The sequence below is a fragment of the Furipterus horrens genome, unplaced genomic scaffold, assembly GCF_987537825.1.
Source record: "Furipterus horrens unplaced genomic scaffold, mFurHor1.1.pri manual_scaffold_4, whole genome shotgun sequence".
NCBI lineage: Eukaryota > Metazoa > Chordata > Mammalia > Chiroptera > Furipteridae > Furipterus > Furipterus horrens.
This window is the reverse complement of record NW_028327174.1, coordinates 158,067,587-158,185,720: the sequence shown is the minus strand read 5'-3', so window position 1 is coordinate 158,185,720 and position 118,134 is coordinate 158,067,587. Positions and strand designations below refer to the sequence as shown.

Here is a 118,134-nt window from a genome sequence, read left to right as displayed (position 1 = left end):
TTTCTTCACATGCCCCTTTTAAAAGAAGCCACTGTAGAGTGTGCTTCAGCAAAATAAAGGAGTTATAACAACCACAACAAAGGAGGCAGAAAACAAGGACTACAAAAGGAAGTCATGGAATTGAGTGGAGGTTGGAGACCAGCCCTTCACAATGGACAGGGAGGACGAAGGACAATAACCATCAACCTACAATGACAGACTCAGTAAAACTCTTTTCCTTATTAAAAAAAAACAAAGACTAAGATTGTTTACCACCAAAGACACTCACTAGAGAAATAAAAGACATTCCTGAAGGTGGAAAATGATCAAATGAGATAGAAGGAAGGGATAGAGAAATTGGCTAACATGCTGGTAAGTAGAAACAAATAGAAGCTAGCAATATAAATCAGTAATAATGAAGTCTAATTTGGGGGCAAAAAGCAAAAAGAAGACAGCATTAAAACCCTGACAAAAATAGGCTGTAAGACAAATTCCAGGGTCCTGAATTTGGGGGTAAGGGAGTAGCTATATTAACTTTGACTCTGTTAAGCATGTATATTAAAACTTTAAGGCTTAAAACGAAATAATTAAACCTTCATACTGTCTTTGAAGTAAGAACTGCAATTAAGAGTAACCCCCAAAAGAAAGCTCTTCCTTGTCAAAAAATTCCAGCTAATACATGCAATAGGAATAAAGAATTAGAGAGCCACCATTTTGTAGATCCTAATGAAAAAAAAAAAAAAATTACCAATCAATGCTAAAACCAACATGTGAAAAGCTGATGAGGAACAGAATATTTGCAAAGTAGCAAGTTATCACCCCACAGGTGACTTGTGAGTCACAAGAGGAAAAGCCAAACATGACAATGTTGGCATCAGGCTTGCCCCATCTGACCCCAGTGATGAATATTCACATCACTGTTAAATGGAATGAGACATAATGTGCTTCCTGACTGATGTAATGGGAAATAAACAACATTGTCAAGGGTGCATTCTTGCCAAAAATATTTAACCTGAATCTAATCAAGCCTTCAGCTCTCACTTCTAGTTTACAGAAAATTCAGGGGCTAAAAGAACCAGTTTAAACAATATTACAAGGAAGAAATCAGACAATTGCAGGAATGGAGACATTCTACAAGACAACTGACCTAGTCTTTTTAACTAGACAATGTCCTAAAGAGAAAAGTTGTGTGGGAGGGAGAAGGGAGGGGAGTAGCCTGGATTCAAAGACATCTAAGAGACAGGAAACATAATGACCAAAAGCAATGAATAAACCAAGATTGGATCCTAGTACACCCTAAGTAACTATAAAAGCTATTTTGGAAACATATGGAGAAATTTTAACACTAATTAGCTACTAGCATTCGCAAATAATAGTTAATGCTAAGTGTGATAATGGTTTTATGAAATGTAGAAATATCTTTATTTTTAAGAGATCCTTATTAAACTATTTTGAATATAAATTTCATAGTTTCTCCAATTTACTTTAAAATATGTAAATAAAAATGAATATATGCATATCAAGCAATTATAGCAAAATGTTAACATTTGTTAAATACAGGAGATATGCCTTCATTAAACTAGCGCTTCTCACACTTTAATGTGCACATGAATCCGGCTGAGGATCTTTTTAAAATACAGACTCTGATTCAGTAGGTCTGAGGTGGGGCCTGGGATTCTTCATTTCAGACAGTTTCTCCAGTGATGCCTGATGTGACTGGTCCATCAAAACAGAAGAAAATAAAAGTCAAATAAAAAATAAATGAACTCAGGAGAAAGTGATATGGACAAAAGGACTATAGTAAAAGCAGGATGAAAAAGCAAAAGATAAGTTAGAAAGAAATTTGAATACATTAGATGTCACACACAAAAAATAAATAAACCCAATCACCAGTTAAAAGACTGCAACTGTCAGACTAGGAAATTTTAAAACCCAGTCATATTTTTTGTAGAAGAGAAAACCCTAAAACATAGACATAGGAAAACTGACAGTAAAAGAACTGAAAATATGGATAAATAATAACTAAAATAAAAGCTCTTGTAGCTATAGTAATGTCTGCAAAATAGAAGTTAAGGCAAAAATGTTATTAAGTTAAAGAAATTCAGTAGGCTGATAAAAGTTTCAAGTACGAAATTGTGGTATTCTCATATAATATTCTAAGAGCAGGGAAAAGGAATTAAGCAGAGTAAAAACAGTAGGTTATAGAAAGATGTGTGCAATATATCATTTCTATCACGTATAAAACCAGGCAAAACAATAATATATATTACATACATGTGTATAGGGCTTAGGGATAGACATATGAGAAAATTATAAAGAAGTGCATGAGAACAATAGAGCATGAATTCAGAATAGTGGCTCCTTCTGGGGAACCTCAAGGAAGGAGGGGGTAGGGCAGGTCTCTTTTCTCCTGGGTTCAGGGTTGGAAAAATCTCATTTTTCAGGGAAATATTCTGCCACAAAAGCAAGAGAACCATTGTGTCAAGCTGCAAAGAAAATAATTGTTGAGAAAATTTTACCTTATACTGAAAAAAAAAAAAGGGAATCATTTGCCTCAAGTTCAAAGGCAATAAAGTATAAGAAAACAGCAATTTTGGAGTCAGAGTCAAAGCGAGAATCCCTTTGTCATCAGATCTTTGTGTAGTTCTCATTCTCTAGGAAGAGGTGCTTGTTCTACCCCAACCTGAGCAAGGGTGGTGTGGAGGGGTGAAGTGTTTCAAGAGAACAATTTGAAGAACCAGAATTCTGGCCCCTATTACAGGGAGCCAGGAACTGGCACACAGATCCTGACAGGAAGGTTTCCGAAGAGTCTTGCTGGGGAAGGCAAGGAGGGAGAGCTCTGATGGAGCAGCCATGCTTCTACTGACGGTGGCTCACAGTTGGGAGTCCTTTCCAGGCACCAAAGGGATCCTTGAGAGAAAGGCAATCATCTTCTTCTTAATATATTTTAACTGAAATATAACATAGAAAAAGCACACAAATCACAGGCCTACAGCTCTGTGGATTATCACAAGTTAAAATGAATGTAACAATCACCATGATCAACACTAAACATAATTCCAGAGCACCTGTTCTGCCCTTCCTACCTGACCAAAGGTAACAACTGTCCTCACTTCTAATAACATGGATTAGTTTTGCCTGTCTGAATATTTTATAATTATTCAATTCATAAGCTTTCTGTCTGTTTTTGTTCTCACTCAACATTTTACTTTGGGATTCATCCGTTTTAAATAACAGTAGTATATCCATTTCATTGCTACATAATATTCTATTGTATGAATATATTACTATTTACTTATTTCTGTTGGACATTTCTTGTACACCTCTTTCTGGCACATATTTGTGTTTGATATATACTCAGGAGAGGAATTCTGGGCCATAGATATATGACGTTCAGTTTTAGAAGACACTGTCATACATATTTGCAAAGTAGCTTACACTATTACTGTTATAGGAGAAACCCTGGTTCTTCTTGCCAATGCAATAAAGAATTACAGGTCAGTGAGCCTATTAGTGTGCATGCAGTTCATTAATGAGTGGAAGAGCAAAAGCAAGGGTGGCCAAAGGCCAGGGTGGCAAGCTTGCCCTCGGGTGGCCAGAGGCCCTGCGGCCAGAAGGCCAAGAGCACCGAGAGCGCCATGAGAGCCAGGAGGGCTATGAGGGTGAGTCCCTTGTCCTGAGGACTTATATAGTTGGTGGGGTGGGGGTGAAGAAGTTATATATTGATTGACAGTTAAAGGTGGTGCTAGATTCCCAGGACTGTGGCTTGAATACCCAATGTTAATTGGCTTCTTTCTTTAGGCCCTATGGGCCCTTTCCCGCCTTTCAGGCCTAGGGATATAAACACAGTTTCAAAGGCTTTCCTTCCCAGATAGTGGAAACAATGCATAGAATTCCAAGGACTTTTCTCCTCCTGTGCTAATGTAGTGTTTCTTGTGATACTGGAACACCTGGCAATATTATCAGACCAGGCCCAGGGCTGCTGAGTTAGCGGGTGAAACTCATCTCCCTCTGCTACTCACTCGACTGTAACACTACCACCAACAGATGAGAGTTCTACATGCTCTATATCAATACCATCATTCTGTATTGAAGTCTTCTTCAGTTTACTATAATGGCAGATTGTCATTGTAATTTTAATGGGAATTTCCCTGAAGGCTAATGAGCATATGTTGATGTTAATCGCCATTTTGAAATCCTCATTTGTGAAACAACTGTTCAAGTGTTTTGTCCATTTTTATATTGGTGGGCATTTTCATTAACACTTTATTTGTGTTCCTTTTATATACAGGTATAAGCATTGCAAATATCTTTTCTTACCTGTGGCTTGCCTTTTCACTTTCTTAATGGTGTCTTGAGATAAACAGAATTTTCTAATTAATTGTAGTCCAATTTATCAATCTATGTTATCCAGTTTATGTAAAATGATTTTTTTATTTAATAAATTTTTGCCTAGCCCAAATATACATTTCAATAACTTTTAGGAAAATCAGACAAAAAAAAAAATCGGTAAGAATAGAGTACTTGAGCAACACTATAATGAAGTTGATCTAATTGATATCTTTAACATGAAAAATTGTATCTATCTCAGCAAAAAAGCACCAACATTGTGCTGAAAGAAGAAACATTAGAAGCATTCCCCCTATAATCAGAAAATGACAAGTATAGGCTCATTATTACTACTTTTGTTAAACATTGTACCAAAGGTATTATCTAACACATTTGGTGAAGAAAAACATAAAACTTAGGAGGAAAAGGTGTAACATTCACTAGTTGCAAATAAATGTTTCTATAGTAGAAAAATCAAAGTAATCAACTGAAAATATTAAAAATAAAAATCGAATTCTGCAAAATAGTATAGGATGAAATTATATCCACACAATAAATAGTTTTCACTTAAACAATCAACAATATAGTAAATATGATTGGATAAAAATTTCCAATTATGACAGGAAAAAAACATCTAAGAAGAAACCTAACAAGAAATACATGGAGTCTATCTTATTTTATTTTACTTTATTTTATTTTATTTTTAGAGAGAGAGAGGAAAGGAGGAAGAAAGAGTGGGAGAGAAACATCAATGGGTTACCTCTTGCACTCCCCAAACTAGAGACCTGGTCCACAACCCAGGCATGCGTCCTGGCTGGGAACTGAACCAGCGACCTTTTGGTTCGCAAGCTGGAGCTCAATCCACTGAGCCACACAAATCAGGGCTATATGAGTAATATTTTAAAACATAATTGAAGGGCAGAAAGAAAGACTTGCCCAAGTGCAAAGACACAATGTTCACAAATAAGAAGACAGCATCAAAATGTGTTTGTTTTCTCACACATGAATTTATAAACTTAATGTGATCTCTGAACAAACCAAGATGGTTTTTGTTTGTTTTGGTGCTTGTTTGTTTAGAACTAGACTAATAAATCTAAAGTCAATATTAAAATTATAGAAACACTTTAAAAAGGAAAAGCAGTAAGCAGGGGCTAACCCTATAGGATATTAAAGCATACCAAAACCCCTCAATAACTGAAACAGTATGGTGGACAGAGCAACAGAACAGAATAGAAAGTTTATAAATAGGTCCAAATACATGGCAGATTTTTACTATAGTAAGCAATACAGCTCATCTGTGTGGGGGAAATGTTTACTCCACAAATATGTAGAATAACTGGTTAAAATCAGGAAAAAAATTAAGATGGAACCATATCTTACAACTTACTTCAAGAAAATTCCAAGTAGATCAAAGATTTAAAATAAGAAGGTATACAAGTTCTAAAAAGAAAACATATGGGAATTCTTTTATAATTTCAAGTCATTAAAATCATGCTATGTTTAGTAGCCATTAAAAAATGACGAATTGCTAAATTCCACTACATTAAAAAAAAAGGCAAAGAAAAGCTTCTGCATGTGGGGGTAAATCAGAAATAAAGTAAAAAATAAATGACACCCAGGAGAAATATTTATAATTAATACCACAGAAAAAGAGCTGATCTCCCTGATATTTACAGAGCTCCTAAAAATCAAAAAGAGAAACAGCAACAAACCAGTAGAAAAAAAAAGGGCAAAGAATGAATAAATTGTTCCCGAAAAAGAAAGTACAATTGATTACATTTGTAAAGAGTTGCTTAACCCCACTTACAATGAAAGAATGAAAATTAAAACTGTCCTGAGATACCATTTCTCGTCTATTAGATAGGCAAAAATGCAAAAATGTAGCAACACATTCTGTTGACAAGGTTATGGGAAGATGGACACTTTGCTTATTGCTGGTAGGACTTTAAATGGACACAACCCTAGCCTTGGCTGGTGTGGCTCAGTGGATTGAGCACCAGCCTGCAAACTAAAAGGACAAAAACCTAGTGGGAAGCCCCTTGTCACTATCAGAATTACTAAGCAGATTCCTTTAATCCTCCTGTATCTCTAAGTGCACACCTTTAAAATGACATATGTATACAGTTACTCACTGTATTATTGTGACAGCAAAAGATTGGACCCAAACATCAATAACGGGACTGGTTAGGTGCATATAGTGATGATGCCCAACCATCTGAGCCACACCAGCTGGGTCAATGAAGAATTATTCTACAAGCAATTCGAAAATATCTCTAAGATATAGGGGGCAGGGGGAGCATGTTGCAGAACAGTGTGCATGTTACCTTGCGTATATAAAAGGGGGAAAAAAATAAGAATCTACCTTTGTGGGAAAATAAAAATGCTCTAGAAGAATACTGTGTTTGAATGTATACTTGTAGAAAGTTTATGAATTAATTTTGGAAATGTGACAAGGCTATTTTATGTTATTATGGATATTTAGATGTAGATGCAGGAGACAGAATGATGATGTCAAGGTATGAACATAAAAAGGAAGGAGAAAGAAAAAGGGAGGAGGGGAGAGAGGAGAAGTGGGTGGAAGAAGAAAAGGAGAGAGAAGAGAGGAAGTAGAGAGTTCGGGGGCAAAGGGGGGGGGTGCTTAGGGCCAGATTAGAACAGAAAGAATAAAGGGGGAGAACATATACTGGAGGAGAATAAACTACTTCGAGGTCGTTTACACACTAGGAGCAAGGGGCTGGGACGTATCTCGAAGATGAATGGCAAGAGAGATTGAGGCTGTCCATAAAGAAGTTTCTGGTATTTTAAAATTGAATTGAAACCTGCAGACTGGTGAAGGCTTCGACTTCCTTTAAACCAAATCTAAGCTGACTGTTAGCGTGGAGTTGAAGGAGAACTGGAGTCAAGGGATATGATCATTGATTCCAGTTCTACCAAAGGCTGAAACCTCTGATAAGCTTTTTCATCTGTAAGCTGGGAAATCAAATCATCTGTCTTTCCTATCTCTGGGGATGTCCTACAGGTAAAAATTGTGATTGCTTATATTATTATGACTTTGTGCTCTTCACATTATACTTAAGGTCAAATACTCTGAAAATGATGTTGTGATCTACATAAGTACACAGGACCGCAGGGAAAGTGGTGGGGTAAAGGAAACACGAGGGAGGCTACAGTTAACAGTGTGAGGTTGTGACCCAGCACAGCCTTTGATGAGAACCACCTCTCAACCTCTTCCTTCCCCTCAGGGCATGAAGCGGAAGCCTGGATCACCCAGCAGGTGGTGAAATGGGAAATTCCTGAGGTGGTTTCCTATATTCGATCCTCTCTTCCCAGTCCAATTACACACCAATTCAAAGACACTCTGCTCTTCAAAAAGCCACCTCCCTGGTCAAAGTCCTTATCACTTCATACCAGAGCTTCTGCTATAGCCTCCAACTCAGCAAAACATCAGTATTTCCCCTAAACCAGCTTTTCCTGATTTTTGCCATCTCAGTCAATAACATACTTAGGCTTTTGGTTTAACCTTTTCAGTTTTCACATTTTGAAGTCACCCCTGAATCCTGCCTACTCCTATCCAGAGCCACATTATAATTTTTGTGTACCCTAGGCACTTTTCCCTTTAAGAAAAAATTATATATATTTTACAACTGTGTGATCATACAGATGAATATAAACCAAACTGGAGTCATTTTATCTAGTCATTATTTTTTCTCATTTTGAGATAGGTCAGAATTCAAACATAGTACCATAGTACCATGCACATAGGTCTTAGGCACTGTGCCTCCTGCCTAATGGGTAAGTCAGTCCTGCTGTTCACTAAGATCCACAGTCTATGGGACCAAACCCCAACTTTCTATTCTGGAGTCCAGGGCCTCCATAAACCGGACTGCTGCTCACCATTGTAAGTCCAGAGTTCTGCCCACGGGAAGGATTTCCTTTCACCAGTCTTTCAGGACCACCCCTGAATAAAGGTATACTACAGATGGCCGCATATGAGTAAACCAGGCCCACACTCCTCCATCAAGAGGCCATAGAAATCTTCCCATGAAGACACGTGGACAAGGCGAGGGGGGCGGTGATGCAGGGGACCGGGCAATGCATGAGGCTGAGCCACCTGCTGGGCAGTTCACTTGACTCTTGGATCTGCATGGGGCTGATCGCACTTACCCCATTTCCATTTATAATGGAATGCTGCTGCACACACACAGCTTTATGGTTCAGTGGCGATGCCCGTTCATGGCAGGGAGTTTGGGTTGTAGAGACAGATGATGGCCCATGGTAAGGTTTTTGAGCTCTGCCAGGCCACAGGAACAAGCCAGAGCTGCTTTCAAATGGCAATAGTTGCCAGCAGGTCATGAGTCTCCTGCTGGAGATTGACAGCTGTTCCATAAGTCATTCTGTGGGTCAGATATTTTGGGTATCACTGGTCTGCTGGGTCATGAGGCTCAAGTGGCAGGGCAACTTGCAGTGTAGCCTGCACTTGCTTCAGAACACTTTCTTGTTCTTTGGATCCTATTCAGAACTGCCAGCTTCGCAGCTTGTCAGGTAAGTGGGTTGGAAGAGGATGCTCAGATGTGGCATATGTTGCCTCCAAAATTTAGAGACCCAACACATACTGTGCCTTTTTGTGGTGGTCATTGCAAGGTGCAGCAACTTTCCTTTTACTTAAGAGTGACATGACTATGGCTGCTGCACCCCTCAAATCATCACACATGTGGCAGGACCCTTCACTTTCATGGACTATCTCTTACCTTCTGGCATAAGTGTAACTTACTAAGGCATCTAGCATACCTGGCCCAACCTGTTCCCCAGTTCCAATTAGAAATCTCTCTCTCTTTATAATTGACTCGAGAGAAAGAGAGAAACATTGATTTGTTGTTCCACTTATTTATGCATTTGTTGGTCAAGTCTTGTATGTGCTCTGACAGGGGTTGGAACCTGCAACCTTGGCGTAGCAGGATGACACTCTAATCTGCTGGGCTATCTGGCCAGGGGCATCATTTTCTTTGTAGTGGATTAGACTACAGTTATTGAGTTGATGGAAATCCCTTTGGTTTGTTTTATAATGGAGAGCAGAGAGTTCACATGGTCTAGAAGCAAATCAGTAAAGTTACATTGTTGCCCTTCCTTGAAAAAGCAATCTGCTTCAAAATGTTTCTGATTTTAACTAATGATAAGAATGGGGGCGGGATCATTTGCTAGAGCAACAGCTGTAAACAGATACATAGGGTTGTACTGATTTGTTCCAGCAATGATACTGCATCTCAGTCGTGGTTATGACTGGCATTACCATCTGATTTAAGTTTCCAGTAATATATAATAATTTCCAAAATCCATATGACCACTAGCCAAACAAGCAAATCCAATGGGGATGTGACAGAATCACACTACTGCCTCTTTCAAGTGCTTGATGGTGACACCAACCTCTGCAAGTCCCCTAGGGATGGGGAATTGCTTCTGGCTTACCATCCTGAAGTGGGAGTTGTGTAGTTCCGGAGTTTCCACTTGACCCTTTCTGTAACAGTAACCATAGTGTCATCTGTTCTGTGACTACAGGAGATGCTCTCATTCTCCAAAGCTGTGATGCAGTCTTTCTGATTATCCACTTACAATTGGAAACTCGGTTTCATTTCTCCTTTATCCTTTGTACACTCTCTAGGACTGTCAAAAGGAGCCAGGAGGCTCCATGATCTATTCAATCATTATTAGTACCATAATGACAATGCCACAGCTACTTGACCTCCCAGTGCCTTGCCCTCTTCCTGTACTTCATTTCATGCCCACACAGTGATAAGCTGAATGATCATGATGCTGTTGTATACTGGGGATGATGTGTCTTATTTCCCGTTAGCAAATAAGTTCTCTCTTTGCTCTTCAAATAGATAGGTAAGCCAAAGCCCGAATCCCATTTTGAGTATCCATTTCCTTACGCAACGTGTGATAAGAATTTTTATGTTATCCCAGAAAAAAAACAGATGATACACTAGAATTGGTTTGTTTAAAGACAGTTTTATAAAGAAACTATTTACAAGGATGTGAGTAAGGTTTAGGGAATCCACACAACACGGTACAGTACCCTCATGCTGAGAACAGCATGGCACCGTTACCCCCCTAGACCTGAAAGAGCAATGAGAACGTCCTTCTAGAACTGGAAGACAGAGATGACTGTATGTAGTGAACCAGATCATCTCTCCACTTTCATCTGTCTGCCCATGGTGACCCCACAGGAAGGAAGCAAGGGGAATAACCTGGACTCTTCTTTGGGGAATTCCCATTGAATGAATTCAACTGGAAGCCAAAGGGCAAGGACATCGGAGAATGTAACCCATAAGGTCAGCCTCCCAGGATGCAACAGGATGGAAAGTGAATCTAGGGACAAATAGAAGATCGCCTGTGATTTTTTAAAAATTAACTTCTGTGTGTTTATGTTCAGTTCCCTCAATTAGATTATAAACCCCTTGGAGCAGACTCTTACCCTACCATGGATCTTTCCACAGCACCTGGGATAGTTTGTCACGAATGAATTCATGAAAGTACTTCAATGTTCAGAGCTACATTACGTGTCCATAGAGCGAGTTACAAAGTATGATTTAAAAAATTATCTAAAGCAATAATCTGCCCTATATATTCTACCCAGTTCTGATGGAAGGACATCAAAGTGATTGGAATATAATGGGATAGAGCACAGCAGTTCAAAATGACTGCATTAGGTAAAACTTGGAAAGCATTTAATATAGTCCCAGCTGAACAATGATTTCAGCTCTCCTTGAGTGATTTCATAGGCAGGCGTCAGCCAGTCCAGCCTGTGCTTTTGATTAGCAGGGCTTAAGATGAAATCACATCACCCAGTGTGTGGCTTTAAAGTGATAGCTGAGTAATGGTCGGCAACTTCCCCTCTATATTATGATAAGTTTCCCTTTCCAATGGGTTTTTGTGAATTCTTCCAAGTGACTCTGATTTTCATTTCCTCAACACATTTTTCTTCCCTGAATGTCCTTGTAATATACCTTGTTTTGACAATCGGTGGCTTAATACAATTTGCAAGGATTTGTTTCTCTCTGCTACAGATTGATTTTTATCTCACCTTGATTTGTTAGGATACATTTAATCTATCATTGACAAAAGAAGTGGTGAGGTCTTTTTCTGCAGATAGTTAAAAAAAAGAGGCAGTTTTATTTCTCAGATTCTATTACGAGATTTGAAGAATAAGGAAGCAATAGCAGAGGGTTGCTGTAAGAGAATCACTCACTCTCGTGGATTGCTGCAGTCTGTGTCCTGGACACATAAACATTCAAGAAAATCAGGACTCCACATATAAACAGACCATGCCATTACATTCTCAGCTTGGGGACTGTATAGATTGATATATACATTTTAACTTAATAGCAACATAAAATCAAAGTGCTACATTAATTTCTGGTGACTACAGAGAGCACAAATAGTCTGAGCGATAGTGGGCTGGTGTGCCAATTACTCTCCTTGAGGATTAATTTCAAATTTTGTAAGTTCTTAATATTGAGGACGTATATATGTAAAGTGCACAAATCTTAAGAGTACAGCTCAATATGTAAATGTGTAGAGTGTATATACATGTATATGTTTATGTGTATATACGTATGTAATTATCACTAGATCAAGAAGTAGGACATTTCCAGCACTCTGGAAGGTTCCACCGGGCTCTTTTTTCATTATTACCAACCTATTCCAATGACAACCACTATTCTGACTTCTATCAATGTAGATTGATTTTGCCTGTTTTTGATTTTCATTTAAATGCAATCATATAGCATTTCTATTTTGTGTCCAATTTTTTTCTCATTATTAAATTGTGAGATTCAGCATTGTCACTGTGTACCTTAAAATTTTTTCATATTGATTTTGAGCGAGAGAGAGACATCGATTTGTTTTTCATTTATGCATTCATTCATTGGTTGATTCCTGTATGTGCCCTGACTGGGGATAGAACCCATCCAACCTTGTATGTTGGGACAATGTGCCAACCAACTGAGCTACGTGGCCAGGACCTCGCTAGTTCATTTTTATTGCTGAGGAGTATTTTAGTGTATGTATACACCACAATTTATTTATTCATTCTATCATTGAGGGTCATTTAATTTTTTAATACAATCAAACAGACTGCAAATGAATATTTAACAAATTGTACTCAGATATAAATCACAGAGCGTATGAGAAGAAATACATTTTCTTCCTCTGCATATCCAATGGCAAAGTTTTCAAAATGCTTTTCCTTCTCTATTACTGCATACGTAATGGCCTAACATATAGGAGCATTTACATTTGGAAACAATGACTTTTAGATGTAATAGACCTCAGACAGTATCTAGATGTTCATTAGAACCAAGTAACAATGCCTGGGCTCCACTAGACATCATTAAAAATCAGAATCTTTGGCAGGTAGAGCTGAAAAGCTGAGAACTAATCCAGACTAATGGTTCTCAATTTTTGCCAACTCTCAGACCCTCTGGAGGGCTGTTCACAGATTGCTGGGCTCTATCATGGAGTGTTTCAGCAGGACTTGGGGGGTGGGGGCTGGCGCGGCAAAATCTGCATTTCTTACAAATTCCCAGATAATGCTGATCCTGCTGGTCCACTGACCATATGCTGAGAATCACTGATCTAGAGCAGCTCTGTTATTTTAAACAAGGAGAACCTGCAGGCCAGCAGGCTGAAGTGATTTGATGGAGTCATCGACCCAGTTAGTGACAAAGTTATAATTAGAACAAAGCCTCACAATCACTTTCCCTTTCATCTGACACAAAATTAGATGAGATAGCTCTATTAACTCATCTGAAGAATTGCTATAATAGAGACCACATCCCCTCACCAAAAAAAATAAATAATAATAATAATAATATTTAAGGAGTGGGTGAGGGTAGCTCTTTTCTATAAACGTATTTGCAAAAATGTAAGCATTCTGAGGAAGTGATAAGATCATTTACACTAGACTAGGAATTGAGGACAGGAGAGGTGGGAAAGGCAGGCGATGAGGTTCCTTCGGGCAGCTTGAACTCGTCCCCCCTGCTCAGAGAAGGGTGCATCTGCACCCCTCAGTCCTCTCTTTCAGCTTCCCCATGAAGGCTGAGTTGCTGCAAATCAAATGGGCCACATGGTCACAAGTCACCCGTTCGGGAGGCCAATTGTTTGTTTCTTCCACATCTCTCATAGCACCAGATTTAGTCAGCGTTGCTGCATTTCCCTATGACTTGTAAATCTCACCCACATTTGCCCCTTGCAATAGAATTTCTGCAAATATGGCCGGCTTGTCCCTGTCAATTATGGCCCAAACCTGAGGTTTAGACAACTCTGTGCCTGAGCATCTCCGGTGTCCGTGAGCCCGTCCTCCTAGCTGTGCTAAGCACGTTGTTATGACAATGCACTGACAGCTTGGACTTGTTGCTGAGCTGTTTTGACCTGCCTTAGGGGCACCCTGAACTGCCAGATAGCCATGCAGTTGAAGAGCTTGGCCTGTGGGGCCAGAGGGTCTATATTTTAAATACACAAGTGATTCTAATAGAATCCAGGTCTGGGGACCACAGTCCAATTTTTTATCAGGTATTTATTGAGTAATTATTTATCTCAGTTGCTGATTATTTTGGCGGGTGGTGGTGGTGGTGTTCAGTTTAATGACATTACACAGTGATTTTCAGTATTCATACTTCTGAGAAGTGGAGAAAATATTTTTAGCAGGATTCCCATTCTACCAAATGGGAAGAGAGAAGAGAGAAAGCAAAATGCATTGGCCACAGACTGCAGGTGCAGGACATTTGCCTATAAAATATAAAAAATGTTTTCTATATAAAATGACTGATACATACTCATTTTTAAATAAAGAAATAGTTAAGACTGAAAGACTCCCTGATGTGGAGCAAAAAGCATTCAGTCCAGGTGTGAACAAAAGAACTTAGGGGTAAAAACATCAAAAAGAGGATCTAGTCCTGGCTGTTGTGGCTAAGTAGACTGACTGCCAGCTTGCAAACCAAAGGGTCATCGGTTCGATTCCCAGTCAGAGCACATGCCTGGGTTTCAGGCCAGGTTCCCAGTTGGGGGCGTGCAAGAGGCAACCACACATTGATGTTTCCCTTCCTGTCTTTCTCCCTCCCTTACCCTCTTTCTAAAAATAAATAAATAAATAGATCTTAAAAAAAAAAAAAGAGGATCTAGAATAGACCAAAATGATTCTTGCCACTACAGTGGGTATATCACCATTTTGCGAGGAATCAGAGGCTAATATGGGAATTCATATTACGACTTTTATCATTTGCTGTAAATACAGTTTTCATTATGGAAGGTAGGTCCTCTTAGTCTTTTGTTTCCTTAATAAAGTCCCTAGTTGAACTACTCCCTCCAACCATGTTTATTTATTTGCACACATACACAAACACACATATATACATGTGTACTCAATTACTGGGGTCCCACTTTGACTCAAAGGTAACAAAGGCCATTTCTTCACATTCTCATGGGGCGGTGCTCTTCTCCCCTCCCCAGAGTCATCCTGGACACATCCACAGTATACCCACCACAGAGGAAAACAACATCTCCCCACTTAAAATCTCATACTAACTTACTTCTTGATGAAATGTGTTGGACTACGTGGTCACTACATGTCTTCCATTCCAAAAATCTGTTCAAGCAAAACTGCATGCACGGTTGCTCTAAAGGCTTCATAAGTGATGCAGCATGTAGCTGGCGGGGGAGGGAGAGGGCCGTGGATATTTGTCAGGCTTCAGGACTCCAAGAGTTCATGGCTACCAGAGGGATTATTATGTCTCCACACTATTAATTTCTTAATATGAAGCATACTATTTTTAAGTTGAGGCATATTTATCATGTTATATACATATAAATAAAATTAGTCACAGACTGGCAGAAAAATATTTCTAAGTTTAGAAATATATAGGTAAAGGATTTGTGTACAGAATATAAAGAACTCAGAACTCAATAATAAAACAACCAAATTTTAAAAACAGGCAAAATATCTGACAGACATTTCACTAAAGATATACCATTGTATGATAATCACATGAAAAGATGCTGATCCAACGCCATTAGTCATTATGGATATATGAATTAAAGCCACAATGACACTGGACACCCAACAGAAGAGCAACAATTGAAATGGAATGACAATTACAAGCACTGGTGGAGGATTCCACCTCTTCAATGTAGAAGCCTCATACATTGATGGTAGGCTTGTAAAATGGTGCAGCCACTTTGGAAACCAGTTTAGTAGTTTCCTAAAAATTAGACATCAATTTACCATATGATACAGCAATCTTTCTCCTAGGTATATATATCCAAGAAGAATAAAAACATGTCCACATGAAGACTTCATAAGCAAATGTTCACAGTAGCATTACTTATAATAGCCACAAAGTAGAAACAATTAAAATTTGAGTGGGTAGCCCAAATCGGTGGCTCAGTTTGTTGGAGTGCCAACCGCACACCAAAAAAAAAAAAAAAAAGGTCGCAAGTTTGATTCCCAGTCAGGGCACATGCCTAGGTTGCAGGTCCAATTCCCGCCTTGTTGGGGTGCATATGGGAGGCAACCAGTTGATGTTTCTCTCTCCCTCTCTCCCCATTTCCCTCTCTCTCAAATCAATAAGCATGTCCTCAGGTGAGGATTAAAAAAAAAAAATTCTTCCATTAAAAAATAAATTTGAGTGGATAAACAAAATCAGTATGTTCATACAATGGAATACCATTCAGCAATATATATATATATAAAGGATATAATTAATAAACTGATTATACATGTTACATGGATGAATCTCAAAATTGTGTTGGGTGCAAGAAGCCAGACTTAACAATTATATATTTTATGATTTCATTTATATGAAAGGTTCATAAAAAGCAATTTTATTTACAAAGAAAGATTAGTTGCTTGGGGATGGTGGTGGGAATGGACAGCAACTTAAAACTGAGCAAGCTAGATCTTTGTGAGGTAATGGGAATGTTCTAATAAACAGGATTACGGTGATAATTGGACAACTCTGTAAACTTACCAAATCATAAAATTACACACTTAAAATGGGTGATGTTTATGGCATATAAATTATATACCTCAGCATTTAAAAAGTATAGACAATTATCACTACATTGTGGAAATGGTTTTTATAGAATTTTACAGAATTTTTAAAAGTATATTTTATTGATTATGCTATCAGAGAAGTCCCAATTTTTCCCCCCATTTGCCCCGCTCCACCAGGTACCCTGCTTCCCTTCAGCAATCCTCCCCCACTGCTTTAGTTCATGTCCATAGGTCGTGCAATATGAGCTCTTTGACGTTTCCATTTCCTACTGTCTAGTTTGTACCTACCAATTATGTTTCTTAATCCCTGCACCTTTCCCCCCAATCGTTCCTTCCTCCTCCCAGCTAATAACTCTCTAAATGATCCCCATACCTATGATTCTGTTTCTGTTCTGGTTGTTTGCTTATTTATTTATTTATTTTTTGATTCAGTTGTTGATAGGTTTGAGTTTGTTGCCATTTTAATGTTCATAGTTATGATCTTCTTTTTCTTAAATAAGTCCCTTTAACATTTCCTGTAATAATGGCTTGGTGGTGATTAACTCCTGACGTGAAGTATGTCTACTTATGCCTCCATCTTGACTGGAAGTCAGAATTTTACAGAATTTACAGCACAATGAAGGCTAATATTTTTATCAGTGGTTCCCAACCATTCCCAGGCCAAGGTCCCCTTTTTAACAGCAAAAACAGTGACAATCCTGCATATTTGAATTGAACCTTTAGTATAAACTGAAGAAATACATCATTTCAAGAAATACATAATTTCAAGAATACTGTGAATACCCTGGCCAGGTAACTCAGGTGGTTAGAGCGTCGTCCCCACATGCTAAGGTTGTAGGTTTGATCCTTTTGCTTCCTAAAGCAACACTGAACAAAGAAAAGCAAAATTACTACTTTAAGTCCAATTCCATGGTGTTTTTAGTCATCTCTGCAGCCAGTTTACAGCCAGCAAAAACATGATTGACTTCTGGACTAATGGTATGTCCCATGCGTGGGCAAAATGTACTTGACAAGTAGATCATAAGAAGGAAGGAAGTTTTATGACCTCCGTTATATGTCCAGCATTATACACAGAGAAAAATTGCCCCAATGTGGCTTCCTTCCCCTGGGATTTCCATTTTCTGTAGGATATCCTCTCCACTTTATGACAGCAGCATAATGTCATTAAGTATTCCCAGAACTACCCACTGAGGACTTCCCACATATAAATCAATCGCTTGATAGGAACTGAAACGTATTATTTCCATTGCCAAGAAATGGATTCCAAAATGATTTATAAGAAATACTTGTTTGTTTCAGTAAGTCTTGCTTTTGTCACTGTCCACTGAATGCTGCTCACGCCGCACCTGCCTTATTGAGCTGATAGCCATAAGTGTTGCAAAACTGAGACACACAGGAGAAATCTACTTTAAGAGTGTGTAACTGTTTAGTTGCACTTCCAAACAGTATGGTCAGTATGTTTTTGGGTGAAGTATAATAAATACCAGAGAAGGAAAACTCTGATTCCAAAAAACCTCCGCTGCCTTGCGGCATACCTCTTCAGGGGAAAGGCTAAGGGAGTAAACCCCGACAGAAAATCCGGAGCTGGAGTCCCTAAGGCGGTTTGACGTTGTAGTCAACACCGGCAACTCCTGCGGCGCACCTGAAGCCAAGCTGTATTGACTCCGTCTTTCCCTTGGATCCTTCAGCTGCGAAGAGAGGGGGGGTCTGCTGCATGGGCAACAGCAGACCCTCCATATCACCCTGCCCAGGCTCTGTAGCTTCAGCTTCACTGGAGAGGACACTCCAGCGTCATCACAAGATGTCGATTCAACACGGGAGAAGACAGATACCGTGTCACTCCCGAGTTGGACTGCACAGCCATTCTCGGCGTGCAGATAGACTCTTAAGAAGCTACACCATCGTCTCTCGAGACGGACGGCTGCCGACGACGACGATAATAAATTCACTATTCTCCATGTTTCCAGGACACTCAGTGTTATTAATAAATTTATTTTTCAGAATAACAATTGGACCTATTGCTTTAAATTTAGAGCACTTCACCAGAAAACATACTGTGTGTATGATTTAAAAGGATAAATAGTTTAAGTCAGTTTATCTTGTTTCCTGTCTTTGCGGACATGCTGTAATATCCTCTGCTAAGGGACATCCTAACCTCAGCTGGTTCTAGCAATTTCCCCAGGGCGAACTCATTTCCTACATCAATTATTCATATTTCTGTTCCTCATGTTACCACAATTTTTCTTCATAATGGTAAAAGAAAAAACCTCTTATAGACTAAAAAAAAATAAACACCATAAATGGGGCACCTACTATGGGCCAGGAGCTGTATATGACGTATATTTAATACTCATAGCAATCTTATACTGTAGAAATCACTATCCCCATTTTACAGGGAGGGAAGGTACATACAAGGTAACCTCACATAGGTAAGGAGATTGAAGCAGGGTCACATGACTAGTAAGCAGCAGGCTTAGGATTCAGACAGATGTGCCTCCTGGACTCCTGGAGAGCCTGTCTCCTATTCTTCCTGAAATCAAGATGGACATTTCTTTATCTCAAGGCATGGATTTGATGACAATATGCTATTCATTTTTTAAATTAAGTATTATAATTATTTTTGAACTCAGGCAAAATTTACATACAATAATGCAAATAAATCCTAGGTGTTAGATTTTGTATTTCTCCACACTCATGTAAGCATCACCTAGATCAAGATCTGGGTGACTTTTAACACTCCAGAAGGTTCCCTCATGCCCCTTCCTGGTCAAGCCACCACAAATGAGTTTTCATTGTGTATAATCTCTTACATGTGGATTTTTTTCTTTTTTTTTTTTTTAATCCTCGTCTCAGGATATTTTTTTCATTGTTTTTTTAGAAGAAGAAGGGGAGAGGAAGAGAGAGAGAAACATCAGCTGGCTGCCTCTCGTAGGCTCCCTGACCTGGCATCAAACCCGCGACCTTTCAGTGCACAGTATGACACTCCAACCGAGCCACATCAGCCAGGGGTTATTTTGCTCATTATGTCTGTGAGGTGCATCAATGGACAATGTATAAAATGGAAAAGTTAATTTTCCATCGCTTCAAAATGGAAAAGTTAATTTATATACTTCAAATTAATGTTTCTGGAGGTTACAAAAACTTGTAAACCAAATTTTCATGAAATATTATATCACTTAGTCAACTTCTTAACACTTAGGTACTATTTGTATTTTTATATCTACTATATTTTTTAAAAACTTCCACATTAATATCAAGTTTCATGAACTATGTTTTATAATGCAAATTACTTCCTTAAAAAGCAAACATATTTTTAAGATTGTTCTAAAAATTTTCTAATAGAGAAATAAAAGGTGAAACTTCATGTGTAATTTTCTGTAGTAGTATCTTTTGAAAGACTGGTGCCTCAACTCCTTAAAAAGTCTTACATATGACATTTGGGGATTCATAATTTTTTTCACATGTATAATTACTCACAAAATTATGGAATTTCTTAGTATAGAGCTGAGTAAGTAATCCCAACATACTTTCCCTAGTTCATAAGGATTGTTAGCAAAGACTGTGGAAAATTGTCTTCAACGTTCAATATTACTAAAAATCTGAACACAATGAGTGACAAAAATCTCTGCCACAAGTACAGTGATTGGCAGAAGGAAGGCGAAGGGGAGGTAGAAAGGGTAAAGGGGGGAGAAATGGTGATGAAGGAGACTTGACTTGGGGTGGTAAACACACAATATGATATACAGATGATGTATTACAGAATTGTACACCTGAAACATATATAATTTTATTAACCAATATCGCCTGAATAAATTCAATAAAAAACTAACTAAATAAAAAATTTTAAATGTAGCTTTTGAACTGGACAGTCATTCAGTACAGGACTAATGATACAAGGGAAGGAAAAGGCCTAGAAAGAGGGACATAAGGAAGGGGTGGAGGTATAAGTTAATATTACAAATTTCACTTAAGAAAAAAAGAAAAAAAAACATTTAGGAACATAAAATACTTTTAATTTTGCATACATGTGATTGAAATAATATAAGCTTTGGTGCCACAAACACTTGGTTTGAATCTCAGATTTATTATTTATTATCTTTTTTACTTTGGCAAGTTATTAAACCTCTGAGCCTTAGTTTAGTCACTTGAAAAATGCAGAATACTTACTCAGAACATTGTTGTTTACCTTACATCATTATATATATATATATATATATATGTATCAACCACAATTTCTAGCATACAATAAAAATTATTCGATATATATATATGCGCCAAGTACATATAAAAACTTTGTTTTTTCTCTCCTAATAATTATTACTGTATTAGGAGACAATCACTATAACTTACCTGTCCAATACAGCTCCAGACATATCCAGAATTGTTACAAACATTTATATTCCTTCCATTATATAAATAGGTCTCACAATAAAGTGACATCACCTAATTAGAACTATTACAGGGGATATGATTCATATGTGGCAATCATCAGTCATCAGGGAAGAACTTTTTAAAAAGCGAATTGAATTAATCTGCATCAGCAACAGTTAAAAACGTAAGTACTCTCCAATGATGCCTGGGACCCAACAGTTCTTCAGAATAAAAAAAAAAAAGAGAGAGAATACAAGCTCTAAATTGTCTGAAATAACGGGAATGAAATTGTGACAGCGGGCTTGTCGGCAGAGTCCTGAAATAATAGTACGGAAAATAGTTAAGTTATCCGTCAATAACTCACATATTCTCACGCACACTAACTCTAATGTGCAGAACAGGTTCTAGGATCAGATGATCGTATAGGTTCCAAACCTAGGCCTACCCATTTTTGGCTGTATGCCAAATTATTTAACCTCAGTTTCTTCTCTATAAATGTAAATAATGATCGTTATCACTGCACAAGTCCATATTAAACATTCCATGAGTTTATCATGTAAAGGGTTTCATTTAGTGCAGTGCCAGGATATGTTAAGCACTCAATACATGTGCCCCTTGCTTTCCAGGACACCCTTTCTTGATTTTCCTTCTACCCTGGTCATTCCTCAGTTTCCTAAACTGCACTCATGCAGGGCACAACCCCAGGAGTCCTGGCAGAGACAGCTGCTGAGAGGCTCAGCTCTGGGCAGGGGCTTCTGAGGTCACACAGGCTGGAGACAGGGCTTACCCAGAATGGGAATGCCTTGGGCTGCACACCCTTGGCATTAATACTCTAGAAAATACATGCTTATGAATAAAGACAACACTTGAGGAAAAAGAGACAGAAATGAGGAATTCTAAAAATAAATGCAAAACTGAAATAGACCACCCCTAAGAAATCTTAAGCCCAAATTTTGACAGGATCAAGGTAATCTACAATAATTTATTTTTAAAGGAAGTCTCTATAATGCATCATCCACAATTTCTAGCATACAATAAAAATTATTCGATATGCAAGGCAGGGGATAGTGACCAATAATCGAGAGATAAAAAAATCAGTTAAAAGCAAACAAGAGTGAACAAGATCTTCACAATATCTATAATTAATGTCAAAGAAAATAAGAGAAAAAGATGGACAAGATAGGTAACATGAAATATTTTAACAGAATTAAAATTTAAAAAGAATCAAGTGGACATTTTAAAACTGCAAAATTCAGTATCTGAAATTAAGAATTTATTAGATGGGTTTAAAAGCAGATTGAACACATTAATAAGTGTGTTACTATCTAGGAGACAGAATAAGTGCAAAGAAAGGCCAATAGAAAACATATATATTGAAGTACAGGGAAAAAAAGAATGGAAAAAAAATGCAGAGCATAAGAAATACTTGAGACAGAGTCAAAAGGTCCAACAGTAAATATAATGAGTGCTAGAAGTAGAGGTGAGAATAAATTTTTTTAAAAAATGTAAAGCAGTATTTGAAGAAATAACGGCCGATTTTCCAGTCTGTTTAAGGACATTGACCAAAAGATTGGAGTTCAGAAAAACCTAAGGTAGCATAACTAAGAAATTCACACCTTAGAAATCACATTCAAATGCATGAAAACCAAACATAAATATTTTAAAAGCATCTGTTCGTATCTCTTAGGATTCTCCAATCGCTCCCTTCCTTGCTGTTCCTTGAACACACCTGACACAGTCTTGCTTTAGAAACCTGATAGTGGCTGTTCCCTTGGCCTGGGACCCTTTTCCCCAACATGTCTCCCCAGACACTTTATTTAAAAACCACAGCCTACGTCCCACTCACCCATGCCCCCTCCTCCCCACCCCATCCATGCCCTTACACTTCCAATCACCCTGCCATGCCTCATTTTCTCTTATAGCACTTTTCACCTTCTAATATATAACTTACTTATGTTTGCTGCTTATTGTCTGCCTCTGCCCACTGAAAGTTTATCTCTGAAAGGGTAGGTATTTTTGTTCTGTTGATTATTATACCCCTAGTATCTTGAACAGTGCTTTGCACACATAGGGGCTCAAAGATTATTTGTTGAATATTATTACCATTATTATTCCAAGACTTGTCAGTCACCAAATAATTTGTTCATGCCATGTCCTCCATATAATAGAGCTTTCTCTATTTACCTTTAGAAATGTTTTTGACATGTGATACAATGGTACTATAGGGCAGTAGTTAAATAAAAAAAAAAAAACACAGACTCTGGAACCAGATATGATAGCATGAATCTGCAAGTAATAAGATTCCATATATACACATTCTGCATTCTATATATGTATTCTTTTGCAAAATATAGGCAAACTAATTGATGTTCATTAATTTACATACATACATACTCATAGTAGCAATAATATCAATTTGTAGTGCTCTTATAGGTTCTAAGCATTTTACATATTAATGTATTTAATCCTTCTATCAATATGAAGGAAACCAAGGCACAGGAAGATTAATTTGTATCGTCAGACAGCTACTAAGTGACCGAGGCAGGATTTAGACACATGCTAGGTTCTTATTTTAAAAACACTTTTTAGATTAGAAAGGATAATTCCTAAAGAAATAAAAATGAACTAAATACAACACTTAAATTGAAGTTATTTAAAAGAAAGCAAAATAACCTTTCTTAGCACTAAAGAATGAAATGCAGATGTTAGTAGATGTCACTAGGTGATGCTCTTTGTTAAATTTCCCTCCTGGTTATCTGAAAAATTATAATTTATTCAGAGGGGAAGAAATTATTCTAGGTCTAATAATAATTTAGTTGTCTATTTAATCACAAAAGTTACATAGTCCAGAAAATAAATTTATATGCAAACAGATAAGCCACACAAATTGAGAAAGAAGCTTTCAGTAAGGCTGCAAGCTTATATTATTGAGACTTTTCACATAATGAACATTGTGCCTCTCTCCACTTATTATTTTTTAATATTTATTTTTAGAGAGAGAAGGGAGGAAGAGAGGGATAGAAACATCAGTGTGTGCGATTGGTTGCCTCTCACATGCCTCCAACCAGAGACCTGGCCCACAACCCAGCCTGCCTGGGAATAGAACCAGCAACCTTTTGGTTTGCAGGCCAGCACTCAATCCACTGAGCCACACCAGCCAGGGCTCCATTTATTTTTATCTGTCTCTATTTTTGTCTTCATTTTCTGTAATTGTCTTGATAAAATTTTGTATTTTTGTTGACAAGAGTTCTTGAGTATTTTTAAAATTTACTCCTTGTTAACATATTTTTGATGCCACTGTAATGTCATCTGTCTTTACTTTTTTATGTTAAAATACTTTAAAGTAAATTGATGTTACCTCCTTAAATATTTAGTATGCATTTCTTAAATAACATTATTAAAACAATTCCTTAATATCATCTAATATCCAAAAACCAGTCCATAAAAAGGGGCTCAAACATAGTAATTGGAGAAATAAAAATGAATGAGGCAAAGACATACATTGCACACATATCTAGTTGGCAGAAATTTAAAAGTCTAATACCAACTGGAAATGATGCAGAAGACTGGAACTCTAACACATCGTTGTGGGGAAGGGAGAAAACAATCCTGGAAAGACAGCTTAGCATTATGTAGTAATATATATTACTACTGTCCATTACATAGTAATATATATAATACTACTTTTCATTATATAAACCTGATGCCCAGGACCACTGCTAGACTCATGTATACAAAAATGTGTACCAGGAAACAAGACATGTACCAAAAAACCTATGTAACAATGCTAACAGCAGTATTTTCTTAAAAGATTTTATTTATTTATTTTTAGAGAGAGAGGAAGGGAGGGAGAAAGAGAGGGGGAGAAACATCAATGTGTGGTTGCCTCTTGCATGCCCCTAAACAGGGACCTAGTCCACAAACCAGGCATGTGCCCTGGCTGGGAATCGACCAGGTGACCCCCTAGTTCGCAGGCCGGCACCCAATCCACTGAGCCACACCAGCCATAGCCAGCAGTATTATTTTTAACAGGAGAAAACTGAGATAACTCAAATGTCCCTCAACATAGAGCATATAAAGAAATTGTGGTACACAAACACAATATAATAAAACACAATAATGTCAAATGAACAAATCAAAGCTCTTGCAACAACCTGGATCAGTCTCACTGATTTCATAATAATGAAATAAATAAGAGTTACAAAACAACATGCATAATATAAGTCTGTCCAAAACCAATGCCTGCCACTTACTTTCAAATGGTTCAGCAAATAAAATTTACCTCCATTTCCACTTATTCAAATATAAAAGAATAAAAATAAAACATGGCAAATTGTTAACAAATATGAATCTAGGTGGGACTACACAAAGGTTCAGTGCATTATTTTACTATTTTTCTTTAGGTCTAAGATTTTTCAAAATAAAAAGAGAAAAAAAGTTCAAAAATTAGATAAAGCTAATTTATATTGTTTAAAAGCAGTTTCTTCATACACGTATGAGTTTCCTTTATAATTATTTCTTAAACTATACATATCTTAAATGCATTTTCTGTATGTATACTTCACAAAACAAAAAAGGTAAAACGTGATGATGTATATAAATATACTTTCAAAGAATAAACATCTATACTTGCTATAATTGTTAAGCTTATTATTAAAAAAAATAATTATAAAGCAACCAAACCTTAAGTAAGGGTGCTTTTTTAATGTGGGTCATTGTCATCTGATTTTTCCACGAGATAGTTCTAACATAACCATCAATTCTGAAGCTTGTTTACTTTGATATTAAGTAGTATATTCTTCTAAATAATTTCCATGAGCTGAATTTGACACCCCAATACTCATTTTGACAGATATTTTAGCATATGCTACTTAAAAATTTATTGTAAGAAAACTCTGAATTAAAGTTTTATAATTATTCATATATCACATACAATTTATATTGTCCATGTATAAATGTTGCCATTTCTACAGGTTATTCCAAATTCTTCACTAGGATTTCACAGTTTTTTGTAAAATACTCATAGTCAAAATGTTCAGAATTTTATGTTTTCTCACTGACTTTTAATATATTAATTTATTTGTCATCTTCTTCTGAGTCATGTAAATCAATATCAAAATCTAAATCATCACTTTCTTCTTCATTTCTTCTGCAGCTTCTTCTACAGTTGGAACGTGGGTTATTTTCAATGTCTTCTGTCTTTTCTGGTTCTTTATTAAACCTAAAGGTAGAAGGAAAATCTTCTCTTTATTTCTTAGGCTTTCACTATTTAATTGTGTAGACTGAAAAAAACTTTACACTACTTTTCCTGATTAACAGAAGCATAATGAAATAAGTATAAAGAAAAAGATCCTTGAAGACTAATTTCACTCAAGATTCAATGAATTATAATACTGTTGTCAATAAAATAGGCTCAAAGAAATTGATGCATGATGTTCATTAAAGGAAAGTAGTTACATAATAAGGAACTTGTTTTGCAATGAGTAATAAATATGAACTTCATGGATAAATATTTTAACTTTCTAAAAATATGAAGTTTCACTTTTATTTTAACGATAAATTAAGACTTTTTCCCGTATGGTAGAAAAAGTCTACGTTAGTGTGATATACTGCAACTTAAGATTCTCAGAGCTACTGAATGCTTCCTTAAATAAAATTCACGTATCAATTACTAAAAGAGTAAGACCCAAACATAAAATAAATACTCACGGAATAGCAATGTCTTCTTTCTTTCCACATTTTGCACAAACTTCAAGTTCACAGGCACATGGTCTACACATTATGTGATAAGAATCCTTCACTGTCTTTTGTAAACATTTAACACTAAAAGTGGAAAATGATATCAAGTATTAAGTTTTGTTAATTATCTAAGATTTATTTGATAATATGAGGAAGTGCAGCTAAATGTATAGGTAAAAAGCCTAAAAACAAAACTCCTAGGTTTCAATCTCAGATATTTACCTTATGTAACTTTAGATGAATTATAAAGCATTTCTAGATAACAGTTCACAGATGCAAAATAACAATAGTACTTGTGATTTATCTACTTTCTTAAAGCCTTAAAAATATGTCATCTGCACATAGAGAGTTTTACTTCTTTCTTTCTAATGTGGAGCCCATTTCTTTCTTTTCTTGCCTAATTACTCTAGCTAGGACTTACAATACTATCTGAATAGAATTGGTGAGAGTGCACATCCCTGTCCTGTTCTGATATTAGAGAAAAAGCTTTCAGTTTTCCACCGCTGAATATGATGTCAGCTTTGGGCTTGTCATATATGGCATTTATTAAGTTGAGGTACTTTACCTCTGTACTTACTTTGTTGAGAAGTTTTATCAAAAATGGATGTTGAATTTTGTCAAATGCTTTTTCTGTATCTATCAAGATGATCATATGATTTTTATCTCATTCTATTGATGTGTTATATCACATTGATTGATTTGAAGATGATGAGCTATCCTTGCATTCCTGGAATAAATTGCACTTGATTATGGCATATGATTCTTTTAATGTACTGTTGAACTTAGTTTGCTAATAGTTTATTGAGGATTTTTGCCTATAAACCAGGAATATTGGCCTATAAATTTCTTTTCTTTTGGCATACTTGTCTAGTTTTAGTATCAGTGGTGCAGTCTTATAAAATGAGTTTGGAAGTGTTCCCTCCTCTTCTATTTTTTTGGATGAGTTGAGAAGTGCTGGTACTAATTCTTCTTTGAATGTTTGGTAGAATTCACCAGTGGAGCTGTTTGATGCTGCACTTTTGTTTGTGGTGAGTTTTTGATTATTGATTCAGTCTCCTAAGTAGTAATCAATCTATTCAGATTTTCCTTTTTTATTTATAATTAAAAAATATATTTTATTTATATATTTTTAGAAACAAAGGGAAGGAGAAAGAGAAGGAGGCAAACATCAGTGTGTGGTTGCTTCTCATGCACCCCCAACTGGGGATCTGGCCCACAACCCAGGTATGTGCCCTAACTGGGAATCAAACCAGCAACCCTTTGGTTTGCAGGCCGATGCTCAGTCCACTGAGCCACACCAGCCAGGGTCATTTATTTACTTTCTATTCAGATTTTCTATTTCTTAATCATTCAGCCTTACTAGGTTGTGTGTTTCTAGGAAGCGATCCATTTCTTTTAAGTTGTCAAATCTGTTGTGCAATTGTTCAGAGTTATCTTTTGCGATTCTTTGTGTCTCTGCAGTATCAGTTGTAACATCTCCTTCATTTCTGACTTTATTTATTTGACTCTCCTCTTTTTTTCTAGCTAAGGATTTGCCAACTTTATGTCTTTAAAGATTAATTTTAAATTTATTATTTTCTATTTATTGATTCTAGAGAGGGAGAGGAAGGGAGAGAGAAAGAGGCATCAATCCGCTGTCCCACCCATCCGTGCACCCGCCTGTGGGCTCCTGCATGTGCCTGACTGGGGACCAAGTCCACGACCACTGGGCATCAGGGCGATGCTTCAACCAACGGGAACCACCCAGTCAGGGTGAATTTTGTTTATGCTTTTAGGTAACCAGCTCTTATTAATGTTTTCTATTGTCTCTTTAGTTTCTATTTCATTTATGTCTGCTCTGATTTATATTAATTCCTTCTTTCTACTAACTTTGTACTTTGTTCTTCTTTCTCTAGTTCCTTGAGGTATAAAGTTAGGTTGCTTAAGATTTTTCTTGTTTCTTGATGTAAGCAGTTACTGCTGTGAACTTTTCTCAGAACAGTTCTTGTTGTGTCCCATAAGCTGTGGTATGTTTTATTTCCATTTTCATTTGTCTCAGAGTACTGTTTTTTCTCTTGATTTCTTCTTTGACCCATTAGTTGTTCCGTAGCATTGTTGCTTATTCTCCACAAATTAGTGAATTCTACAGTTTTCTTCTTGTAACTGCTTTCTAGTTTCATACCACTGTGGTTGCGAAACATGCTTGATATGATTTTAATCTTCTTAACTTTTACCACTTCTTCTGAGACCTAACATATGATTTATCCTGAACAGTGTCTCATGTACACTTGAGAATATATATTCTGTTGCTTGAGGATAGAATGTTCTATATATATATCTATATAATATTGTTAAAATGCTCATACTACAATACCTAAAACAATATACAGATACAATGCAATCCCTATCAAAATCTTGATGGCATTTTTCTCAGAGATAAAACAAACAATCCTAAAGTTTGTATGCAACCACAAAAGATCCCACATAGCCAAAACAATATGGAGGGGAAAAAACAAAGTTGGAGGCACATTGCTCCCTTATTTCAAACTATACAACAAAGCTGTAGTGATGAAAATAGAACAATATAGGAATAAAAACAGACCTACAGATCAATTAAACAGAATAGAGAGCCCAGAAATAAAGCTACACATATGTGGTCAATTAATTTACGATAAAGGAGCCCAAAATATAGCAACAGCCTCTTAAATAAATGCTGGGAAAACTGGACAGCTGCAGGCAAAGGAAAGAAATTGGACCACAATTGTACACCATACACAAAAATTAACTAAAAATTGATTAATGTTTTGAATGCAAGACCTGAAGCCATAAAACTCCTAATAGAAAACATAAGCTGTAAGCTCTTTAACATCAGTCTTGTTGATTTGTGTTTGGATTTGGCACCAAAAATAAAGGCAAAAAAACCCCAAAACAAAACAAGTGGGACTGCATTAAACTAAAAAGCTCTGCACAGCAAAGGAAACCATCAACAAAATAATGGGAAAAAATAGTTGCAAAACATATACCTGTAAGGATTAATATTTTAAATATATAAAGGACTTTACAATTTAATAGCAAACACAATCTGATTAAAAAATGGACAGAGGATCTGAAGACATTTTTCCAAAGCAATAAAAAGATAGTCAACAAGTATATGAAAAGATGCTTAATGTCACTAATCCTCAGGAAAATGCAAATCAAAACCACAATGAGATATTTCTTCAAAAAGCTATTATCAAAAAACTAGAAATAAATGTTGGCGAGGATATAAGGAAAACGGAACCCTTGTGCACTATTGGTCGAGATGTAAATTTGTACAGCTGCTATGAAAAATAGTGTGGACGTTCCTCAAAAAATTAAAAAATAGAACTAGCATATGATCCACAATTCACTTCTGGGTATTTATCTGAAAAAAATGAAAACACTAACTCAGAAAGATATACACCACCCCCCATGTTTATTGCAGCATTAGTTATAAAAGCCAAGAAATGGAAACAACCTAAGTGTCCAGTGATGGATAAAGGAAGTGTGGTATATATGTGCAACTGAATATTATTCTTCCATAAAAATTAAGGAAATCTTGCCATTTGTGAAAACAACTGTGGATGAAGTGTAAGGGTATTATGCTAAGTGAAATAAGTCAAATAGAGAAAGACAAATACTGTACCATCTCATTTATGTGTAGAATCTAAAAATAAAAAAACAAAGAAGAAATAAACCCAGCTCATGGATACAGAGAACAGACTGATGGTTGCCATAGGCAAGAGGTGAAATGTTAGTGAAACAGGTGAAGGGGATGAAAGGATACAATCATCTAGGTATTAAATAAGTCATGGGAATATAATGTACAGCACAGAGACTATAGTCAATAATGGTATGTTGCATATTTGAAAATTGCTAGAGTAAATCTTAAAAAGTTCTCATAACAAGAAAGAAAAATGTTTGTAACCATGGATGGTGATGGATGTTAAATGGATATATTGTGTATATATATAAAATAATTACATTGCACATCTGAAACTAATATTACATTATATGTCAATTATACCTCAAAATAAAAAATTTAAAACTATTGTGCATCAAAGGACATTATCAAGAATGTAAAAAGAATACTCCAATGAATGAGTGTAAACATTTGTAAATCATATCTGATAAGGGACTTGTATTTAGAATATATAAAGAATTCATAACTCAGTAATAAAGACAAATAACTCAATTAAAAATAAACAAAACAGCTGAATAGATATTTTCCAAAAAAGATACATATCATACATGGCCAATAAGTGCATGAAAAGATGCTCAACATCAATAGCCATCAGGGAAATGGAAATCAAAGTCTCAATGAGGTATCACCTCACACCCACTAGGATGACTATTATCAGAAAGAAGAGCACTAACAAGTGTTGGTAAGGATGTGGAAAAATTGGAATCCCTGTATTGTTGATGGGAAATAAAAGGTGTGGTCACTGTTTAAAATATCACTCTTCCTTTAAAGAAAAAACAAGATTTTATTTATTTACCTTTTAGAGAGAGGTAAAAAGAGAGACAGAGGGAGAAAAACATCCATGTGCCAGGAAACCATCGAAAGGTTGCCTCATGCATGCCCCAACAGGGGACCTGACCTGCAGCCCAGGCATGTTTCCTGACTGGGAATAAAACTCCTGGTGGCCTTTCTTTTGCAGAATGACACCCAACCCACTGAGCTACACCATTCTGGGAGGTATGATCACTTTTGAAAATAACTTGACAGTTCCTCAAAAGGTTAAATATAGAGTTATCAAATAACCCAGAATCTCCACTTTAAATATAGCCAAGAGAAATGAAAATGTAGTATACGCACACAAAAACTTGTACACTAAATGTTCACAACAGCATTATTTGTAATAGCCAAAAAAGTTGAAACAATCCAAATGTCCATCAATTGATGAATGAATAAGTAAGATGTACAGCTATACAACAGAATATTATTTAGTGATAAAAAACAAGTAAGTACACATAAATGTTACAGCATGCTTGAAAAAATTATTCTAAGTGAAATAAGCCAGTCACAAAGAATATATATTATATGATTCTGTTTATATGAAATACCCAAAATTAATAAATCTATAAGACAAAAAGGAAAATGTGGGAAGATGTTTGGGGGAAAATGGAGATCAACTGCTATGAGTATGGATTTCTTTCTGAGATAATGACAAGGTTCAAAAATTGATTGTTGTGACTGTTGTACAATAAGCCACTGAACAGTGCACTTCAAATAGATGAACTATATAGTATGTGAATTAAATCTTAATAAAACTTTTTAAAAAGTCAAATGGGAATGTTAGACATGAGAAAAACAGAAAATGAAAGATAAAATATATAAGAAATCCACTTTAAACATAAATATATAAAGTAGAACAAAAAAATCATGCAAACATTGAAGAAATTGTATTAACATGACAATAAAAGGATCACTTTCCAAAAAACACAAAAATCCTAAATGTTTATGCGCCCAAACAGGGTGTTAAAATAAATGAGGGATAATTATTGAAATAAAAAGAGAAACAGACAAATCCACAATTACAACTAGGGACTTCACTTCTCTCTGTGTAACTCAAGGGACAAAAAAAAAAAAAAAAAATCGGTAAAGATATAGAACACCTGGTTGATAGAAGACTGTCAACCAAATTGACATTTATAGAACACTCCGCCCAAGAAGAGCAATATATTTTTCCCAGGTACACATGAAACATTCTCCAAGATAGACCGTATCTGAGCCATAAAACCAACCTCAATAAATTAAAGGGAAAAAAAAAAAAAACTGTGAAGTTATATGAAGTTCTTTCACCACAATGAAATTAACTAGAAATTGGTAAAATATCTGGAAATGCCCAAATATCTATAAATAACCAGAACATTCTAAAGAACATACAGGTCAAAGAAGAAGTCACAGGGAAATTTTAAAATATTTTGATTGAATGACAATGAAAACATATCATCAAAATTTGTGAAATAGAGCTTAAAATGCCCCTGGGAAATATATATATAATTACATGTTTATATCAAACAAGAAAAGCTACCTAAACTTTCACCATAAGTAGGAAAAAATATGAATAAATTAAACTCAAAGCAAGTAAAAGGAAGAAAGAAATAATGATATGAACAGAAATCAGTGAAATTGAAAACAAAGAAATAGAGAAAATCAATAACACCAAAACCAGGTTCACTTGAAAAGATTACTATAATTCATAAACACATAATCAAAATGATCAGGGCAAAAAAAAAAAAGGACACAAATTACTAATATCAGGAAATGAAGAGGAGACAGCACTACAGATCTAACAAATATTAAAAGAATAGTAATAAAATTTTACTAACAACTCTATGCCCATAAATCCAACAACATCATTAAGATGGACAAATTCTGTAAAGACATGATCAAAACTGGCTTAAGAAGAAATTCCTAATCTAAAATTTCTTCTATACATTAAAGACAAATTTAATCATAGTTAAAAACTCTGCAACAAATAAAACTCCAGGCCCAAATGCCTTCACTGATGAATTCTACCAAACATTTAAGAAATATCAATACTAATTTTACACAAATACTTCCAAAAAACAAAATAGGAAGAGATAGTTCCCAACTCGTTTGATGAGACCCTAATATCAAGACAAATTTAGCTTATGGCTAAATTATCTGGAACTCTCATAAACTGATGGGGAGAATGCAAATGGTACAGCCACTCTGGAAATAAGTTTGACAGTTTCTCATAAACATACACTAAACATATAACCCAGCAATCTCACTGCTAGATATTTACTCAAAGGCATTGAAAATATGTTCACAACAAAATGTGTAAATAAATGTTTATGGCAATCTAATTCATAATCACCAAAAATTAGCCAAACCCTAAATGTACATCAACTGATGAATGGATGAACAATCGTAGTCCAATCCATGGAAAAATAAGTTTGAATTAGAAAAATTTGCAGTATTTTTTTTGCTTTAATTTTTTAAGTTTTAAAATAATTTTAAAGAAAGTCTATCTTGGTTAGGTCCATCTGAGGCTTCACGAAAGTGAGAATGTTGTCATTTCTGCATATATGTTGTTTCACACCAGGGACTCCTGGGCAAATCCATCTTTAAGTATTCAAAATGCTAATTAAGGGATAAAACTATTCACAGAATTGTCAATGTTAAAATTTACATGTGAAATAGGCTTAAAAATGGGATCTCAGGTTTTGGAATCTGAAGTCAAAAGATCACAGGTTCTACATTCTCTATTCCCCAAAACAGTGCCTTTAAACTCTGGCTCAAACACCTGCAGAGCTTATTAAAATGCAGATTAATGGCTACGCCCTTTATTTACATAATGAGAATCTTGGGGATGGGTCCCAAGAATCTTCCTGTTAGTCAAACTCTTCAAGACATTCTTATGCACACTGCCACTTGAAAACCCATGACCAGATCAAAGTGATACTTCCTTGATGTGGGCTTTCCAGTGTCCCCATTACCGGTTGGAAAGGTAATGGCCACTTGGAGAAGAGAAGGAATTCGATTGCTGAAAGAGATTATTTTCTTTTCAAATTTAAATTCATTCTGAAAACCAGTTAGGTTATGTTAGGCTAGTACCTCTGTGAATTTGAATACACCTATTTTTTAAAGGAGATACACACATTTTTTTAAATGACATGTTTCTTCTTTTTAAGTGTAAGACATGTTTGTGAAAATGTAAACTATATAAATTTTTAGATGTTTATAGCCTTCGAGTTTCTCTGTCACAGAAGTGGCACATTTGTGTGTCTTCTCTTTCAAAACTCTTAATCCATGCTTTACATCCTCACTGGGAGAAGAATGAGATAAGGTCTGAAAGTAATTGAGTTTCTGGATTTTATTTTTTACCACATAAAATCTTGATCTCAAGCATTAAATGGTTTAGATACTATTTAAGATTAAGAAATATGCATTCCAAGTTGTCATAAAACTTGTGAAATACACTGAAACATCTTTAAAATAACTGTAAATTATTTAATCACTCCTGACCATTTTTTTCTTACAAAATATATAGTAAGGGAAACATTTTAAATCACCTAAATGTAAATTTTACCTAATTTTCCTTGAAAATGGTTATATTTTGAAAATTTTGTGAATATATACATTGCTAACTAAGAGAACTTCGGATGTTAAAATAATATTTTTTCCTACTTTCATTTCTCTATAGAATATAATTCCTAGGAAGAATCAAATAATCTTGACCATTCACATACTATAACAAATTAACTTAGCGGAAACTAGTCAAATATAAACCATGTTTACTAAGAAAGAAGACAGTAATATACTTTTTAAAAATGCTATTTTAAAAGTAAAAGATATTCACCTTTTTACAAAACACAAAAGAAAAAGTAATTAAATGCTAAAAAATGTTCCTTATATATTTAAGGATGAAAATCAGAGACAGAATTTGAAGTTTTCAATGGACCTCTGTAGATACTAGAAAATATTATTTTGAAAATGGCACCGATTTAGGAAACAGAGACCTAGATTTTAGGCCAGCTTTGACATGTCCTTGCTATATAATCTTTGAAGTCACTTTAACTTCTTTGAGTCTCATTCTTATAATGGATACTAAACGTGCTGTCCTGTTAGGCATGAACAAAGACAGCGGCACCTCCACAAAGTCTGTTAAAAAACAAAAATAAAACCCATATACTTTTTAATGACATGATTGTGATACTAACATGATTTATTATATTGTATAATAAAAACATATCAACATTTGGAAGGTGAACTCAGTGAACTACTATTTTCCAAATGAGCAAATGCATTGTTACAAAATCATCCATAAGAGAAAGATCTATTCAAAGCACAAGACAGCAACTTAGTTTAACAGCATCTACTTTTCACTGATGTATTTCAGATTCTACATTGCAGGAAATTGCCATTTGTTGAGATTTGGTATAGTATCAAGGATGAACTGCCACAATTATCAGGAAAAGGCCATTAAAGTTTACTTTCTTTTTCCAATGGTCCTTCTGACATTGTTAAATTTAGCTTTAAATCCTAATTCTGGTAATCATATCTCTCTCTCCCTCTCCCTCCCACTCAGAGACTTAGCCTTGACCCCCATAGTCAGAAACCCACCAGGCTGCAGAAGATAGTAGCCAGGCCTGACTAATGATCACAAGGTTAGGACCTCTGGCAGGCTAAAGATAACATCTTTTTTTTTTAATTAATTAATTTGTTTATTTATTTATTTATTTTTAGAGAGAGGGGAAAGGAGAAAGAGGGAGAGAAACATCACTCTGTGGTTGCCTCTCACTCGCGCCCTCAACTGGGGACCTGACGTGCAACCTAGTCATGTGCCCTGACTGGGAATCGAACCAGCGACACTTGGCTCGCAGGCCGATGCTCCATAAAGTTAACATCTTGATGTAAGTTTTGTGTCAGCTCCTGAGCCCTAAGGTGGACAGACCCCGTGGCTACTCTACCCTTAAATCAGACAGAAGGACACTGGAACAGACCTCAGAACTGTCCATAAGACCTGAAGAAATGATTCATTATCCTTATCTTAATTCCAACCAATTAGTTCCCAGCTCAAACCAAACCCCTAACCCAGGGTGTCTAGTGATTTTGTCCCATGTAATCTGTAATCTACCTGCCACTGGGAAGTTCAGGTTTTTTAGCATTACCTCCTTATTGTCCTGGGTGGCACAATTCATCCATAAAATAACCAATATTTCTCTACTGCAATCCTCAGTGTTCAGTGTTTGGCTCTGCCAGCGCCGGGTGGACAAACTCTGTTCTGTAACACTTCTACTAGCTAGACACTAGGGAAATTTGTAAAAGTGTAAAACAATGCCATTTGTCTCACTAATATTTTTAGCTCAAAATTTATTTTTCATAAAGAAGTTATTAATATTAACTTAATAGGCATGTTATTTATACCCATATTATTTATTAAGTGATTATTTTTGAAGTGTAAAAGGGTGCTGAGATAAAAGGTTTGAAAAACAGAGATATACACAATAAATACCAGTAGGGAAAATAACTTACATTTCTAGTCTTTACTAGAAGTAAAGGGCTTGTTTTACTCTGCCACCACCTTCATTTCCTGGTCACATTATTACACTTTAACCTTTATCGTAATTAAGCTCCACTTGTAATAGTCTCACATTATGTGATGACTAAGTGCTCTTGTAAATAGTGAGCTGTGCTACTCCACCTTCGGTGTACAAATAATAGAAACTGAACATTGACAGAATTCCATAACACATTTCCTCCAGTGGCTCTAAGTAATCTGTGCTAACACAGAAAGATTCTGAAACTATACTAAGAAATTACATCATATGCTTCTTAGAAAATGCTTTTAAGGAAACAACATCCCCAAGTTCTAAGAATTTTGAGTTGCAGCTACTTACTATTCACTTTCCCATGTCCCTAAATGATGTGTTTGAAAATAAGTGGAAAGATCGAACCAACTCTTCTAGTTGCAGTAGATTTTATTAGAATCATTCTTTTTTAAAGATGTTTTGTTCTTTTTAAAGTATATATTTTTTAATTTTTATTTACTGATTTTGAGAGAGAGAGAAACATTGATTTGTTGTTCCACTTATTTATGTTTATTGGTTGCTTCTTGTATGTGCCCGGATTGGAAATTGAACCAGCAACTTTGGCCTATTGGGATGATGCTCTAACCAACTCAGTTATCCATCCAAGGCTAGAATAATTCTTAAGAGTAAAAAGTAATTCACCTCTGAACAAAAGTAGTTTAGAAAAAGAGAGAAAACCAAAATCATTACACTTTAGGGTAGGCAATTTTGAATCAAAACTTGCTGTATCAATCAATATTAACGTCAAAATGCAGGCTTTATACACAGGAGAGCAACTGATGACAGTAATGAAAATTCCACTTTCACCTTTAAATAGTATATTCAAAGCAGATAAAGTCTTCTTTTTGAAAGAAAAGATTAATGTTCATGGATCGAGATTATGTAATAAGAGGAAAGAAAAACTAAGAAGAGCAAATGAATGAAGAAATGACAATTTATGTGGAATCCCCCCAAAGACACAAAGAGACAGCTCAAGATTATCTGTATTGTCTATTAAAGAAAACGGAGGATTCTTGATCATTTTCCCTCCATTTTCTGGTGCCCCCCCCGCAGTGTTTTGTGTAAACATTGTGTATAATAGCAAGCACTCTTCTATCTTTAATTTATAAATTTTCTAAATCTATCTCCCTTGTTTTCATTTTATTATTCCTGTACAGTCTTACCTTGTGCTCTAAAAACAAATAATGAATGCCAATTGATGGGCAGAGTCCAGTGCCAAAGCACTGCCATGAATATAATCACAAGCTGGTGAACACATCTGGTGCTCTCTGTGCATTAATCTGCTTTCTTTGAAAAAGGACTGCAGTGGTATTCTTTATTCAGCAGAATTTTATGAGTATAGTACTTCTTTCCTTTAAAAGTAAATGGGTTAACAAATGCTGGCAAGGATGTGGAGAAACCGGAACCCTTGTGCACTGTGGGTGGGACTCTAAAATGGTTCAATCACCATGGAAAACGTATAGAGTCCTCAAAAACTTAAAAACAGAACTACTGCAACCCAAATGTCCATCAACAGATGAATGGATACACAAAATGTGGTGCATACACACCCTGAAATATTATTCATCCTTAAACATGAAGGGGATTCTGTCACATGCTACGACATGGATAAGCCTTTAAGACATTATGCTTAGTGAAACAAACCAGTCACCGAAAGACAAATACTGCATGATTTCATTGATATGAGATATTTAAAGTAATGAAATTCATGGAAACAGAAAGTACAATGGTAGTTACCAAAAGCTGGCAGGAGCGAACAGGAAGTTGTTGTCTAATGGGTACAGTTTCAAACTTGCAAAATGAAAACAAAAAGCCCTGTTGCACAACAATGTGAGTATACTTAACATTACCGAATATATACACCTAAAATGGTTGTGATAAATTTTATGTTATGTGTTTTTTACTACCACCAGAAAAAGATAGCCAGATAGATGGATAGGTAGGTAGACAGATAACTTCAAAAAGAACAGGGCTGATCTATGAAAGATTACCTTGAAGGTTTTAGTTTGGCTAATTTGGTTATAAAAAAAACTTTGTAGTAAACAGGGAGCGTATTGTTAAAGGTAAGCCATAGGGTGGGACAGGCCTGTTTAGCAACATCTCATCCCCCTCTGCTCATTTCCTCCCAAATAGTATTATATTTTGTTTTTTTTCACAAAATACTTCCACCCACCTTCAACTCCTCTACACATTATAGTAGACATGGAAACGTGGAACTTCCCTGGGGACAAACCTCCCTTCCTGCTGACAGAAACCCAACTCCTCCCCATAGGAGCCCTTAAGACACTGAAGTGAAACAAGGCTTTTTAAAAATATTAATTTATTCAAACTCCACACCAATGGAGGTATCTGAGTACAGGTGAATTAGAAGAGAATTTATTTATTTAATGCAATGAAATATGAAGAGATAGGGGCTGCCTGGAGTAGTCAGTGGGAATAAAACCTAAGAGGCTGTACAGGTACAAATTATGTTAGAATACCTGGATGTGAGAACCAGGTCCTCTGCGGGGGTGGCTTTGTTTAATGAAAAGATGTCATGAAAAGTAGTGTGTTAAGCATGAAGCAGCACCCACAAGCCATGAAACTAGTAGGCTGGCCACCCCTAGAGCAATGCTGGTACTAAGGCATGTTACTACTCCCGTTCTTCCCTTCTTCCCTTGAATTAATTTCAGGATGAAATCTATTTTCAATCACATTCTTGTGGCATTTAAGGTCTGGGCTCCCTTGTCCCCATTCAGGAAAGTTCTGTTTTGGCCTGTTGTATTTAATGAACGCCTGGGTAACTTTTTGTTTTATCCAAGAATTCTCTATAGCAGAAAAGTTCGAAAAACACTGACCCAAGATATTGAAGGGACCAAAGTTTTGCATCCCTGGGGCTGCTTTTGGGAGATACTGATTTTAAACTGTTTATTAAAAAACAAGACTCAGAAGGAAACTTTGACCTCGCCCCCTCCCACTTCCTGGCCAAGAGATTCAGAAACAAACCTGCTTTGAGAAGGGAGCTTTGGCTTAATCTCCTTAAGAATCTTCACCCTAGCATTAGTCAGGAAGACTCCAGGCACGTTAGCTCGATACCCCCACCCGCTGTGTTCCATTGTTTCTGAGTTGCCTAGCAAGAATATTCCCACCCCTCTGTTCCGCTCTCCCTCAATTACCCGTAAATCGCTCATTCTCACTCCTAAAATCTAAGACTCCATCCCATACCCTCCATTTCTCTTTTGTCCAAAAATGTCTTACATATCCAATGAGGCCTCACTGTCGTTGGAATTTTCACAACTATGTGAATGTCCCATGCACGTGTATTAAATACTTGATTTTTCCTCCTGTTAATGTCTTTGTTAATTTTATTATTAGCCCTGCCTAGAAAAACATATAAATTGAGAAGAAAAATATTAATATTTTTAGGCCCCCCCCCCCAACATAAATGATGCTTCAGTGTCTTGACCTTGTGAATATCCATAGATTTCGTACATAGCAGGGTTTTTCAACCAAAGCACTACTGACATGTGGAACTGGATATGTCTTTGTTGTGGGGACTGTCCTGTGTATTGTAGGATGTTCAGCAGCAACCCTGGCCTCTACCTCCTGTATGCTAGTAGCATCCCTCCCAGATCCTCTAGTCACCATAATCAAAAATGTCTCCAGACATTCCCAAACGTACCTCGGAGTGGGGAGGGGCGCTAAGTTCTCCCCCTTTCCTGTTGAGAACTACTGATATACAGGACTTACAGAAACAATTCTAAACTCTGACCCTAATCTATACGTGCCCTGTTGTTTTATACTAGCTTCTCCTTTCTCTTCTACTATGGCCATGTTAAACATTAGTTAACACTGTATTATTGGTGGATTTTTCTTTTATGGGTAGGAAGGGGAAAAAAAGCAGGCTAGAGATTCCAACACAAGTTTGGGTATTTGCCTACCATATTTCTAAATTGATAGGAGGAAAGGATTGCTTAGTTACCTAAAATACAAGGCATAAGAAGTTTCTCGGTAGCAGCTTAAGCATTTCTGTACCTGAACATATAATCTATTTCCGCAGATACACGTATGTTTTTAAAAACATGTATATAAATAAGTATAAATCCCAACAAAGAAAAATATAAAGAATTAGCTTGAACAAAACATTTAAAATTTCAATACAGGTTATGCTACTGTGGTGAGGCTAAAAAAATATAAACACTTTTCCACCCACTTTCTAAGTGCTTCTGGCTGGCTAATAACAAAATTACCAGAGACAGATTAACAGGAGGAAATACAAATATAATACATACACATGGGGAATTCACACAGACATAATAAATCCAAGAAAATTCCAAGACAGTGCAGCAACACTGGGTATATAAGACATTTTTAGAAAAAGGAGAAAAGGGCGGTGGGTAACAGGTTATTAGGTTTCGAAGTGAGAATGCTCAATTTACAGATAGTTGAGGGAGACAAAACACACAGGGCAGAAAAATCCTTGCTAGGTGACTCAGAAACAATGAGACAAAGAGGGTATCCAGCTAACAGGCACCTGCCAGAAGTTCTCTTGTTTACCATACTTAATTCAAATGAGGCTAAGGGGAACACAAGATCTTCCTGACGGTGGTTTCTCTGAATCTCTTTGGCAGGAAAGGGGGGAGGGTCAAAGATTCCTTCTGAGCCTTTTGTTTCTTAAAAAAATAGCTTAAAATCAATATCCCAAAAAGCAGCTTCAGGGTGGCAAAATTTCGGTCTCTTCACTACCATCAGCATCTTTCATCAATGGATTTAAATCCCCTTACAATGTTGCTCAAGTTTTAATATGCAGAGAAATCAAGGTGGATATAGACAAGTTATAGTTCTCAATCCTGGATTGGAGTTTGAAAGCTAGGCTTCCTAAAATGCCTAATTGAATCACATCTTCAGTGTAATCTGAAATTTATAATGTTCTAGACCAGAAAGGTATCTTCTTAAGTAGTATGTTTGGACCATGTTTTGACTAGTCGTTTCTTAATCTCTCATTAGTCATCATTTATTTTGCATTATCTAAGGCTTCTTTATTCCTAGAGATCTTCCTTCAGGCTTTAATGTCATGTTTTCTGTATCTTGGAATTTATACAATATTCTATTTCTCTGATTTTGCACTCATCATGAGCTATTGATGGCGAACCTCATGTGCCTCAGGGTGATGTGGAATAGCAGCAGCTCCTGAGGTACTCTTAATACTCAACTCCTTGACCTCATTGAAGTCATTTAAAGCCTCTGAGTGACCCTACACTGCCCAGGTACTGGCAGCATCACCATGAACTTCACTGATTCTAAGAACTTCAGTGACTCCAAGATAGGACACAGTTGGTAGCCTTTGGGTCCATGTGTCCACAGCCAACCATTCTTTTTCTTTTTTTAATTGTTATTCTATTACAGTTGTCCTACAGCCAACCATTCTTTTTCTTTTTCTTAATTTTTATTTTTAAGTATATTTTATTGATTATGCTATTGCCCTCCTCCACATGGTACTGTCTTTCCCTCCAGCAATCCCCTCCTTAGTTCATGTCCATGAATCTTACATATAAGTTCTTTGGATTCTCCATTTCCTTTATTATTCTTAACACCCTCCTGTCTATTTTGTACCAACCAATTATGCTTCTTAATCCCTATGCCTTTTCTCCCATTCTCTCCCTTCTTCCTCCCCACTGATAATCCTCCATATGGTTTCCATATCTATGATTCTGCTCCTGTTCTAGTTGTCTGTTTAGTTTGTTTTTGTTTTTTTGATTCAGTTGTTGATAGTTGTTTGTTGTCATTTTACTGTTCATGGTTTTGATCTTCTTTTTCTTAAATAAGTCTCTTTAACATTTCATATAATAAGGGCTAGGCGACGATGAACTCCTTTAGCTTTACCTTGTCTGGGAAGCACTTTATCTGCCCTTCCATTCTAAATCACAGCTTTGCTGGATAGAGTAATCTCAGTTGTAGGCCTTGTTTTTCATCACTTTGAATTCTTCTTGCCAGCCCCTTGTTGCCTGCAAAGTTTCTTTTGAGAAATCAGCTGATTGTCTCATGGGAACTCCTTTGTAGGTAACTATCTGCTTTTCTCTTGCTGCTTTCAAGATTCTCTCTTTAACTTTAATGTTTGGCACTTTAATTATGATGTGTCTTGGTGTGGTTCTCTTTGGTTTCAGCTTGTTTGGGACATTCTGTGCTTCCTGGACTTGTATATCTATTTCCTTCGCCAAATTAGGGAAGTTTTCTTTTCTTATTTTTTCAGATAAGTTTTCAATTTCTTGCTCTTCCTCTTCGCCTCCTGGCATTCCTATGATTCAGATGTTCACACTTTTGGAGATGTTCCAGAGTCTTCTTAGTCTCTCCTCATTTTTTAAATTCTTGTTTCTTCATTCTGTACTGGTTGACTGTTTATTTCTTCCTTATGTTCCAATTCATTGATTTGAACCCCAGCCTCCTTCCCTAAACTATTGGTTTCCTGTGGATTTTTCTTTATTTCACTTAGTGTAGCCTTCATCTCTTCCCTTATACATTTGCCATACTCAATAAGTTCTTTGAGCATCCTTATCACCAGTGTTTTGAACCCTACATACATCTGATAGGTTGGCTATATATGTTTCGCTTAGTTCTTTTTCTGGAGTTTTGATCTGTTCTTTCATGTGGGCCATATTTGTCTCCTCAATTTGGCAGCCTCCCTGTGTTTGTTTCTGTGTGTTAGGTAACGTTGCTCTGACTCTTTGCCTGGGAGCACCTGTTATATTTTAAGGTGTGGAGTTTTAGGTATTTGTCAGTGCAGGGCAATCTATTTCACCACAGATGGCACTGTATGTGGGGGAAGGGTCAGAGAGGGAACAATGCCATTTGCTCAGCACTTGCCTCTTTTCTAGTCCCTTCACCCACTTACTGCATGCAATGGCGCCCCTCTAGCTGCTACCCTGGTGGTGGTTCCCAGAGTAGAATTTGTACATTCTGGGACCATGGGAACTCTCTAAACACTCTCCTGAGAGACAGGCAGTATCTTCCACCATCCCAAACCCCACTGGTTTTCACAGCTAGAAACTATGAGGCTTTATATTCCTGGTGCCGGAACCCCGGGCTAAGCGGCCTGGCCTGGGGTTGGGATCCCTTCCCAGCTGTCCCTCTGGGCTTTTATCCAATACACATGAATGTAGGACTGCCCACTGCACAACCGCCATTGCTGCCTTGCTGCTACCATCTTGCCCCTCCATACCGTATCCTCTCCGCCCTGGCTCCCTGTCTCCTCCCCTCCTACCCATCTGGATAAATATTTCTTCTTTAAATCCTTGGTTGTCAAACTTCCATACAGTTTGATTTTCTGGCAGTTCTGGTTGTTTTTTGTTTTTAGATTATTTGTGATCCTTCGTTGTACAAGGAGGTGAAGCGTGTCTACCTATACCTCCATCTTGGCTGGAAGTTGCCTTTTGTCCAGCCATTCTTAAAGGTTGTTGTGTTACATGTTTTTTGGAACTAAACATAAGATTTGCTATTAACACTGTTTCTTTTAACGTTTTTTAAAACTGAGTTTCCTTCTGAAGAGAATATTTGTACTACCAGGATTTAAAGTGTGCAAATTCTTCGAGAGCTGTACAATATTAAGACCACAGTAATACACACACACAAAAATAGAAAATCCAATAACTGTCACAAATAAATAAGTTCAGAAATTTTATAGAAAACCATAGCATCTGCAAAATGTATAATAATATAATCTTTTACACATTGGATGTTCATAATGAAGATAAACATACAGGATACAGCACATAAAAGATACAAAATTAAAATCAAATAATGGGTAAGGCAGGGATGTTTTTTAATTATTTCCATTTTTATAGTACTAATCTATTAAACTCTAAGGCTAAGTAAATATTTGTTATCTATACTTCACGCTTTTAGGAAATAATGCTACTAATAGAAAAATGGAGAGTGTGATGATTTGTAAATACATTTTCATAGAAAGATTTGCTAAAAATATTCAGAAAGTTACAGATCTTTTATTGGGCCTATTAACTAAAACTACACACTTGATTAGCACAACCAGTATCTAATTTCAATCACAGAGAAAACAGTTAACTCATTCATGGATATCTAGCATTGGATACAAACAGTTGCCAAATTTCTCTACTGCTAATTTGGGCCAGTGGGCATAAACCTCCTCAGATTTGTTTCAAAGTGTTTTCTCTGAGGAGGAAATGCTAGAAGAACACAGAAAAAGACTTAAAAGAGCAGAGAGAAATTTATATATCTATATAACAGGGGGTCAACTATACCTATAATAAGTAGTAAAAATTCTTCTATAAAAGTGTAATACAAAAAAAAAGTTAAATACCCTTCTTTGAGGCTTTTACCTTTTGCATCTTAGGAAAAATAAATCGCCCAAAATAAAAATTCCAACTGTTAAATATTCAAGAAAACAAATTATACTATAGCTTGATTTATAGATATACAAAATGTCTGACATAATTTTTCAAAACAAATAAACAGCAAAGGTTATTTCAGATATATTTTTTATTTTAACCTTCCAAACTTTAAGTAAATTTCTTCCTGTTAAAGAAGAGAGGACACACTTAAGGAAGTTGTCACTACTCAAAAACAGAAAGGAAAATAAAGCAGCAATGAACAACTGTGTTCTCAATAGCTAATATATAACCTACTAACTTAAAATTCATAATGTAAAAACACCATCACATGTATTAATGTTAACTTCTATATTTAAAACCGTCACTTGGGCAGCAGTTACCCTCCAATATAGTTCTTATTCAGCTGAGCTCAAGGCTATAAGGAAGCAGCACCAGGGTGTACATAAGGCTGCACAAACAGAATCCGAGAGTTGCAGAGAAAGGTCGAGGGACAGAGGGATGAGAAACAAAGTCCAGTATCAGTTCATTTAAACCCAAGTATTCAAAGGAATGCAATTATAAATTATCAATCTGGCAATTTACTTATGATACTTCATCTAAGCTATTTCAGTAAACTTCATGGTTTGCATTAAAAAGTCCCTTTTGGAAAGATGATCCACAGTAAATATTGTTAGCTCATCAGTGGGAGGTAGATTTGTGCAAAACAAACATACTCCTCTCTGCCCTACCCACCTTTTATGAACAAAAGTCTATAAAAATGGTGTTTTATTTATTTATGGAAGAATGGGGCAGGGAATGATCAATCCACTTTTTCAATTTGTTTGCCTTCACAAAGTAAGATTCAGCATGCTAAGATAAATTCTATGTGGGAGAATGGAATCCCTTCTCTATTTACCTAATATTTATTTGAATTCCATTTTGGAAGTCGTGGAATGAATAAAATAAACTACGGTACATATGATACTGGTAAGGCAATTAAGAAACTTAACTCACCATTTTTTAGGCTTTGACAATGGTTTGTACTTGCTGTATTTTACACGCCATTCAAGAATTTCTTTACAGCGCTGACACACTCCATCATGAAGTTTTGCATTAATTTTCTTAAAAACAAAAAGAAAAGAAATTGAGAATTTCTGTGAGCCAGAATTGCAAATCCCATGAAAAAAGGCACACAAGAAATTTAAGTTTTTTAAAAAATAGTTACCTAACTTTAATCTGTATTAACACTTTATGATATGTATTTTTATGTACATTACTCAATTTGGTCCTTAACAAACCAAAGATTCTTAATAGTGTAGCTCAGAATCATCTAGGAAATATTTTAACCTGCTGGCAGGAGGATTTTGAGAAAGTCTTCACCATTGATTCTGAGGTGTACATATGTGAAAACTAAAACTGTACAGTTAAGAAATGTGCATTTTACTAAGTTATACCTCAATAAAAATGCAATAATAAAGAAGAAAACATAATTCACATTTCAAGATGACTCTTTTGACAATTCACATCTTACCGTTGAGAAATAAGAAGTCACACTTAGAAATCAGATAGTCCTAAATTGTCTGCAGGGGAGAGTAGACTACGAAAGCTGAGAAAGGAGTGCCAGGGAGAAGCAGTTGCAAGCAAGAAGGCATTTAATTATTCAATTTAATCCTTTTATATTCTCATGTAAAAAAATGTTTTAGAAAAGTTACCTTGCTAATCTGGTTTCTTCAAGACAGAAAATAAATATGCTCATGTAAACATCTGTGGTGGGAAACGGGCTCTAGGAGGGGGAGAAGTTATTTTTTTAAATGTTCTTCTCGAAAAGTATTGGGAGTTAAGGAGGATGAAAATTTTTTAAATGTGTCATGTGTTCTCCACAATAGTTTTATATTTTATAACAAATGAATTTGATTCAGGACATAGAATATGTATTTTCACTAAGTATTCTGAGAATACTCTCACTTGCGGTGTAAGCCTAGCCTTTACCTATTGTTGGAATAATGAGTAGAGGACATTTTTTCTTTGCTTTTGTTTCCTTTTTTTTATTTCTCAAGAGGAAAAAAAAAGCATCAGAAAAGAAGGAGATTCTTTGGAAGATTATTTGATACTGAATTAAGTATCAAATTATTAAAACATAATTCTGTTACTTATGAACTGTGTAAGAGTATTTCTTTCTTCTTGACCTAGATGAGGTCCCTGGGAAAATAAATTCTGCATACCAGTATATTCCTTCTTACTGTGGTCTGCTAACTATTGCCCAAAAGAAGGAAATCTGTGCTTGATATCAAACTCTTCTTCTTATGCTAAGAAATACCCAGAACTAAAATTCACATTTCATCATTTGTTCTCATTGTCCTCTTTTGCCTACAGTATCCTACTAGAAGCATTACTTATATTTTCATAACTCTAGCAACGGGAACAAGCTAATGACTTGACTATGACTACAATATGAATATGATATAAACTTTCTAATTAGAATATTCTTAGAATACATAGCATTTCTCTATCTACAATTTTATTATATATAACACACTGCTTGTTAAGGAGGAAGCATTATTTGGTCTTGTTTGTTTCTGTATCCAATTTCTGACCAGTTCATCTTGATTTACAAAGCTGTGCATAGTTTTGAAACTGGTTTCTTTAGGTGGATCGACAGCAGAACAAAACAGGTCTTTGTGGGAACTTGTCCTGTGAGAGATGTGTGAAGCAGTATAAATGGAGAAGTTGTACAGAGCTCAAATGACTAACAGGCACTACTAAAAATTAAATTTGATTTTCATGTGTGAAGAAGTGAATGGAAGTCAGAACGAGAATAGTACTTTCACTTAAAAATAGTTGCAGAAAGAGAGTGTATTGTACACCTTGTTTACTGTATTTTGGCAAACTAGAAAAAGCGAATTCCAGAGATGTGAGCAATGAATGCTAAGTCTTAGTTCTAGGAATCATTCTGCCTAGGGCAAAAACCATGGCAATGAAGTTTACAACTAACCCTATCAGGGAAATTAATTGTGGCATTTTCCTCATGGTAGAAGATTTCATGGAAATGGATTTTCAATAGCAGTTAGAATTGGGATTTTACTTGAGAATTTCATTAAAAAAATTTTTTTTAATTGATTTTTAGAGAGAGAGAGAGAGAGAGAGAGAGAGGGAGGAAGGTATAACCCAGCAAACTGGGACTCCTGCACATGGCACCTTGGTGCATGACCCAACAATTAGTGTTGAGGGAAACAGGTTTTTATTTACAGGATTCCAACCTTGGGGGCTCAAGGCTGGGAGCACTCCTGCTCGGAGCCCAGCTTGCCCACGAAACCCAGCACTTCCCTTGCTCTCCACTAGGCTGTAAGCCAAAACCATGCCCAGAAGTTTCCCATCTGTTCTTAAGCCAGCTATGCAAACAGATCGCCATCCCCTCTGGAATGGACACTCATGGGTTTCAGAGTCGCCATCCTCTCGCAGCAGCTCTCTCCTCCAGGATCTGGGGTATGTTGTCCTCAGCCTCCATGTAGTGGTCCAGGAATATATATGCCGTTATATATTGGGTCATGTTGGAGTCCCAGGAAGCACACATCTCAAGAGAGTGACTTCTCTGTAAGTCCAGAGTCCCAAGAATCCAGATAGAATCGGGGTCTGAGAGGCAGCAGCAGGTCAGTGTCTCGCAAGGCAGAGTCTTTGGTGGCTTCGGAGCCACCTGGAGCAGGCAGTCAGAGCAGCAGCAGGCCGTTCTCTCGGCCTTGGCTGCTGTTTCCTTACTGCACCTGGCTGCCTGGAGGAAACCTGTCTACAAACTGCATAGTTGCTGCTTCTCTCAGACCTTATGGCCGCCCCTCACGGCTGCTCCTTCCTCACTGCAGCTTGGCATGGCTGCTACCTCTCCTCTCTTCCATGGCAGACCAGCTACCTCTTTCTTACTAGCTCAGGCTGCGTGGCCAAATCCTCAGAGGAGCAGACATATGTAGCTCCTCTCTTACTACAGGCAGCATGGCAGAAACTCCTTCTCTTTCAGACCGCCCTTATTTTAAGTCCTGACCTGGAGCTTCTTCGCACATGACCTCATCTCTGCCCCCCCCCAATCAGTAATCAAATACTATTTGACTATTATTTCACTTTTGATCTAGAAAGGTCTCCTCTATTACACTATTTTTTAAAAATACCAGGCAAGTTGTCTTCAGGAGTGTCCCATATTCTGGATTTCTCTAATTGTTATCTAATGGTGTAATTTAACTCATTGCTTTATCTCCTATATTTCTGTAAAGTGCAAGTTAGGTTTAAAGTCTTGACTAGATCCAGGTTTAATATCTTTCACAATAGTTCATAAGTGCTGCTACTGTGAACTTTATGTTACTCTAAGTCAAGAGGCACAAAATGTTTAGTTCTTGCCTAGTCAGCAATGCGAAATTTGACTGATCACTTGATTAAAGTGAAACTGCACAGCCTTCTTCAAATTAGAAAGATTAGCAATAATCTATGGGTGTCATTTCAGTAGACTGTTCCTCAATAATATTTCAGTTCATAGTTTTAGTAGCCATTCAATATCCTTTGCCTGAATAAATCATTTTAAATGTTAATCATTCTTTCTAAACTAATTATTTTAAAGGTTGCCAGCTAAAGTCAGTTTTGAGGTGTAATCTCTAGAGTAAAACTATATGGTTCTGTGAAATCTGACAACCAAAATATAGAACATTTCCATCACTCTAAAAAGTTCCCTTATGCTCCTTTGTAGTCAATCCCCGCTACCACCCCACAGGCAACAATGATTTTTAGATTTGCTCCTATAGTTTTGCCTTTCCTAAAATGTCATGTAAATAGAATGACAAAGTATACAACTATTTGAAGAGCTCATTCCTTATTAGTGAATGGTATTCCATTGTATGGATGTGTTATAATGCTGATTCATTCCCCATTTGAAGATATTCTGAGTTGTATCTAGTTTGGGATGCTAATAAATATGTGCACACAAAAACCGACATCTTAACAATACTGTGTGAACAGATGTTTATTTCTCTTGGGTTAATATCTAAAAATGGTATTTGGGGATTATATGATTATGTTATACTTAATTTGATAAGAAACTAATAGTTTTTATCTCTTTTTTTCTTATTCTCACCCAAGGACATGCTTATTGACTTTAGAGAGAGGGGAAGGGAGGGAGAGAAAAAAGGAAAGAAGCATAGATGGAGAGAGAAACATCAATCAGTTCTCCCATGCACCCCAACTGGGGACCAAACCCTCTCTGAATGGGGACCAGACCCACAACCTACGTATGCCTAGCTATGTGCCCTGACTGGGAATTGAACCTGCAACCTTTCAGTTTACAGCACAATGCTCCAACCAACTGAGCCACACTAGCCAGGACAAGAAACTAATAGTTTTTCAACATGGCTGTACTATTTTGCATTCCCAGTAGCCATGTATGAGGATTGTTTTCTGCATCCCTTCCCGTGCTTGAAAAAAAAATTTTTTTTTAAATTTTAGTCATTCAAATACATATGTATAATGATCCCATTATAGTTTTATTTTAAATCTCCCTAATAACTTTTCACGTACTTACTTGCCATCATGTATTTTCCTTAATGAAGGGTCTATTTATATCTTTTGCTCATTTTTTAATTGGGTTGTCCCTTTTCTTATTGGCATGTGAGGTATAACTATATATTCTCCATGCCAAGCCTTTATTGATAAGTGCTTTGCAAATATATTCCTCCAATCTGTACTTTTATTTTCGTTACCTTAACAGTATTTTTTCTAAGACCTTTCTAATTTCAATTGAAAAACAAATTTTCAGTTAATTCTTTTATTCTTTAACAACACCTTAGACTTCCTTAAAGTCTAGAATTTTTACCTATGCTTTCTTCTGGAAGTTCAGTAATTTTAGGTTTTACATTTAGTCTATGATCCATTTTGAGTTAATTATTTTACATGGTGCAAAATGCTGATAGAGGTTCTTTTTAAATTATATATGTATGTTCATGTTCTAGCAACACTGAACTGCATTTGTATCTTTGTCAAAAATTAAGTATGTGTGGATTTATTTCTGAATGCAATATTCTATCACATTAATCTATGCATCTATTCTTTTACCTCTATTACCTTGTCTAGATTATGGTAGCTTTAAGGTTTTGAAACCAGTACTGTGCATTTTTCAGCTTTGTTTCTTTTCAAAATTGTTTTAGCTGTTCTAATTCCTTTGCTTTACATTTTGGAATCAGTATGTTGATTTCAACAAAAAAGCCTGCTATATTTTTTCCTTTATTTTTATTGTTGACAGTTTTACAGATGTCCCTCAGTGATGAGATGTCATTTTTCTTTATCTGTAGTTTTACAAAATTTCTATAATGTGAATATGAGCATTTACATTTGTGTTCACATTATAGAAATTTTATAAAACTACAGATAAAGAAAAATGACATCTCATCACTGAGATTCTGTATTTCTAGTGTTTCAAGCACCTATATTTACAGAAATTTGCATGGTTTCTGTACATGTTGTTTTACAACTTGTTTTGTCCTTAACTTTTTCATACTAATATATGTACATATATATACTTTGAAAGCATATTTTTATTGGCTACATTATATTCTCTCAGAGTAACATTGTAATTTACTTAACCTATTCCCTATTATTTGACAGTTTTATGGTTTCTAATTTTTGACTGAATATATCATTTTAAAATGCATAATGTTATAAGCATCAGGAAACTTCTAATGAACCTGCAAATTCTCATCACATTATACTTGCACATAAAAAGTTCTGGTCCCATTTTAACAAGACAGTAAAAATAACAGGAATTTATCAGAGACAACAACTCATAGTAAAGAACAATTGTCCCTTTCTTGAATCAAGTACACAGTTGGATAGTGAAGAAGCAAATGCTTCCTAATATCATCTATAAAAATTTGCTTTGCTTTTTTATTCAGTTAAAATTTTAAAAAGAGACTTTCAGCCAAGATGGAAGCCTAGAATGACATGCTCTATCTCCCTCCACAACTAAGGACTACAACTACCACAAAACCAGAAATAACCAGAAGTTCCAGAAAATAAAGCTACATGGAAGTCCAACGTATGAAGTTATAAACAAGTGGTGCTCGTCCAGACGGGTAGGAGGGGCGAAGCCGGGGCGGAGAGGTCGGGCTGTGCTGGTGGCGGCAGCAGCAGCAACGGGTGGCAGGACTGCGGTAAGCACAGACACCCATATTTAAGGGGAGGCGAGAAGCGCCTGGGGAGGCACCCCCGGCTGCAGACCAAACCCGTCAGCTCGCAATGACGGGGAAGGCAGACCCCCATTGCCTTGGACTGTTAGGTCCAGAGGGTGTGCGACAGAAGATGAGGCTCCTGGTCTCTCAGCAGAGAGAGAATGACAATGACGGGAATCCATCTTGGACCCCGCCCCCACACAAAGCGCCACAGTGTGGTGAGAAGGGTCGCCTGGTAGTGACCAGCACACGGGGCTCCACCCAATATAGCGTAGGAGGTGTGACAGCCCCTCCCAGGAAGCAAAAACTGCAGGATGGCAGGGATGATAGAGATCCCAATCATGCAGAGTTCCAAATAATCTGGACCCAGGGAGAACCACACCAAGACACGTTATAACCGAAACGTCAAAAATTAAAGATAAAGAGAGAATCTTAAGAGCATCAAGAGAGAAGAGAATTATGTACAAAGAGGTCCCAATTTGACTATCAGCTGATTTCTCAAAGGAGACTCTGCAGGCAAGAAGGGACTGGCAAGAAATATTCAACGTAATGAAAAGCAAAAACCTACAGCCACAATTACTCTATCTAGCGAAGCTATCATTCAGAATAGAATGGTAGAGAAAGTGCTTCCAGGACAAAGTAAAACTGAAGGAGTTCATTAGATCCAAATAGATGCTATATGAGATGTTAAAGGGACTTGTTTAGAAGAAGGAGTATCAAAACTATGAACATTAAAATGAAAACTGTATCACAACAACCAACAACAGAAGCTAGGGAATCAAAACAAAGGCAAACTAAGTAGGCAACGAGAGTGGAAAAAAAATTATAGGTACGGGTTACATATAGGAGGGAGGTTAGAGGGGAGGGGGGAAGGGGGAAAGGGAGGGAGATGATGCAGGAGATGATGTAGGAGGGAATGGAGTAGACAGGAAGATGATGAGAAGAACTATATGCACAACCAATGGGCATGGACTAAGGGGTGGGGGACAACTGGAGGGAAGGGGGGCCACTGGGTGGAGGGGTACAAAGGGAACATAAATTGGGACAACTGTAACAGCATAATCAATAAAACATTTTAAAAAATTTGTTAAAGAATATAAGACATTGCCATTTTTTCTTTTCAAAAAGGGAATTCAAATATTTTTGCTATAATTAACTTGATATTACATTTACTAGATAGAACACCATTCCTATATAATTCAAAATGTCAATACTGCGTTCTATTCACTTAAAACTTTCAAACTTACAAACTTTTTATAATGTGATAAAATGTAATAGTGTGAATATCAGGTACTCATATAAGAAATACCTTATTTGGATAAGTTACTGAGTCTTACTATTTTTATGTATTTTATTATTTCACAAAGTGAGCTAGTCATATAAATAGCTCAGAATACTTTTGAAGTGAGTTCTAGTAGTAAAATTGACTTTATTGTCATTTAAGGAAAATATTATATATAAACTAAAGTTACTCTAGACTTTAAAATTTATTTTTTTTAAGGAACTACATCTGTTCAATGTAGCTAATTAGAGATTGGCTATCAATATTTATAAGAATTTTTCACAAAAAAATCAGTCCAATTCTCCTTTAAGCAAGATACTACTCTAGTTATCTGTAATACTTCATATATATACATTCATATATACATACATACATAAAAACATAAATATTTGCATTACCAATATTTGATTTTTTTACTATATAAAATTTTAATCAAAAGATACCTAAGGTATTAAGAGTGAGGTATATTTCTACTATAGGCTAAAATTAATTTTCTTCCCTGGAGTCCAGTCCACCTTCCTCTATTCACTCTATTTTCCTAATTTCAAAAAACACCAATATCAAACCGAGAGAAAGAAAAACATATACTACTAGAAATACTTTAAATGTTCCTCCTGTTCCATATAGTTACAACGTAAGCTTTTTCTAGTCAAGAAATAATATTTGGTTCCCTCTCCCAGTTTTTTTGTTATTGCTGGAATCTTTAACAAGTAACATCTGCGAAAATAAACAACTGCATTTTCATCCAAAGACTGAATATAAAATGAGTTCTGATCATTCCAAACAGAGGACTATTCTCTCAGTCAGCGGGTAGAGCTATTGTCAGTTGCAATTATACAGAGAGGGTTTATGTAGAATCTTCCCAAAGTACCTACTGATATATTTCAGCAGCCAAGCAAACTATCCAGATTTTCACTGGCAACCTTCATGCAAAACAGATAGTTAAATGGAGCCACACCTGCCTACTAGCAGAAACATGCTGTTGCAATATCTTCTTCTGGCAGAAGGAAAACCCATTAAAAAAGCACTTTTTTTTTCCCAAAAAACTGTAGTTCACTCATTTATTTTAAAGGAAAATTAATATAAGTAGGTGCTGTGCACTTTAGCAAGCTAGTATTTCTGTAGGCTTTTAATAACCAAATCACTGCAATGATAAACTAATCACATATTTAAAAGGTGTGGATAGTTGAAACAAACAGCAATCTGGTATGAAGATTTTTAATTCTCTCCATTTTTTCTAAAAGGTACAATTCAAAATGACATATTATAAATGTTAAAAATATTTTTTATGGAAAGACCCACAATGCAATGATAAAAGCATATTATAAGCAGAACATGGAAGGAATAATCTCCTGACAAGGAAAATTTTGCCTTTCAATACTTAAAATGTGGGTACTTAGAATTTTAAAGATAATGTGTTTTCAATTATCTTTGATGCATCTTCATTATTAACTATAGGACATTTATAGTGAATAAGTAACTCAGGAACAACTCTAAATGGAAATAAGACAGTTTTATTGTCTTCTTGTAGGTCCTACAAAATCTCAGGTGACCTGTGTCTCTCCCTCATTTTATCAAAATGCCAATACTGACAAATCAATTTTTCCACAATGTCCTGAACTTTGTCTTCTACATATATTTCCCCACTTCCTAATAGCAGGTCCTCGTTTCTGATCACCTACTATGGTCAGGCATATATCAGATCCAGGAATACAGGTTAAAAAAAAAAAGGAAGAGGTAAGGTGGTCCTTGCCCTTGAGCTAGTAAGCACACAGTGCTGAAATTATTTCAGATAAACAAAGAGTTCTTTGGGATCATCCTCTACCTACCAAAGCCCAAGTGCAGTGCACAGGGAAGGCCTCCCTCAAGGGAAGCATGAGAAAGTATATGCCCTTTTAGAAACTGCAAGCAGTGAGGAGCAGCTGAACAACAGTGTGAGAAGGGGAGGAATGAGCTAAACTATAAGAGAACTTGTTTCCAAGCTAAAGAATTTAGACTCTTGAAGAGGAAGGGACCTGAGTGGACAAGAGCCTAAGCAGCAATAAAAGACAGAGGGAAGTAGAGAGAACAGTAAGGAAGTTGCTGTAGTAATGTAGAAATGATATACTAAAACACTAAATTGATAGTGTAAGGAGCCTCTGGGACAATTTCAAGTGTGCCAACATTCGCATCATGAGGGTGCCAGAGGGAGAAGAGAGCGAAAGAAATTGGAAAGCTATTTGAATAAATAATGACAGTAAACTTTCCTAATTTGGTGAAACAAATATACCAGTCCAGGAAGTGCAGAGAGTCCAAAACAAGATGAACTCAAAGAGGCTCACCCCTAGACAAATCATAATTAAAATGCCAAAGGTTAAAGACAAAGAGAAAATCTTAAAAGTAGCAAGAGAAAAGAAGAAATGAATAAACAAATGAAATGAAGAACACACTAGAAAGATAGAAAGAATCAACAGCAGATTAGATGAAACATAAGCAAATCAATGATTTGGAAGACAAAGTAGCCGAAAACACCCAATCAGAGCAGCAAAAAAAATTAAGAAGAAGAAGGAGGAGGAGGAAGAGGAGAAGAAGAATTTTAAAAAGGAGGGAAGTTGAAGGGACCTCTGGGATAACATCAAGAGGAACAACATCTGCATCAAGGGGTATGGGAGCAGAAAAGAGAGAGCAAAGGTTTGAGAACCTCTTACCTATTTGAAGAAATAACGATTGAAAACATTCTTAACCTAGTGAAATAAAAAGACACACAAGCTCATGAAGTAAAGAGCATCCCAAACAAGATGAACTCAAAGTAGCCCACACCAAGATACAATAATTAAAATGCCAAAGATTAAAGACAAAGAGAGAATCTTAAAAGCAGTGATGGAAAAGCAGTTAGTACCTACAAGAGAGCCCCCATAAGACTCTCAGCTGATTTCTTAACAGAAAGTTTACAGGCCGGAATTTAAGTATCCATCAACAGATGAATGGATAGAGAAGTGGTGCATATATACAATGGAATATAATTCAGCCATAAAAAAAATAAAAAAGAAATTTTGCCATTTGCAATAACATGGATGAACCCAGAAGTTATTGTGCTGAGTGAAATAATTCAGAAAAAGACAAACGCCATGTAATTTTACTTATATGTGGAAACTAAAGAACAAAATAAATGAAAAAGCAGACTAGAAATAGACTCATAGATACAGAGAACATTTTGACAGTTGGCAGATAGGAGGGGTTGGGGGAGGGAATGGGTGAAAATAGTAAAGGGTTTAAGAAGTACAAATTGGTACAGTTACAGAACAGTCATAGGGATGTAAAATATAGCATAGGGAATATAATCAATAATATTTTAACAGCTATTTATGGTGTCAGATGAGTACCAGACTTATCAGGGTGAACACTTCCTAAGTTATATAAATGTCTAATCACTGCATTGTACAACTGAAACTAATATAATATTGCACATCAACTGTAATTATAAAATAAAAATTATTTTTTAAAAATGTTTATATGGTTGGCACCTACAAAGATGTTCGTAGAGAGCTGCGTGGGGGTTAACAGTGTGAATTTGGGCGCATGTTTCAAATCACACCACCATATTAATGAACTTCTCTGTGCCTGCTGCCTCATTTATAAAGCAAAAATATTTACCTTACAGTTATGTTTTTCTTGGCAAATCATATGGACCAAATAAATGTTGTATATCATTTAAAATTTTTTATATAGTATCTTCTGCTTAAAAGTTAATATTCACAGTTAATTATATCATTTCCTAAAAACTACCTTGGGGGAAAAATAATATTACTACCTTTTTACACAAGAAGAAACACATTCAGACAGGTTTAATAATATAGCTATGATTACACATCTATAAGGAAACACAACCAGGGCTCAAGACCATGCCCTCTGATTCCAAATGTCATTATTCTGCCCCACTATTCTATACTGCCTCAATTTTAGAAACTAAATCTCAGACTGATTTCTAGTTTCATCATTGTGAGCATCACTTCTTTGAGAAGATACATTCTGATTTTCAATCAAGTGACTTCAAGAAACTTGTGAAACGTGGTGCTGTGACTCGACTATTTGCATGCTAATAGTCTAAAAAGCTTTTCTAAAATTTTATATCAAAACACATCACCCCAAAACATAACTTCCCCTAATTTCTCACTCTGTACTTCCAGAGTCCCTTCATTCAGACATGGTATGCACTGTATAGAAACCAACTGTTTTCTACTCTCATTTCCTCATGGTCAAGGAAAATGGAATTTATGTCAATAGTTTCTGGCCTTTATTCCTTGTCCTGGAATTTAAACCAAATCTAAACACATGGAAAGCTGGAAAGTTATTTCTTTTTTGCTCTTTCCTATGTGTTAACCCTGCCTTAGTTATGATATCAAATGTCAGACCAAATCTCAGTTACCTAGGGAACCTAAAATTATAAACATGGGAAATCTGGGTCATTTCTGGATCGGTGATTCTCAACCTTTGTTTATGCCTCCGCTGTTCACATTCCCATGTTGCTCTTATCAAATATAGAAAATAACATATCTTAATAAACAGGAGAGTAGTAATTATTCTGGGGAAGGAGAGAGAAGAGAGATCCTAATACATTCTCTCCCAACAGAAGATGTCTGTATCAAAACTAAAGGAGACAGAGGTAAGTAATGTATGAAGTAAATAATGTATTCCTATGTTCTCAAGAGATCTTCTACTACACTTATCATTCAACTCCCTGCCTGGCTGTTTATAGTTCCTGGTCAATGTTCTTTTGCTTACTCATGTCACTGAATGATTTCATATACACGAGACATGTCTGCACTTTGGCCAGGTGTCTAGACAAAAGCATGCATAGGAAAGAGTTGTTCACGTGCTTTATTACAAAGCAGGTCTTTTTGGTTTTAATTATAAAAATGAAACAAACCAAGTAATTTTTACACAGAAGACTACGATCATAAATCTATAAACCTCATGTTTAAGCCTTTATAAAAAGTCTCTCTGCTGCTATTCTTAGAACATTCCTGTGGTTAGGAGCAGGCGTAATTATCTTCATTCAGATGAGAAACCTGAGGCTCAGAGAATTAAGAGATTTGCTTGAGGTCACATAATTAGTCAGTAGCAGCAGAGGCAGAACCCATAAAAAGATACCTTTTAGTTTAGGACATTCTATTAAAGTGACAAGTAGAAAGTTTTCCTACAGCTTTCAAAATTTTCTAAATATTAAAAGAACAAAACAGCTCACAATTTAGTAGAGTACCCATTTCAATTTGTACTGTTTCAACTTAAATTCTAACACTGGTATATAGTTTTGCAGAGGGCCAAAGCTGCTGGCTTGTTCTTCAGGTAACCTTGCATTATTATACATTATTTGTTTTAAAAGCGCAAGACAAAATTCCAAAGTTAGAATAATTCATTAAGGAAGGAAAAATTATCTTTGCTAAGCAATGTTCTAAGAGAGGGCTTACTTTTCTATCATGTTCCCCCAAGATTTTCCAATACACTAAGACCTAACCAATAGAGGGAAACTAAGTGGTAAGCCACATGTGCTAACTATGTACAATTGAACTGGAATGCAAAAAGCTCAAGCAGCAATTGTGTAGTGTCATGAGGTAGAACACATGTTTTTATTAGCACTCATTAAAAGTTAGTCACATTTTGATACCTTGTCCAACCGGAATGGTATGCCCTAAGTTAGTGATCTTAACAGAGACAAACTACTGACTGCCATTGTTTCACAATGTTAAACTAATATTAATTTCCTCCTAATAGCATATTTAGAAATTATGGATTTAACTCTTTCAATCATAACAATTGGTAATGTCCACAAACCAAATGATTTTACCTTTTAAAATAAATCAATATTGTAAGGCATTTGCTTGGGGGGAGTATAAGAATAATTACCATACTAAAGCCAGTTAACTTCTTCAAAGATATGTAGTTGTCTTGTTTTGGTCATATTAATATGTCATACGAGTAATCTATGTATCTTGACAATAGATTCAGGGGTCAAGTCACATCAGGAAACAATTAGGCTTGTACCATGATTCATTTAGTTTAGAGCTCAGTATTCACATGTGACCTAACTTCAATTGACAGTATTTTCTCATTCTTAAAAGGAAAACAAAGATGTTTTTGATGACAAGAATATAAAAAGCTGAGGGACAAAATTAAGGTATATTCTGAATGACAAATGCAAATCACCTATAACAAAATATTACTACATTTTATTTCTACAGATTTTTCAAAAATCTGATTTTGTCCTATAATTCTCATTTTATTCTCACATCCATATGTGGAAGGAAGAAAGTGATACTGTTATTTATTTTTGTTCTAATTTGTAGAGTTGGTACAACTTACCCACTGTTATAGAAAGTGACTCAGTAGCCACACCAGGAGTCTGAAGAGTCTACTCCTGATGTTGCTCTGACTCCCAGCTTAGGATTCCTTCCTTCCAACACGTCAAGGTATAAAATGTGTCATGGGTCAGAATTAAATACAGTACATATCATGGGTATCTGTCTGCTGTCTGGAGGAACAATTTGAAAAAGTATAAGTATGTACTTAGCACTACACTAGGCATCTAAAGGCTTCATAAGATTTATGATACAGTTTCTTCCTCAGTGCTTAAAATCTAGTTGGAGAGATGAAAGTAAAGGTCATGAAGTAAATCTGGAGAGGAATCAATATTTGCTAGAGTTTAAATGGTGTTTAAAGTAAGAGATTAACTGCCTTTTTCAAACTGGGCTTTCAGAAGTAGTTGGATTGAGGGGGAATAACCACAGATTCATGGCTGATTGGCAGCCTTGCAGATGCAAAAACTATGTTTCATTCAGCCCCAACCCAATGAGACAAAGTGAGGAATTCATGTACCTCCATTACTTATGGCAAATTTGCAAAGGTGTCACAGAATGGGAAAGGCGTTTTATGTTTTCAAAGACCATTGTTAAATCTTAAGTACTCCTCAAAAAGCTTCAGATCAAAGTCTAAAGTGATAAACAATTTAGAACAACAACTCATCTTCCTTCATAAATTCCTTCTACCTCTTCTGGTAATATATTAAAACTAGTTTTACTGGAAAAATCTTAACTTCCATCTGTATTGTATTACAGCTTCATAAACTGCTTAACTGCATCAATCTAATTCTATTTTATATCTTAAATTGACTTAATATTCTTTTCTGCTTTTTCAGTTTCCTAGTATCATAGTTTTCTTTTCTTTCTTTTTTTTTTTTTTTTGTATGCTGTCATTTCACTGACACTTGAGGAAAACAGAAAGATAAATGACTGTTCTCAGGCAACCGTTTTGAATTAGAAGCCTAAGTAAAATTTGACTTAATTTTCTTACAAGGTAGCTAAAAGAAGGCCGTAATAAAGTTGTCACTCGAGAACCCTTAAGATCAGAGTTAATTGCCACTGTAAACCAGGGAGTTTTTTTATTTAAATTTACTAGGGAACAGCTGCCCTTGAAGTCCTCAAATGAGTGTCAAAGAATTGCCCATGGTTCACTAATAGTTTAAATTAAAGCAAGAGCATCCATATGCAAAAGCAACAATAATATTTTAATATAGACTATAGATAATTTATCCCACATGACTATTTAAGATTTTTTTTTATTTTTAGAGAGAGGGTAAGGGAGGGAGAAAGAGAAGGAGAGAAACATCAATGTGTGAGATAAACATTGATTGGTTGCCTCTCACACACCCATAACCCAGGCATGTGTCCTGACTGGGAATCAAACCTGCAACCATGCGGTCCGCAGAGGAATGTCTAACCCACTGAGCTCAGAGGACTATTTTAACTTTATTAAAAACTAGACCTAGCATCATGTCCTATAAGCTTTCAAGTTTACAGGAAAGACGATATCAAATTACTCTAATGTCTTACAATAAAGGCTAATCTAATGATGGTATATAGAATATTCACATATACAAATATATACCAGGATGTCAAATATATTACTCAAATTGATGACTTCAGTGATATGAGTAATTTCAAAACAAACAAGTCAACCACTTGATAAAAGAAGGCTGGGCATTTAGTAACATATAAATCCTTATAGAGCAAAAAAAAAAGCATTTAAAATAATCCCTAGTTTTGCTTGGTATTTTCATATCTACAATGTTGTAAATGGCCTACATCACTGAATGACCTTCGAAACCAGATCTGATTATTATAAATTTACAATAGGCTTCTCTGCTAATAGAATACATTCAGTGGAAATTATTATAAATACATAGCTCCATCACCTATAAGATTACTTCCTTGTTAATGGCATAAGACTCTTCCAAAGCAAAAACAAAAACAAAAACAAAACAAAAAACAAATGCAAAAACAAAAATACAACTTAGTTCAAAAAAAAAAATTTAATTGTTTTTCTCAAAAGTTTTTTTGAATAATTATATTAACTTTAGAATGTAAACCCAACTATTCCAACTAGAAATAAACTTGATAAGATATCCAAGAAAATGTATACCATAAAGTTCTAAAAATGTTGCTCAGCCTCATGAATAAGCAGATAAATTGGAAGACAATTAGGACTGAGGGTGAAATAGCTCCAATGCTGTGGGAAAGTTCAAATTTACTCTTGATATTTTTAGAAGCCCCAAATCCTACATGTACCAAATGAATCACTGTTGGGAAATCAAATCATAACAATTTCTTTCAGCCAAAGAAGCACTATACAAAGCATTAGGATGCTTAACTACATCCACTAATACCATTTCTATAAAGAGAAGCTGGTTACCTGGGTACCTGTATCTCTCTCTCACTTACTCTCTCTCTCTCTCTCTCTCTCTCTCTCTCTCTCTCTCTCCTGCGCCCTCAAAAGCTGTGACTTTAATTTAAAATACTTCACATTCATCAAGATAATGGTTACATCTGAAGAAGAGAGTAGCAGTCCCTAGGAGATGACAGTGACAGTCTCTTGATCTGGGTATTGGTTACATGACTGTGCCCACTTTGTGAAAATTCATTGAACTCTATCATGAATTTTGCACTTTTCTATATGTTATACTTCAACAAAAGTTTATTAAATGAAAATGTTTCATATATACCTTTCCTCTACTTTTTGAAGTAGTTACTAAAAATTCATATCTCCTTAGTGCCAGGGACTCAATAAAGACAGGCAAGTTAACAAAGATCAGTAGTCCATTGTACAATGGCAAGAACTACTTGATTTCCATTCCTTCAGCCCACAAGATAGCACTGCTCCTACAGGTGCATATCATACTCCATGAGTAGTTCAAAAATGCTTGAGTCCCTATTCTTTAAGAGATAGATGATATGTCTGTACGTATATGTGAGAGAAAAAGCCAAGACTTATACACTAGTAACAAATATGACATGCACCACATGTGTGCTGAGGGCAATAAATGCCATACAGAAGGAGAGAGACATTCCAACAGGATTCATCAGGAGAGTCACTAACTGAGGGAGTAGCATGTGAGCATGATGAACATCTTAGTTAAGATGAAGACATGGACTAGCATTTACAGAGTACTTAATGCTAGGTACCATGTGAGCATTTTCATAAACCTTACTGAACTCTCACAATATGGCTAAATCCACTGAGACCCTGACACATTAAGAAATTTGCTGAAGATCATATAGCCAGTAGATAGCAGAGAATTTGACCTAAATCTTTTGATTCTAAGATCAATGTCTTTCTACCACACCATATTGCCAGTCTTAAACAAGACCTTGATAACTTTTTCCAAAAATCCAAAAACATCTGAAATCTGACAACTGACAAGAAATTTTCCTACCCAATACATACACTTCAAAACATTTTTATTCTTCAAAGTAACCTGACCAAAACCAAAATAAAACAAGACTACATTAGCTTACAAGAATGATGGCCTAACCTGCAATTTTAATTCATAGCTTGAGAACAATCCATTTGGCTTTTTTTAAAAAGATTTTATTTATTTATTTTTAGAGAGAGGGGAAGGGAGGGAGAGAGGGAGAAACATCGATGTGAGAGAGAAACATTAACCTGTTGTCTCTCCCATGTGCCCCACCACGACCAGCAATGAACTGGCAGCCCAGGCAAGTGCCCTGACTGGGAATCAAACCAGCGACCTTTTGTTTTGCGGAAGATGCCCAACCAAGCCACAGAGATCAAGGCTCATTTGGCTATCCTTTTTTGGCAAAAAGGTCTTAGTTAACCAGTCTTCTAACCAGAGAGCCTATTACCTAAAAGAGGCTTTCAGTCTTGTGATTTTGCTATCACATAATTTAATATGTTCATTTTAAAAATAGGCATAGCCCTCGCCGGTGTGGCTCAGTGGATTGAGCACCGACCTGTGAAACAAAGGGTTGCTGGTTCGATTCCCAGTCAGGGCACATGCCTGGGTTGCAGGCCAGGTCCCCAGCTGGGGGCAAGAGGCAATGACACATTGTTTCTCTCCCTCTCTCTCTCCCTTCTATGCTCTCTAAAAATAAATAAATAAAATCTTTAAAAAAAGAAATAAAAATAGGCATGAATACCTATTTATGATCTTGTTTTGGAAAAAAGCCTTCACAGACTCTTAGCCTTTTTTGCCCTTCCCTCTTTCAAGATGACCTTTATTTATTCACTCAAAATTACCGAGATTTCAAAGTGTCTAAATTCTTCTCTCAAAAATGAATAAAAGAGACACCTCGTTTTCAAGATTCCCCAGTGCAACAATTTTACCTGATCCTTTTCATTTCATTTTGTTTTCAGATTAAACTCCTTCAACTTCCTGGCCCACAATTTACACTTATCAGCACCAATTCTTCTTTCCCCCTTATTCCATTCATCTATCTGATTAGATTCAATGTCTCCTTGACCCTTTCATCCCCAAGACATACTATCTCCTTGAGGATAACACTATCAATTATTCCAACTCTCCCTTTATTTTTGATTTATTATGATACTCCCTGTTCTACCTTCATCACAACATTGAACATACTGTTAGAATTATTTATTTACTTTATTCAATCACCAGCTACTTATATAATGCCTCCTATGTAGCAATTCCCCTGGCTGGTTTGGCTCAGTGGATTGAGCGTCGGCCTGCGAGCTAAGTGTCGCTGGTTCGATCTTCCAGTCAGGGCACATCAGAGAAGGAAAACTCTGACTTCAAAAAACCTCCGCTGCCTTGCGGCATACCTCTTCAGGGGAAAGGCTAAGGGAGTAAACCCTGACAGAAAATCTGGAGCCGGAGTCCCTAAGGCGGTTTGACGTTATAGTCAACACCTGCAACTCCTGCGGCGCACCTGAAGCCAAGCTGTATTGACTCCGTCTTTCCCTTGGACCCTTCAGCTGCGAAGAGAGGGGGGGGTCTGCTGCATGGGCAACAGCAGACCCTCCATATCACCCTGCCCAGGCTCTGTAGCTTCAGCTTCACTGGAGAGGACACTCCAGCGTCATCGCAAGATGTCGATTTAACACAGGGGGAGACAGATACCGTGTCACTCCCGAGTCGGACTGCACAGCCATTCTCAGTGGTGCAGATAGACTCTTAAGAAGCTACACCATCGTCTCTCGAGACGGACGGCTGCCGCCGCCGACGATGTAGCAATTCCTGATCTAGGTTTTGAGAATGTAAAGAAAATCTTTGCCTTCATAGAAATCATATTCTATGGTGGGCTATAAATAAGACAAACAAGTAAACAAACAATATGTCAGAAAGTAATGAGGTTGTAAAAATTAACATAACGTAGCAACTCATAGTTATAATGATAAATGTTAACACACAATGTGAGAAAAGGCCAAAAACTAAGGGTGACTCTTATATTTTTGGTTTGAGAAAGAGTAAATGGTGGAGAACACTAGAGGAGAAAAGGTGTGAGAGAGAAAAATGAAGAGTTCTTTCTTTGCCATGTTAAATTTAAGATGCCTTTTGGATATTCAAGAATAAAGGTCAAGTAGGTAATTTAACAATAACTCTGCACATCAGGAGCAGGTTGGCCTGAAGTTCCAGATCTCAAAGGTATTAGTGTAAAGATAGTATTTATTTATAATCACGGGCCGAGCTGAATAAAGAAATTATTTCAGGAGACCGACAGGTAAATGCTGCTGAGCAATTGAATGAGATGAGAACTGAGTATTATTAACCAAGGATTTGGAAAAAGAGGTCAATAACCTTGACAAGAGTGGTTTTGGCAAAATGGTGGGTACAAAAACTATTTGGATAGGGATAGAAAAAATGGGAGGTAAAAAAGTGGAGAACCAGGAGTTTTTCTATAAAGAGGAAGAAATAATAGGGTGGAACTATAAAAGAACATGGATTCTATTTTAGGAGAGTTTTTTTTTAAGAAACCAAAATAACCCATTAGAGATGGAAAGATTGATGATGCAAGAGAATATGGACAACAGCTAAGGAGCCCTTAAGTCCTTTAGGGGGCAGAGCTCCAGGGTTCATGTGGAAGGACTAGGCTTGGGGGATACAGGCCTTTCACCCACTGTAATAGAAAGGCAGCTTATATGGGTACAGATACAGGTAGTCTGGTAGATGTGATGACAGAATAACAGAAAGTTGGATCTAAGCAAGGTTAGGATTCTTTCAGGCAAACAATACAAGGGAAAGAATAAGGGAGCTGAGATATACTCCAAGAAAGCAGTTATATTAATGGAGCATGCACTCTAAGCTACATAAGGTGGGAAAAGGTGGCATGAATGAGGTACAGGGGAAAGTGGAAGCATTAATAGACAGAAGCACCCAATGGAATTATATATATTTGAGGAATAAGGTAACCAAGAAAGAGATGGTAGTCAGTATTTTAAAAAATGTGTAAGCAAAGCAATTATAAGCAAGAAAAGAGTTTAAGGTTTTTGGCCATGGAAGTAGATTTCCAAGGTGGGGGTGGAGGTGGAGGGGTTTAAAGCTGAGAGACCAAATGCTGGATTATCCATGTGGATGTAGCAGTCACTAAATATGACAGGAATTGTGGAGAAAAAGTGAGCCAGGTACAAATGAGGAGGTATAACTGGAAAGTAAGAACAGATCTGAAGGGGATAACAGTCTGATGGTATGTATCTCAGAAGAGCTGGGGTTTTGAATGAGGAAGAAATAGAAGCAGCAAATGGGAGAAAGGGTTCTAATTGGGGGGGGCGGTTCAATGAACGTCATTACTTAAGGACTACAGGAAAACATAGTCAGATAGGGCAAGAAAGTGGAAGAAATTTTATTTTCAACACTATGTCTCCTCTATTTGATAATAAACTATCAATTACAGGTTTCAGATTGGAATGGTTAGGGGAGGGGGCATTGAAAGATTGTTAGATTGTATCAGGTTGGATATGCACAAAACCAAATGAGAATCAAATTTCCCAATGGTAAGGGTCAACCTGGAAATCCTGAGGCGGGGGGTGGGGGGGGGGGACCCAAATCAGATAAACACCTTTTCTAAGCCTTGTGAGAGCAGCTCAATATACTTCCAATAAATTCCCATTCTGCTTAAGTTAGCAACTAAGAAATTCTAGAGATAATTACCTTTATGTAGAAGGCTTTGCATGTATCAGACAAATTCAGCAAAGGAATGTTTATTTAATTTATTCACTATACTTAAGTGCTATTTGGCCTAGAGAGATAAGGAAAATATCAGAAAGGAATCTTGGGCATGTTAGCTATTTTTTTTATCCCCTTCTCATTTCATTTCTTCCTTCCACAAAGTCAGTGGTGAGAAAAAGAGCAAGGACAATCGAAGATGGAGTGAGCTGGCAGTAGGCTGTTCCGAGGACAGCAGGGTTGGTTCTCTGTACACCTGTCTGTGACCTCATATTGGCACTTGTGTGGATGTGCAAAGTCCTACAGCTTAAAATAACAAATGTGACAGCAGCTTATAACTAAACTCTCAGCACTGAGGTCTCCATCCTAATGCACCACTCCCTGATAGTGTTTCTCTAAATGCAAAATAAACTGTTTGGGGAGAGTTAATGTAAATGATGACTTTCTCTCTCAGGTCAACTAATTTACCTAGATGAAAACTTCTGAGAATATTTCTAACAGTGTCACACAATATATAACTTGATGTAGAAATAAATGTTGAAAATTTAATTATAAAACTTCATAGCCCAAGAGGGAGTATAGTCCTATTCCACTATTCCTTAACATACAGATCAAATCAAGACAAATTAGCTTCAGTTGTCATTCACTGCATATTAAATAATATGTCTAAAATATATGGTTGAGCCCTGACCGGTATTACTCAGTTGGACGTCATCCCACAAAGCTAAAGGTCACCTGTTCAATTCTTGGTCAGGGCACATGCCTGGGTTGTGGTTCGGTTCCAGGTCAGGGCGCTAGAGGCAGCAGATTAATGTTTCTCTCTCACATCAATGTTTCTTTCCCTCTCTTTCTCCCTCCCTTCCCCTCTCTCTAAAAATAAATAAAATCTTTAAGAAAAAGAAAAAGAAAATAAATGACTGAGGTAGAAAAAAACAATTATGGTATATTGTAGTGGGCCTAAATATTAAGAAACATGCAAAATCGATTTACTGGCTTCAAGTGAAAGCACCTTGAAAATGTAGGTATATGGACTATACAAGCATGGATGAAAGTATTTTGTGTGAAAAGGAAAAGAAAACATGCGAGGTAAATAATAGAGAATGCGATACTTCAAGACGTTCACAACAGTGAATATTCACTAGCACTATGACTTTTATTTGGAATAATATTCTTATGTACTTGTATATCATAAGACCTAGCTCATCAGAGATTAAGTCACTTTGTCAACTGAATTTAATAACAAGTCAATTGGGGGGAGGATACATTTAACAGAAGTCCAATTGGTGTCACACTGCTTCAATTATGTACAAAAATACAGTATTAAAAAGCAATCACAACCCTGGCTGGTGGGGCTCAGCAGATTGAGTACTGGCCTGTGAACGAAAAGAGCACCAGTTCGATTCCCAGTCAGGGCACATGCCTGGGTTGCAGGTCAGGTCCCCAACTGGGGGCATGTGAGAGACAACAATTGATGTATCTCTCACACATATGCTTTTCTCCCTCTCTTCCTCCCTCCCTTCCCCTCTCTCTAGAAATAAATGAATAAAATATTTTAAAAAAACAAAACAAAAACAATGACAACTAAACACATACACAAAGGCTTTTTTACTTGTCTTTTGAGGTCTTCTAGCATATTCCCCACTTAAGCAATGATCAGCCATGTGCTAGTTATGTAACTTTGGGCACATCATTTACCTCTAAGTTCTAATTTCCCAATATGTAAAATGGGATAATCATAGCATTATCTTAGGGCTATTTCGAAGATCAAATTAGATCATGTGTATCAAGTATACACAGTGAATAACACACTTAAGTATCAAATATTAGCTATTATTAACAAAACAATAGTTCCAAAATTATTTAGAGTGTATAGCCTCAGATTTTCATTTTCCTTTTTCATTTCAAAGTAAAGACAAGAGTTTCCCAGAAATGAGTGTTCCCCCCAAAATTATTTCAGGTTCAGTAGGTATTATGTAAACCAAAGGTTTCCACAGCCAAGCAAGTTTGGGTTGACTTAACTTTTTTAAACTGGAAAACACCTCAGTGCATTATGCTAACGAACACTATGACTCCCTAAAACCAAGATCTACTTTATAGTATTTCCAAAGTAATGTGACCATGAAATGGACTCCAGCCCTATCTAGAATATCATGTAATCCTAGGGCCTTAGGGCCCTTAGGAATGCTAGTAAAAACAATGCTGACTATGTATATAAAACAAATGGCATCCTTCAGAAGATGATATATGCTCTTCCTATTTTAGTTAAATGATATGCATCCTTCAGATCTCAGGAAAGCTTTTTTAACCCTGCAAACTTAACCAAATCTTCCTGAAAGATACCCCTCAGGGTACTCTTAGACTTTTCCTTCATAGCTCTTACTGACATTTGTATTAACATACTTGAGACATTATTTGATTAATGCCTGTCACCTTGCCCACCAAACCATTAGCTTCAATTAAAGTCATGCCAGTATATTATGCTCAACTCTATACCCTTAAGATAGAAACATGATGTTTGATAACAGATGTGGAACAAATATGTGAATACAAGAATTTCACTGCAGCTTTATTTGTCATAGTGAATAACTTTATTAATATGAAAATAATAAGCCCTGGCTGGTGTGGCTCAGTAGATTGAGCGCCGGCCTGCAAACCAAAAGGTCACTGGTTTGATTAAAATAAAGGAAGTAACTTAGTCCACACATACTATAGAATATTATACAGCCATTAAAAAGAATGAGATTAATCTTTATGTTTTGACACACCTACTTTACTAAATAAGAAAGAAAAATGAATTTTATTACATACAGGGTGGGCACAGGTTTACAGTGGTGAGTATGTAAAACAGTTTATTCTTGTATTATTATTTATTAATTATAGTATTATTTTCCATATGAACAACTGTAAACCTGCCTTTGCCCACCCCTGCCTATGTCTAAAAACATACACATCAAATTGTTAACAGTGAGTATACCTGAAGAGAAATAGGGCTTGGAAAGGGTACTTTCGTTTCTATACTTTATGCACTTCTCTGTTATCATTATTATTATTAGATTTTATATGTTTACTTTTAGAGAGAGGGAAAGGGAAGAGGAAAAGAAACATTAATGTGCAAGAGGTACATCAATTGGTTCACACCCTTCTGGGGACCCAGCCTGCAACCCAGGTATGTACACTGACTAAGAATCAATTTGCAGGCTGGAGCTCAATCCACTGAGCCACACCAGCGAGGGCTCATTTCTTTATTATTTCAATATTCTTCAACAAGTATGCATTTCTTCTCTAATATTTTTAGGTTTTGAGCAACAGCAAGTCCACATAAATTATATATTTTATGCTTAGTTCATATTTGTATCATTATTTCTTAAACATATTTTTGTAATGATCCCCATAGCAACCTTAAGAAGAAAGTAAGACAGCAGATAGTACTAACGCCACATTGTAGATTGAAAACAATAGGTATAACTACCTACCATCACACAGCAAAATAAACGAGCACTGGGGTCAAAATGCAGCTCTTTTTCCTTAGTCTAGTGTTCTTCTCGTTACACAGCATTGCCTTTCCAATAAGAATCACAAGGCTGTCTTAATAATATCTATATTTTAGTACCAAATGACTACAAGAGATTTAATCTTATTTCCACCTCTTCAGGTCCCATGAGGGCAATGCAGGTAAATGGCCATAGAGGCCTCTTTTAAATAACCCCAGTGAAGGTGAAGTTTTAAAATCCTAGTGTAAGCTCCTCACTATTAGACAACTCTCTTATATTAAGCTAAAATTTACCTCTGTTAGTTTCCAAGTTTGGTCATTTGGAATGCCACAGAACAAGCTTCCCTCCACTTTCAGAAAATATTCAAGTATATGAAGACAGCTATTACTTCTGTCCTTTTGGGAAAGGGTGCTTTCCCTATATAAATTTCCCAATAAAACACCTGTCATTATCCATCTTCTAATTTCAGTGAAGTCCTGAAAAACTGCTTGGCAGAAGAGAAGGGGAACTATCATGCAAGACTCCTACGAAATAATGATGTGCACGTAGTCAATTGTGGCTACAATTCTTTAAGGAGAATTACAGAGAATCATGCACTTCTTATCACTCCCTCTTTGTTAGATGTCACTGAATCAAATAGCTCTCTGATCTAAAGTATAGGAATGAAGTCAGGGTCAGATGCTTCTGACAAAATTTTGGCTTTAGATAGCAGCCTCTAGCTGGCTCCAGAATTTGTTATAATTGCAGCCAATTATTAGTCCTACATTAGACAGATGAATAATCAACCTAACTATCTTTCCTCAGTAAAATTCTTCTTGCTGTTTTTGTCACTACCTCCAATAACAAAACACCTGGTGTTTATACCAATAGACAAATGAGGCTTTTTCACAATTTAAAAAGCAAAGGAATTAATGATAAAAGTTATGAACAAAATTAAAACTTAGTGACTAAATTTGAGACTCATGAAAAGATTTAAGATGACAATAACATGGCTGTTAGATAACACCAAGAAAATAAACAGTAAGAAGTACAAGAAGTCTATGAAGAACTGCTAGCACAAGAAGTACAAGTTCAAGAAGTTTTGTACTTCAGTACAAGTACAGTAAGGTAGCTAAATAGTTATTAAAACTGCTTTTTTTTTTAGCATCTGATGAAACACAGTCAGATTTAAAAGCTTGTGCCAAAACTTACAGCAAGAATACAGGACCAGACAGATATCTATTGGGAACAGCACAGCTTTTTATTCGGGTTTACCTATTGATAGTAGTCACAAACTTGGGAAAGTCTTCCCAAATGTTGCTTCAGTTTTTGGTGTTTTTTTTTTTTCTTCCTGAATTTGAACCTAAGGTAAAGAAGAGGTTCCCTGAGCACTTAATTAAAAATATCCCTCTTTACTGAACTGTCTTTCCCCTCATCAGAGTTTATTATAATTCATAACTATATGTTTTTGTGCTTGCTTATTGTCCAATGACTCAGGAAACTATAAACTCCTTCAAGACAAAGTAAACTCTTTTTAACATTGTATGCACTTGAGCATTGGGCCCTGTGCATGGAGTGTACTCATTAAATATTTGTAGAGTTAGTGAAGACAGAAAGAAAAAAGGAAAAGGGGAGCACAAGTTACCATAAACGGTTTGCTTTCAACATTAATTCCTCAATGTTGAGAACTTAATCACTTGTTGGACACTTACTGTGATCTAGGTCTTTTTTATTTTTAAGATTTCATTTATTTATTTTTAGAGGGAAAGGGAGGGAGAAAGAGAGGGAGAAACATCAATGTGTGGTTGCCTCTCACATGCCCCCAACTGGGGGACTGGCCCTCAACTCAGGCACGTGTCCTAACTGGGAATCAAACCTGTGACCTTTTGGTTCGCAGGCCAGTGAGCCACACCAGCCAGGGCAATGATCTAGATCTTTTATATTCGTTATTTAGTTTAGCCTCACAACAATCCTGCCAGGTTGGTCATTTGAAACTAAAGTACAGCTCAGAGAAATTCGTCGTCGTCGGCAGCCGTCCGTCTCGAGAGACGATGGTGTAGCTTCTTAAAAGTCTATCTGCACCGCCGAGAATGGCTGTGCAGTCCGACTCGGGAGTGACACGGTATCTGTCTCCTCCCGTGTTGAATCGACATCTTGCGATGACGCTGGAGTGTCCTCTCCAGTGAAGCTGAAGCTACAGAGCCTGGGCAGGGTGATATGGAGGGTCTGCTGTTGCCCATGCAGCAGACCCCCCCTCTCTTCGCAGCTGAAGGGTCCAAGGGAAAGACGGAGTCAATACAGCTTGGCTTCAGGTGCGCCGCAGGAGTTGCCGGTGTTGACTACAACGTCAAACCGCCTTAGGGACTCCGGCTCCGGATTTTCTGTCGGGGTTTACTCCCTTAGCCTTTCCCCTGAAGAGGTATGCCGCAAGGCAGCGGAGGTTTTTTGGAGTCAGAGTTTTCCTTCTCTGATGTGCCCTGACTGGAAGATCGAACCAGCGACACTTAGCTCGCAGGCCGACGCTCAATCCACTGAGCCAAACCAGCCAGGGCCCTCAGAGAAATTAAATATTAAATAATTCACTTAAGCCACATATCTAGTAAATTTGAACTCCAGTTTATGTGTCTATCAGGTTTATCTGATGTGATGGTGGCCCCAAGATGCCCTGTCTTCAATGATTTCCTCTCCCATAGGATCATGGAGAAGTTAGAGGGGCAGACACCTACAGTAAATTAGTAGTTGTATACAACCCAACAGCTCTGGCTAGTAGACAGTACGAATTTTCTTCCAGCTTACACAAATCCCGCTAAAGAAGTAAATGACTTATTTAAAGCAAAACAAGCTTTTTACATTAATGAAGCGATTTGATCCTCAAAACAATCTTTACAAAAGAGACTGCAGTACTACCCATTGTGTTGGTGAGAACACCGGGGGTAAATGCGCTTAACCCTTCACATTCTTCCTACGAATTTATGGGTTTAGGGTTTTCCAAGAATAGTTGCTGCATAAACTTGGTACAAAATCTTAATATACTCTCGAACCATAATCCTCGTTTTCCTACTGCAAATATGTGATCCAGATGGGAGCGTTCAACAACTCAATTTACCCATTTGCACTTCAGGTTTGATGAGGGTCCCATTCACTTTGTGCAATTATTTAAGTGCTGACTGCCAAATACATTCATAAGACAACATATCCAGGTCAAAGAGCGGGTGTGGGAATATCATTTTGGAAAGGGTTGCACTGCAGCCAAAACTAACTCTGGGCTGCGGTCCACACTCACCCTCGCTAAGTCCTTTCATTTCCTCTTTCCCCTCCACTGAACCATTCATTCCTTCCTGGAGTCAGATTTCGTGCAACAGGCAGGTTCCTACCTTGGTCTGAACACTCTTATCAAACTTGTCATTTTTGAAGCTAAACGTATTCTGATGTCTCTGAGGCCTGGAACGGGCCACATTCCCTTTCTGGGAGCTCATCGCCGAAATCACAATCATCAAGCGCCGGGACAAGGAAGATGCAAAAATGGACCAAGATGCCAGGAACTACCTCTGGAGTAGACGCCTCTGTCGCTGACCCGGAAGGAACTTATCTAGCTTTTCCGCTCCGCCCCGCCTCCGTAAGCCGACAAGACTCCGTGCGGAGGTCAAGGGATATCCTCAGCCCCTCGCTAACTTCAAGGCTCTTGCACGGGGCCAGGACTCGCTCCCTCCTTTTTACCTCTCTCTCAAACCCACCAGAAATCCCACTTTCTTCGAAGCGAGAATTCCCCCATTGGTCCGAATTGGGCAGTTGATCAAAGCAGAGGTGCAGGGAACTTTTATTTCTATTGGTCCTTCTTTTCCGCAATCCCCGCCTCTTGCCGACTCAGCTCTGCCTCTCCTGGCGCCCGACTCCGCATGGCGAATTGTGATTGGTGGAAGTCGGGCGGCTGCGTCCCTCCCCCGGCCCTCTTGCAGGCTTGAGCCCAGGTCAGCTTTGGCATCTTCATCCAGTCAGTGACCAACTCCTGGCTTAGCAAGTGTTCTGCTGGTTCCCCTCGGTTCCCTTCCAGGCTTCCTCTCGCCACGAGGGCGAGCGCAGCGGCTGTCAGGCTCAAAAGGATCAAAGAAGGGAGAATTGAAGAGAAGAAAGACCTGGCTGGGTCTGGGTGGTGTCTGCAGTGCCAGAAAGGGCGGCGGTGGTGGTGGCGGCGGCGGCGTCAGCTGCGACCACGGCCACTCGGGACCTGAGGCCCGAGAGCAGCTGGCGGCGGCGGCAGCTTCAGCCCCTCGCGCCGGGGCCGTTAGTCAGCAGAACACGAGCCCAGGTGGAGGATCAAGGCCGTTGCGAGGAGGCGGAACTCGGGAGCGCGAGTGGGCCCTCTCGGGCGCTGCCGTCTTTACTCGTCCAGTCGCCGGGGACAGCAGCCCTCGTCCCTTCTCTGCCGGGCCCGTCCGCAGTCCGGGAGAATCCGGCGGCGGCGGCGGCAGCACTGCGGATCGCACCTTGTGGAGGACAGCGCGTCGGCAGAGCTACTCTTCCAGCCCTTTCTGCCAGACACCTTGGCTGGTGCCCCTCAGGTGCAGGTGCGTGAGGCCGGGCTTGGGGAGGGGGCGCTAGGCCCGGAGCTGCAGGGCGGGAGGGACGAGAAGCGGCCGGGCGGGGGAGGGGAACAGGAGGCGTCTTTGTTGTTGGAGACCGGGGTCCCATTGGACTCCCGGGAAAGGCAGGAAAGCCCCTTCATATTGGGTCTGGGTTTTGGAGGGGCTCCTCCGGTGGTTCCGTGAAAAGGAAAAGGTAGAATAGGGTGTCTGTGGTTGGTGAGGCTGCGGGAATCTGGGGGCAGAGAAAGGACGGACTGACGACTAGGAAAGGTCTTGGGTCCTCCTTGCCGAGAATTGTCTCATATCGCTTCCTTTGCTTTTCTCCTGTGGACCGATAGGATAGATGAGGTCAGGTTCACTGTGAGATTCGCGGTACAGTACCTGCGAGCTTTCTCCTGAATGTCCGTGCTCGTGTGTCAGCCTCGGTTGGATATGGGATCTGCCTAGTGATTTGTATATTTCAGTCGGGCAGCAGGGTTCTTTTTCTCTAGACGGGAGAACTTTAATCTTAACTATTTTCCAACTCTAGGTTATACTCGTTAGGAATTTTGAATTGGATAATTGGAGTTTATGTTTGGGTTTTTTTAAATCCTGGAACAAAAGTTCTGTCAAGGTAGATTGTATCATTGTAAAGGTCTTCTGTAAAGAGAGTTTAACCCCTCTTGTTTAAAAAGAAAAAATGCTCATAGTGATCCGTGGTGAAATTTACAGTGCCTGGGCGCATATGTATATTATATACATATAATATATACATATACTTCTTTTTTCTTTAAACTGCTTTAAGTCAGTGTGAAGTCAATTTGGTAAACAAAAGGATGGATAACGGAATACAGAGGGTGACCTTTAAATTTTGGCTGTTTATGAAAAGGTATTCCTGTTTAAATTAATACTTTTTGTAATATGTAATACTTGATATGCAAGAGGATTCATTGTTTTTATTCAAGGCTCCAATTAACAAAATGAATTTGAGTAAAAAGTCAGGTACGTTTACATTAACAGGGAGACTTAAACTAAAACGAACTTTTCTTCATAAAGAGTTTATCTTTTCACATTTTTATAGCATAAACTCACTTGGGTGATATGGCTAATATCTAATAACCAGTGTTTTGGTAATGGTCACAATTGCACTGGTCTGATTTAAGACTGTCCAACTCTTTGCTTGTTAAATTTTATTTTGGGAGTAGGGGTAGTGGGTTTCTTGAAGCAGTGGAGATAGTCATGATCCCACTAATAAAAAATATAACATCCCTGTTGTGTAACAATTGCTATATTATTTGAGACAGAAAATGAATAGCACTCTCACCACCCGTATTTTGACCTCTCATTTCTCCCGCTCTAGTATTAATAAGGTTAATTGGCAAGGATGGGATTAGATTTTTAACAGGCCTAGGCAGTTTTAATTTTGTCCCTCACTGTATGGTACTGTAGTAAATCAGTGGCTTGTTTTCTTGAGTATTTTTGGCAGTTTTGAAATGGGTATGAAGTGACATTAACAATTTTCAGTATCACTGACAAAATTACCATAAAGCGTCATGACAAAATAATGTTTTGGTAGCTTAATGGATACAGAATTGGTCTGCAGTTCCAGGTCAGCTATGCCACATCTGACTCAGTTTCTCCATCTGTGATAGGGCTAATAAAATGTACCACCTGCTCACGTTATACAAAGGGCAGTGAGAATTAACAGTTACTCTGGTTATGTGACATTGATTGTTTTAGTTAAATAAGAGTATAATGCAGTTCTCTTATTTTGTTTTTGTATTATCAATTTCAATTTCTTGGTGCATTAGCATAGAAATGGTTACAGTAGAGAGAATGCCTACCTGTATACCATTTAGGAATTAATAAACTGTTTCTTCCATGTCAAGATTGATGTTATATTTTTAGAATCAGTGATGATGAGAAAAGAAAGTAACAGATTAACTTGGTTGGTTTATTTCCTGATAGGTTTTATTTCTAATGTATCCAGGTACTCTTGTTAAAATTTTCTCACATGCATTGCCCTATATGTTTCTCAAACCCAAAATGATGTTTCATGACTTCTTCTTCTTTTTTTTTTTTACAAATGAAATAAAGCCCAGAGAATTTAATTTGAATTGCCTAACGCTACACAATATGTGAGATACAGACTTGAGACTTGAAGCTGAGTTTTTTGACTAGTCCCAAATCCTTTGCCTCTGGAGCAGTGTTTTCCGAACACCTGTCGGGACCCCCAACAGTTTTTGCTACTTCAGGTAAAATGAGAAATAACATAGCAATATAAGCACTGGCGACGTACAAAACAAACTGAAGCTTCCTCATAGTACTTTATATACCCCTCTTCATTCCTACACCCTTTTTCCCCCGTTCCCGACCACTGACCCCACATTGACATGCATCCTTCGTGTCCATGTGTTTATACTTTACTACTTACCTTTATATCCATGAACATTATATAGTTTTCTTTGGTTGCTTTAAGACTTTAAATATGATGTTTGTATCTGTATCTTACTTTCTTCACTTAAGTTTGCCAAGATTTATCTGTGTTTATTCAGGTAGTTCTAGTTTATTTTTACCGCAGTATGGTATATGTTCAACATTATGTGACTATATCAGGTTTCTTTTGGTCATTTTAGTTGTTTTAAATTGTTTGCTTATTTTAGTTGTTTCCAATTGTTTGCTTATTAAACAGTACTTTAGGGAATATTCTTGTATATGTTGACTCGTGCTCATGTTTCTGTAGGGCAGTGGTTCTTGACCCTATACAGTATCCCATTTTTATAGAAATACTTTGCAACTTCCCCAATACTGTTCTAAAATAAAATTCATAATAATAAACAAACATTCATATTTTTTAAAGAAAGTAATGCCCTTACTAAAATATAAGAAATAATTTATAACAAAGTAATATAATAGTTTGGGGTTCAACTACACTCTTAATCTTGCTATCAAGTGTGATAGTAGACCAGAACATCAGAATTCCTGGAGCTTGTTAAAAATCAGAAGTTCAGGTCCTACCCTACTAACTCAGATGTTGAATTTTAAGAAGATTCCCAGATGATTTGTGTGTGCATTTAAGACTTAAGAAGCACTGCTGGAAGAAATAATAGTAATCAGCTAATTTGCACCAATGGGTAGTATCGCCATGAATAGGACAGCTACTACTGTAGATTAAAACAGGTGTGTTGAATTGGCCGTTCACTGTTGATAAACTTTTCAGTAAAGTTTAAACTAAAATGAAAGTGGTCTTATCTCTTTAAACAGTAAGTTGCATTCTTAAAATTTTTCATCTGTATTAAAACAACAAATATTTTGTGTTGGATTCTACTTATAAATATCTGACCTTATATTTTCTCTCCCTGTTCCTTTAAATGAGTGTCCCGCAGAACGTTCAAAACACATTCAGGAGTGCCCCCCATTCATTATAGCAACTAAAAGCCAACATTGCGGAAGACCGTCCTGGTATATAAATCTAGTAGTAGTAGTAGCAGCTTACTAGAACACAGGTAGATGCTGCTGCTTCAACTGTATTCGATAACTACCATTTTTCTCTCCAAAGTGTTTGTCTCAGTAATGGATGAGAAGGTCTATTTTCCCATCTTTCAAATACTTGAGACTTCTTAAGTTTTGCCATTCTAAGGAACATGAAATGGTACCTCATTGTAGTTTCATTTGCATCTCCCCAATTAGTCCTGGAATTAAGAACACTTTCATTTATTTTTAGCAATTCATGTTCCTTTTCTATTAATTACTTGAGGTGTTTTTTTGTTTTTTTTTTTAATGTGATTGTTTATCTTGCTGATTTGTAAATGCTTTTTCTATATTCTGGTAACAATACTTGATAGGCTTTACAAATATCTTTCCAGTCTTTAGTATGCCTTTTCACTTTAAATATGGTGCCTTTTGATGACTAGATGTTCTTATTTTAATGTCAGGTTTAATCTTTTATGATTGTGCTTTTTCTCTTTAAAGGAAGTATTCTCTATCCTGAGGTTATAGATTCTGTTACAGCTTTTTTTAAAGCTTTACTTTTTCAACATTATATCTTAAATTTACAAAGAACTTTTTATGTAATGCGGTGTTTATGAATCGAAATTATGTCAATTTTATGTTAATGTATTCTGATGAAATTGCTATATTATATTTCATATGCAATGTCCCTTTTTTTAAAGGATTTTATTCATTTTTAGAGAGAAGGAAAGGGAGGGAGAAAGCACTTAATCCACTGAGCCACTCCAGCCAGGGCATGTAATGTCTTTTTGTTGTAAAATTAAACTTTGGCAACTGTCATTCCAACTTTTTTTTTTTTTTAATTTAGCTGGTCTTTAAAATTCGTAAGTTTTGAGCCCTATCCGCTGTGGCTCAGTTGGTTGGGTGTCCGTCCCGCGAAACGCAGGGTCATGGTTCTCTGGTTGGGGCACTTGCGAGAGGCAGCCAGCCTATCGATGTTTCTCTCGTATTGATGTTTCTCTCTCTTTCTCTCTCCCATCTCTTCTAAAAATTTAAAAAGTAATTTTTTAAAAAAGAAATCCATAAGGTTTGAGAACCATTTCTTCAAAGTACTCTTATTCCTGTGTTTCATCTGTCTCCCATTCAGCATCTAAAACATAGAAAGTGAACAGGCAATCTTCAGTACTGATTTTCTATCATTTGTATCCTCTGCATTCCACAGTTTATTTTACATGTTTTTTCGTCACTTTATTCTGGTTAGAATTTTTTTAAATGATAGTTAATAACCCTAATTTTTAAACATAATCTCAGAGTAAATTTAAGTACTTTAATGTTAATTTGGCTCAGATATAGGCCCTAACTATTTTGTTTTCCCAAGAATTAAAAGCAAGAATGGTTAACAAGTTTTTGCATATAGGTAAAGATGAAAAGTGGGAAAGGAAAAATGGGTGAGTCTTCTGTGAATTAGTCACTGTTATAGGTTTGGTGGGTTACATCTGTAAACGAATCAAAGGTCCCTGACTTCCTAGAGCTTTTCCCACCTAGCAGAGGCCCATAGGCAATATGGACAATTAAATAAATAAATATATGTTAGAAAGTAATAAATACTTCTAAAGAAGTACAGAAGGGTAAGGGGGACTTACTAAATAAAGAGGTTAGAGTAGATCTCATTGAGAAGGGGAGAATGAGCTGAGAAGTGTAGTGAGGGCATTGGCTATACATGAAGAAGGCATTTGCAAATCTTGGAAGACTGGACAGACAGAATGTAATCTTTTAAGTTAAACCTGTGTTCCTGGCTCTCCCATTTAAGTTGTGTGAATTTGGTCAAGTTAATTGACTTAACAGCTTGAAGCCTTGATTTCCTCATGTGTAAAAGGATGATAAGCTGAGCAAAGTATTATTAAGATAAAGGAGATAATAAGTGAAAGCATCTACCTCAACCCCCCACCTAGTTCTCATGTAGTACTCTATATTTTCATAGCATTTATCACAGTGTATAATAATCTGTGTCTTTAGTTGATAAATTTTATCTCACCCATTCAGAAATATTAATAAGAAGAACCAGTCAGTGTGGTAACATAGTTCATTAACAGTCATTTGTAAAATAACTTTACATCTGTTTAAGGATCATCTTATGCAGATTTGTTCAGAAAATGTTTTGTATTTATAGTGTCCTTATGCTAGAGCTCCACATTGTTTTATTATAGGTATTGGCTTGTTTATCACCACACATCATCTTTGTGATTGAGACAGTAGATATGTATCATTTTGCACTTAAAGGAATCGAGCGGTTAAATGGCATAAAGTGACACAAAGTCAAGGAGATTTTGGATCACATCTGATTACATTTGACTATATTTTTACTATGTTCCCCATTTTCTTCAATATTGCTAAAAATTGACTAAATTATAAAAGCAAAACTATGTGGCTTATGTTATGTAATGGCCTTTGGAAAATCTCTAGGACACAATATTTTATTGGGTTGGCCAAAAAGTCTGTTTTCTGTAAAATAAAAGATGCATTTTTCATTTTCACCAATAACTTTATTATTGATTTGGATATTTTTAGTATGTCTGCTATCTCCCACGTGGTATAACGTTGATTGTTCTCAATTATAATGTCTCTATTTGATCACTACCAACTTCAGCTGGTCTACCTAACCTGGAGCATCATCCAGTGAGAAATCCCCAGCATGAAACTTCAAAAACCACTTTTAACACATTCAGTCAGTCAGAGCACCTTCTCCATACACTATACAAATCTTTTTTTGCATTTCAGTTGTGTTTTTAACTTTTCTTGAAATAATAAAGCATACTACTCTGAAAATGTGTATTTTCTTCCATCTTCAATATTAAAATGGCTGGGCAAAAATTCACTTATTTTGATAAGTTTTTTTTTAAAGTGCATGCTGATATGGAACCCAATAGTTATTACTTTATTTCAGTTTTCTGTCATGAAGTGTTCTCATTGTCTAAGGAGATGATATTAGAATTAGCAATAGAGCTGGAAGTTTTTCCCCTTACAAATGCATAATGCTAAAAAGTTTCTTTTAATTATGTCTGTCTTGGAGTATTTAAAATTTATTTTTAATATGTAGTCAAAGAAGGTTAAGAAAATAAATATATGTTTAATGTAGGTCAGAATGAATAAGAAGGGGTTTGAAATACCCTCATAACTTAGGAAGGCAATTCTTTATTCCAGTCCCAGCACACCGGAAGTGAAGCCAGTGTCTCCAAGAACAACATTAGAAGACATCAGTTTATCAGTTTCAATAAACTTGTTTGGTTTCTGAATTTAGAAGATTGATCTTAAATGTGTTTTTAAAATCAATTGAAATAATTCCTGTAATACTTTTCCCCAAAATGCCATCCACAAACAGTGACCTAGATATTTTGTTTCTGATTAGTATACTGCTTGGTGTACTGATAATCTTTAACTCCCTAGCTTTGTCACCCCCACCTCCAAATGTAAAAATTATTCTCTGCACATGAATTATCAGCAAGAAAATAATGCTGATCAGTAACTTGTTTTGGCATGCTTATACTTGAAACACTACAGGTTACATTTTATTAAGTTTTTCAGAGACCTCAATGTCACTTTAATTAAAGGTTTACGGCAATAAAGTTAATAGGAGTGAGGACTTTTTAAAAATCATACATTAAGGACATTCTGATACAATCCACAAGGGTTAAAATGGCTTTCAATTTCTTTCTTAGAATCTATAAGAAAACATTTTGAATCATGCGCTAATATATGCTTAGGCACACGCACAAAAAAGTTTCACTGAAGAGATTTTCTGTATGGTCAGTGTGAGCATGATTCAGGAAATTTTTCCCCCCTAGAGAAAAAAGTACAATTTAAACAGACTTTTTAAAAAACAGTAAAAGTTGTTTTATTTATTTGTAGGAATGAGTGGTAAATGGGGGAGGATTTTACCAACAGAGATGGGAACAGTGTGTACAAAGGCAAAGAAGCAAGAAAGAATGTTTCTGTTATTGAAGAACAATATATTCAGTAGAATGAATGAATAGTGTGGACAAAATGGGGCCACATATAAACCTGACAAGTTCAGATGAGGCCTGCATGGCAACTCAGACCTAAAGTAACCACATTAGGATGGTCTGAAATTAAAACTTTCTAACTAAAAGCAATTCTAGGCCGTGTCATGTCCTAGTAAAGATCCATTTTCACCTGAACTGAGCCAGTTGTCTTTTTGTATTTAAGATAACATACCAGATAATATACTTTTGGAATATCAAAGTAATTTCTTTTTTCTGGTCCTTTCAAAGCACAATCACCTCACCCTGGCTGGTGTGGCTCAGTGGATTGAGTGTAGGCCTGAGGAGCAAAAGGTTGCTAGTTCCATTCCCAGTCAGGGTACATGTCCAGGTTGCAGGCCATGGTTGGGGGCATATGAGAGGCAACCAGTCTGTTCTGCACATCATGTTTCTCTCCATCTTTCTCTTTTCCTGCCCCTCTCTCTAAAAATAAATAAATAAATATTTTATTTTAAAAAGCACAGTCACCTCACCAGAACAGAGACCAAAAATCGCCCCATTGTCATTTTCATGTTAATTACTGCTAACTGTCCTATACCTGCCTATGTAAAAGAATTACGGGTCTGTTCTCTTTACTTTTTATCCAATCCTAGAGATTGCTCCCTTTCACTTTCTCCCCTCTTCCTAACCTGTTCCCAGTGAATTTCATGTAGCACCCTTATGTCTTCCCCTTTTATTCTGATATATAAAATAAGCGCTTGAACTCGATTTCTGGGGCATTTTCTCAATCCCATGAGATTTTAGTTCCCAGCGATTGTCAGTTTGGTTCAGATAAACTCATAAAAATTCTTACAGGTTTGGGCGGTTCTAACATTGACAATAGGGAAGTGCTTAGAAAAAGGGTAGAGACCAGGAAGCAGAGAGGGTGAGGGAATTATGTGTGGCACACTAAAGAATTTAGATTTATTCAAGAGGGCTTATAAATTTCATTGAAAGCTTTTAATCAGGGAAGTGACATCGCCTTGTGACAGTGTTGTGTGGATTAGAGTGGTATGAGAAAGATTAGCCAGTGACTTTATACCATTAAATGAAAAGTGGCTGAGCCTAGGATGTGGCTGAGGGATGGAAAATACATAAGAGATAGGCCCTGATAAAATGAGAAGAATAAAGAGAGGAGGAAGGGAGATTAATGCTAAGGAGAATATCAGGGTCTATAGCTTAAGTAAAGGTCTGTGCTAGAGATTTAAGTTTTTAGATTTAGACATCATTATTGTATAAGCAGTACTTAAAGCCATGGGTGTGGTTGAGATAAAAAGACAGGAAGACAGAAGATTATCAAAGTGGTAGTTGAAGCCCTGGGTTCAAGTGGGATAAACGAAAGATAAGACAAAAGATGGCTAATCCGTTTTTTAAAAATTATTAATTAAATAAATAAGTAAGTAAAACCTTGGAAGAGGTTACCGAAAAATGAAGGTTAAAATTTATTTTCAAGAATGAAGGACAATAGTATTTAATGCCACAAAGTGATCTTTTTAAATTGAAGACAGAGAAATGCCCGGTGTACTTTGAAATTATAAGAGGTCATTCATCAGTGATCCTAAATGGAGTAACAATTTGATCATACATGTTAGATCACAATTCATTTGGGCCCAGTGGGGGAATAGTGGGGAGTTTGAGTCTGGAGGACACTCACTTAGTCGTTAGAATGTAGACACACATAATTTTTTTTTTTTTTTTTTGGAGTCTTGAATATGTTTACAAACAGAAGAGATGAACCAGTAGAGCAGGAGAGGCTGAAGATGCAGGAAACCTACACAGAAGATGACTGGTTAGGGTTAGGCCTGGTCTCTAAAGATGCTAAGAGGCATTGGAACCCTCCAGAATATGAATTGATTTATGTAGTCCAGAAAGAGATGATCAAATACATGCCTGCCTGTTCCAAGTAAAAGAACAAACTAATATAATATTATACATCCACCATAACTTAAAATAATTTTAAAAAGAACTCCTTTTTTTGAATCTAATATGCCAGGAATTTAAATTATGTCTCATTTAATGTTCGAAGCAACTCTGCAGTTTACATATAAGAAAATAAAGGCTCAGAGAAAAAGTGTCTAAAGCTACACAACTAGAAGACAATAACTAAGCTGTGATCTGATTGCATTTATGTATAATTCCAAAGCCTGGTAGTTCTAAAACTTTTGATTTGGGGGAACCAGTCAATTTCCGAAAACAGAGGAAGAGTAATAAGAGGCTACCAATTTAAGTTTAGTCCAGAAAAATTAAAACTTAGTGTCTGTGTTTAGTTCTTTACAAAAGTTTTGTTTTTCACAAAAAAATATTTTAATGTTAGACAAAGTATAAAGCATATAATCTCTGAATAAAAGGCAAACCTTTAAATTTACTAAACCGACTATTTTTGTCCTTAGCTTTTCTTATTTTGCCAAAGAATGATAAAAACATAGACTAGCATTGATCCTCAGGTCACCCTTGCCAACAAAGACTCATGAAATAACTTTGTATATAAAAATATAGTACATTAAAATTAATACTGCATTTTTTACATATTAGAAACTAATTCCATATTTTGTTTTGCTGCAAACTGACTTCTAAGGGTTCTTATTACCAAATTTCTAAGAAATTAATAAAATGAAATAGAAGCAAGTCTAAAAAATAGATAGCATTAATTCATGAACATTTCCTTTTGTTAATTTATTTGATACTTTGGGTTTTATTTATTATGGCTTTTAAAAATTGCTGAAAGACATTGAAAGTTAAATACTTTCCAGAATAAGAAATCAAATTGCTCTAGCAGTATTTTGTAACATTGCTTACTACCCTACCTTGTCCCAGTTGGGGAATATTATCCTGTATGCAGAAACTTACAGAAATGTAGACACTGCCAACCAGCTATAATAGTGTATCTTTAAATCAACACATAGGTTTCTACCAGAGTGAAAAATTGAGCTAGGGTCCATATTATTTTTCTCTTTAAATCTGAAGTTTTGCTTCTGCCTGTGATGGTACTGGAAAGTAATGAGAGTAATACAGGAAAAAAATATAAATGTTTAGGGGCTTAAACGCACCATGGCTGCCAACATTCTCCTTCCTGAAGTCGTGGAGCTATGGAGTTGTTAGCATGGTGTTCACTAATATCCCTTGATATTGATGCTAGTGGTGAAGATGAGAAGAACTTATTTTCTTGGCATCTGCGTATTCCGGTCATTGGGTGGTCTACTTTTAAGTTTGAGTTGGGATAAGGCTCTACCATTTGAGGTCTTCAGCAGTTACAGTTGGTCACCCTGACTAGATGGCAAGGCAAGGCACTTTTAAAACCATAATTGCTTTGGGGACTACAGGAACAAATCACTAATTTTATATATATCTATAGATATAGTCATATATATATCTATTATATATAGATAAGTATATAGATAGATTTTAAAGACTTTATTTATTTATTTTTAGAAAGAGAGGGAGAGAATCATCAATGAGTGGTTGCCTCTTGCACGCCCCCAACTGGGGACCTGGCCTGCAACCCAGACATGAGCCCTGACTGGGAATCGAACCAGCGATCTTTTGGTTTGCAGGCTGGCAAGCCGACACTCAATCCACTGAGCCACACCAGCCAGGGCACTCATTTATTTTAAATGCCCAAATCATTTCAAAATAAATGCTTCAAGGATACACATTTCATACCAAAGTAAACTCTCAAACATATGAGAATGTTCAGTTTGCCAATACAAAACTTATCTCTTCAAAGTAATTTGTTAATACTAGGCTATCTAAAATGACCTCTAAATTAATCATTTAGAAAGGGTTTCAAACTTTTTTTTTTTGTCCACCATCCAAATAACTCTTAAAAAATAACGTTCCAGCCTTGTTAAAGAATGCTCATGATATAACAATTTTAAAAATATAGTGTTATAACTTTATAATCAGGAATTGATTTGGTATGTTGCAGTTAATTGGCATTAACCAGATAAAGCATTAAATTAGTAAATTGTAATTATCCTCAGCTTAAGTTTATTTATTGTCTCTTGGGGATGATGCAGGGTTGGCAAAGTAGGTTTACAGTTCTGAGTACATGAAACAGTTTTTTCTTGTATTAAATAATTATTGTATTATTTTTCATATGAACAACTAACTGTAAACCTACTTTTGCCCACCCCAAAAGTCTGTCAGAAGGTGTTTTTAATCCATAGAGTATGATGTAAATACTATTTGTTATTTAGAATGGCTTCCAGAAAGATTTAAGCCATAAATTACATATATTAGTGTTTTTAATTTGGTTCAAAAGAACAAAACAAACCTATTTTGATTATATTTAGCATTATCTCAGTTAATATGCTGTCAGGTCTTGAGGTATAACTTCAGGTTCTTATTTGCTTTACTCTTTTCTCTTTCATTTAGTTAGTATTTAGTTTATTTTTGATCAGGCGCTGTCTGTATACTGCTGAAGAAAACACACATGGTCACTTACCTAGTAGTAAAGACAATAGGCATTAATCAAATAAGCTTACAGATGAATATTTGGCAGGGAGCACAATTTGCAAATACACTAAAGGAAAAGAACTGGGTGCTGTGAGAAAGAATAACCTAATTTAGATGTGGAGTTCACAAGATCTCTGGAAAAGTGGTGTTTTTGAGACTGGTATAGTGAGAAATCAGTCAGGTAAAGTACGTGTGCAGACCCTGATGTGGTAACAGCTTTCAAGAAACTGAAAGATGGTGAGGGAGACTGTAGCTATAGTGGTGAAGGGTGGGGGGGCTGGGTATCAAAATAAGTTTGGAGAGTTAAGCAAAAAACGTCAGATCGTGCAAGGCCTTTAAGAACCTGTGGAGAAGTTTGATTTTTTTTTTTTAATTATTTATTTGTTTGTCTGTTTATTTATTTTATTTTTAGATAGAGGGGAAAGGAGAAAGAGAGGGAGAGAAACATCACTGTGTGGTTGCCTCTCACTTGTGTCCCCAACTGGGGATCTGACGTGCAACCTAGTAATGTGCCCTGACTGGGAATCAAACCAGCGACACTTGACTCGCAGGCTGATGGAGAAGTTTGATTTTATTATGAGTACAGAAGGAAGCCACCAGGGAGTTCTTAAACAGATCACTTTGTAGGCTGGTTACATAGAAAAGAAATTGTAGATTAGGAAAATGTATCAATGGAGGATATTAACACAAATATTTTTTATTTACTCACATTTTGAGTTGTCTTATTCTACATAACCCTGGTCAGTCCTTTTGTTTGTAAAGGCTGGGAACTACTATTAAAGGGTAGAAAATGTAACATCAGTAAATCAAGAGACTTGCATATGTGTTCATATACAATTAAATATAACAGAAATTGAATGACTTCCCAATTAAACTTTTTCTATTTAACCTTTAAGAAGTTGAGGTCAATGAAAACTACCTACTATTTGGTAGTCTTTTGACTTGTTCTTAGTAATGCTCCGATGGGTGTTACTTTTTTCTTTAGAGATGTCTTTTTTAGACTCTTTAATAGAATGTATAGTAAGATTTCTCTTTCTGTAGAGAGGCAAGGAGAGCAAGAGAACCATATCTAGTTGTATAAAGAAAGGTATGTGAATATATGATAAGGTGCATAAAAATTGTAGGCAGGTTATGGAGAAGAGGATTTATTATAGTAAAAATTCTTACTGGGTGAAAGCTTTAGGTGTTAACAGTTCAGGCTTCTCACATTAAAATTGAAACAGTTGAGGGCTAAAAATTCATTTTAAATAGAATTATAACCAGAACCTGAGTTTCCTAGGCTGGTACTGTTTCTACTGTTGCTTTATGTTATTAAAATGAGATACATGAGGTATGAAACAAGACTTCTTCAAAAGTTTAAAATCGTATGCAATGCCAAAAAACATTGAGTTTGATATTTCATGCCTAACCTGGTATGTAAGATATTTAGTAACCCAATTGATGACATTTGGAATGATGATCTTAATGCTTGCTTTCTTCCTTATCCTGAACAGATATTTACAGCAGAGATACACTAGACATGTAGACTAACTACCAAGACTAGCTATCACATTCTTTTCAAGTCAGTTATCAACTGTTTTTTGCAACCTGTTGCCTTCCCTCCATCCCTCTCTTCTCTGATTGCATTACTTGGCATACAGCAATAGTATATTGTTCTCTAAAATACTTTAGAAATTGTCTCTCAAAACAAGAGTCTATAATATTTACTTGTTTGCTACTTGTGTCTTTAAAAGAAGAATATAAGACACAGTATTTACCAACTGAAATGTCCAGTAAATCAACAATATCTTTATTTTGTACAGTAGAAAGTAACATATGTTACCAAATTGGAGAAAATTACTTCTCAGTGTAGTCAAGTATTGATATTTAACTGAAGGATGTGGTTTATACATTTTGCAATATAAACGATTGTTATTCACTTGTTAATTTTTCCTCCTTTACACCATGCACCCTTTGCTTTGGTTCCTTCTCATGGTCACAACTTTTACACATATTATTCTCCTAGCCTGGAGGGTCTTTTTTCTGCTTTTGGAAATTATATCTCACTCTAAAATTTTAATTCTTTCACATATTCTTTCCTGATTATTGATACCTACTTTTGTCTGATTTCTGACATTACATAACACTTAATTTAATACATTTAAAATATTGAATGCCAACTTACAAAAAAAGCTCATGAATTTAGAATTAAGAGACTAACAAACATTAGGTCAGTTGCCTTATGTTTTCAAGTGAAGAAACAGACTCAGCAGTTAAATAAGTGATTTAAAGAATTAAAACTGATTCCTAATCTGTTAAATATCTTGCTTTTCTTCAGCTTTTACACCTTTCTTTGAAACAGTTATTCTAGCTCTTGTTTTGCACTCATGCAAAAGGTAAAATTTCAGTGTTTTATGAAATCTTGGCAAAATGTTGGTTTGTTGATTCCAGGAAAAGAATTAAGCACAGCTAACTGTGAGAAGTGTTTGTTACACATTTTCTGGGAGCAGAAGTATTTCTTCAGACTTTGACTTGCAAGTGAGTATAGCAAAGGGGAGGCAGCTGGCAACCAGAGGAAAAGGAAGTGGTGGAGATGGCCAGTTATGTAGATAGTCAAATGTTGGTAGACAAACTAGCCGTATTAGTAAAAAATGACTGGCTTGTTACACAATATGTAAAAAGAAATAACGATCCTTGTTAAGGAAAATTGTACTTATATTGATGCTGCATAAATGCCATAATTCTTTTTATATCCCTACTAAAAAGTTGTTTTATATATGGAGAAGGGATTGATAGATACGAGGAATATACTTATATGCTGCTTATCATGCAGTTCTGTGGTTTTGTTGTCCCAATGGTTGATGAAGTACCGCTTTCAAAATATCTATAGAAACAGTTGAAATTGTAGTCTGGTCCATTTTTTCTTGTATGCTTAAGCAGATTTGTATCTGTTCCACTTCTGTGTACTGCTTTATTAAATAAGCTGTAGAATAAAACTGGCTTAATTTAAATAGCCTGACTTGTACTCCATCACCAGATAAACATGTTTAAGGGGTTATGTCTCAGAACTGGTCTAGTGCAAGAGCCTATTGAGAATAAACGTTTAATATCTGTATGCAAATTTAGGCCACTACCATTCTCAGTCTGTTCTATAAACTGGTGGAATGTCATCATAACAAAGAAGACAGTTGAAATTTATTTTCTTTCAAAAAGGAGTCTCTGAACAAAAGGCCAAAGTAAAGGTAACATCTGAAGGAACCAAGGAAAAGAGTAACTGGCAGAGAAAGGAAAGATTAGAGACTGGATACATTCAATGAGAGGAAAACCTAAGAATTCAAAGAACATTTTGAAAGGAATATATTATTACTTTGTTTTCTTCTATTTAGATACTCCTTTAGTTCTTATCTACTTTACATTTTATATTCAAAATTAAGAAGCCTGTATGCTAGAATGTAATTCAAGTGCTGTTGAACCCAAACCTTTGTATTAGAGATAAGGAAACAGGTTCAGAAAGGAAAAATGACTTAACTAATGTCTCAGAGCTAGTTAGTGTTAGACCATGGACTAGAATACTGCCTTCCTAATTCATGGACTGGGGCTCTTCAAACTGTACCACAGGCTCGTTAATGAAATTGGGGGTGAAGGTAGAGGGAGTGGGGAGGACCAAACCTCATACATTGTTAAATTTAGATACTAGTCATTGTTAAAACTTTGATATGTTCTTCTGATTTTTAAAATAAATAATAGGGAGAAGATGGCCGAAAAAATAAAATAAAATAAAATAAAATAATAGTGTGACAACAGCACAAGATTTTCTCTGGCCCTTGGTATTATAGCCTTGGTTTATAACTTAGAAATAATTTCTTCTTTGCTGGGTGACTTCAAATCTCACATAGAACAAGGTTATAGGAAAATAATAATACAGATTGGTTGAAGCCCCTCTAAACCAACTTATTTTATATCTTATTCATGAGGCTGCAGTTTATACAAAGGGAGAGTTCAGTAGTTTTTCTTAGGTTAATCTTTAGAAGGGCATCAGTCTATTAGCATTAATTGGAACTTAAAATTCTTTCTAGTTTTAAATTCATTTGTCTCTTATAAGAGACTTAAATGTTTTTCTTGTCTACTTCCTCCTGGGAACCGACCAGTAGACATCCTAATAAGCCTTATCCTAAAAGTTTTCTATATATTTGGCTCTAAGGCTGCTAGAAGATATATAGATGGACATTCCCTAACCTAATTCAGCTTCTTCAGATTAGGAAATGGACCCTTTCTCCAGCAACAGAAACATGTATCTTTTTCTTTTTAATCCTCACTGGCAGATATATTTATTGATATTTAGAGAGAGAAAGAAAGTGGGTAGGGAGAGAAAAACATTGACTTGTAGCATTTCGTACACTCCTCATTACCCTCTTCATCCGGGAATAGAACCTGCAATCTTTTGGTGCATGGGATGATACTCTAACCAACTGAGCCACCTGGCCACGGCCTTTAAAAAAAAAAAAAAGATTTTATTTATTCATTTTTAGAGAAATGGAAAGGGAGGGAGAAGGAGAGGGAGAGAAACATGGATCAGTTGTTTATCCTATGCACCCTAATCAGGGACCGAACCCGCAACCCAGGCAGATGCCTTAACTGGGATTCAAACCAGTGACCTTTTCACTTTGTAGGACTACGCCTAACCAACTGAGCCACACTGGTCAGGGAATGTTGTTGTTGTTGTTGTTGTTTTTATTTGATAATTTAAAGAAGATGTCAGTTGTCCTGACTAAATAATCAGGTATTACATGTTTTAAAAATTCTTGCGGCATGCCAGTGTGCTGTGCACAGGTTCTGCATTTGTAAATTCAACCAACCAGGACTGAAAATATTCAATATTACGTGGTTGCTGGTGTGCACTGTGTAGCATCTGTACCGAACATGTACTGACATTTTTTTCCTAGTCACTTCCTGAACAATACAATGTATCAACTATTTACATGGCATTTTAATGTATTAGATATTATAATAATCTAGAGATGACTTAAAGTATATGGGAGGATGTGCAGAAGTTATATGCAAATACAGTGCCATTATATAAGATCCTTGAGCATCTGCAGATTTTGGTATCCATAGGGGTACTGGAACCAACCCCCCCTTAGATAGGAAGGTGTGGAATGTATTGAAATAGCATTCACCTGAAAAGCTTCCCAGAAACTGATTTACTTATAAATGAGGAAGGAATAATGTGTATTTGTGGAATGTTTACTAATGTTCTATGAACTTTGAGGATAAGCTCACGTTAGAAAGTCTTTACAAATAGGTGCCAGAAACCGATGGGGGGCAGGGGTGCTGTGTGCCCATGTTTTAGTTTACACTCAGCCACATGTAGAGGTGTGACCTTGAAGCTGAACTAATTGCACTTTCCAGTCTCCAAAAGCTTGAAGGGAATCTGGTATTAGCATATGCAAAAATGACAACCTCTCCTTCTGCTTGATCTGGAAGGCGCTAGATTCACTTGTTACGGCATTGGTTAAGTAGATCATCGGGATTGTTAAGTGATTAGAATACTGTATGGACTGTGTTCAACAAATAGTCACAAATGTTTTTACATTTTCTTATTGTTTACTTATACCTCTGGCTTATAGGGAACCTTTGAAGAACCTTTGAATTCCTTTGACTATACATTAAAATGTATAGATAGCGTAATTGATTTGAATTGCTTCTTTTTCATAAAATAGCTTTTACTTTGAATTGGGTTAGCTGTTCTAGTATTTTTGCCCAATTAACATTCTTCTAAAATAGTATAGGGTAGGTAATCCCAGTTAGTCCTGTGTGGTTTACAGTGTTCAACAGGAATATCTATAAAAATCGCCTGTATGTACTTTGATGGGAAGGCCATTAAAGTTCCAACATTTCAAGCTAGTATGGAAAGGAAGCATGCAAGCTCTGGTCCTGGATTGCCTAGGTTTGAAAAGTTCTAGTTCAGCACTGCCCAATAGGACTTCTGCAGCGATGAAAATGTTCATTCTGCACTGTGCAATTTGGTTATCCACTAATCATATGTGGTTAGGTAAATAGGAACAGAATTATGTAATTTTAATGAATTTAAATTTAAATAGCCAAATGTAGTTTTAGTAAGTATAGCAATGGCTCCATTGCCCTAACAAGGTAGCTCAATTGGTTAGAGCTGTCATCCCAATATGCCAAGGTTGTGGGCTTGATCCCCAGTCAGGCCACATACAAGAAGCAACCAATGGAGCATAAGTAAACAAAACAACAAATTGATGTCTGTCTCTTTCAAGTCAATAAATTTTAAAAACTTGATATTTTTTTAAAAAGGAAGAAATGGCCACATTGACCAAGGTAGAACTTATGATCCAAATTGTTTTGCTTGGCATAGTTTACAAAAAAAAAGTTTTACTAATAAAAACTTCATAATCAACACTAGAGTTGAAACTATTTTGATATGTCTAGTAGATGCATGCTTATTATCTCTAGAATCTTAGTGGTATTTAAACATTGTAACTCTACCTTAAAAAGTAACTGACATAATTCTTTTCAAAGAAGTGTTGCCCTGATGTGTGTGGCTCAGTTGGTTGGGCCTTGTTCCTATAAGTGAAAGTTCACTGGTTGGAATCTGGGTTGGGGCACAAACGAGCAGCACCCTATTGATGTTTCTCTCCCTCTACTTCTCCTTCACTTCCCCTCTCTCTAAGAATAAATAAATAAAATCTTTTTCTTTAAAAAGAGGAGTGATTTTGCCAAAATTTCTCCCTTCAATTGAAATTTTTAAAAATATTGTGCGTTTCGTTTTTTTTTTTTAAGTCTTTTAAGTTTCCATTCCTGTGTAGCACAGATAATGCGGTCTGTGTCTTCAGAGTTGAATTTTCCTAGCAAAGTCTCTCACTCATGTCCTGTTATCTCAGACAGCGGAGTGCTTCTGCTGCTGATTTCTATCATGTAATAGTCTAAAAGAGACAAGTTTCACAAGCTACATTTCTATATAACGCATACACAAATAAGGTAGAAAATGTGTTAAAAGAGCATTGTATTAAAAACCTAGTTTCTAAGTTACAGTTAGCAAAAATCTTGGTCATTATAAATGTTTTGGATGTTCCATCTTTCCTGAAAAAGCATGTAACCAAACTTCTTATAAGGTGAATATTTAGCTTCTCAGTATGCCCTAAACTTTGTAATGTATATGACTCTCTAGAAACCATATTACATTGTGGTTCCTACTTATCACTGTACTTGGTAAATGCTGCTACAGATCACATACATACTTGATCTTAGGGTGGCAGTGCTTAACTTGCTTGGCACTCTTAGATGCTGGAGTGAGTCTAATTTTCCTTGCTTTGGTATTGATATACCCCAAGGCTACTGAGGTATTATATAACTGACCACTTATGTATAATAGTATTATGGTGGCTTCTTTTGGGTCATTCTATTGGGTTATGTTCATCTCCTGGCCCCTTTGTACAGAACTGACCTAAAATCTGATTTCTTTTTATGCTTTTTCATAGTTGAATACTGTTACTTCTGACTTTATTTAGTTCATTCTGATCTTCACTATCTCTTGCTGTTAATAAACATCCACCTCACTGTCCCGAGTCGGACTGCACAACCATTCTTGGCGGTGCAGATAGACTCTTAAGAAGCTACACCATCGTCTCTCCAGACGGATGGCTGCCGATGAAATATAATCAAATTTTTCTGGTTTCTTCTGTCAGTTTATCTTTTTAAAACAGCAAGCTTTAATTTTTATAACCAACAATACATGTTAAAAGTGGGTTTTTATATTCACTTTTTTCTGTTTTTTCCCCCCTGTGTTTTTTGTATCTGTATGTTTTTAGTAGTAACAAATGGACCAATCTTTACACTTGTCTTCCATGTTTGAATTATTTTTTTGTTTTTAAATGCTCAGATTTGTTTATAACTTAAAAAATAACTTTCGGGAAGTGTTGCTGAATCATTTGGGACCTCTAGAAGCCTGATTTCTAAATAAATGGACCTAAACTAACTGGAAGTAGTTTCAGATTCTCCAGGTGACATAAATTCTGACATTCTACAGAACAGATGTATAACATTTCTCCATATTTATTCACGAATGAAGTCAAATTCAAAATAATTCATCTGGACTTTAGAATATAGTTCTTAACATGAAATCTAGTATATCCCAGCTTAAGTTGTTTATCATTAACTGCCTACACTCTAAATTAGATAAAGCCCTGGCTCAGTGGATTGAGTGCTGGCCTGCAAACCGAAAGGTCGGGTTCCCTTCCCAGGCAGGACGCAGGCCTGGGTTGCAGGCCTGGGTCCCCAGTTGGGGGCATGCAAGAGGCAACCAATCGATGTGTCTCTCACACACTGATGTTTCTCTCCTTCTCTTTCTCGCTCCTTTCCCCTTTCTCTAAAAGTAAATAAATAAAATCTGTAAATAAATAAATAGAGCATAATTGTCAAAATATCACAAAATAAAAGATATAAGCATTCTGAAATGTTATCTCTAAAACCTTCTTTAAAAGACTCTTGAGTGCTGATTCTGTTCATTACAACAAATTCATGAACCCTAAAAGAATCAGTTGTTCTTTGTAGATGTAGTAATATGAGTCGGTCTGCATTGCCAAGAAACTATTAAAGAGGAGACTGAAGAGAGATTTTTTTTTTTTTTTTTTTTTTTACAGTAAAATGTATTACATTAGGAATTTACAGGAGTCATTTCAGTAATTTTTTCTGTCAGAAGAGAGGAAGGAGATATAGTAGGTCATTCTATTTAGGGACTTTTTTATAACACTAGTCTTCCTGTTTTGCTGAGAAAGAACTCAGATGTTCATCTTTTTTCCTTTGTCATTGAGCATGAAAAGTTGCCAGGAGAAGCTGATTCTTAAATTATTTCATACAGTTTTAGGAAATTCCTCCAGCTATAAGTGAAGTAACTGAGTCCTCTGCCAAAAGAAAAACCTTAATTTTCACAATGGGCCATCTGCTTAACATTGAGTTGACCTTCCATTTTGTGAATGATTTTGAGAAGGGTAAGATTTCCTTCTCCTCTGAAGGATTATTCTGTTCTGAGCTTCGTGTCACACTGTATGATTCTTGTACCTAGCTTTTCTTTTTCCCACATACACCCACCCCCCCAAACTTAGGTTTATAAGTTTTTATTTGCTTCTATTTTATCCCCATATAAGAAACTTAAATATTTATTACAAAATATATTTGCTTTCTTTGTTAACATGTGATTTGGTAAACTTTTGGGGGTACTTCTTAGAGGCAGAGTTGAGTTAATCTTATTAATATACTATCTCATTTGTTCAAAAAATATTATAAACCCTATTATGTGTCAGGTACTCTGCTTACCACTAGCAAACTGGTGATAAGCAAGCAGATTGGGATTTCTCCGGTTTGTGGCACATTATCACCATCAATGAACATGAACCCTGCTCTTGTTTCACTTTTTTTTCCCCCTTCAGCGTCCTTTTTCCTTTCTCTCTCCATAAACGTTCACTAAGATATGCATGTCCCTGAAGATACATAACATTTTTATGTTTTGAATTTACATTAATAGCATAGATATGTTTATTCCTTTTTTCACCTAGTACTATATTTTTGAGTTCTAGCCATCAAAGTACTATTCTGATGCTGCATAATATTCCATTACCTGCATCCAACATTTACATCCATTCCCCAGTGGAATCTGTGTTGCTTCCTACACTTGATACAAATAATGCTGCAGTGAGCACCCTTGTACATGTTGCCTGAGGGTCTGTGTAGTTATGTCTTTGAATGGTATTCTGGGTTATAGGTAAATAAAATGGCTTACCAAGCAGTTCACAGGGATTCCTTGTTTCCCCCCATTCTCACCAGTACTTGATGTTACTCAGTTTTCTGATTTTCATTTTTCTTATAGCGTTGAAGTGATATTTCTTACACTTCTTTGACAGTTGGTGAGAATGACCTTTCTTTATGTACTTGTTAGCCTTGTTTATCTCTCTGTAAATCGCCCATTCATATGTTTTGCCCATCTGTTCTCTTGAATTACCTGGGGGGTTTTTCCTTGTTTTTGCAGCAGTTCCTTAAAATTTAATATTAACCCTCTGCCAAGCCCTGGACATGCCCTCAGAATCCTCTTCAGCATAGCACTTCAGGGAGTTTAGCACTAGTTGTTATTTTTGTTCTGTGTTTTGTTGCAGTCAGACTAAGCATTTTTCACTGCATAGAAATCCTTTAAGTGAAGCTAAATCTACCAGGGTTTTATCTTTTGTGGATTTTTTAAAGTTATATTAGTTTTGCCTTTTAGTTCTTATAATCTTGTGGTTTATGTTCTCTATGTTCTACATACTGAGATCTAGGGATCCAACTACTTTGCCTATCTGGTAAATTGTCCCAGAACCATCTTCTCCAGGATCCATTTTTCCATGCTGCTTTGAGAAATCATCTATATCATAGAAGATTCTAATTTATACACAAGTCTGTTTATAAGCTCTGTCTTCTGTTACTAGATCTATTAGTTTCTGTGCCGGCACCAGTCTGTCTTTGCTTTGTCTTTGTGTACTCTGCTTTAATACCTGAAAGGGCATAATCCCAGCTACCCGACAAATACATGGGTACTTTTGCTCTTTGTAAAGTTATCTTAGCTTACCAAAGAACTTTTTCCCCCTAACAGCTTTATTAAGATATAATTCACATACTATATAATTACTCACTTAAAATGCAGTTTGGTGGTTTTTAAAATATATATATTTTATGTATTTATTTTTAGAGAGAAGGAGAGAAACATCATCGATCTGCTGCCTCTTGCACGCTCCCAACTGGGGACCTGGCCCGCAATGCAGGCATGTGCCCTGACTGGGAATTGAACCGGCAACCTTTCGCTTTGCAGGCTTGAGCTTAATCCATTGAGCCACAACCAGCCCGAGCTGGTGGTTTTTAATATACTGTTAACAGAGTTGTACTAGCACCACCCAAATTAATTTTTGAACATTTTCCTTACCCCCAAACAAACCATACCCTAGCTATTGCCCCCCCCCCCCCAACTCTCCTAGCCACCATAGCCATAGAGCCACTAATGTATTTCTGTCTGTATCTATTTGCCTATTCTGGACATTGCATATACATAGAACCATATAATGATTTATTTGTGACTGACTTCTTTCATTTAGCATAATTTTTTCTAGGTTTATCCACTTTGACACCCTGACTGGTGTGGTTCAGTGGTTTGAGCATCATCCTACAAATCTAATGTTGCCAGTTTGATTCCCAGTCAGGGCACACGTCTGTGTTGCAAGCCAGGTCCCTGGTTGTGGACATGTGAGAGGATCTATGTTTCTCCTCTTTTCTTTCTTTCTCCCTCCCTTACCCCTCTCTAAAAATAAATAAATAAAATCTTTAAAAAAAGATTTATCCACTTTGGAGCATTCATCAGTCTTGTTTTATGGTTGAATAATATTTCATTATATGGACATAACACATTTTGTTTATTCATTGATTGGTGGACATTTGGTAATTATTTTGGTGTTATGAATTATAGCTCTGTGAACATTTATGTACAAGTTTTTGCATAGACATTTTCATTTCTTTTGGGTGTATACCTAGGAATGAAATTGATTGGTCAAATGGTAACTCTGTGTTTCAGTTTTAAGGAACTGCCAAACTGTTATTCAAATTAGTTGTCCCGTTTTACTCCCCACCAAGAGTGTATGAAGGTTCCAGTTTTCCCCAGATGCTTGTCAACCCTTGATAAGATCTTTTTGATTATGCCATCCTTGCTAATGGGAAAGAAGTGGTATCATTGTGGTTTTGATTTGCATTTTCCTGGTGGCTAATCATGTTGAGCATCTTTTTATGTGCTTATTGGCCTTTTTTATATCTTTGGAGAACTGTCTGTTCAGATTTTTTGTCCATTTTTCGAGTTTTTGGTTTTTTTTTTATTACTCAAAGAAGTTCATGCATTTCATCAGTTATTTAATTCATTGTCACTTTTAAACTTTTTGTAGGTCTTTTTCATTTAGTATTTTGTCCTTTGCTTTTCTCTTGATCAGCCTTGTGTGAGTACTCTTTCCATAAAACAGTGAATATCATTGTACAACTTCCCAGTTTCACCACTAACCACCTATGTCACCTTCGGCAGGTTACATAACTGCTCTGTGCTCCTGTTTCCTCACATGATAGTGTCTATGTCAGGGGGTTGTTGAAAGGATTAAATGAGTTAATATATGAAAATGTCTAAAATACTGCCTGACAGTAAGTACGAATTGAATGCCAGTTGTTATTACTAGTAGTGGAAGCCTTTTCTAGTAATCAGCTTTGGGGTCTGTTAAATTTCTCTATTCATTTTGTTCTCTGCTGTTGCTATCTGCCCTTATTTTATTTTTTCTTATTTCTTTGTATTTATACTCCTTCTTGAATATAATATGCTGATAAATATTCAAAGCTAGACACCTGTAATGAATTACTAAAGTTGTGTTCTAAAACTAATTTTTGTGATGGTTATATCTGAGTCATACTTCTTCATGTTTTTCTTCTGTGTCTTAAGCTTATCAATATTAATATTATTCTAAACAAGTCAAGTAATTGGTGCCCCAGCACATTTTAAGTAACTTCCTAACTCTTTTTCTAACTCTCTCCATGTTGGTATTCTTGAGTTTTGATTTTGAATTATTAGGGATATACTTTGCTCTACCCTCTTGTTTTGTTTTGATCCATTGCTAACTTAGAAAAAATATATAACTTTTATTTGTCATAGCTCATATATCTCAGAGAATCTCTTAGATTTATTTTCCTCTTTGCCTGCCAAGCCCTGGACATGTCCCCAGAATCCTTTTCAGCATAATAACACCTCAGGGAGTTTAGCACTAGTTGTCAGTTTTGTTCTGGCTCTTGCAGTCAGACTAAGACATTAACATATTCAGGCTGTATTTGCTTTGAAGGCTGATAAGGAATAAAGGTAAAAAACAAGTAAAATTGTTCCCCAGTATCCAAGAGACGCTTTCCTGCTCCTTCCTTACTCATCTTTTAAAGGCTTTTATGTCACTCAAACCATTGTTTCTATCTGTGCTCTTTCTACTTCTTTCTACCTAATTAGATCAGAGTACATAATTTGTATTGAGCAGTACAGACTGTATTTTGATTCACTACTGAGTGAAAAGGGCATTCTTTTCTTTCTAAATATGCTCACCTTTTTAAGTCACCCCTGAGGTGATGTCTTCTCATATTTGGTATAATGTACATTTTTTTTGTACCTTTGTATTTAAATTTTTTTGGTGAAAATTAGATGCCAAAGGTCTGTTACTGCTAAAAGAAGATAGGAATTTTAAAAAGGACAGATAGAAGGAAATGCTGGTAAGGCAGACAAGTATTTATTTTCATTCCTGAGTTAATATGAGGCGGATATTTTTAAAATATTAATGAAAAAGACATAGCAGAAAATGGACCATTCCTAAGTGAGCCAACTACCTGACCATTACTTTGTTATATGCCTAAATTAGTGTCAGTGTCCTTGTTCTGCACAACCACTCTATTCAGTGTAGGCATTGGCCTCACTTATACAGACAATGAGTGTCAAAAGGTGAATAAATAATTTGCCCATGGGCACACAACTACTGAGTGGTAGAGTTGGGATTCCACTCCCCATCTTTGGCTATAAACCTTTATGTTCCTTCTGATCTAACAGTTTTGGAAATTTTATCTTTACCAGATTTTACCTTTATTTTACCTTTACCAGATTTTACCTTTATTTTTAACATTTTTGGGGCACCTGGCACGATGGCTAAAATGGTAAGGTTCTGGTATAGTGTTCTGAGCTCTTCATAGTGTAGCTCTGTGATGTAGGACATGATTAAGCTGAGTGTCAAGTCCTGATTCCACCACTACCTTACCTGTGAGAGACCAACAAACAGGATTGTTTTGAGGATTAAACTGGGAAATAGTATAAAAAACACTTTAACACATGCCTGACAAATAATAAATGCTTCATAAGCACTATTATATACTTACTGATCATGTTAAATTTCTAGCTTCTCCATGAGATTCTGAGAAATTTCACTGTTCACAGAAATCACAAACTAACAATATTTCATACCTCCTGTGTTGTTATTTGTATAGAAATAACAAACATTGCCTCTACTCTTGTATTATTTTTCATATTTTGGGTAAATATTTTAAGATATCACGACAATTGAAATATATCATGTAGTATTTGAGTCTCTGTCCTGATTAGGAATATTTGCCTCATCCCAGGATTTACAGTATTTCTACAGAGATCCTCAAAACCAGTTTTGGTTGAAGATACTTGAAATAATAGTAGTAGACGCTGACCACTGATGTCTTTATTTTAATCTTCTATTGTTTGAGAATGCAGAATCCACATTCAGTGATTAAAACATTTGCTATCTCCTTTTCTTTTTCAGAAGATGAATAATCTTTCATTTAGTGAGCTATGTTGCCTCTTCTGCTGTCCACCTTGTCCAGGGAAAATTGCTTCAAAATTAGCATTTTTGCCACCTGATCCAACTTACACGCTAATGTGTGATGAAAGTGGAAGCCGCTGGACTTTACACCTATCAGAACGAGCCGACTGGCAGTACTCTTCTAGAGAAAAAGATGCTATTGAGTGTTTCATGACTAGAACCAGTAAAGGCAACAGAATTGCCTGCATGTTTGTGCGTTGCTCGCCCAATGCCAAATACACCTTACTCTTCTCACATGGAAATGCTGTTGATCTTGGTCAGATGAGCAGCTTTTACATAGGACTGGGATCACGGATTAACTGTAATATATTCTCATATGATTATTCTGGATATGGTGCAAGTTCTGGGAAACCAACGGAGAAGAACCTCTATGCAGACATAGAAGCTGCTTGGCTTGCTCTTAGGACAAGGTAAATGGTGATTGGTGATGATTTTCTACACTTAAGATGGTTAGAATCATCTTGCATTAGAATGAAGTAAATGCCTTTTTATATTTTTAAGATTTTATTTATTTACAGAGAGAGGAGAAGGAAGAGAGAAAGAGAGGGAGAGAAACATGGATGTGCGATTGGTTGCCTCTTGCATGCCCCCAACCGGGGGCCCGGCCCGCAACCCAAGCATGTGTCCCGACCAGAACCAAACCCTCGACCAGAACCAAACCCTCGGTTCTCTCAATCCATTGAGCCACACCAGCCAGGGCGAATAAATGCTTTTTCTATAACATATCTCAGAGTACTAAGTAGAGATTGTATTTACCACTATATACTTATGAAGAATTAAAATTAGATTGTAATTGAACTTAATAAAGTGTGATATAAAAAAGTGTTTATTCAAAACTTGTGACATTTCACAGGAATGAGAGAAAATGGTGATTTAGCTAATTACTCATTGACTTGATCTATCATTAATAGTGTAAGAGTCTGGATTGTTTTTGTCAAATCCTAAGCCAGGGTTTGCATTATTTTATGTAATTTTCTCCCAGAAGGTATGACTTAAAGATATGTTAATGAAACTAGTTTTAAAGTATTCTATAAAACAAATTTTACTTTAAATTTGAAGAGGTTCTGTGGAAAAAAAGGTAATGTTATGAAAAATCATTTACATAAATTCTCTTACAACTACTGTGTCAGTTACATCTTGATTATAATGGAATACATTTTGGGGGGAACTAGGAAGTGCATTTATTTTTTTCTAGTCACCAGGATACTTATAAATTTTCTTGAAAAATAATGAAATTTGGAGACTTAAGTGTATTTTCTCATCATTTAACATACAACAAATAGAATCTTAGTGTAAGTTATGAAACAAAAATGAGTGCCCACTTTCAGAGTTAGCCAGCTGAATGTATTATAATACAGTAACTGTCAGGAAAGTGACTATTTTTTAATAACAGATTTATTGAGATATAATTCACATACTGTAATTCTCTTTTAGGGTATACCTTCAGTGGACTAGCTAAGTTAAAGCAGATAGCCTTTATTTTATTGTTAGTTCTTAAGTAACCAGGAAGGGAAAAATAATGAACTTAAGTAATTATTACTTGAATGGTCTCCTTTTTAGGATAATTGATAATAACCCTAAGCTTGTGAATTTCTGATCTATCAAGAAAAATAATTAATAAAAAAGAACTCTGATATTCACTGTGCAGCTTTCACCCACAAATTTTGAAATCATTATCTTTGTGCTGTAATAGATAAAACACTGGACTGAGAGCCAGGATACCTGGGTTCTAATTATAGGTCTTTAACTAACTTACTCTAACTTTGACCATCTGTTCAGTAAACAGCTGAACCAGATTAGATGGCCTCTAAGTTCTTTTCTAACTTGTAGTACTCTGAAATTGTTATTGCTTTGAGACCTCTGATGTGAAATTGACAGCTGCCTCTGCTGCTCTGGAGTCTTGTCCATTACCAGCTATAGCCTAAAAAACCCATAGGTTCCACCAACAATGCTGCTTGCTACTCAGCTAACAGCAACTGTGCCGCCTTAAGAGTTAGGCTGATGCTACAAATGTTCATTTTCCTAATTTTTTCATTACTATAAAGTACGCACTGCTAGATCTGTTATAAAGAACATTTTTCTGAGTTTACTTACATTTAGAGTCAGTCTGGAGTAGCTGGAACCCATTCTATGGGACATATCCAAATGTTTGAGTAGGACTGATTAGAAGGAACTATGGGAAGGTGTGTTATTATCTGGATAGTTCAAATAGGCCTCTGCCCCAGAAAGGGACATGGGGAGCACACAGAGTCGGTCTTATTCTTTCCTGGTGGATGCTCAGATAATTTGGAAAGCTCTATCACCTTTTTGAAAGATTAAAACAGCTGTTGTTCAAAATAGCCCTTAGCAAACAAGAAGTGACTACCATCAGACTACAAAAGTAGAAAGGCATTATCTGGTGTCATTCTAACCGTTAACCCCACATTCATTAGCTCCTATAGCATCTCACTTAAGCTTGGAGTAGTTTACATTTGCACAATTATACTGTAGACAAGTAACAATGTCTGGAACATAGTATTACCCAATATTACTGAGTCAATGAGGTTGTGTATTTAACTCTGAAGAATTTTTAAAGGGAGTAAAGCAATATTCTTAAGATTTTAGCTGAATCACATGTCATTGGAATTGTTATTCATCTGTATCTTTTTTTAATCAGTGCATTTCTATAGTAAGTAAAGGCAGATTTCAAGAAGTATAGTAATTTCCTCTTGGCTGGAACAAAATATATATTCATTCCATACTATAACCATATGCCACATTTTTCATCACTATGACCAACTTTAGAAAATAAAATGACCCATTTTTGATTGGAGAAATAAAGAACTTGTCTTATATTGAATGGAAGATAAACACTATCCATTAAACATCGATCATTAAAATATTAGTGATTGTACAACAGTAATAGAACAACAATAAAAGGAATATTACTGATTAATATGTTTCCAAAGTTAGTCAACAGTATACTAACTTAATTACATATATCCATTTTTAAGATTGAAATTTTAAAAGACTTCAGCAATTTTTCCAAAAGGTGATAATGAAACAAGAAATAAGAAAATATACTTTACCATATCATTAAATATGATGACTAAAAACTTGAATTTTTAATATAAATTTGTTGATACTGTCTAAGTCATTTGGTTATTTAAAGTTCTTAGGGATGATTGAGCACTTCATACCAGTCCAACTCTTTTTTTTTTTTTAACTTCTGAACTTTGTAGATATGGCATTCGCCCTGAAAATGTGATTATATATGGCCAGAGTATAGGGACAGTACCATCTGTGGATCTTGCTGCTCGATATGAGAGTGCTGCTGTTATTCTTCATTCTCCTTTGACCTCGGGAATGCGAGTTGCTTTTCCTGATACCAAGAAGACCTACTGTTTTGATGCATTCCCAAAGTAAGTATCAATATACAAAATACTTGAATTTAAAGAAATCTTTAAGGGAATTTTATTCCATCACTTAAGGCATGCATGATACAACTCAGCCATGAGCTTCTATTTTACATATGTTATAGAAATTGTGACAAATTAACTTGTGAAGAAGGTGGTAGCAGGACATCGGTCAGGAAGCTGAAATGTTTGAGCAACAGTAATCCAGGTGCAAAGTGCTGAGGCCTTTTACCCAGACAGTGGCACTAGACTAGTGTTAGAGACAAGATAATGAATTTGAGAAATAAAATTGAAAAAACTAAATGTCAGGCTGGATATAGGATGCTAAACAAAGGAACATGAATGCAATTCCCAGGTTTCTGACTTACCTGCTAATGATGATGGTGCCATTCAGTGTGACACAATACTGGAGGAAAGAAACAAGTAGAGGGAAACTTCGTGCATAAAAATGAGTGAATGATGTGTAATTGTATCTGATTGACAAAAAAAGTGAATTGCAAAAAAAAAATTGAGTCTTAACTGAAGTAGGATGAGTACTGCCGCCACAAAGTCTGCAGACTTTCAAGTGTTAGACAGATTTCAAAGAAGAGCTACTTCTCCTAATGCTTCTTTAAGACAGGATGTTAGTTTCTACCAGGTCAAGCAGTGAGAAGCTGGCAAATAGAAGTTTTATTTTCTTTGCACAATTAGCAACAAGACAGGATTTTTTTGTGTGAATGATAGATGGGCCAAAGGCCAAGTCATCACTTGGTTCTTTCAAAAACATTTTTTTCATCATTAGCCAGTAAGGGGTCGCTTTCGTAGGGAGGCTTATGGGAAGATACAGTGTTATCGCCAGAGCAGGCTATAGGAGGGAGATTTTGATTTTTACTTTTATTTTGGTTTTGTTTTAGATAATGATAGGTTGGAAGGAGTGCATTGCTTCCGTCCAGCTGGATGATGAGGTGGTAAGGGGGTATTTAGGACAGTGCTATTGCCGTAAAATGTAGCTTTTTGTCTCGCTCCCTCTTTCATTATTGCACCAGCAGAAAGGGTAGCACTCACGGTTTATGTTAAAAAATGATCATACCTTTCTTTCTATTTTTATTTTTGTTTCAGTTCCTTTACTGTTGAACATTTGACAACAAATAATATAGCCAAACATTTTTTCCTTACCAAATGCAGCCTTGAATAATTTCACTGATGATGTTCCTACTTCTCATGATTCTGTCCGCTTTTATGGTTACAGTGCCTTATCTCTCCCTAAGAATTTTTTAATCAGTTATTTGTAAGATTCTTCTCCGTAATTTATGTCTCCTTTGAGTTGCCTTTTTAATTCTGATTGTTTTAATATCTTATGTTAAACTGTTCTCTGCTGGTGTCTGATCATACATAGTAAGACCAGGGACTAAAGTGCTGATCTGAAGCAGGTGATTAAGACTTGTCACCTATGAGCTTCACTGTAGAGTGATCTTGTCAAGCCAATTAGTTGGGGATCCCCAGCCCCCATGACAGTATTCATATATCTGAACTCTTAAAGTGGATACAGTCTGCAAAGAAGACTTTCTAAAACTCCCCTTTGGCAGACGAAGCCCTGGGTGCCAGGTTCTGGAAGCCCCGGAGGGGAAAAGGGTTCACAGCAGCCAGTATGTGCATGCTCACTTTGTCTCTGATATCTCTGCCTGGCAACCCCTAGTGCACAAACCTTCCAGTTTTGGGTGGAAATCAGTTACCCTGCTGCAAAAAGTAGGGGAAAGACCCTGGGGGCCAGGGACCTAAACTATTTCTTTGAACAAATGCTAGAGATTTCAGTCACCCACCTTCATCCCCCCTGTCACTTCCTCACCTTAACTGGGTTGGTTTTTTACCTATCCTCTTAAAAGTTGTGTTTTCTTTTATCTGTTTTCAGCTCCAAAATTATATTGTGTTTTTATTACATTTCCTCTATCTTTGTAAGTTAATACCCTAAAACAAACAAAAAAACATGCTGCCATATAGGCGTGCAGAGAGGTATGAAGTTAGCACAGTAAACACTGAGACTTCCTCAAAATAAAAGTGCATGAAATTAACTTTTTCAGATAACCTTAAGGCAGAGAGTATGTAAAGGTGACTTTTGAATAATATTTAAAATCTTAACAGGCATCCATCCCTTCTGGATAGATTCTGGTGTTTGGATTACCTCTCTGATATAGCACAAAGAAATTTATTTTACTTTTTTTTTCATAGTTAATTCATTGACTTTTCCCCCCTCCTTTTTCCCTACAGCATTGACAAAATCTCTAAGATAACTTCTCCAGTATTAATAATCCATGGGACTGAAGATGAAGTCATTGACTTTTCACATGGCCTCGCATTGTTTGAGCGTTGCCAAAGACCCGTGGAGCCTCTCTGGGTCGAAGGGGCAGGTCACAATGATGTGGAACTTTATGGACAGTACCTTGAAAGGTTGAAACAGTTTGTGTCACAGGAACTGGTAAATTTGTAAAATATTATGTAAACTTGCATACCGGGTTTTCTTTTGCTGAACTGCACTCTTTGGTAAATAATATAAAACCTGAAAGTTTTGTTTGCAAATCATGTCAGTTGCCTTCATAAATGTACAGGTAATGATTTGTTAACAGACTTAATGAAGGTTTTAATTACCAGAATTATAACTGGAAATAACAGTATCATGCAGTCAGGCTGTGTAATTTATATTTTTTCTGTGAATTTTTTTTTAAACATCAAGATGAGTACTGTATGAAATTTTAATTCTATAAAATCAAATGCTGTAAAAGTATTGCCAAATGCTTTTGCATATGAGAAACAAATTTATAAATATTTTTAAAACATCTCAGTGTACTAAATCTTATCCTGGTATACAAATGTAATATTCTTTCAATAAAAAGCTGTATATCTAAAACAATTCAAGTACTCAATAGAATACTAAGAAAACACACAAGATCACTAGAGATGACCTACACCCTGTTGTACAGGGATAGAGGTATAAGCAGTTATTTTATTGTAAAATACATTGAATTTTCTGTATTCCCTGATTATCATACATTTTCTCTTTTAAAAAAAGGATGTAAGTCTTAATTTTTATGCCATCTGTTAATTTACCAACTAGTTACCTTGTAAATGAGAAGTCATGATAGCATTGAATTTTAACTAGTCTTGATTTATAAGTTTGGTACTGTGAGGCAACTACTTAAATTTTTTTAGTTATTTAAAAGGCATTTAGAGCTTCGAGAATGATTTTTGTATGCAATGTTTTAAATTTTTTGACTAGTCTCATAAAATTGCAGTATGTACTCTTCATTATAAATAGACGACCTGAAAGTCCACTGATGTTCTTCAAGACCACAAACAGACTGGCTTTGGTCCCTTTTCACTTTGGCTATTTTTAAGCATAGAAACTATTGTTTTGAATTACTGTCTGAGAATTTCATGGATTCACTCCTGATGCAGGAGATATGAACATTTAATTCATAACTTTTATATTAACCAGTGTAGTAAAAAATAAAGTTCACACAAAAACTAAGTTGCCTTTCCTTGAATGAATTATGCCTGAATTAAAAAATGAAAGAAAAATAAAAACTAAATTAACGGTATGTAGTCTAATTTGTAAATGAATGAATATTGAAATAATACACACTGTGGATATATTTTAAGGCCTTATGTAGTTTTAATTGTTCTGCTTGTTCTGTGGTTATGTCTAAGACTCTAGTATATGATTCTCTTCAAAGTATATCAAGTATTGTGAATGCTTTCGTTCAGATGTGTCCAATTAACAGTAAAACAACAACTATACCACTCAGCTGTGCTGTTTGCCTTCTTCCATGCTCTCCATAGAGTGAAAAAAGTTGCAATTCATCTTAGTAGAGCATAGTTCTTTAGTTTTCTAAATTTTCACTTCTTTCCTTTGGAGAGGTTTTTCCTTCTCAAGATTGTCTTGGGGCCTATACAATTCCTTCTTTGTACAACATACACCCCAGAGTTTAGCAGGGTGGTGTGTTTTTTTGTTGTTGTTTTTTATCACCTGGGAAAATAAAAATTTTGATCATGCTAATTCCTTATTCAACAAATATTTATTGCATGTTTAAATTATGCAAAATCCTATGCCAGCAAAAATAGACATTGGCCATGTCCTTACAGACTTCACAGTATGACTGAGTAGATGTACCTCATTGCACAAGTATTACTATTCGGATAAGAGCTGAAGGAGATTAGTAGGGTGTTATAATAGTTTAAAGGTGTATTTCTGGGAGGGGAGGATGTAGAGAATGGCAAGGAAGATTCCCATGAAGTATTTTTTGAATTGAGCTTTGAAAAATGACTAAGAAATGAGAAAGCTAGGTGGCCCAGGCTAAACATTTCTGGCTGAGGGGAATAGCATGTGGAAGCCCAGAAGAAGAATGGTACATGAAATTAAGATTGGCCAGAGGTCAAATGGCAAGGATGACATGAAGCTGGAAAACTAGTTAGAGACACAGTCATATGTGGTATCATGGACCCTGATCACTGTCCTAGAAACAATAGGAAGCCATCAATAAAAATAGGAAAGTACGTTAGTAAGAGTTTGCAGTATTTTAGCTTAACTAGAAATAACATGGAAGCCAACTGTTCAGAAACTGATATAATCTTAAGGGTGCTGAAAATTTTTTCATAGGCAAATCTTATAAACTGCAATACCTGCAATACTAATTCCATTTCAAGATTCAGTGAAAGGATATTCGCAAACTGGGACAAATCCTGGACTTTTTTTACCAAGTTAGAAAGAGTCCCATAAACAGACACAAACTGAAGGATTATGTGACTAAGGAATGATAGCTGTCTTCAAATTTTTGAGAGTCATGTACAATTTATGCTTTTAGATCCTCAGAAAAACAAAGTAAAAATTGCAAAATGGCAGATTAGACGTCAGTGTATAAACTAACTTTATGATTATTTGTCCATCAAAGTAAAGGAATTGCCTCTGAAGGATTAATGAGTATCTTATGCTGGAGCAGAGCAGAAGCTGAATGACCTGTCACAAGACTACAAAAGAAATTCCAGATTTAAATGAGAAGTTGAAATAGATGGGCCCACTGGTATGGCTCAGTGGGTGGGCATCCTAGCAAAAACTGAAAGGTCACTGGTTTGATTTCCAGTTAGGATACATGCCTGAGTTGCAGGCCAGGTCCCCGGTTGGGGTGCATGTAAGAAGCAACCAATCGATGTTTCTCTCCCTCTCTCCCTCCCTTCCCCCCTCTAAAAATAAACAGATAAAATCTTTACACACACACACACACACAAAAAAAAAAAAAAAAAAAACTATATACTCCATTAAGGTTTCCCCTACCTTCTCAGAACTTTGTCCTGAGGCATCTAAAAGACAGTATGATGATGTAGAAGAACTGAAAAAGTTGTCAGGTCTGGGCTCTCCCCTCAACTGATACTAATTAGCTCTGACTCTGGCACGTTACTTGCCTGGACCACCAGTGTCCTCACAATAAATGAAGCAATAGAACTGATTAATATCTTTACATTTCTAATGTGAGAGGAAAACCTCTAAATCCCATTCATGTAATAAACTCATACCATTTGTTAACCCTGGCTAGAGTAGACCCAGATAACTTATTTTTATATTTGGCTCTTGGGTATACCAACATGTTGTGATTTGGATGTTAACACTAGTCCTGGAAAATGGTCAGCAGTATGCATAACTCTTGCCATTTTACAAGTGCAAAAAGCAGAATAAGAACAATAAATCGATTTTATTATCTTTACACTTTAAGATTTATACTTAAATTTATCAGTTCTATATCTCATGTAAGAATGTATATATCAATCAGCACTGACCAGTGTGGCTCAGTTGGTTGAGCATTGTCTTGCAAAGCAAAAGGTTGCCAGTTTGATTCTAGGTCAGGTTATATGCCTGGGTTGCAGGTTTGGTCCTTGGTCTGGGCATGTATGAGAGGCAACCAATTGATATTTGTCTCTGGCATTGATGTTTCTCTTACTCCCTTCCCTTTTCTCTAAAAATAAAATCTTTTTAAAATATATATATATATCATAGTTGTTATTTCTCTTTGTGACTTCTATACATATAGGTGTTCATAACTTTTTAAAAGCTTGATAAATACATTTAGATATTCCATGTAACGAAAACCTGAACAGCTTTTCAAGAACAAGTATGGAAAACCAGATAAATCTCGTCTTCCTAATCCTTTCATATTACAGGTGAGAAAACAAACCCAAAGAAGAAAATGATTTTTTCTAAGGTCTGACAATCTAATTGTCAATGGTTGTACTATCTCCCTAACCAAATTTATCTAGATTGATCTACCAATGATCCTTTTGAACTATCATACAGCATAAACTTGTTCTCTTATTAATCATAATTTTACTTAAATGGCTCTTAGGTACCAGCAAGTGTATTCACTGGAGTAGATTGATAGGTTGTGCCTTTTACATTCCTCAAATTAATGAGTTGTATGTTTTAAGTATTTAACACTGTTTTATTAGGCTCAGTAACAGCTATTTGGTTGAGTTAAAACCTAGTGAAGATGGTTTACTTCACATTTACTACAAATTATAAACATGCTAAGAATAAGCAGTTACATTGAATAAAGTATCAGAAGTTACTGCTAATTGGTGATGGATGGGCTTTTAGTTAATTGCTTTAGTTTAAAACAGGCTGTATATAAAAATACCATGATAGCATGTTACATTCTAATAATAATGTACACTCCAAATGCCCTGTACCCAAAAGGGAACTACTCATGATATTTGGAGTTGTGTTTTATGTTTGCAGAATGGGGAGATAGTCATTTGTCTAGTACATCACTAAATGGATTGTGCCTGTGATTGAATAGTTAAATAACTAATGCTAAGAAAGGAGCAAATAGTACCACTAACCTGAAAATGACCCACTTGATATTACAGTTAAAAACAAAAACTAAACAAAACAGGAAGTAAAGCAGTCTATTTTTTAAAATTTATTTTTATTTTTTCCATTACCATTTATTCCCCTTACACGCTATTTCATCTCTACCCACCCACCTAACCCCTGCACTCCCGCAGTCACCACACTGTTGTCCACATCCATGAGTCCTTTTTCCTTTTCACTCAATCCCTCCATCCCCTTCCCCACCTCCCAGAGCTGTAAATGTCTGAGCTAAAAGCTTGTTAAACTGGTTTTTTCATTTGAAGCCAGATAGACTTGAAATTATTTTACTCCTATTTCCTCTTGTAGGCCATGTCCTAAACTTCCAAATATAATTATAACATCTATTAAAAAGTTTTAGTAGTGCTCTGGCCGGGTGGGTCAGTTGGTTGGAACTTCCCGTACTTCAAAAGTTTCAATCCCTGCTCAGGGCATTTATGGGGGGCAATCAATCGATGATGCTCACATTGATTTTTCTCTCCCCCTTTATCTCTAAAATCAATAAACATATCCTTGGGTGAGGATTTAAAAAGCGTTTTAAAAAGCTTTAAGGAAAATGGAGGGAAATGCTGTTTTTAACCTGATACTTTATCTGCTAAGTTAAATTTCAGCTATTGCATATACTGCTTGATTAACTCAAAGTTGAATTTCTAAAATTGCTGCCTATGTAAGGCATCATATTAAAGAGGTGAGGGTAGAGGGTAGATTTATGAATATATGGGTATCTGAGTCAAAGATTTTAAATATACTGTTCTTTACTAAATTACCTGCAAAGTATGGTGAATTCATAGACTAAACCAGAACTTCTAATTAGCATTTTAATTATAAGTACTTGTGTTTGTATTTAAACATTTAATTTTAAATTATGTAAATACAAGTTTAAAACTGGTTAAAGAGACCATTTACATTGACCAAAGTTCAAAATTTGGGTGTTTGTTTTTGAGTCTGGAAGTCTGGACTCCAAGCCTCCTCCTAGATCCTCCAGTACCAAATAGATGGACAGGTTGGAGAGATGCAGGAAAAGACATACATCCCTGAATGCATGTGATGCTATCAAGAATGATAATTTTGCTAAAATATCTGATTTAATATCAAGTGAAAAAAATGTTAATATTTATTAATGGTACACCTCCATAAATTGTGAATGCCTCTGGAATAAAACCAAAGTCATCTTTTATCTTGCTATGTTATTTTTAATGCTTATAAAAGAAGGACAAACTTTTGTTAAGGTCAGACGTCAGATGAGAATCATAGGATCTTAGCACAGACCAAGGAGAAGTATATATATTTTTATCCTAGCTGTCAGAGCTGTAAATAAAAGTAGCCAAAAGAAGATTCCTTATATTTGAGTGATGATGAGTTTTTCTGGTTTGGTTTGGTTTTGGCAAAGAGTATAACAAATTGTAAAATATCTAAAACTTACTCTCATTGAGTACCAAGTCTAATGAAAGTATTTTCTAGGTAATGCCTACATATTACATGTTACAACCCCAACAGTACATTGTTATAACTGTTCATTTAACATTTGTAGTCATTTCTTCAGCCCTCTACAGCTTTGCTCGCATTCACCTTATTTTCTGTGCTGTTGACAAATACAGTATGCATATATTACATTTTTATATATGTGGGCCCAACAACATATTGCATACATATTATTTAATGAAAATGCTTTTAAATCTGTTAAGAAAAATATGCATTTATAGTTACATAATTACCTTCACTTTTGTTCTCGTGGTTATTACTTGCTATCTGGGATCACTTACTTTCAGCCTGAAGAACTTCCTTTACTATTTTTTGTAAGATGAGTTGGCTAGCAACAAATACATGAAGCAACAAATGAATGCATGGAGGATGGATCCTCCCCTGAGAACTCCTCTAAAATCCCTGCCTTTAGAGAACAGATAAAAACTCTGAAGACAAAGGACCCAGAAAGAGCTTGCTCACTCTTTCTGTCCCCCACCCTGCCTCTCTCTCTAAAATCAATAAAGGAAAAAAAATTACTGGTTGGCAGTATTTTTATTTGAGCACTTTGAATGCTTTCCAACTGCCTTCTGGCTTCCACTGCGCTCTCTTTTAAGTGACATTGTTTTTTTCTAGCATTTTTCAAGGTTTTTCTCCCTGTATTTGACTTTCAGCATTTTTACTATGATGTGTCTGCATGTGGGTCTCCTCTACATTTATCCTTGGAATTTTTTCTTTTTTTTCTTTCTTCCTGGTATACTCAGTTCCAGGACTACAAGAATTACAGAATTAGTCCTCTGCTCTTATGTTAATAGACTCCAGGCTGTCCAGTTGTCCTTTCACTCTGTTAACTCACTATTTGCTACTGTGAACTTGTTTATTCTGCCTTTTTGTTTCTGTGTTTCTACTCAGATGATCTAGGATATGGGTAACTGGATTAATTAAGTTATGTCTAAATAGGGAGCAAAAGGCTATGAGCTACAGCAAGTCAACCAAGACCAAGGCACCCATCCTGAGGTAAAACTTAGTTACTGGCTGCCAAGGAGACTGGTTATGTCCAGAATATTTGGATTTCTAGGGCTTCCTTTTAGAAGCTGACTTCTCTGGCAAATGGTTAAGTGCTGTTGTCTTCTATATATTTCTATTTTAAAAAATCGTGAGTTTCCAAGAAACAGCAGCATAACAGCTCCCAACTTTTGCCAATGTTGAAACAGTGGATTCTAAATGACATCACCAATCTGAGAAACAGGAAACATGAAGTGGTAGTATACATCAATTGTCCTTGAGCCTAGCAACTGTTTAATAGCCCTCATTGACTGAGATAATGGATTTGAAAGTGCTCTTTTTAGAATCATGAAGACAAAAAGTTGAGCAGTTCCAAACATTAAAGAATATGGAATCCAATTTAGATTGATCTTGAAAATGAAGAACAGGTTCAATAGGGGAAATAATGCAATATGCTTCAGGACTAATAAATTCTTCCAAACTAATGCATAATCAGGAGAAAGGCAGGTAAGAGTAACATTCTGAACACCTTGTCCAGTAAGTAATATTTTGCAATTCATGAGATACCTGAAGCACATTTTTTAAAAGGATTTTGAATATGAGTAAATAAGTGTGGAACTATTTTGAAATTCTGGAAACAGCTATAATGGTGGGAGTATGACTAACTCAGAGTTCCTCTTCAGCATTGGTCCCATTGGTCTCTGCATTGATGTGCTTCAGAGCCTAAGAGAAATAAGCAAAAAGTAATGATAAAAAATACAGAAGGGCACTTAAGGAAAAACCTAACAATAGCTATCAACCAGTTGAGACCGGCTGCACCAGTCTTTTGGCTCCTTCGCGTTGTTTCTCAGAAGTCATCCACTCAAAGCCTATTGGACTGTTCTAGCACCACCACTGTCCCCCCCCTTTTTTTTGCATAAACAAGATAGAGTTTATTTTTTCCTCAAGTAAGAGAAGTTTGAAGATAGGATATCCAGTATTGGTTATGATTAGGGACCCAGGCCCTTTCTTTTTTATCCTTGAAGTGTCTCTTCCGCCAGCTCGCAGATGTCTGCTAAAGCACCTGCCATCATGTCTGATAATTCTCCCATGGACCCTGTGCTTACACCCGACTGCTGCTGTTGATTGTTCTGATGAAAGGGCCCAGTATGATTATCTGAAGTCTGTGTTGCAGTAAGTAGTTTATCCCATGTTCTTGATTTAGTTTTGTACTGGTCTTGGTCATGCATACATACAGGGCTGGCAACATAGGTTTACAGTTGTTTGTATGGAAAAATATATACAAGAATAAAACAAGAATAGACACTGTGTGTCCACATACTTACAACCATAAACCTACTTTTGCCAACCCCTGTCTCTCAGTCACTTTCTTAGCAAGAGGTGCTTCAGATAGGTTCTCCAAGGATCACAAATTCCACAGTAATAGTTTTGGAGGCTTGAAGACTCAGATCAAAGGGTCAAATTTTTGGTGAGACCTCTCTTCCTGGCTTGTGGGTGGCCACCTTCTTACTGTGTTCACAATAGCCTTCACTATATATATATGGAGATGGGGAGAGAAAGAGCTCTACTATCCCTTTTAATTCTACCCATTCTAGGTAGTTCTCTAAAACAGACTGTCATGCAGAGTGTTGTATATAGAAAGGAGTTAAGATCTCCAAGACACAGGCCCTCCACATTACAGATTTGCCCTCCAAGAAGCTACCAGAGCTACCTTCTTACTGTTAGATTACAAATCTCTGAAGGGCAAACAAAAAATGCAGTTCCCTCTTACAGTTGACTAAGACAAAGCGGTAGGAGGGGAGAACAAGCACTGACCCCCTGCTCAGTCAAAAACTCCAGTATAACTTCTGACTTCCCAAAACTTACCTACAGTCAGCCCTTCACATCCACAGACTCAACTGTTAATGGACAGGGGGCCTGGCCCTGATTGGGTCTGCCTAGGCCAGCCAGTAAGTAGTGTATGGGTTCTTGACTTCAGGGGACTATGAGGATATGTTTATTAAAGTTGGGGGCAGTAAAACAAGGAAGGGCTGAGTATAAAAAAAAAAGAGAGCCTAGGCTGGGCTGCCTTAGCTCAGCTCACTGGGAAGTCAGAGAAGAGGAGACCTTGGGGACAGGTTCAGGGGATTAGCATGGAATAAGCAGCCACTGCTCATTACTCCCCTGATTCCAAGTCTTGGCGTCCCTATGAGTTTAGATGTGTGCTTGCAGGGGAAGAAGAGGGGAAAGGGCATGGCAAGGGCTGCTCCCCAGGGGGAGAACTCGCCCCTGGGTCCTTTGTCTTGAGGTTTTTATCTCTCTTGCAGGCAAACTGGCCAAGCAATTTACAGCCAGAAATAGAAGGCCAACTCCCTACAGATAACATTTAGGCCTCAGTTGTATTTCAGCTCCAGGCCCAGAAAAGCAGCAAAACCAGGTAGGCAACCATAGGATGAGCTGCAATGACTAAGTACCCCCAGCCTGTCACTGACCAATCATTGGAGACCATGACCCTGAAAAGGCACACCTGTAAAACTGATAAATATTCTACTGAAACTCTCCCCTGAGATCTCTCCTGTTTCCCTATTCCACTTGCCAAGGAATTTTCTTAGCTTCTTACTATCCTGCCTCAGAACCATGGTTTCACATCTTTAATTGGGAATGCAAAGATACTGAATCCTATCTGTGGTTGGTAGAATCTGCAGATGTAAAACCTGGGATGTGAAGGGCCAGGTATATATATATTTTTTGTTTTTAATCTGTCTTTAAGTGGACCCAGGCAGTTCAAATATCTGCTGTTCAAGGGTCGACTGTATGTCTACCCCTTCCTTGGTAACTGAAATCTTCCTGACAACTGAATTCACACTGTATGAGAAGAAAATGTTCCAAAGAGGTAATACTTCATTTTTGTTTATTTCAAAGTTTTAAGTCAATAGGATAGCCTCATAATTGAAGCTATGACTTTATATATTCCTTTTGTATCTTTAAATTATTATATTAAAGAAGAAAATAGCAAAATTAGGAATGGAAAGTAGGTAGCTTTTGAAAACATATATATTATTGATCTCTTGGAGCAATAGTTTTACTATCAGTTAAAGGGGGATATTGATAATATCCATTCTGTTAACCTTGGAGGAATACCATGAAGATTAAATGATAATCCTAAATGGGAATTCTTCAGTGCTCTAAGGGTTAATAAAAAATATGAGGTTGTTTATGTTCTAAAGATGGATATTGATGTCTAGAAATGAAGAGGATCAGTCTATGAATTACTTTTAGGTAATTTTTAGGGAGTCTTTATTTTTAATAATGTGCCAATTTACTAACAAAGTTGCAAAGAGCAATCCTAAGTCTGTGATAAAAGCTGGCCCATTTCCTACTTTAGCCATATTCATATGACTTGTAGAATCTAAAGCAACCAAAAGTCCCTGTGTGTCAACCCTTAAAACGATAGTCCTGCCAGGAACATGGCAACAGCTGGATGAACTCTAGCAAATGTATCGTTTGTCCTGTCAAGTCCTGCCCTGCTCTCGGGGCAGTTTGGTTCCAAATGTGCGCTACTGTCCCCAAACATACTGCCTCTGTGTTCTGAGTGTTGAGAGTTAAACTAGAAGTGCTGGAGGCAAGACAACACTAGGACAGCTGAAATGGAAATCCTGTGGTTTCAGAAGAGATTTAATCTGTATGGCAAGTCTTTAGTGCTCACTTTTCTGAAAATTAAAAACAAAAACAAAAACCTAAATACATTTTTTAAATCACAGTACTTCTCCACTGATATAAGAAATAGTTATTCAAATTTAATTTGTTAAAGGTTTGATGTTTAACTTTTAAATCTTAATAAATTACTAACATGATAAACAATATTTTGTCTCTTATGGAGGATTTAAAAATGTAAACCCCTTTAATTTTATAATATATTTCCATTTATAATGAAATTTTAAAACATGACCTGACCCACAAAACACTGTATACCTTGACCAAGTTCTTATCTATCTCTCTCTTACTTTATTTTACAAAAATATAACCGACAACAAAGTATACCTTGACCAACTAAGTTCATATCACAATTAGTATTTTATTTTATATTTTATTATAATGTTTGACCACAGAGTCATTTCTTTGCTTTATCCAAGAATTAATGGATTTAAATGGAGGAAATTTTTTTTTTTTTTGGTTTTTCAATTACAGTTGTCCCATTTTCCCCCATTTCTCTCCCCCACC

General features: G+C 36.3%; 2 protein-coding genes across 3 annotated transcripts; one reads left to right on the top strand and one right to left on the bottom strand.

Moving 5' to 3' along the window:
* Positions 1-24,525: 24,525 nt before the first annotated feature.
* CUNH9orf85 (chromosome unknown C9orf85 homolog) lies at positions 24,526-73,977 on the bottom strand. Its single transcript, XM_090275865.1, has 4 exons — positions 73,629-73,977; positions 45,868-45,974; positions 26,438-26,551; positions 24,526-25,949 (listed from the first exon to the last, which is right to left on the bottom strand). Exons 1-4 carry the CDS (start codon positions 73,746-73,748, stop codon positions 25,805-25,807), a joined length of 486 nt encoding a protein of 161 aa, XP_090131991.1. The 5' UTR covers positions 73,749-73,977; the 3' UTR covers positions 24,526-25,804.
* Positions 73,978-74,757: 780 nt separating this feature from the next.
* Positions 74,758-108,614, top strand: ABHD17B (abhydrolase domain containing 17B, depalmitoylase). 2 transcript variants are annotated; one of them, XM_090274173.1, is made up of 5 exons: positions 74,758-74,819; positions 76,914-77,071; positions 101,125-101,594; positions 104,406-104,585; positions 106,824-108,614. In XM_090274173.1, the coding sequence occupies exons 3-5, from the start codon at positions 101,128-101,130 to the stop codon at positions 107,041-107,043; spliced, it is 867 nt and encodes a 288-aa protein (XP_090130299.1). In that variant the 5' UTR covers positions 74,758-74,819; positions 76,914-77,071; positions 101,125-101,127; the 3' UTR covers positions 107,044-108,614. The 2 variants fall into 2 exon arrangements, with proteins under 2 accessions (XP_090130299.1, XP_090130298.1); XM_090274172.1 differs by lacking the exon at positions 76,914-77,071 and having other exon boundaries at positions 74,759-74,819.
* The last annotated feature ends 9,520 nt before the right edge of the window (positions 108,615-118,134 follow it).

What these genes read in the sequence shown, in the direction of transcription:
- CUNH9orf85 (XM_090275865.1), bottom strand. Translation starts at nt 73,748, where the DNA reads ATGATTGTGATTTCGGCGATGAGCTCCCAGAAAGGGAATGTGGCCCGT. An exon ending in TTGTCAAAGCCTAAAAAATG is followed by an intron (nt 26,552 to 45,867) that starts GTGAGTTAAGTT and finishes TTCCACTTTTAG; the next exon opens with TGTTAAATGTTTACAAAAGA. An exon ending in AAAGAAGACATTGCTATTCC is followed by an intron (nt 25,950 to 26,437) that starts GTGAGTATTTAT and finishes TTCTACCTTTAG; the next exon opens with GTTTAATAAAGAACCAGAAA.
- ABHD17B (XM_090274173.1), top strand. Translation starts at nt 101,128, where the DNA reads ATGAATAATCTTTCATTTAGTGAGCTATGTTGCCTCTTCTGCTGTCCA. An exon ending in TGGCTTGCTCTTAGGACAAG is followed by an intron (nt 101,595 to 104,405) that starts GTAAATGGTGAT and finishes TGAACTTTGTAG; the next exon opens with ATATGGCATTCGCCCTGAAA. An exon ending in TGTTTTGATGCATTCCCAAA is followed by an intron (nt 104,586 to 106,823) that starts GTAAGTATCAAT and finishes TTTTCCCTACAG; the next exon opens with CATTGACAAAATCTCTAAGA.